General features: G+C 43.0%; 2 protein-coding genes across 11 annotated transcripts in view; one reads left to right on the forward strand and one right to left on the reverse strand.

The window, feature by feature from the left end:
• The first annotated feature begins 5874 nt into the window (after nucleotides 1–5874).
• On the forward strand, nucleotides 5875–65896 carry dachs (unconventional myosin-IXb-like dachs). Of its 7 annotated transcripts, none has more exons than XM_034329998.2 (18): nucleotides 5875–8004; nucleotides 26495–27272; nucleotides 56118–56474; nucleotides 57235–57521; nucleotides 58977–59148; nucleotides 59227–59399; nucleotides 59470–59629; nucleotides 59759–59875; nucleotides 59975–60210; nucleotides 60296–60485; nucleotides 60808–61085; nucleotides 61167–61356; nucleotides 61728–61899; nucleotides 62007–62218; nucleotides 62417–62679; nucleotides 62933–63205; nucleotides 63290–63389; nucleotides 63663–65896. In XM_034329998.2, the coding sequence occupies exons 2-18, from the start codon at nucleotides 26915–26917 to the stop codon at nucleotides 63818–63820; spliced, it is 3696 nt and encodes a 1231-aa protein (XP_034185889.2). In that variant the 5' UTR covers nucleotides 5875–8004; nucleotides 26495–26914; the 3' UTR covers nucleotides 63821–65896. The 7 variants fall into 7 exon arrangements, with proteins under 7 accessions (XP_034185889.2, XP_034185888.2, XP_034185890.2 ...); XM_034329997.2 differs by lacking the exon at nucleotides 5875–8004 and adding an exon at nucleotides 8045–11381; XM_034329999.2 differs by lacking the exon at nucleotides 5875–8004 and adding an exon at nucleotides 19224–24672 and having other exon boundaries at nucleotides 63666–65896.
• A 2531-nt stretch (nucleotides 65897–68427) lies between these two features.
• Syn1 (Syntrophin-like 1) overlaps nucleotides 68428–128010 on the reverse strand; it is a 216103-nt gene continuing 156520 nt past the window's right edge. For 2 of the 4 annotated variants that reach the window (XM_034330004.2, XM_034330005.2), the window contains exons 4-8: nucleotides 104916–105124; nucleotides 87760–87983; nucleotides 75138–75352; nucleotides 74458–74675; nucleotides 68428–71955 (exon numbers count right to left, since the gene is read on the reverse strand). In XM_034330004.2, the coding sequence (XP_034185895.1) occupies nucleotides 71863–71955; nucleotides 74458–74675; nucleotides 75138–75352; nucleotides 87760–87983; nucleotides 104916–105124 (959 nt within the window). In that variant the 3' untranslated portion in view covers nucleotides 68428–71862. The remainder of the gene's footprint in view (nucleotides 71956–74457; nucleotides 74676–75137; nucleotides 75353–87759; nucleotides 87984–104915; nucleotides 105125–128010) is intronic. The other 2 variants (XR_004582099.2, XM_076690162.1) reach the window with 2 other exon arrangements.

A 128010-nucleotide genomic window follows, 5' to 3' on the forward strand; every position in this document is an offset into this window, starting at 1 on the left:
TGGCTGTTGTCTGATATGGGTCCCATGCATATTAGAGTGCCATATAACAATAAATGACGTACACGCAAAAATAAATTAGGTTAGGTTCAATAGCATGGGTCCTATATCAGACAATCCCCTGACATTTTTATACAAGTACATTAGTGTGCCGTGTGGTGTGGAACCTGTATGTGCTTTATTGTGTTTTATGATGTGGTTTTTTATGTGCTTTGGCATATATTTACGGATTTATTAGTGGGTTTTATGGAGTGGTACCCTATGTGTTTTGGCATATTTATACGGATTTATTAGTGGGTTTTATGGAGTAGTACCGTATGTGTTTTGGCATATTTATACGGATTTATTAGTAGGTTTTATGGAGTGGTACCCTATGTGTTTTACTATAATTTTGCAAATATTTTATGGTGTTCTATGGTTTTGATCTTCATGTGTTTTAGGATGTATTTGTATGTGTTTTACCGTGTTTTATGGTGTAGTTATTCCCATATAGTTTAGCATGCATATTTTTGAATTATCCTATGTATTAGCATATTAACTACAACAAATTGAGAGAAAACATATATCGTTCAAGAATCGTGATTTTTATGCTTTCAGATGAGTGCTTTGGCCAGTGGTGATACCGTTTCTTTGACGAGCCAACAGACGAGCTAATAAGATGCGTGGCAAGTGCAGTGGTGCAAGTCAACGATCGGTGAGTCGCATGCTTTAAAGTTCCTCCGGTTCCCATCATGTCGTAGGACGAATGGTCCGTAGCGACACGGGAATTGGTTGTAATTTTTATTTTTTGAGCGAGCATAGTGACCCACGAATATCACTGTATCATTTTATACAATGATAATCGTGCAAATTGTTTTTTTGTGTATTTTATGCCTTAGCTCAGGATAGGGTTTTCTTGTACATATTCACATATATAGATTTCGAGTTTAAAAATGTAGAGAAGTCGGATGACCCTCCGACTTCACAATACATTTTCTTTTCTATATGTACAAGAATTTATTTCGCGATGAGCGGATTTCAATATCAAAGTAATAAGCATGAATACTATTGATTATTATAACTATTTACTTTGATAACGAAATCGCTCTTGAAATTGAAACGTTTTTCCGATTTTACTTGTGAAATTGGCATCAGTTTAGTATATGGGCTGGCCCCTAGGGGGGTCAGTATTTGCTCTTCAAGCATTGTATAAAGTTCCCCCTTCGAACTAGAAATTCATTCTGTCACTAAGGACAGGGCCTAAGAACCTCCGTTGCCAACTGATATTAGCAGTGCACCATGTTTTTTGTCATAGTTGCTCAATTTTGCTTTTCTGTATTTGCTCTCCAAGCTGTATATTTGCAAAGTCGAGTCACTTTTATTAAAAATAAAACCCCCTGGGGGAGCCAGCCCATATACTAAATCGGAGCCGTGAAATTTCGCCGATATTCTTACTTTTAAGAAAGTGAGAATATCATCTTTAGTTTTTGCTAATCATACGTTTTAGCTTAGGCATTTCAGCACACATGAAGAAAACTGGTAGGTGAAAATACCTTTGGCCTTGTTCATTTTTATGCCCAAAGCTCATTCGGGTACTTAGATGTACTCGCGTGGGTGGAGGGCGGTGGACAAGGTTTAGTTTTAAGTGTAATACATTTTGGCGACTGACAAAAGTAGTGAACCAATAGTGAACCACGATATAAGTTCCACATGTGTGTGTGGTTAGGATGTGGGATTTGTATCGTTTATTAACAATCTTAACTTACTATAACATTACAAAATACTTATCAAGAATAAATTGAAAAATTTTTACATTAGATAATTCAATAGAATACGAAAATGAAATGTATTACTTTAGCATAATGTTCACTATTATTTGTCAGTCGATTTCAGCAAACAGGTATGATTTTATTAGAGTGTGAAAGTCGAATTGAACTCGGGTGTCGGAGGCGTCCCGGGACGTTCTCTCTAGGTGTAGGCATTTTTGCACCCGGGTGGTTGTATGAGAACCGTGGAGTGAATTTTTGTGAGAATGATTTTTGCCCTTTTTTAAATATAGCGATAGGCAGGCAGGTAGTTTACTTCTGGTGTGATTGAGTTTAGTTTATAAGTAGGCAGGGCCAGAGCAAGCTTTCATGTTTCTCTCTTCGTATTCTCTTCTAATACGTGAGAAGCTTGTATCTGGGGTTGGAAATTAAAAAATCGAGAGGAAAAATGAAAATGCAAATTAATTAGTTGATTAATTAATTAATTTAGCATTCTCTCTTGATTTTTTCAAGGCCAAGCCTTATTAGTTTGTAAGTCGTAGTCGTGGTACTAGACCCGATTACAAAAATGAAGTATTAAAGTGAAAGTGCAGTGAAGTGAAGTGAAATTAAAAAGTGTTTTGTGCTTGGACATTTGCAAAAATTGTGCAGGTATGCGAGTAGCGATTCAAGGGATCGTTGCTCGTTTACGTGTTACGTTTTTACAAATGTCTGAGCAAACGTAAAATTTTCGCGAGTGATTTTTGTGAGGCTATTGCCGAAGAAAGAAGAGGCTATATGCTGAAGAGCCCCGGCAAAATTTGCCCAGAAGAGGGGAACTACTAATGGCTCTCCATCTTTGGATGGACAGTCATTCTGTCACTATGCTCGCTAATTTGTTTTTTCATTTTTTGTGTTTTTCCTTGAACGGTATGAACAATACCGTCATTTTACGAGTTCAATACCTAGCTTGTTGAATGGTCAACTCGCGATTTTATTTCCCCTATTTCTTTTTCGTTTATTGCTTTATTGAAATAAATTATTCTTTTCTTATTGATTTTCTATTTATTTAAAACTATTTATTCTGTTGTCAGCATTTTTCATTTCAGTTGTAATCGAAATTATGATGTTAATTATATTTTCTATTTCAGCATTTTATTGTTGAATTAGTTTTTAATTTTTACTGAATTTATGATGTTAATTATATTTTCTATTTCAGCATTTTATTATTGAATTGTTATTTTCTCAATTGTTTCTGATATTAGGATGTTAATTATATTTTTTATTTCAGCATTTAATTGTTGAATTGTTAATTTCTCAATTGTTTCTGATATTAGGATGTTAATTATATTTTTTATTTCAGCATTTAATTGTTGAATTGTTAATTTCTCAATTGTTTCTGATATTAGGATGTTAATTATATTTTTTATTTCAGCATTTAATTGTTGAATTGTTATTTTCTCAATTGTTTCTGATATTAGGATGTTAATTCTATTTTCTATTTCAGGATTGTATTGTTTAAATTTTTATTTTATGTTGTCTGTTTTGAATGGTTTCACGTTATTGTATATCTAATTCTAATAATTATGTTTTCTGTTACAGCATTTTATTGTTAAATTATTATTATTTTCTCAATTGTTTCTGATATTAGGATGTTAATTTTATTTTCTATTGCAAGATTGTATTGTTTAAATTTTTATTTTATGTTGTCTGTTTTGAATGGTTTCACGTTTTTATGATTTTAGGGTGGGTCACTAACGTAGCCACCTCCACGTGGTGTGACCTGGTAATTGATATCGTTTTCTAAAGATAATTTTTAGAAAGCGATATCAAGCTGAGCGCTACTATAAAAAGATTTATATATTTTTTAATTGGGAAACAATAGTTTAAATTCAGAAAAGTATTTTTGGGATTGCAATATTACCATATAGAAAGTACAACTATAGTAATTTTATAGTTCCTAAAAAAGGAACTTGTATGATTTCTGACTAGTTACAAATGATTAATTACCTCCTTCTTTTCGAAGTCGGTTAAAAATAAAATAAAAAGAACCTCCTAGTGGTGAGATCTGGGCAATCGTTATTATTTCTTACTCAAAAAGAGCTTAGTTTCACGATTTGTTCGTTTTTAGGTCTTATATTTCGCTAGATCCAGTCGTATCTATCGCTATCCTGAACAAATGTTTCACGATTTCTTCGTTTTTAGGTCTTATATTTTGCTATTCGCTCTTATATTTCACTTGTCGGTATTACTTACCGTCGCTATAATTGTCGCCTACTTTATCGAAGTCAACTTTATCCGCGTCGGTAAAACAGTCAACGTTTCATCGAAAATTACGCCGAATAGAAACTGATTTAAGCGCCACCTCGGTTATCGCATTAAATCGCTACACTCTTTAGGAAAATCAATCGGTAAGTCGTTGAGTAGTTTGCGCCGTTTTTGTATAGATAGGGCTATGATCGAATTTAAAAAATGTTTAATTTATGGCGGTCTTTTTGAGATACGAGTTTGCTGAACAATTATTTTAATAATTGTGCGATCTTGTTCTTCAGGAAGAATTCCTGAAATTTTAGAATCATCTTATAATAAGAACCTGCTTTTGAATAGGTTGATGTTCAGAATCTCCATCAGTGTTTTCGCAAGTTTTGCCCGCGTGTTCTTCGGATGGAAATGACCCGCGGTGTAAGGTTACAGGGTAAGGAAAAAACAAAAGAAGAAATGGCGGTGGTCCAACTGCTCTCGCCGGTCCAGATTTTAATCTGCGCTCGGGGAACGAGAAAAAAGCAAGAATGTCGTAATCTCGATTCAAACATCTGTGAGAAAGACCCACCAACAGCGGGTGTACGATATACTGTTAGGAATCTTCCTTGTCGTCGCGTCGCTGAGAACCTGTAACCACTTTAAAGAAACAATTTCTTAAGATTGTGCAAATCCTTGATAAATATAAAAATTCCTTAAAACATGTTAAGTATAAACAATCTTCACAAGAACAAGATATGTTATTGAGAAAATCGGTAAAAAATGTATACAGCAACTATTAGGAGGGAAATCGCGGCTGTTCGAAGTTCACAGAAATGGTAGACATTTAATCTTCGCTCGATCTTATTTTAAAATTGTTTATTGCAATTACGAAAGATTCGCGTGTTCCTCGGAACAAGTTTCATCCGATAGAAACCGGGGTTGTTTTATCCACATTTGTGCGACCACTTAATTAAACGTTGCGTCGGTTATTTTCAGGGAATTAACTTCGACGGCGGTCTTTCTCGTGAAAATTAATCAAACTGTAAATTAGTTCGATTTATCGACGAGTTTGAAGGGGAACAGTGGAGGAGAAGCGTTATTAATTAACATCGCCAAGTGCAATTAAACTTTCATTAATAAAGTACCAATAAAGCTGAGTTATTCGAATATTAAATAGTTACCTATAATAGTATATTGTAAATTATTGAAACATAAGAAATTCGATATGAAAAACGTGTTCAAATATCTGCTGTAAATTATTCACACGTTATATTTCATTTACAAGAAAGATACCGTCGAAAACTTGAGAGGTTGCTTAGAGATATTCGTCGTGTACACCCGTTACATAAATCTGATCGACTTAAACGATGCTCGGGGCGAAACTTTTACGAGACACGCATTCGTTATCCATTAGGGTAAGTATAGCACGTGTGGTCATGTTACCGTGTTCGACGATATTCATGTGTTACGATGAGCTGTTCAGTCGGCTCGTAACCGAGCATAATTGAATTATCATTCGGAAGTGCATGAAAGACAGGCAAACCAAGCCATAATGAGCGAAATACGCGTTACAGTGCTCGCAAACGTGGTTTCAAAATAACCCCGGTGTATTTAGGCAACAATAGATGCCTGATAAAAGCGACCATGATTATTCCTCCCTCGTCCTCGCTACATCCTCCTCGCGTATTAATGGTATTCAAGAACGGAATAGCGTTAGCGAAATTAATTCGAGATTAATTCTAATTCATGGTCGAGGATGAATCGACACCAGACGGCAAATACTGTTTCCACGTTATTATTGTGGATAATACTGTATATTTCTTTAAAAAACCGTATGAAATACTGTTCTTTCCAACAACAGCAATGCAACAAATGGCACTATTAGTAATAATTAAATAAAAATAAAAAAAAAAATTTTGAACGTTGAGATAAGCTGTGTAAATTAAGCCATAATTATTTCCTGATTTTTCTTAACCGGAATGCACTATTTTGCATTCCCAGGAGTTATCACTGGTTCCACAATTAGGACGTTAATTTTACTTTAAAAAATTAGGTCAGCCGATTTACAACTTGTAGCTTTGTCGCTGAAGTTCATTTATTTTTCTACTGCAGTTAATTATCGTTCTCCCGGGTATTTCGTTATTTGCACTGATGCGCATTGTTGCAAATTGTGTACCATTCCGGTGCTGTTAAAATGCTTCCTTTTCCCTCTACTTCTGTCTCGATCCCTTTGAGATGTTTTGTACGCGATCCTGATCCTTTTCTGCGCTAGCTCAACGCGATCCTCGCGATTCTTCGAGGCTTTAAATGCGTGCTCAGCGATACAATAGGAAACATTTGTATGCCGGTGATTCCTTTGATACGGCACGAATGGAGATTTACCGAATGCGAGAGGCATTCTTCGTGGCTTTTAGCGGTTTCAGCTTCTTGTGTATTTGGATGCATAGAGTGGCAACGTTTTGTCGTCAGTTTCAAATTTCAGGAATTTAGAAGTTGAATTATGATACCACTTCATTTTTTAATTATATTCACAATCTTCTAATAATTTTTAAAAATTTTCAAGTAACAATTCATTACTTTTTATTTTTGCTCTTTCTCTTTCGAATCCCCAGTTAAATTACCGTAGCCACCTCGTTTCCGTCCGGTCCATCGATCCTCGAATCTCCACGATCGGAATTATTGATCGCCTTTCACGGAACGAGCCGGTGTAGCATCGCGTTGAAAAGCCCTACCGTCGATCTTTTCGCGTTTTATCCGACCGACGAGTCGAAGTGACAATATTGCCACGCTCAGCACGGTTTCGGCGACGAACCGAGGCTGGTCGCTTTATCATCCTCTCGATTTCGAATTATCGACTGGTTCTCCTACTCGCGGTTCTACTCGCACCCGGATTTATCGGATCGTTTGACGAACGAGGACAATTAATAATGGACGGCATTCTCTGATCTTGATCAACGCGCGATACAGTTAAGCCTATTCGTTACTCGAATCGTTGGCTATGATTTTGAAACAGAGTTTGCCATATCCAATCGGAGCAATTAAAATTTTCTTCGTTTCGAATTAATTTAAATTAATTTAAATTAATTTAGAAATCATCGTATACCAATTTAAGGGGATCGGATACAAGTTAGTCAGACGTACAAGGTGGAGGACGGTTTCACGAATTTTTCCATCATTGGTCCCGGGATAACACTTGTCCACGATGATCGATCGTATCGAAGAATCGCGTGGAACTCGTTTGACTTGTCAATCGCGATCGCTGGTTTCCTTAACCCGTGACCGAGCGCATTTATCGTCGGATTAGTGTCCAGAGTACTGGACATCTCGTGGAAGATGAATTTCTTACCTTATATTTTTACCGTTCCTCTTATTTTCTTCTTTTGCCGTTGAGTTTCGTTTATCAGATGAAGATGACGCTATTATAGTGTCCTGGCTTGTGTTAAGGGGACGCGATTGCCTCTGGCTGATGTCAGTGTAATTTTCACGTCCCCCTTCACTGACGAGTTTCGTTCGTTCTTTTGGCAAAGATGAATCATAAATCGTCCCTTTTTCTCCGAAGACATTGTAGATTTATTTATAAGTACTTTAACGTAGAGGTCTAGGCGCGTGAACCTAGAGTTTAATTCGTGATTCAAAGATCATCCAACATAGTTGTAGAGAACGGTACTCGGAAGAAGAGAATAAAAGGAGGGACCGATTCACGGTGTACAATTAAAGGTGTTCGCGCGACAGTAGCGATCGTTTGGTCGCTTCGAACGAACGTGTAATAAGTGCACGCGTCATCGTGCTGTTTTCTTACATCGGCCTGGTGTCGCGTGGGGGTTAATTGGCAGTCGGAGAAAAGGCTTTCATTAGAGAGGGCTCGTGATGCATCGTCGCGCGACAGAAGCGAGCGAATACAACGATCCGCCCCCTCCAATGGCTATCGTAGCCGATGAAGAAGAGAGAAGAGGAGAGACAGGACACACGGAAGGAGGACAAAAAGGATAAATGAAGGGAAGATCGAAGGGACAAGATTAAAGGGAGAGAGGGAGAGACCGAGGTATGAGGTTTGAGTAGCGATGGGCTCGATGTACTTTGAGTACGTAAAACCGATTCCTATATTAATTACTAAAAAACATTTCATTTTCTGTTGATTTATCTCTTGAAGATTAATTTATCCTTAAATTCTAACATTCTAAGGCAGCGGTCATCAGATCTGGGTCTCCAAAGATTTTCACCCGGGCCCCGACTTTTATTTATAAATATTTTGTATTTATCTCTATTATTACTTCCCCTTTTTTAATTAGATGTACAATATTCCATGATAAATTCCAATATAAACTATTTAAACATGCAATGTAAATGAATGTTCTTCTCGAATTCATCAAGATTATTAAGCTCTCAAAAGTAAGAGCACACTCGTTTATCGCCGTGTGTTCAAGGGAGTAAGATCGAACATCGAGGACATCCTTTTAAGAGGAATAAAAAAGAAGAAGGAAAGGTTTAGAAACAGAAAGAGAGAGAGAGAGAGAGAGAGAGAAAGTGGAAGGAGTAGATGTGACTGGCAGGCTACCTCCGTTGTCTCGTTTACCATAATACAAGGGCTTCGCTGAGGGGCAGTCGTAACTGGAGGATGCCGAAGACCCGACTGGAAACGGTAGCAATGCATCGTGGAAAGCGCGTCGAGTCGCGTCGCGGACAACCGTGGATCCGTGGACTTAAAGGACACGGAACGGAAGGGTATAGAACACGTGATACCCTGTCGTGGGTTCTGTCTTTCTACGCTGTACCACGACGCTGTTACGTGGCGTTCGTTGCTTTTACACGACGTGAAAAGAACGATCGCGCGGGTTCGCCGTAGGAACAAGCTGCGTTGGAAATTTCTGCTTCGAACGGTTAAGGCTGATGTAGATATAGTCGTGAAAGACGGACAGGAAGGAACGAGCGGAGAATGGATGGATCCGAGATTTTCTACGAGAGAATGGAAGGAAAAAGTATCGTTATAAATGGCAGAGTTTGGTTAGCTTGTCGTTAATTGGATGGACGTTCTACGTTTATTAGATTATCGAGAATTTATGGGGAGGGACCGTCGAAGGATCGTTTCGCCAGGCGAGAATACACTCCGTCCGACATCAGCTCGGACATAAAAATTTTTCACTGAAACCTGATGGAATTTTTATCTAAATGTGTCTTTCAATATCAAACTGCAAACACTGTTAAAAGTATCAAAGGGAATGTTTCGAATATTAATCGAACGCAAATTTTCCATATCATTAAAGAAGGTTGAACGTTTTCTTCGTTTAACTGCAAATAGTCGTGAAAGTTTGAAAGACGAACGGGGGAGTCTGAAACGAAGAAATCGTGCGATCGTTCGTCGAAAGGCCATTTCGAGTATTAATAAGATGTATGTACACAGGATGTTTTCTCAAAGAATTTTCTCTCGAAGAATTGCCAAACGAAGTGGGAGCGTTTCGGATGGTTGGAACTGTACATATAGTTTCACCGTGACAGAAAAGCAGAAGGAAGAGTCTCGATGGTGGTTGTTGGTCGTCGACGACGAAGCACGTCTGCAAATTAAGCGAGAGCGCGCCGCTTACCAACTGTTTATTCTCGAGACGTCGAAAAGTGGGAAATCTTGGAATATCTCGTTCGTTATACGTGATTTCTGTACTCAGCTCGCTACCTTTCGTCTCGCGGATGTCCTGGATGCTTTCGTACTTGGCAATTATACGAGAATGCGGCTCGCGATCGTTCCTGGTATCGTTTCGTTGCGAATACTGCGGGATTTCGCCGGAAATATTTGGCAAACTCCACTTTTCTCTCGACTACTTCGTACATTCTTATAACCGTTCACGGTCTATTTCTTACATTCATTTACCAACACATACTTTTGAGAAATTTTAATTTATATGAGAAGAAAAAGCAGGATTTTCAGGTGGTCAACGGTTTTGGTACGCAAGGGCCATTTGACGGACCACGTCCTCCCTTCTCTCCGAAGAAGGACGCTCTCCCGAGGATCTTATTCCATCCTCCCTCTTCTCCCTCTCTTTCTCATCCTTTCCCATCCCTCCTACTCCTTCTACTTCTCTTTCGGCCTTCTCCCTTCCGTCCTTTACCATTTCGAAGTGGCTGTCTTCGTTTTACCCGACCGTGCGATCCGCACACGCCACTTCTTCTTCAGTGGCCGGTGGTACCACTCTCGGCTAGATCGCGCCAAGCACACCTCCTCTTGTGTTCCTTCCTCTTCTTCTTCATCTTCTTCTTCACCACCACCACCGTCATCACCGCCACCACTCGCCGTCCAACACCACGTCCACTCCACCTCCTTTGCTATTCTTCCAGCTCGATGAAGTAACGCGGCGAGTACTTACGTGCACGCGTCTCTTCCGCAACTCGAACGGTTCGTTTCGTAGTGGTTCCCTTGATGGACGCTGCCAGTCCAAGTTCACCGGGTCGTGTGTCGATCATCGGTGAGTGAAAGATGCCTCGCGATCGTACGAGAATCGACGAGCAACCGATCGTCGACGATGATCGATCGATGCGTCTATTCGGAAGACACGTGACGCGAAGAGGTCAAAGATTCTTCGGATCGTGAAAAATCGAAAACTCGGGGATATACGATCTTGCGACGAATCGATACGTCCGCAGGAAGATGGAACGAAGAACTGGAACGATGTTGTAATTCGAGGAGGATAGTGGTGCTGTCGTCTCGTTTGCACGTGGTTACCTTGACCGGATACGCTTGGAACCACGTGGAGACACGTTTGGTGAACGATATTCCTTAGAAATTTCGAAACAAGACGTCCGTTCCGTTGTTTCATCTTCGGCCTTTCAATTCTTTTTTATTTTTCTTATCTCGAGGCTTGATTGAAGTGTCACGAAGCGGAGGAACAAGACGTTGCATCGAAACTGGACCGCATCGTGGGTGTTCGTTTTTCTACGGTGGTCAGGTCGCATTTGTCAACGTGCAATCAGAGCTAGATGGGGGGACATGTGTTAAATTAATGCAACTTCTTTCGTTCCTGCCACCATCTTCGATTTGTCACACGTGCTTTTCTTCGCGCCCTAGCTGTTCGCGGTCGCTGTGAACCGTGATGGATTAACGGTCCGGAACCGAGGGGAAAAAAGCCGAGGGAACATCCTGGAGGAAGAGCTGTTACGATCTTCCACGCTTTGTTTCAGCAAACAATGAAAAACGCCGATTAATCGAGCTATTCCTGGATACATCGACGCAATAGTGATTGTTAAACGTTGCCGGTTACGAACGGGAGTAATCGAAGCGATACAGGTGTTCGGTTTTAGCGGGAAATATTCCCAGTGATCGTAACATCGTTCCGCGATGTCGGTGATTTCAATGCCAGACGTGTGCTGAGCCTTGTGATTATGTTATTGTGTTAGAGTGTATCGTTTGGATTAATTGTCGGAAGCTTTGGGAAGGTAAGGGCTTAAAATTCTATCCTTCTATTTTCAAGATATCAGACTATCGTCACAAAAATTGCTATAATTATTTTAATTGTGTAAAATTCAATTCGATGCATATCTAACCGAAGATGATTATTCTACTGGAAAACATTGTACATTCTAATATCGTAGAACGTTCGAAACAATCGGTGTTCTACTTTTAGAAGATCGTTTCCAATAATTGAGCTTTCACCGCGCAACAAAACGAGCGAAAACTGGGACAGAAAAGTAAAAAACGAAAATTTCAAGTTTCTGATCGGCGGGTAAGAGAGATAAGAAAGTCGACGATTAACTCGGAACGTCTTCGATTTGCATGGGACAACTGTTTTAACGATTTCATCGTCGGCTTTAATTCGAAAATTATACGTTTAATCGAGAGACGCGGGTAGTGGTCGATATATAGGGATAGTCGGGTGTCCCTGAATCCGAGTAAATATTCATTAGGCGGTCAAGTATCCCGCACTTTCCACCGTTCCTTCGATTTGCATATCACAATCAATGTCATATCATTGTTGACTTTGAGGCTGGAGACGTTCGGTGATCGAGGTTGGCACAACCGGTGCACATCATCCGTGAATTCGTTCGTCTTTATCCTCTCCTTGCTTCCCTCTTATCGGATCACGCGTGCACGAGTATCTTTGCTCGTCTGCAAACATCTCCTGCCTCGAGTGTGTATCTTAGGGATGCTCTTTTAAACCAGCCTCCCCTTTAGATTCCCGTCCTTCTCGTTCCCGGCTCGAAGGAAACTCTGTTAACATACCGAATTACCGATTAAACGATCGCTCGAGCGTTAATAAAACAGCGAGATCGATTATTTATTCAGCGCTCGTTATAAGAACCGCTTCGATTTTTATAAAATATTGAATTAATGTTACTTTAGACAGGGTTTCATCCTCGGTATGTTTGTAATTGAAAAAGTGAAACGGTAATTTATTCATGCGAGATTAATGCCGATCGGGGAAACGTTTGAAGCGATTCGAATAGATTTGGCAGGCGTGCAATTGAATTCTGATGCACGCACAATTTCGCGTACAGAAACGATCGTCTCACAGCGTTCGAATCTAATAACTCGAAACTGGAAATCGCATTGCTATGCCGTCGACGGCTTCTTGTTCTCTCGCGTTTAGCGGCTCGATCGAACCGGCATCGAAATTTCCTCACCCCCTTTTCCCGTCCACCCCGTACGCCCGGCGAATTAATCGACGAGCTTAGCATTTTCAATCGGCTCCTCAATGGAACAGATATATTCTCCATTATCTTCCTCTTTCTTGTCTCAAATAATTCCAGTATAGATATCATCGGTATTTGAATTAGTGACCTAAATTCTACCCTTTCAAAGTTTTCTTCTACAAATATTAAGTTAACGAATAGAATACCCGAGATAAATTTTCTCGCAATAATTATTATAATATTCTCTAAAATTTGAATAGATTCAAGAAAATACATTAAATTTCTTTAAAAAAGAGAAAAAGATGGAATGAAATATTCCGGTCGGAGGGTGTCGATTTCTGCGGCCCAATATCGTCACGTTCGAAGCTCACCCCCGTGTCCCTTAATTTCCTACGCGGCATCATTACGCTCGTCGTCGGTCGCGACGGAATTTCAGCGAGACAGGGCGATCGTGAATGGAGAAGGAAAAAAGAGAATAGAAAAGAGGTGAGAGACGCGGAGGATGGAAAAACTCAGCGACACGGAAGAGATTCAAATGAACTGGAAATCGAGAAGGCAGCGGCCTCGAATATTCCCGACGTTTTCTCGTCGTTGACGATCAAGGGGAGGAACGTCGTGATGTTTGTTCGACGACGTGATCCAGGTATACAGACCGGGAGCAAATCGAGCCAACCGGCGATAATTAATCGCGACTCCACGATTCCTGGGTAAAAGGTGCTCGACACCGGCTAATCGATCCCGGCTCTCCTCGTTTTTTGATTGATCGCTTAATCGGCGTGAAAGGAGTCCAACCACGGGGAAAAGTTCGAAGCTTGAAAGTCCTCTCGACTGGTTAGACGGTGCACGCGAATGCGTTGTTCACCCCCGATGCAGCGTGCAATTCTTTGTTCGAGACCCGCAATCGACGCATTCGATCTCTTTCGTGATCGAACGAACCTCGAGAACTCTCGATTATTCCTGTTTTTCCACCTCCGTCGTCGATAATACCGCGAATGATTATCGACGAATATTTGATATTATAAAATTTTTGGTTAAGGAATAAACAATCTCTGTGGTGTGAAATTTTTCGTACGGTAGTCGGAATAAGTGTACGACAATATGGATCAATGATCTAGGTCAAATCCATCAATGGAACTCACCCAAAGTCATCAGGACGAGTCGACAATTTTCTCCTATCTTTACGTGCGATCTTGACTCGTGCGAGGCAAAACGTCTGAAAGTAGTACGAAACTAGATAGCCAGCGGCATCATAGGGTACCATAAAGGCGTAGGAGAAAGGAGGGTTTAAGTAAGATAAGACCTCATGACCGTGAAACCCGTATGGTTACCATAGAACGGTCACGACCGTAAGATCCTCTTGAAAACGAGCGAAACAGAGACGGAATCGTCCTCGCGGCTTCCTCTATCTTTAATAGAATCGTGTAATTCGTCGATTACCGCAAAAACCGAGTCGATACTCGGGGTGAACGTGGTAAGAACTCGCGTAACATTCAACTCTCTTCTTCTTTACTCGTTCCTATAAATTTTCTTTTCTTCTCCCGTTCGGATTCGCGAGCATCGTTTCACCGGTACGTTCGATATTTATGTAGTTGATGATTAATCTTATGGTAGGGTCACGGGTTTTCTCTTCTAAATCAGGCTTAGATCAGAAACGTCGGTGTTACAAGTATCTTCGACGTCGGAAAATCGTTTATCTCGGTTAGATTTCAACGAATCATTATCATTTAGCAAGGTACCGGTGAATAGCTGAGAATATATACATGAAACGGTTCCTCTTTGAGAACGATATTTCCACGGCGAGCGAGTAGTCGTTCGAAGAAAAAGCTGAATCGTCGACACGTCCCTAATCCTTTCAAGGAAAGCGACAGAGTGTGGCAAAAAACAGCACGTCCAGCTTGGTCCATTCTGGTGTCACCTTTGCTCGTAATAAACGTCCGGCTGAATACGCGGTTCCGATTCATGCTTTCGCCTGGACACCTTTTATTTTTCGACGTCTATCGAAAGAGGTGGATGGCCCGTTTTGCAAGAGGAAGCCGCGCGATCGTTAGCGGACGACCCGGCTGTCGCTTTTGGTTACCGAGCTTTTACACCTGTATCGTGCTCGTTACCACAGTTCCTTTTCGTCGAATAATAACGACGATTGGATCCATCCGGATAACAGTATTCATTTATACTTTCGCGTCTCGTTGCCGCGATTGGACAGTCTATTTTTATAAGAAATAATAAATTGTGTCGGGTAAATAATGATAAACGAATAGAAGGGTTTTTATATTTTGACACAAACCCAATTTTTCTCTAACAATAAATGCAACGATTCACCTAAGAAATGCTTGAAGGATAGAGAGCGTTCTAATTAACCGAGCCGAATTTTTCTCCGTCTCGATAAAGTATCGTTCACGTTGGAATAGCTAGGGTCTCCCAGGTGATCCAATGAAAAGACGCTTAGCTTCTTTCCAATTAAACCGATACACCGTTTTCACGGTGAACCAGGAATCCCAGTTCACGTGTACCGGCTAATTAGAATCCGCTCCGACTGATCTTTAATTCATGACTTATATTCAAGCGTGCCACCGTGCTCGAAGGATATCGGCCGGCCTCCTCGGTTATCCTTCTTCCACGCTTCACCTACCATTCAATTATATCTGTGTCACATTTAACAATATTTTTTTCCTCCTCCTCCTCCTCCTCCTCCTCCTCCTCCTCCTCCTTCTCGTTCCCATAGTTCGAGAGTTGCGTGGCGAAAACGATAAGCAACGTCAAAGGATCATTTGAATTTCTAATCCGTCACAATTAAACGAAAGATAAAGGAGGTTGGCCGAAGGAAAAGCAACGAGGAATCCCATTCATCGGTCGATTTACGATCGGTCTTTCTTTCGCGTACGGACAAATCCCTTGGCGGTTTACCGATGCTCTTTCACTTCTATTTCCTTCGCGAGTTTCTACGGGCAACCATCGTGTGCGCGAATTGAAAAGCATTGAAAGACGCGGAGAAATCTCGAAGGATTTTGACCGTCTTATTTATTTTACTTTGATACCTCGTCGCTGTCACGATGGTTACTTCCGTCTCGAAGGAAGAGTTAAACGCATTTCGCGGTGATTAACCTTTGGGTAGGAAAGAGTTACTAGAAATATTTGATGAAATTTTTAAGAAGAATTTGGAATAGGTATTAAAACATCGACAAGCTGATATACGAAGTAAAAGTTCGAGCGAGCTCGAGCCGTGTAAGATGGGAAAAGCAGCCTTTAAGAGGATCAAACTCAACGTTCTGACGAAACTTACGATATTTTCTCGAGGAAACGAGCCGTGGTTTTTGCAAACATTATCCAGCTCCCGTGGGACCGAAGGAATCGTATGGTTTTCACGCGGAACGCGTTCGATCTTGTTATCGTTCCTCGCTTCGGGTCTTGCGCGACTCACTGACGCTGTCGAAGAATTTTAATTGTTGCCTTAGAAGCGACGTGAACCGCAATCGATTAGTTTTATTGCTGCGCGGAGTAACGGCGTTCACGGATTCGATTGATATTTTATCCTCGAACGAGTTCTCCTCGGACGCGATATATCGCGATACTAATTAGCGAGAACGCGTCGGAATGATAGAATCGAAGAATAAAGGAAATTTTTACTTAAATTATAGTTTTTCATGAGAAAAAGAAAGCGCTTCGCGCAGTTCGCGTGAATTCATCAGGAATCTCTTAGTATCATCTTAATAACCGCACTCAAACGCTTTATCTTTACGACCAACCACGGAATTCGTCGCGTGAAACACCATAAAGGCGTTTCGGCCGGGTTTACAAAGAGGCCGACCGGCTGGTTCTTGATCGTCCGAGACACCCGGTAGATGAACAAAAGAAATTACTTCCTTCTCCGTACGTGTGGAGGAGAGTCGGCCGACGAATAAGGGGGTTCACGCTGATAGCCGCGCCGGGAGAATATGAAATCGGGGTCACGGGATTAATTTCGACGGGGTACTGTCGTTTCCCGATGGACATTAAGCATGGCGGCTTGAAGGATCGCCCCGACATCCTCGAGCCTAATGAAAGATTTCCGGACAATTTCGTTGCGGTAATTAGGATCTATCCGATTCTAAACTAGCTGTATACAATGATTTTACTAGTTTCACGATTCACCAAATTTTTCTCGAATATCAATCGATAGGATCCGGTATACCGAGGACGGTACAACAATACGTATAAATAGGATACGATCACGCGGCTATCCGGTCTCCGGTTTGCTTCTCTACTTTGTTACCGGTCGCTTCTTTATTCGGTATAGGCATGCTCCCACAGGAGAAACGACGAGAGATTCACGGCAGATTACGCTTGTAAGAGAATGCAAGGAACTCTCGGTGTACAGAGACCGCGATCGGGACACCCGTTACATTCTAAATACTTGTAAGCACGCCCTATTACCTGGACGAGTTTAAACAGTATTACAATACAATAGGCACAGTCCACCCCCTTTCTATGTTAACCTTGTCCTTTGGTACCCCATAGAACTCGATGGCATAGGCGTTGCAATACTGGGTGGCGTTATTATCGATAACATCGAAAATTACCCTTTGCCAGGCTAATTGCGAATTTTGGTAATTTCGAAATTTTACCGAAAAAAATGCGTGGGGGAGTGAAAAGATTGAAGGGGAACGAAGGTGGAACGATCGGCATGCAAATTGTCCGGTTGCCGAAAACCGACAAATCACCGATGGCCCACCGCAACTCTTCTCCACGGTAGAAGGATGCCAGCGATAATTACTACAATCGCGGCGAGGTAATTCTGGTGTCTCGTAATTGTCGGCGTTACATCGTCGTGTCTCGAATGCAAATCCAGTTAAGGATCTAAGATGGTAGATTAACGCGTACAAGGGTGGGGGGGGGGGTATACACGTGCGTGCACGCACACCTGCATCGCGATCCACCGTAGGGGTTGTCGCTTTTAAAGCCACTTACCGTGATCGTGGGAGGAGGGTGAAAACGAGCCGGAACTGGATGATCGAAATTGAAATTATCTGTTAATCGGTTAACGCGTTTATCGCTGTAATGAGAATATCTATAGAAGACTCGGCATCTTCTTTGTTATTAATTTTTGCCCGTATATCGATAGTTCGACTTCGATCGGAAATTTTTAATCAGCGATTTAAAGGTGCGGTTTTTCCGAAAAGAGAGTCGTTTCGAAACAATGCTCGTTAGAGATCGAACGCGAGGATAAATAAAGGACGTTGCAGACTCCGGTTCTCGACTTAAAGCGTCGAGCTTCGCCTTTTCCCAGGCCCGACGAGCATCCTCTTCTCGCCACCCGTTTCGCAGTTGTTCGACGATCATCCGAACACAAGTTTATCAACGGTTCCTCTACTCCTTGAAACTTCCCGCCGCGATACGTCACGTTCCAAACGGTCGAAGTTAGTTTACGTGCTGTGCCGGCCTGGCCGACAGAGGAAACGGTACAAATTACACCGATAATTCTCTACCAGTCTCTCTCGCCCATTCCCTTCCTGGTCCTCGTTATTTTTTACACCGACGCGAAAAGTACTGCCTCGTTCCTTTCCGTTGCACGATTCGCCGAGAAAAACTTGCGAGAGACCATTAACAGCGTCGCGTCGAAAAAAACAGACAGCCGTCGGTGTTCAGCGACGAAAGGGGATGTCTTTATCTGTAGTTAATTAACGCGAAAAAGGAAGCTGTAGGTATATTACTATTTCAGTCAAAAATCAAATAGACCGAGCGAAAAATATTTCATTATTCATCGTCCTAATGGAAGGAGAGCAATCTTCACCGGCAGCTCGTTCAGAAGATTTTCCCATTTCGCAGAACGAGCATCTCGCATTCTACCGTTCCGTCCTTACCTCGATACTCTTTGAAGCCGAATATCGTCTTCAGCGATAATTGCGAGCGAGTCTGAGGTTCGTGCGCCGGTCGGACGCGATCTAAGATGAGAGATTAGCCGGTAAAGAGAGGACCGTGAGTACGTATAGGGTACGGTGTGTGTACGCGTGTAAATATAGGGCTGGTAAATAGGCACCGTCGTTGTCTTCCTTTCTTCTTCCATTTTCTCCGGCGAGTCGGTGCTGGCTTGGCTATCGGTCCCGTCTACCAGGATGCGAACCGCGTACACGTACCTCCACACGTTTACCTAGAGACCATACGTATCCTTATCGTCGCATCGTCGTTTTAAAGCTGCGCCGCGGTAGCTAAGGATTCTCTTCTTTGCCTGCGATACACGATCGTCCTCCGTACACGAACGGTTTAGTTAAAGGATTTTGGAAAAGGACGATATAGAAAATATGCCTAGATAGCCTTCACGGTTTGGAAATCCGACCAGAAGACAGTGTGGTATGTTCACTCCCCCTTTAGGAAAGCTTCTTCTCGGAAGGGGAGTCACCAGAGTCAACCGCGTTTCCTTAATCCCTTCTAGTCTGGACTTATCTGCTCGACAGATCGTGATCGTTCGCTGCGGCTGGCTGACACCCTGAAACATCGAGATTTAATTAGTCTACAGTCGCGCCACACGACGTCGATCGCGTGTCTTCAACGTTTTACGGCTGCCAAAGGTCGGAGGTTATCCGGGGTTGAAAAGTAGTCGCGAAAGATGGCGTGATTGATAGTGGGAGCTCGAAAGGGTTGAACCTCGAGGTCCTGATTATATTTCGAATTTCATTAAATAGGAATGTTACATTGACTAGAATCTATCTTAATCTGTCGAGAATCTTAAGACTCTGTTCCTAGAAAGATGTATAAATTACACAGTGGAAGGAACATGAGAATGTCGTAAAGAATAAAGTTTACTTCTTGATTTTTGGATAGCGTAGATCTTCTGCCGGATGAAGAGTAATAAAAGAAAAGAATTTTTATCGACTTCACGTTCGTTATGCGAATGAAAGCTTTCGAATAATTAATAAAGACAAACAGCATTGAAATATCGTGGAGCAAGAAAAATTCATATAGCTTTCATCATAAACGTCATGGGCAAGAGTTGCCGAGTGAAATTCGTGCGGTACCAGGACGCTGGTCGGTTATCGCTGATCCCATCCAACGGTCCACGGGGTTCGATCGTAATTTATTATCACGAACCGACGGGAAATTAGCCTCCGACGAATTAAACCGAGCTGTTATAACGTCGTACAAGAGCGCACGCCACACCAGAACAATTTGCTCCACCTCTTCTCTTCTTTACCGCTCGCGCGCCACGGCTACACGTTCATTAAAGAATTAAGTGAAATCTTCGATGGATAAATTAACGATAAAAGATCTTCTTCGGTACGGGATGTTCTCCGAGGCCAAGGTTGTTGCCGATTGCTGATGTTTTTCAGACCTCGAACACGTGGGAGAGCCGAGTTTGGAGGGACGAACCTCAGCATCGGTCTGACCCTCTAATTATATGGTACATCATGAACGCAGGTCGGAGGTCATGGTTACCAAAGAGAACGAAAGAGAGTCAGAATGCACGCCACGTAGATGTTGTGTATGTATACAATATATATCGAAGGAAAAAAAAAAAAAATATTCGTCGAGCAGAAAATATATATGTATTATCGGCGTTCAGGTTTTCACGACGGGTAGTCCGCTACGAAATTTACACACTGTCCGATAATAATTATTCGTCTCCTGGCCCTATAGACTTTACACGTATGCCGATTCTTTTCTTTTCTTCCTCTACCTGTTACCAGAGGAGGTTGAACAGGATTTCGTGGTCGTAGAAACGATTCTTCTTCCCACGAAAGAAGAAATTTCAACCCTTAACTATAATTCATCGACGTCCAACGAGGCAAAGTACGAATTCAACGGAAAGAGTAATAATTTCTCGTAATGAAACGACACCCGGCCAGCCTCGTGGACTGAATTTTTGCGTAAAAAATTAGAACTACACGCGTATCCGGTAAATTTCGTTCCATGCCCGGTAAGCATCCCACCTTGGTGATTTACGAGACGGTTTTAAATCCTCCAGTTGCTTCGCGACCGTCACGTATTCATTCTTGTCTACGCAAAATACCCTCGTTTTGGATCCTTCCTTGTGTCAGTTTCGAATGGAAGCTCGTTCGATCCCGTGACACGGCTTAAAATATTTTTCTAACCGATCGGACCAAGGGATTTTTCAGGGAAGTCGTCCGTCCAGTTGGTAGTGGTCTTTTTTTTTAACGGTCCACCAGCTGGGTGACACCTGTTGCGTAGAACGATCGTTCCGCTCATTCAGGGTGAAACGAAATCTCAATCGACGTGTCATCTTACGAACACCCGACTGATACCCATGGCCAGTCCACCTGAAAGCTTATCTCACGCTTCGGTGCTCGTTTCTTGCCAATCATCGGGCTAAGTCACACCTTTACACGAAGGGATTAAAGATCTTTTAAATTTCATGGATTAAATTTGTAACTCGCTGAGCAGTTTTATTATTTTTCATACAAAGAAGATGCTAATATGTACTCTTTCATTCTACACCGTTCAGTGGAAAGGATAAAACTGTCTCGCCGTTTATTAACGCAACACGCCTTTCATCCCTTCAAATTAAGCGAAGAAGTAGAAATAAAAAGGGGGATGCGTTTTCGCGTCAACAGTTGAAAGGCGATCTTCGTGTTCCGTTTTCGTTTACGCGCGTTTGAATCGCGTGGTTGTTAATGAAAGAAAAAGGGTCCAGGACGTTACGTTGGACAAGGGTGAAAAGCCTCTCGAACGAGGGTGAGTCGTCGAGTAATTTTTTCTTTTATTTTTTACCGAATAAAGCTCGTTCCGAGGATGTCGGGTACAGGATGGCCTTTGAAATATTCCGAGCGCAGCGTGGCTTATTTATTTCTGCGTTTTCTCGAGACGTCACCGAGCGAAAGGAGGGCCACCTCGTTTCTTCTCTTTCTCCACGCTTTCCGCGAGCAGAGTTAGCGAGACTGGAATTTTAATTAAGCTTTTTTGCCACCCGCTGAATCCTGGTTCCGGCAGCGAACTCGCGGCTACGGAAGAGATGCACGCTCGCGATCTAACGGGTGTCCCTTTTTACTCGCGAAACAGCGCCAAGATTCTCGAGCGGATCGACTACCTTGAATACAAATTCTTCGTTCCTAGAGAGATTTTAATCCCGCCAACTATTGGCTCGACGAATCAAGCAATTCGTTTAACGGGAAGCCTTAACAACCGTGCGTCGTCGACTTTCCGGGCAAGTTTTTAGGAGTGAATTAACGAAGAGGAAAATTCCTCTAACCAGTCCTCTATATTTCACCTTATTCCTGTCGAAACGAAAGGGTTAATAATGCGAATATATTCGTCATTCTCTTCGCATATTGACTTCGTCCGTGACGTATATGTACGACGCAATCGCTCAAGGGGTTTAAGATACCGAAACAAAGGGCGAGCACGAGTGTAGGGATAAAGAAAAGGGAGGGCAGAGTTAACAGCGTGTATTTAAGAACGTTCGCGTTACTCGCGCGTTTAAGAAGATCCGTACGCATACGTTCTGCGTGCAAGGCGAGGGCGAGCCTGTGATTAGGGGCCGAGTTGGGCCCCCAGGGCCTTATAACCGCCCACTACACCACCAGCAACAAGAAAACAGAAGAAAAGATCGAGGAAGGGAACGGCTTTTAGAGTTCTTCGCGGGACCGCGTGGGAACGTATCGGCTCGTCTATCATCTTAACCTCCCTCGAACACCGTATACCCGTCCGGCGTCTTACCCTTCGGCTATATAGGAATGCAACCACCCTATACTCGCGCCATAACAACGCACAGGGTGATTATAAAGTACTTATCGCGGTACGGATCGTGTTACCTGAACCATTCGATCGGATTTACTCGGGTATTACGCGGCCAGCTTGTCGTTTGCCCACCTCTTATCTACCTGGATCGAATGAAATTGTAATTTTAACCATCCCATCGAGGGATGGATTTTCGATTGGCCAGGTTACCGTTCAATTTCAAATCCCTGTATGGTTATCGGTGGTTCGTTCAGCCTATACTTTTTAACCCTATTTCCTATCCAGGATCGTTGCTTCGTTCAAGTATACCATTGTACAGTGTATATCTCTACCGTTAATTCATTAACTGACGCAATATTTTATTATAATAAATGTACGATTGTTACGTGTCCGTTGTTCTCACAACATAGCGCACGTTTAACGACGGACGAATGCTTTTGAGCGATAGTGTAAATTACGCAACGTCGGTGCTTGAATAAATTACACGCGTTACTTCGTGAGAGCGCATGTTGATCACGCTGGCAGCCTCGGAATATTGATTGTTTATTGCTTGTTAACGGTAACGTATCGCGTGTCAATAGAAAGCAATTGAACTCGATACGATTGATACGCTTCTTCTAAAAAAACATCTGATGTATTCTTTTAATACAGCTTCGTCGGATCGTCGTTAGCATCGATGCGATGATCATAATGGATACTTGGATACCGGATGTGGCACACGGGAACTCGTCGATCAATTCTCCCCCGGCTGAAAAGAGAATCATAAATTACACCGGTTTACTGATGCACCTTAATCAATTTGTTTGAACACGTTGAAATTAATTTTCACGTTCTATTTTATAATACGATAATTGCCACGGTCTAACGGTGATAATGTTTTTTTTTAAACAAATTATCTACACTAGGTTTCGAAATGTTATTAAATTAAACCGTGGAATATTGCGACAGAAATTGATTGAAGCAACGATGAAATTTTGCGCGAGAAATCGGATTGTCCTCCATTCTCTTAAATCGATATTCCCTCGTGATAGCGAAGAAGAACATAACGAAAGCAACGACCGCATGAAAGTTGATGCTTAAACGTTTCTGCCTCCCTGTTCGAAGAAGATTTACCTTAGAACACGTAAAGCGTTCTCGCGATAATTTTATTTCGTCGGCCGTGTAAGCCGTACGTTCGTTCAGCGTATCCCTCGCGTGCGTGTAAATCGCATGTGTATCGCGTCGGGCGAACATATAATATGCAACGTGAAACACGTGCATCCTCTTGCCGTCGTGTGCAAGTGCATAGAACGCCGGTGTGCGAGAGAATACCGTGGCAGATATAACGAGAATAAAAGGGAACAGACGGAAAAAGGAACGAGGTAAATGAGGATGCGAAAGGGTGCGAGAGGGCGAAACTCGTAGAAATTAAAGAGGCAGAATCTGAAAATCGCGGATAATCTTTCTGTTTCGTGCTACAAACGTTTCTTTGCCACGAAAACTTAAAAAAGAAAAAAAAAAAAACCGTGGCAGATTAAAGGGCGAAATGTCTGTTATCTGAAATTTCAAATCTAGGAAAACCAGGGAACGGCGTTGAAGCGTGGGAAGAATGTAAACGGCAAGGAAATAACTGAGAAGCGGTGAAACGACGAGATTAGAATTTTCAAATGAAATTGTACGAAGATTATCCTAACTCGAATGCTTAATAAACAACTCGACGCTTCGAATAATACGATATATTTTGTACGTACACGCGTCATCTCTAAGGCATCAATTTACCATGGCAATAATAGTCAATCATGATCATCCGGAACACCGTGGATATTTGTTAAAGCATTACTTCTCAGGCGAACCTGTCATTACCATAATGTACCGAAAATATAGATCACGAGAGGATAGGTGGTGTCGGATGATCCCCTTTGCTCGTCGCCTGCGGTACTGACGAAGGTAAAGGACGAAATTTATCGCTCGCTAATGCTCCTTAAACTCATTGGACGTAAATTTATCAGAGAAAGGCGAGGTTCCCGCGCTGTCGCCGCGGGCACTTGCTTTCGAAGCCGAAGAGGAAAGGCATAAAGGCAAAGAGGAACGAGCGTAACGACGCGGATATGATGGACGATTAGTCGTGTGCCAGGACTATTAGAGGAGTCAAGGTTGCCTGTTCGTATTTAAACCTGAAGGGGGAATAAAAGAACCAGTTGACTCGTCGTTTCTCTTTGAATACTGCAAAAAGAAAAATACTTTTACACAAGAATTGTTCGCGTTAGTAATAATATTACTAATATTATAATCGATTAAAATTACGCGCTCTTCGCTTTTAATTATGGAAGGCGCCGCAAGTGGCGCTAGCGTCGTCGATACGACGCGACGAACGCGGGCCGATTAAATCGAAATGGCCGATTTCGTCTTCGCCTGTGGGTCCAGGAAGGATCGTTTCTCGACAACGCCTATGGTAAGGTGCCTTTTGTTCTTTTCGGGTACACACGTGCCAATTTTCGCAGCTGTACACTTTTATATCTTTATACTATTTCGTTCGGTAGTGCACAGCCCCTTTTGATTGTCGTTTTCGTCGCGCTTTAACAGATAACCTATTTCATTTATACTAGTACGGTTAATATTCTTTCGTTATATACTTTATTCTTTATATGCTATTGCGTTTGATTTCGTCATCACTTTTTTTGCATTTTAATAAACAGACGAACTCTCGTCAAATTCCTTTTCGCAAAGTGCTCCGGTACAATGCTCCTAACCTTCCCCAAGGAATTGGGAGCGTACCTCCAAGCAAAGAATTATTTGCTTTGAATTGAAACTATTAAATTTTCTATGAATTGAAAATCTTTTTAATATTTTAAAGAAAATTTGTACATAAAGGATCGAGGATAGTTCGTTAGGATGATTTTGTAGATTGTTCAGCTAGATTTCGTGGGAGATTGGCAAAGGAAGGTATCGATTCGGTAGGGATGGACGATTTCCTGGTGTCGTGGACAGAATCTCGATATTTATTCGATACATTGTAGATCCTTGATCGCGAATACTGTACTTCACAGTGGGTGGCACGCGTCTATTCACCGTTCTTCCCTCTTTCTTCGTCATGATGTTTATGCATTGCGTTAAGTCCCGTTCACAACGATCGAGAATATTAATTTTATTAAGAAAAGAATTTCAGATCTTTCATACTAAAGCTATTTAATATCATAGAAAATCAAATGATCTGAATTAGTCGTCTGAATTATTATTTACAAAGGTATCAGTATCAGTGTAATATTTTACGTCGAACTTAAAATATACATTTTTGTTATATCACGTTGTGAATTGGTCTTAAGACATCGACTCTGCATCCTGTCGACGACAATAAAGTTTATCGACGATAAAGCACGATTAATTGAAGCCCCGACGTGTTTGCGTGTCGGATGATCGTCAGCGCTACTGGCCCCCATGTCACGATACTTTTCCAACCAAATCCACCGCGTGTTTTTGTTAATTAACGATCTAGCCTCGCTTTACATTCTACTTGTATCGTTGGTGGCGTTAGTGTTTCTTGGAAAGCATTAAAAAAAAAAAAAAAAAAAAAAAAAAAAGACACGGTCCGAGTGACTTCGTTTTTCATTCTATACAGAATTTATGTACCACGAGTCATTTATTCTCGTCCGAACAGTCGACGATTGAAATTTGATTTTATACATTATTTTATTGATCATCGGATACTTGAAATATTATTGTATTTGTTTGAAATTGAACAGTTCGACGAATAAATCATAAAATGAAACATAAACAGATATGGCGTATCGTTGAAAAATCGTAGCGACTGATAAAAGCACGGGATCCAACGCGACGTTTCAATGGAAACGTGTATTGTTAATGGTAGCGTTGCTAACAGGATCGTTAATATGTTTATTATTGGCCAAGCCCTCTAAAGTGGAAATGGTTGAGCTATTAAATCGTACCGTTGTCTCCCATAATCCCATGAATATCCTCCATAACTCTCGCAGCGTTATTTTATTCCTATCGCATAAAGGGAAAATGTATCAATTTCCATGGCGAGGAATTCAAAAGCGTCTCGTTATTAAACTTAACGATGTCATTTTTACGACTTTTCCCTTAAAACAAAGAATACCTTTCTTTTACACCGTCCACGTATCGTCGAGATCACGACCGACTCGAACCCCTAGATCCATAGCCGACGTGTTAATTTCGTAAATTAAAGTGTGAACATCGTATTTGAATCACCAGCGTACAATTCTGTGCATTAACGCGAGATTTCTGTAAATTTTCAGAACACCTGAAGAGAGAACCTGTTGTGTCCCGAGGAACGATGGCGAGGAAGTGTGTCAAGCGTAAGCGATATCCCAGTACGAAGGAAACACCGTTGGAAAGTCAGTTCTGGACGCGATCGCCTACAAGAACATCGATCCGCTACCAAAGTCGGATAAAAGAAACCGATCGATCGATATCACCCTTTGTACTTGATTAATTCAACTGCCAGGAACATCGAGAAACCGGCTAAGATTCTATTCGATTAAGAACCAAAGAAACGAACGTTTATTAAGATCTCGCTCTGCGATGACGTTGAAGAAAAATGAAGTAAAAGAGGAGAGATAATTAACCCGAAGGAAGGTTCCGAAGAGCGTGCTTCTGGGAGAAGTATCCTGGCCGATTAGAAACGCTTTTCCGAGGCAAAAAGGGCCAGGATTAATATGTGCTTTGGACGAGTGCCGCGAGCTGGAAGTTGCGAGAGTGGCGAGAACTCCGACGACAGCTGTCGAAAGGAAGACGCGGGGATAGTGGCGGAGACGTGGATAATCTATCCCGCGGGAATGGGTATGCTTCTACCCGACGAGACGTACGAGGAACGTTCCTCGTCCTCGAGACGAAGCTCATGCCCTAACGTACTCGTGGACATCGACGAGGTCGAGGCAGCCAAGGCTTTGGCCGCGTTCAGAAAGTGCGACGACTTCCTGAAGAGGCACGGCATCAGGCCCGAGTTCTTCTGCAGGCACAGGGAACGTTTAGCGTTGCAGACCTGGCTCTTGCAGAGGTCCAAGCTGTCTTCCGGTGAGTTTCTCCAATATATAATAATTTTAGATAATTTCGATCAATTTAAGTCCATCGAAGCCTTGTCTCCATACACGGTGTACAAGTTTACGAGATACGGGGGATGAATCTGGTTGGATAAAAGTTTTCATGCTTCTAGTAATAGATTCGATTGGGAAGAACGGGGGTATCGTGGTTGACAATTTACACGAGCAACGCGTAGACCGATTCAAGCTGGTTCCATGCATCGAAAATAGGAACGGTTCAATTGACCGATCGGACACGACCAGTTTATCGACGTTTCTCGTTACTTTCGTCCACGGTTATTTCGTTACGCCGATTTTTTCGCACAATCGAACGCGTCGTTTTGGTAATTGGACACTCTTTTCCCTAGATTTACGCCCTATCCCCGATGAATCCGAACGAATTCGATGCACAGATTTACACGTATCGCTTGAACCACCCTTGTTCCCTGAAAAATTCACTATGACCAGAATGAAAATTTTATACAATTACTTCTTTCTGTGAAACGAAAATGTATAGAGATCCATTTCTAAGTACCTATTTTGCTAGTTTAGCAAAAGTCCTAAAGTTCGGATAGATCCCTGGTATCTGTATAGTAGTCAATTCGCCCCCTGTGGCTCGGGGGGCTTAGAATACGGCCACGGTATCCCCTGCCTGTCGTATGAGGCGACTAAAAGGGGGGTGTAAAGGGGCGAGTAAGATGAGTGGACTTAAAGGTACAGAATCATATAGCATAAATAATGCAATTGAAAATGACGCGATAACTTTTCGTTGGGCGAAAAGGGACAGATCCAAGTCCCTAGATTACGCCACCCTCAATAGAGGGAAACTTATGAAGCGAAGTGAAGCAGTTAATTCGTTTTACGCAGAGTTGCAATATCAAAGTACTACAAAATTTCGAATTCAATGGAAAATAAAATCGCAATCGTAAAAAAGCAATGTCGATCCGATCGGTGACCCATTATCGGATAGTTTCTGTCACATAAAATCGTGTTCAGGGTTGATGAAACGACGTCAATTGTCCGCCACAAACTGTTTGCCAATTTTTGCGAACGCTAGAGAAACGTATCGAGCGATCGATAGTACGTACTCGTCGTTCGGCCTCTCTCTTTGATGTTAATTTCGATTTCGAGCAGGGGCGGTGCCGATAATTTCGTTAGCCAGGCCGTACTTAACGATCGCACGCTGAAAACGCGTGAATTTCGGTGGCCCATCGACTATCAGCCGGATAACGGCAGGGGGATGAGAAAAGAGGTGGGGAGGCATTAATTTTTGTTTTTAACGAGCTTTACGTATTTATGCAGGGACGCGCATTAGCGCAATTGATTTAATGGCCGACATTAATCGAGCCTGTTCAAGCTCGTACAAATTATGAATGTAAAAGTCAATTTGCCATTTTGTTCGCTGCGTCAACTTTACGACTCTCGCACCCCCCGTGTTTCCTTTATTTTTCTGTTATTTTTTGTTTTAGAGGGGGCAGGGGAGATTTTCTCTTTACGTCTCTGATCGATCGTGTTTAACAAGTAAACAACTCGTTGGTTTGAGCACTTTGTAATTGCAGTTCACGGTATTTGCGGATTTGTAGCGTACGATAGATTGAATGGAATAAAAAAAAAAAAAAAAAAAAAAAAAAAGGAAAGGATTCGAAGGAATTAAGGTGAATTAATTGGAGAGATTTGTTACTCGATAATTTGTTAGTAGGTAAATTAAATTTAAATTTAAAATGGCAATTTGTTAGGACTTGCCTCGATTAATCCTTGCAATACCAAGAAAGAAGGAGGTATTTTATACTCATTGATAAATAACTAAAGATCCTTAATTTTCTACAATTTGTACTCTTGTTTTCTTTTGTTTCACGATAAATTTCACTTGAAGAGTGAACGTGCCAAAAGTGGACAAATCAATTCCAGACGCAGCGGTGGCGTCGTTTTTGGCCACGAAACAATTTCACGGGTCAAAAGATGAAACCGCGAACCGTGGCGGATTATCACAAAAAGGCCGGATGTTCGTTAACGATCCAACAGAAAGGGGCAACTCTAACGGCACCACGAAACTTTGTGTACTCGCTAGGTATTTTGTTCTGCGTGTCAGACAAGATTACCCTGTCCAACTAGTTCTCTGATACGCTAACTCGTTTCGCGATGATGATGTAAACGTCGCTCTTAAACGTGCCCCCTTTTGCTCGAAACATATACAGCCTGTCCGCCTTAATTTCGGACAGTTCCATTATTTCCTTAATCGTTAAACGTCCAAACAAATAATTTATACGAAAACTGTATAAATTATATTTTCTAACACGTATCTTCGTATAAAGAAATGTAAGATATATCGCGGGTATATTTTAAATTCAATACAAACGAGAGGAGTCTTTCATACTTCGCCCTCTATTCATCAGATACGTAAACCGTACTCTTTATTCCAATTCAACGAGTCTCGTAATCCCGTTATCAACCCTTCAAGTTTTACTCTCTCGCCTTCCAACGTATCCTCTCGATGCGTAGATCACAGAGATAAGTTTCTTCCCCTTTAATCACGGCCAGATAAACTTTTCTTTTCAGCCGACCGGTCGAAAACAGAAGGACTCCGGGGCTCTTTAACCGTACGGAGTAACTATTCGTAGTTTCTGCTGCACTCAGGAAACTTTGAGCTCGCGTTTCGAAAACTTTCTTAACTATCAAATCATCGGGTATCACGGTACGCTTATCTTCCACGTCGTCCATTTCGATCTTACAGAAGTCTGTATCTTCATTGGATTTTTACCTATCTTTTTCCTTATCCTTGATACGTCTAATTAAATTAATGCTCTTAGTATTTTAAATAGGAATGATAAAATCGAGAGTAGTAAAACGAATTCGTTGAATTACGATCGATCTCTCTATGAATTGCGAAGAAAATCGAAACGTACGATCACAAGTCCGGAATACAGAATTTCGTTGTTCCCGGATCAGAATATAAAGGCCGCGTAATTACGGGGTCGAAATTACACCGTGTTTTATAATCAACGTAATCATATGCTGCGCGCAGCAACGAACAATTAACGTCCACGTATCGGCCGGTCGCGTTTTATCATATTAATCGAACCGTTCGATCGAACGACTTTACTTTCTATCCACGAATATTCAATCCAGCATTTACCTTTCGATGTTTCGCAGTTTCTTTCCAGTCATCCGTTCGGCAGTCATTCCCGTTGCCGTTTCCACGGAATTGCTATTCCCGTATCGAAATCGTTGATAGAAGAATGGGGGACAACTTGTAAACCGAGGGTACCGGGGGTAAAGCATTTGTGCGCGTTTACGTGCAAAAAAAAACTTTGACAAAGTGTCGGCAATTTGACGACGTGGAGCGCATTGAATATTCCTCGGTGACGCGACATCACGCTGAAACATTTGGCACCCGTTTCGTGTTTTTCTCCCGTGAAATTGATTGTACACCGGTGAAATTTCCCGTAGTTTGTTCGCCGCTACGTAGAAATCGCTTGTTTCATCGACATCGCTCTATTATTGTCTTTACAGGTGAATAAATTATGAAATTTGTCCAGATTACTTGCTCGATCCGCGTGCATACATTTTCCTACAAAATCGATGGCCGCGATGAAAATGTAAACGAACAAAGTTATCATCGTACGGTACGAGTGACGGAGCCGAGCGATTGGACAGTAACAACGTTAACGCCACCATAAACGAACAGGCTAATTGGAGTATTCAGTAAAACGATCAGCAGTCAAAGACAGTGACGCGAAATCGTGGCACGTGAAACGTCCGCGTAAACTTACGTTCAGCTCCGGTGTCAGTCGTGGATTCGCGTAATTAGCGTAGTCAGTGGTAATGAAGCCCCCATTATGGGGCCGGCCGGTCGGTTAATTAGGTTGCACGTTGATTTATTACGATCGTGAGGTGTCCGTATGATAGAGGCCGGTTGGATGCGTTCTACACGTCGCTTCCTTCCATTGAAATATTACTGAAAATACAAAAGAATCATTTGTCTTGTAATTGAAAGGACTGGACTAGCGTATGCACGCTTTTGATGAACGAGAATTTTCTTTCTCTTGGATACTCCTGTGTTTAGAGAATCCTTTGTGAATCTATAATGGAGCGGTAAGGAGCCTCGGCAAGGTAGATTGATATTAGGCCAGGGTAAAAGAAGTACCGATAGAAAGGAAGTAGATGATTGAAGTCTTCTTGGCGTAATGAATACCGTGCTTGACTACGAATCAATCAAACCTAAGGTTCGAATCCAGTTAGGGGTAGAGAATTGATTTTCGAGAAGCTTTGTAATTTGTGAAATTAAAAAATCTCCAAAATTTAACTAAAATAAACAAATAAATAATTCCACGAAGACAAAAAATAAGTCTGACGTATCAATAAAGTAGTATGACACGCGAAGCGTTTTGGTTAATTGGTTTGTGTCGAGCAAACGTCAACGAAAACCCTTTGTCCAGGGGGTTCATTCATTCCCAAACAGAGAGACGATGCCTTGAATTTACTGGACCAAACGATAAATCATCCGACGCGGTGGGCTCTGTATTACTATAAGGCTAAGCATCACGCGAGCGCGCATTTATTCCCATATTTATTCGGGCAAATTTATGGACGCATTTATTATGAAAATTGATATTTCGAACGGACGGAGGCCAGTACGAACGTGTAGGGGTTGTTTGACAGTGGCTCCGGCAACCGAGACGAATAAAATCAATTTCCGGGTCCATTGAGCGTGTTGCCAGCGTCGATGGAGCGCGCGGAAGGATACACGCGACCACCTTTCCGACGCGTCGCGTCGCGTCGATACGCTTTTATAATAATTCATCGCCGTCGTACGGCCTTTGGTAGCCGCTTTATTGTTGGATGGACAGCGTCGATCGACGATTATTCAACGATTTACGCGGCGAACGTAACGCTTCGCTTGATATTTAATCGCAGCTTAGTACATTATTCTTTTCGAATAACATACGACGCATCAAACTAAGATTACTCGTATCTCGTCCAATTATTCGCAATTTCAAAGTCGATTTGACGCGTCATTATCGAAGGTATGCCTGTCGTTTCAACGTCAAAGGCTATCAACCCTTCCTTGTCTCGCGAGGGTTGAATAGTCCGCGAGATGTTTCCGTCAGCGATGACTCGAACGGACGATAACTTCCGTGGAAAGAGGAAGCGAAGAAGGGTAGGATGGAAATTTCATCGGGATTTATTAGCCACGGGAAATCGACTGGGGGCTCGTAATGACCGAGGCATTACTAATGGGACGCAAGGGGAGGGGGGGGGGGGAGCAAAAAAGGGGCGGAACTGGCTGGCAACGTAACAACGCTGATGCAAAAGCGAACAAAATGCCGTCAGGTGTTGCACCCATAAATCACGCCGCGTACGTACCATCTTTCTCAGTCTTCGTCGTGACGCGGCACGGTACAATTGTCGATCCATTCGATAAATAAAACATGCGCCACCGAGAGAGCAGTCCCATGGATTTTGACGCTGACCGGGATTGCTTTTAATTTAATTAAAATTTATATCACGCGATGATAAACTCGGTATCTCGATTGAAATTTCAAACAACAGCAACGAAGTTTCCTTTAACACCTACCTTGGTAGGAGAAACTTTGTAAGAAATATAATAGGAGCCAGTTGTTCATCGACTGTACCAGTAATCGCTTGTTACAACTTCGTGCTGTCTAAGAAAATTCCTCCTTAGTATTCAACTTTTATCCCCACGAACAAACGTCGAGGGACATTTTTATCTCGTTTCATTTTCTCTCTTGCCACGTCTCGAAATTGCTGATTTAACGCGTTCTATAAAGCTCCGGCTTCCACGGAACTGGCTGTCCGTTGCCTAATGCAAATTCATGATAACCACGATAGAAAGTGTCTCTCTTGGCCGTGTATATTTACCGGCTCGTCGTGAATAGGAAGTAGACACTGGTCGCGTAAATAGGCTCGCACGGTGGTAATACGGCCGCGTGTACCAGGACCGAGTCCGCAGCTTACACGAGCCCGGTTGTACGAAAGAATTTACAGCTGGACGAGAGCCAGGGTGGTGTAAAAAGAAAAAAAAAAAAAAAAAAAAAAAAGATAAAGGGAGTTGGCGAAAAATCGATGTAGGGGTTGAGAAAGCTTGTATTAACGAATTTTCTCCGTGTAGAAATTTTCAAACGAACATCCCAAAAAGCACCGCGATAAACGTAAAGTTCGTAAGAGTCAATTTTCTGGGTCGACGTTACAGGTCACAGCTGTTTTTATGGAGATCCCCCAAGTTATTCGGAAGGGGCTGTAACTTTTAATTAGCGAACGGACGATTCGAAGTTTCACATCCTCTCGGGAAAGCGAAACTTCAAAAAAAAAAGAAAAAAAAAAAGAAGGAAAAGGAAAATCTTAATTGGTGTTCTTACCACCGATTCGCCTTCGTTCGCAATGCCTCTGGAACGAAGCGAAGGGACGAGGTAGTTAGAACTTAGGCACAGCTTTAGGTCACTAACACTTTACTTCGAATTCCATTTGAAACTTTACGAACTTCGTAACGAACTTTGTCAAAATTCGTTGTGCCTAGGAAACAGGTCGATAGTCGCGAGAACGTTGGGAAGGAAAGGAAGAAATTTCCATATTATAATTCATTACCTACTTCGATGCTCCGGTGAAAAATTTCCTTTTCCTCTTCTACGTCACGTTTTCCTTTAAGGAAGGTTACCGCGCTTACACAATGAAAGGGTTAACAGTAGCCTGCTACCATATCGCCTTCCTCTCGCGTTCGAGCGATTACTCGCGGCGGAGTCGTCCGATGTCCATTAATCAGTCAAGGAGATGGTGCGGTGGTAGGAAAGTTTGGTCGCGAACCTTATCTCGTCGAGGGTGAATTTTTGAAGGGAACCTACGGTAATTACCAGGCATTATGAAGCATCGATGCGAGCCGTGGCCTCGTTATAAATCAAGACGGATTGAACGCGCGAAACCGAGAGACTCCTACGAAGCCACACGAGAGAGATAAATCACTTGTGAGGCCCGTGGCCCAGACCCAAGAGTTCTTCGTTTCGGGGCCCGCTTTTAAAATTCGTCGATTACAAGTATACGTATACGTATACACACACGAAGCCAAGCATGTAAAACCGAGAGGAGCCCTGTAGGCCCGCATTTTATCCGCTTTATCAGGTTTTCAGCCGGCCGTCCGATACGCGGCCATTGTTCGGGCATAATTAGATCGTTGGCCCGCCGGATCCGCGTGTATTTATTGCCTTCTATGCGTCACGGCTCGCCTGGAATTGGTGTGCGTTATATTTGTACGTATGCGTGGGTACGTGTGCGAAGCAACGAGCACGGTCACGGCAAGCGGCAGGCGATAACTCAGCCAGCAGGTATATAATTATCAAACTGCGTAATTGTTAATTATTGTGCCATTGTTGGCGACCGGTAATTAATGCGGTGCCAAAGTCCGACGGTACGTGTCTCACGCGATCGTACGATTGATCGGCGAACCTTCGCGCATCCGCCCCCGAACGACCCTTAACTGCAGACGTTAAGGAAGTCGATGGTACCGAGGGATTTTCAACGTCCTTACGGTATCGGATTCGCGTTAAACTTAGAAATTCATCAGAGCTGTAATCGTTAGAAATTTTTTACGCAACAGGAATATTCCTATTGGTATCGTTTCCAGTGTCAACTTACTATTCTAATCAGGAAATTAGGTAGAGATAGTAAGGTCGAATTATGAAACTTGTTAATTAATTCGCATGCTGATCCAAATGAGTTACAGTTTTCTCAGTCACGTAGCAGGTAGACGTGGATGTTGTATCCATGGAAAATAAATCCCACCTGTAAGCGGATACGATCGATCATTCCGTCTAATTAATTCATCCGTCAATTAGCAAGGCCGCCAGGCGTGTACGTTAACGCCTAAGCGACGTGTTGCCGCGAAAACGAAAGGATAGAAGGGAAGATTGAAAAAGAAAGAGGGACGGGGGTGGGGGTAGGAAGGTTATGGTAAAAGAAAAACGGGGTGCCAGCCACTCGTGGAATTTAATTAAACGAAGGGTAAGGCGATACAGGGAGGGAAGTTGGCTGCAAGAACCTACCATCGAAGCAGTTCTTTCGACTTGCCTTCCTAATGATTTTCTCGCCGGCTGCGTACGCTCGTGCGGCACCCAACTTTCCTTCCTCACCTTTCTTACACTTTGCCTTCCTTACTTCCGTCGTGAAACGATGCCAGCTTTTTGCTTGCTTACTGCTCTTGAATTTCCTCTACACGTTCGCCTCCACGCTCCGCCATGAAAACTTCGGCACATTTAGCATTCAAATCGTTTCTGAATTGCCGTTACGAATCTCTCGTTGAAAGTCCTCGAGCAAGTTATCCGTGGTACAGAGGGGGAGGGATGTTGATTGAACGTACACCCCTCAGGATACTTATTGAATTTTACATAAACCTTCAAGAAATTCGACGATCTTAACCCTTTGCGCAGGGGAGGTTCAAGCTCGAAGCTTTAGAAACTGTGCTTAAAAAGAACAAAAATTTTGCTTTACAAAAAGCAAAGGTGTAATGGGTTGTCACAATAATTAGCAGTATCGTGATATTAAAATGGTAATTTATGTCTGAAGTGTCGATAAGACACTCGGAAGCTGCGTTAGAACGCGTCCACCACTTGTCTCGCGAGCTCTAATTATAATTGATCGCGAGCCTTAGACGGGATCCAGGTCCGGGACGAAGGAATCGTAATAAGCGTGTTCTAATGACTAATGACTGGTGGCCGCGCGAAAACACTGTGATTTATTTCCGGTCTGTAGTACGGGACGCGTGTTCCGTCACAACAGCCAGGAAAAATGGTACGACCGGTTGTAATATCCATCCGGTGATAATTAATTATCCTGGGTGTCGATAAAAACTGGCCCTTTGAATCGAAATTACACAGCTATTCGGCTTTTCCTCGACCTTTAGTGATGTTTTCTTTAACGATGATTTCCGATAGTATTTTTTATGCTGAACGAAAAATTCTATAGGTCCCATGAGGAATCGGAATCTAATCAATTATCGAACGTTGAAATATTAAAGTCAATGTGTTAATCTACTCAGGTGCAAAATCTTGCGTGAATTAAACTTTGCAGGTGTTAATAGATCGATGTCAACAATCGGGTGAAGTTTAATCGGATGCAAATTAAAGTTCCCTATCCCGAGGGGTGGAATTAGATTGCACCCTTTACACCCGACACGTTCGTAAAGTTCTACCAAAAACGAAGAAATTTGACAGCGATCCAATCTTCTGGGTATAAATCATTCAATATGATATATCGAATAGAAAATGAAAGAGAAGAGGTAACAGTCGGAAAGTGTAACACGATTCAAGGTGGTAACCGGTTAATCTTGATCGTATATCTCGAGGAATCATTGAGACAACCACGGGGAGAGTAGAGTCACATTGTAACCATCCACTATGCATAGACGCGTACCGATCCGCGGTTATACGAATCTCATTTTCTCCTATAGCCACCATAGCTTCTCCTCTGGCCGAGATAAGCCGTGTACTCGTTGAATGTTAAGGATGCGCTGGTGAACGGTTCGGGGAGCTCGTAAGAGGAAGAAAGATAAGACGGGATCGTTTCGAGGTATCCTTCGAGGCACGTTCGTCGAAACATGGGGCCATGATATTAATAGAGGGGGGGCCATGGTTCTCTCGCTGCTTTCCGATATCGTTCCCGGCAATTTTCGTAATCCACCGCGGTAAATATCAAAGGGAATAACGATCCCTTGAAAACCCTCGCGAGATTTCGCTATCGAAAAGAAGTCGAACTTCAGATGAGTCGTACTGATAATTACTATAGAGATTGTGTTGAGCAGAGAGTATTAATCCCTTGCTTCAAGTTAATTCTCTCCGCTCGTTTCACGATTGCATCTCTGTTCGTCACATCATCGAACGTGTCCAAGAGCGAATCAGCTGAATATCGCGTGAAAAGTAAAAGGGAACCGCCGGGTTTCCCTTCGTACCAGGATACCGGATCGTTGGTGTTTCAGAGATACCCAAGGTACGCGCGAACGATCCATCATTCCGCGTCACCGATGCACCGAGGTACACAGGCCGGCATAATTTGTTCGCTCGATTAGATATTGAAAAGCTGTAAACCCGGTCGGTCTGGTCTATCAAGAGGGAACGAGACGGCGAAAAGGGACGCGTTGCACTGTCGCTTCATCTCGATCGCGATAACAGAGATTGGATCTCGCGAGGTGTCCGTAAAATAATCAACCTCCTGGCGCGTGCAGCCATAGTTTGCCTTCGTTTCCACCGATCCACGTTGCACACTTTTCTCCTCTTTTTAATCACGAAAAGAAGTAGATCGTTCGAACGGTCGTTCGTCCTCGATCCTCGTATTTTCACGCGAGGATCCATCGATCGGTCGCGCAGAAGAGTGCATCGCACTGTTCTCCGCGAGTGGAGTGAGGAGAGAAAAAATTGGCTGGGTATCCATTGTTACGCGAAGTCAGCCCGTCGTTTCGTGGGTCGATGTCTCTTCGATCCATCCAATTAAACGTCCGACGACGGGAGAAAGAAGAAAGTCACGGGGTAGGATGGGAAAAGTGGAACCGGGCTGACAGTAACGTTTGCAGCTGGTGAATTCTGTAAAGGGTTCGATAAAAACACCATCGGTTTGAGCTTTAAAACTTGAAAAGGTACCTTTTCAGATTCTCGTTAAAAATATATAATTATCAATTACATCCCACGCAGACCTATTATTCAGATCTACCTTCGTTTATTTTTCCAAATATTTGAAAGAAATGATAAAGTGGTAGATACGAGATGGTTTAGAGCAATTTCATAGAAAACAAGGAATTCCAACGAATAGCTAGACGGAAGAATTTATCACCCCGAGATGTCCTCTCTGTTTGATCTCTGTCGTCCGACCGTTTGGTCCTTTCCTCATCGGGTTCTGCGCGCGCGCGCGCGCGCGTGTTCGTTCGTCCAGAATTCTCCGGGTAGGAGCAAAAACCGCGACTCCTGCCGGCACTCGGAGTCGCGATCCTGAAATAACGCTGTGGTTATCTGGAAAGCCGCACTCCGCATCCTGTTGGCCATCGGGCGAGGTGACTCGCCGTTGCCGGTGGATACTCCCTTTAAAAAGTATCGCTCGACCGGTTGACACGTGTTATTTCAGCGGCTGAGTTATAAAGTGTCGCGTTCCCTGCCTCGTACCTGGCACGCCTTGGATAGATCAATTTGCTCCGTGCCATTGATACAGGCAATTGGATTTTTCTTAGATATAATTGAACGGACGACAGATGGTCGTGGAAACGGGAACATAGCGCACAACAGGTTGCCCGATCAGGCGTCGTCTAATCAATTATATTTCGCGTAAAACAAGAGAGGAAGAAAGTAGATGGAACGTTAAGAGGGCGAAGTTGGAACAAGGATGAGCATCGGGGCGAGCAAGGTGATTTCAACTACCGTTCCCGTTCGATCCGGCCTCGTTCACGTTGAAAGCTGAGCTTCGCCGCTGAAAGATCGTCCGCGATCTCGATCAGAGAGTTTACAGAGACCGGACAAACGCGGCCTGCGTGCAACGAGGTTTCGTGGGGTCCAGATAGACCTTGAACGGGCTTACCGGCCCATCCGTCACCCGCTGACACCGGACCCGATCCGTTTTTGTCTCGCTCACCGGCCCCTCTGGCCGACTTCTGATTCGCCGATCCGCGCAGGCTGCCAACGAAACCGACAGAAAAAATTCTTAACCCGCCTCTACCCGTTCGATTCCGTTGCTAAAACGCGTCCACGTCGCCTCGAATGTTCCTCGTGGAAATCGGCTTTAGGAAATCGGCCGTTTCCAGATTAATCAGCCGGTCGAAGATCGATTTTGTGGTACGATAAACGTAGATAGAATCGCGAGAGTTCTGGTCGAACCAGTTTTAATCTAGATTAATTGTCAATTATGTTAGCGATTGTATTTGTCAAATATACAGCACCGGTAATTAACACGTTCAATGCTGTAAGCGTTGGTAAGGCGATCGGTACCACGAGAGTAATGGTAATCGAAATGAAAAGGGAATGAGAATTTTTAGGTAGTAAATGAAATTTTTCGACGAAGAACGATCGAGCTTTAATTTCGCATTGGCCGACGCAAAGTGGTCGCGGGATGGTTAACGCGAAGGGGGTAAAAGTTGTTCGACGATAATGGAGGAGCCGCGGCGACGAAAAAGGACCCCGCTAGCCGGTGCAAATGGGACGTCCCTGTTCCCCGACTTATCGGCTGATAACCGTCGCGACAAAAACGCGACAGAGATAGGAGGCGAATGCTCGCTAATCCAGTTTTCTGCGATCCCTCCCCCTCTTGATTGCACGACGGCCTTGCATTCGATGCATCGGGTATCGACCATCTCAAAAGCCTGGCCTAATTAAAATACTTCGTCGCCGCGTTGCAGAGCCTCGCGCAATCCCTTTATATCCGAAACTTCCTCTAACGCAACCCTTTCGATTTCGTTATTTCGATTATGACCTCAGCTGACAGACTTTAATCCCCGATCGCGAAACGATTCTTATGGAGAGAGGATTAGCTGGACAAAGGAAGGGTTTGAAATAGAAAATGCTTTTCTTTTCAGCGGTTTCGTGCTTTCCGAGAAGAACGATCAATAATGGTAATCGTTCACGGTTCGCGGGCAGATGCTCCTCGTAGCAATAAACGAACGAATAATTGCAATTATCCGGTGCGCTCAATTATCGAGTGCAATTAAAATATTCGATGAACAATCCGATGCTGTGTATTTTTCTCTCTGTTTTTTTTTCTCGCAATTGGAATGTATAATTGATAGATTCCTCTAGGGAGGAGTACGAGTTCTTCGACCGTTGAATGGTATCGGTCAATTTTAATCCAGATCCATCGGTGTCTATGAAACGCGATTTTACATCGACGATTAAACTAATCGTTTCACGCCTATTCGAGTGATACAACAGGCTGTCGTTGTCAGCTGTAACGTCTAATCAGAAGCGTGACTAATTAACGTGCTTGTACTTATCGACAGGTTTGCCACCTTGATTATCCTTCTGGTCGCTAACGAGGTTGATAATCAAGGAATTCTCGCCACGCTCAATGGAAATCGAAAGTTCTTCACGAATACGATTTTACGACACGATAATCGTCGATTACGCGTTCGTTTCGCCTCGGCGTTACCTCACGCGACTAATTATCCGGCGATTAAGTCAGCCGATCTCGATTATGCTCGATATTAAGTGTTGTTTGATCAAGCACCAGCAATTTTACCGAGAAATTTCCCGTCGAGATTCAATTATGTCGATAACGCTTTACTAATTGGAACGTACGCTAAATTGTTCTACATTCTCGCCTGTGTATTGCAATCGCCGTTTAAAAATTTCTTTTTTTTTTCAGTAATTAACTCATTTTACTTTGACAAAGAATTCTTAATATAGCAAAGAGTTGAAAGGACGATATTTATAACGATTCGATAAATCAAGATGTGCACGATTAAAAAAAGTACACCATAGACCCTTGAAGCTCTCTGGGTTAATAATCGTGGGTGATTGGTCGATGTCGAATCGTTTTCAGAACAAAACTTGAGCATTTCTCTTTTTCTCTCTTTCTCCATTATAGGCTCGTGTTAATAAAATACAGACATCGAACGAACCATGCGGCACGATTTAACCTTCGATTAAGGGAGTCAAGTCTTACGGTCGTGACTTACCATAATGAGTTGAGCACACACGTACACGTACCGTGTATATCAAACTTAAAGCTAAGAGAGATAATTCCTACTGTTGCATCAGACTCGATGTGGTTCTTTCTTTTTTCACAAGCTAGAATAATAATTTACCCTGTACATCGATGAGTAACGTATCATCATTAATTTCACACTGATGATTGGATATTTTATAAAATAATTGAGGGAATTATAATTACCACGAAATGATCAATTTTCAAATTAGAATTAATGAACTAGATGAAAAATAAGCTAAGGGATACTAACATAAAAAATTCCAAATTCCAAATTTCTACTAAAAATTGAAGAAAATTTTTTAAAGGGATCATCAATACCGTTTGAAAAATATCCAAAGTATCGGTAATTCACCTACAGAGTCGGATAAGGCCCTTTCTAGTAGGCAGCAAACTTTTCTCAAAGATCGGTAAACTACCTGAAGAACGCAATCTACAAATTTCCTCGCCAGATCGTGCTGCAGGTACAACGGGCCCATTTATCCTTCGCTCGTTTCCTGCTTTATCGACGCGAAGTTAGTAGAAAGAGGCCTTAGAAATGGGCCCTCGGGCCCAAGGTACCCCCACTGCTTGGAATCGAGAGGCGATCGCTTCGAAACCGGTTCTGTACGGGGCGTGCACGGCTGATCTCTTGGTGGAGATTTGAATTTCACCGCAAAGAGCGGATCCTCTTCCTTCTTTTCACCGCGTTCACCTTTCTCCATACGATCAAGGAGAAGAGTCCGGGCCTAAAATCAACGACGAGGGGTAGCCGATTGGTTCCCTCTTCATCTTCGTGTGTTTTCGTTTACCCGAACGATTACACGCTACTCGAACTCGAGGACTTTTTGATGAACCCACCTTTGTAAAGACTTTATCTTACGAAAAGATATTTCTTCTTCTGTTCATCGATGAGTCCAGGTGATTAAACGAACGTTTGGTAAATCATTTTAGAAATTATTTTTGTCATTGATATCAAGGGCTTGAAACTTTATTAATTTAATTTCGAAATCCATGATTCTTTGCCTATGCGAATTAGTTATCTCGAGAAGGCAGCAAACACGCAGAAAAGGTACTCGTCGCTACTTCTAGCTGCCGCCTTGTCCCCTCTTTCGCTTCCAACACAGCTCCCTTCCCTCTGCTGAACAACCACTCGATGTCCCACTCTGTGGGCCTCCTACGACCCTCCGCTAGGCTTCGTGGGGAAGCCGCTGAGAAGAAGAGGAGAGGTAGGTCTCACCAGGGGCCGACGACCACTACCGGACCCAACTCTACTCCCCTTTCATCTCCTCTACCTGGCCACTCTCTTCGACCACGATTATGCGGAGATTAAACTCGCCTCGTTGCTGTGCCACGAACAGATTCGCCACGGAATTACGCGTCGAGGGTGTGCGTGGCAGTCGCGGTACCTTTTGGGGCTGTTTAAATAGATTTTTTATTAAATATTATGATTTTTTGATGGAGAAATGCTTAAAATTGAGTCGCCACTTCACCACTATCAAATTAACCAAAAGGGTAATACAACCGTGGCGAATGAAGAGGAAAGATGATTCCGAAGGAGGATGATAGTGATTAAAATGTCGAGTTGGCTCGATAGCCGAACATTCTCCGAGACTAAGTAGGTTCTTGTTCAAGGATCAGCCGCAAGGAGATTATTCGAAGGGCCACACGGCTGATTAACGAGCGCATGCTCGGAAAGTGTGAGAGCCCGAATTTCGAGGACACGTTGGCCCTCCCAGCTTGCCCGTCGCAGCACCTGTCGCGCATCAGATTTTAACAACACACTCGGCTATTTTGCATGAAACTGACCAAAATTCTCTCTTGAACAGATTCTTCAGAAATTTCAGATCAAATAGGAAAATTGAATTTTGCAATTTGAATATTTATGCTGTTTTAAATTTGAAGAAATTTTCTAATTTCCAAAAAATCTCCTAACGAATGTTTCAAAGGAAGAGTTTCAAGCATGTTGCACTGTTTACGACATAGGGTAGGCCAGAACCACGGCCATGTTGGATTCCTCTCGGCGCTGTAGATGAAAATTATAAGGCGGAACACGCTTCGGGACGTCCGTTCTGGATCCTCTGATCAGGCTCTCTGTTCCCTCTTCTCTCATCTTTGTCCTCGCCCCTCTTATCGGTTCTTCTTAACCAAAGTCAGTGCTGACTGTTGTGATCGAGTTTGGACCCTTCGTCGAAACGAGAGCAGCTTCCATTCTCTTCGTACCAGATTAACCCTTTTACTTTTAAGAGCGATGATAGCCGTTCATCGTTAAACGACCACGAAGAGTGACTCTCTTTTTTCCTCTCATCTTTATCTACGAAATACAGCCAGGTACTTTGCCGAGAGGCACGTAAACGTTCGACGTTATTGTTCGAAATTGTTCGAGCAAGTTCATTTGGCAAGATATCCGGATACGTTGAAAGAGCTACCGGTGAAATACGGGTTTGAGGTTAGCTCAGGGTAGTTTTGGGGGGGCGTGTATCGCGCGACTTCACGCTGACTTAGCGGCTCTCGAAGCTCCAAGGGACGCAAAGTTAAAGGGTATTTACATGTAGTTGTTGCTCGAGTGCTTCTCGTCGACGTTGCAAGAGAACGTTTAAACGTTTCAGGGTAATGGAACGAGCAAGATTCTACGCTATTTTCAGCTTAATCGCTCCGTTTTATAACTGTACCCTCCTTTTTCAAATTAACGATTCAATTAGACAAGTTTTAGAAGAGACGTATACATCGCCGTGAAAGGTACCATTTTCAAGACCCAATTACCATCGCCGATAGACAGGCAAGTAATGAAACTATTCGAAAAATAGAATACTTAAATGTTTTACACGAATGCTGTAAACTAAGCAATAATGCCTTCCACTCGTCCATTAACCAAACCGCACTCGAGCGTTCTCGAGGCGGGCATAAATCACGTGTAAAAGGATCTTACCGGTAGACACAGGTAACAAGCAATTAACAATGAGTCGTTGTTCGAGGTATCTAGCAATTATATTCAGCGAATCGATAAGTATGTCATTGAAAATGCGTCCTGTCCTCGATACACTACACAATTAAGAAGAACATTACGCAAAGTTCGTTGTGAAAACGTCGACAGTTAATGGGTCTACCCATAGAGCAATTAACGGTACGAAACGAGGGAACCTTAGCTTTTTTATTTCCCTCCTGGTTAACGAGAGCGTTCTATATTGACTCGAAGCTCTTATATCGGTTAATTGGTTGAAATCAATTTAGAGACATCGATGAATTTTTGTCTCTTCACGGTAGGAGGTTGTTGTCCCGTTTCACCGGTATAGGAACTAGGTATACGTCAAACGTCGGCTGTTAAAGTTGAGTGAAATTCATGAAGAGAACGACGGGTTAAAAGTTTCGATAGGGAGAGACAAATGTCCATCCGGTGCGAGCAATTCAAATCGGATCACGAAAGGTTGAATGATGAATTTCGAAGAGACAGGTTGCCCGTACCGGATGTTTTTTCCTATTGAACACGTGGTTCTGTCAAAAAATCCTGAAAACTTTCGGAGGAACGTTTAAATGGATATCAAAGTTTCAGTTGAAAATCATCGTTGCTCCAAATAATTCATTTCCGACACTTTAGTCCATTCGGGTGACCGCTAAAAAATTCAAAGACTTTTCATATCCACGTACCGCCGTGTTTTCCGCTATTTGTAAACAACGGTTCATCGAACGAGGCATAACGAAGGAACCTGGAACACCGTCGTCGTCGAGGCGGAATAGTTTCTCTCGCGTAGCCGAGAGGAAGAAGAGGAATAAGGAGGAGGTCGAGGGAGATGGCTAAGGTTAGTCTAGGGCCTCAGCCATTTTTCCATCTCAGCATCCACACGACGCAACGGTCCAGTCAAAGCAGAGAGGGGCCCGATACACTCTCCCCACTTCTATCGTTTCGCTGTGTGCTCCACGGCCAGACATCCTGGACCCCGGTACGCCTGCGGTGGCTTCCACCTAACTGGTGAAGCCAGGTGAGCCAGGCCAAGGAGTTATCTCGAATCCACCTTAGAAGAGATAGGGCCCAGCCACGGAGCTGGGTTCCAGGCAACAATGACGCCCAGTTGAACTCGACGAGTCGCCACTCTTCGTGCTCCTGCGAACGCCGCCTCGTGTCACTTTGCATTCATCAGAAAAAGCTTCGAAGCTTACCGAACAGGTGGCAAGAAAAGTCTACCAATGAAATCAATCGAACGTTCTTGATCCTCTTCTTCCGTATCGGTTACCCTCGCTGATCGGTAGCCATCTAAAAAGGATGTTTCTCGAAATTTCCTCAAGTAAAACTATCCTATTCGCGCGCGTACAAGTTTCCTGGTGATACCGAACAGAAAGTTCTTCGAATCGGTTTCGCGTCGCCTGGGTAAACGGTTTCCCATCGAGCGTGATGTGATCTGTCAAGGGTTTTCTTCTTCTTCCTCTTTTTTTTTTTTTTTTTTTTTTTTTATTATTATTATTATTTTATTTACGACTCAGCAGTTTTCCTGCTTGTGACGAGGAGAAAAAGGTGAAGGAGGAAGAAGATGTGCGAGTGCGGTGACGAGTGTGCCGAGGACACGATGAGCTGGCACCACCGTGAGATGTCCAGGTGATTTGTTCAGTGAATCCTCGAGAGTTTCGATCGTTCCGTGATCGGCGGTGTTTTGTAAATCGTGTAGTAGGAGAGTGGTGCCAAGGTGAAAAGGTGCCACCCTGATAAGCCGAGGAAAATTCTGGCCGATAACGAGCCTCGACCGCCTGAGATGGCCACCCTGGGCCTCTCCAAGGTCTTCATACTGGACAAGTACTTCACGGAGCTGCAGAAGTTCTGGGAGACTGAGAAGAAGCTGCAAGGTACGCCACTGGCCATCCTCTTCTTCTTCTTTTTCTTCGCGTTTCTCTTCTCTCGACAGCGTCGATTTCACGGACGCTGCACGATTTAAATACGGACACAAATGGAGGGAGAGACACGGTAGATTCTTCTTCTTAGTTACACTTCTGCTTCCCTGCTCGTTCGAGCGCGACTATCAGGTTGTTTCTTCTTTCGTTTGTATCAAAGAATCGCTAGAAACGTGCTCTATACGAAGTATATTTCATTTCCACCCTTGCAGTACGTTAATTAAAATATTTCCAGTCGTATCAAGCGACGTAACGATCTCTGAAAATCTCAATATCCACCGAAGGAGCTCTTCATCTTTCATATTTCATATTTCGTCCACGTTCACCTCGCTGCTTCTTTTTACGCCCTCGTGAAAACTCTTGTCCGACCTCGTTCGACGTGCCAACAGTGATCGAGTTCCAAGCGACTGTTCTTTTACGGTGCTATAATAATATGAAATTGCCAGTGTTTAACGAGATTCGAGGGGCACTGTCGGACAATCCGTACGTCCCTGTCCACTGACGAACAAACGTGGCTAGTCGGAGAAGTTACCTGCGTTTTACAGTTAAAACAGTCCTCTCGCGGTTTCTCCTCGTTGATTGCCACAGCTACATTCTTGCCACCCACCGGATAGGATTTGAATCCTTTACGAGGAAAATCTCCGAGCTTTCCCTCGTCCGTTTCCAAGTTTTACCGGCCATCCGCTCGTCGAATCGTTGTTTACCTCGTGGACGGTTCATTTTCATTCAAGAACGGATTAACTTTGTTATTTTTGGAATCGTTCCCTGAAATTTACTTTCTCTTTGGAAACGATAGAAATTACAATTTTTTGACTTTTCATAAACCGGGAATTTTATTCACCTCTTCCCCAATTTTATCTAACCCCTTTCCCTATGTCTTTCTCTGTGTTTCTCTACTCTCGAGTCGGTTAACGAAATTTATTATCTCATCACGGTTTATTTTCCTTCCTGCTCGTGATAGCAATCGTAACTCTTTGCTTTATGCATTAATCCCCCGAGGCATATTGTTTCCCCTCATAAACCACGCGTTGAAACATTAAATACTTTATCATCGTTTTATCTGTCATTCCTTATGCTATTCGCTCGGAAATGACACCAGAAAAAAAAGCATCATTTTCCGTATCATCAACGTACACCTCCTCAGCATCGTACAACGTCGTTCTTCTTTTCCAAGTTACTTTCTTCGTGGAAATATCGCAATCGGTCGTTGGATCTCACGCCAACGTCTTTTCTCGCGTTTTGTTTACGTCCCGTGGAAAATTGCCGATAAACTGATTTCCGTTATTAAGTAACACTACCGACGATTGACCAATCGAGGCTCGCGAGTTACGTTCGAACACGTGCAGTGGAACGATGAAATTTATGGCCGCTGTTACGGACGATGCTGTTCGCCATTCAGCTCGTAACAATTCAGTTGATTGCCGTTTTCTTTCCTTCCGAACCATCGTTTTAGCTACTAGATGATTTCGAAGGTCTAACGTGAAATATCGTTTGGCTAAATGATACGAAGAAACAAAGATGAACATTTATGCTTCTTCTATTTTAACTTTCATCACGATTTCCGAAAGAATGAAAATCACGAGCAAAGTTCCTGTCGATCCGTTTTATTCCCAGTCCACCCTGGTGACATTCTTTCCCGAGGAAACGTTGACCGCTGGTCCCAGCGGAGGACTCCCTTGACCCATCTTCGAAAGTTCAGGGAATAAAGTCGGCGAACAGAGGGAACGTTGGAAGCGGAGGAGACACTGTTGGTTGCATCTCGCGATCCTCTCGCTCGGATTTATGCAGGGCAATGGCCTAAGCGAATGTACATCCACATCCACTGTAACTGTCCGGTTCCTGTTAGCTGGTGTGTGCACCACGTGCGCCACTGATACGTGTGCACACTGACGACCAGATAAACACGAACGCGTATTATGCCGAGAGGCTAGCGATGGCCTCGAGATTCATCCAACGAGATCTAGTAGATCCTTTGGATATTACACCAACGTCCTGTGTGTACGATCGTTATTTCCTTTTACAATGATCAGTGATTCGAATACGCTATTGCTCGTCGTAGATGACGATTGTCCTTTTAGAAATTAGATAGAAAATTGTTAATATTTCAAGTAAATCTGCTTGGGACTGCAAAGACATTTGTAATAAAAATAAATAATCAAGAAAGATGCACGGGGACTTTTAGTTTCTTCGTGATACTTTCCACGTTCCAGTTACCTGGAACGATCAAATATTAATGATATTTGGCTCGGTTTTACAAGAAGCACGCTTAAATAATGCATTTCGGATGTTGCCGATGCAAAGGTAAGCCAGAGTTTCGAATTCGCGGCGAAACTTCTGTTTTATTCAATTTTAACGGTGCTCAGGATTTTCGAGCACTCTCGAACTCCATCCGATCGAGTGGCTTGAAAGCTCGCTAACCGAAAGAATCGTGTGGCCATCCATGATGATAGCCTACACGGATACACGTCTATATTTTCTTTTTCACTCTGTATATACACAGGTCGTTTTAAGTGACGTTCACAATCGAAGATTTAACGTGTCGGTAGCTCAAACGAGTCGTTCCCTCGACCTTTCGTTATCCCTTCGCCCCATCACAATGAGAGATTTATGCCTGGGTTACCTGTCCTTTTGGGAACACGACGTTTTAGGTATTGTCGGGGGCCGCTCTAGTGCCACTTTCGATGAAAGAACATTTCTCGTCGAAGTGCTGATGCGTGCTGATTGTGATTACTTCGAGGTAAAAAGGTCCTCCTTTACTGGCTAGAATAACATTTTCTACTTGGAGATTACTTGATTAACTTTTAAAGATATCGTTTTGACAGAAGGTACAGTGTATGGAAAATTTTTCTTCCTTATTTTCTAGGCAAAATTTTACAATCTGTGTTGCTTGATCCACTTTAAGACCTCCTTGGGGAGAACGATATATTTCTCCCACGCTCTCCATGCAATTAGGTCATTTTAACGAAATCCAGCTGTTTCGTGTCCATAAACCCTCTTCTTTATCCGCAAATTTCCCCGTTATTTCTTACAATATCCAACAAATTCCCTTCTGCTCTTTTTCCCCAATCTTACATTCCCGTGTACTTTATGTTTAATTGTCACGGTAAATCTGACCAATTTCGATTTCCAATTCACCGCAGCTTCTCGCTAATTTACATGTTTATAAAACCGTTGAAACCACCTTTAACGAGTAGAATCTTCCTCTCCACCCACAAAAGGAGAAGTAGGAAAGTCGTAAAAAAAAAAATAAGAATACAGAAGAGGATCCTTCGTGTTCGAGTAACCGAAGGCGAGATCAGCCGCGGTTAAAACAAGCGAAAACAAAGTCCTCGAGGGAGAAACGGTCGAAAAGAGCGGGTCTCTGAGTTAGGTGCGGAGGGGTCGGCGTGCAGGGGGTAGCCAGAAATTTTCGCGGACACGGGGCCAGAGGCGAAGGTATCGCGCATTATCTCACGCGAAACGATGACGCGGGACGATGGGAATGCGTGTACCTTCCGAGAAGTCGAAGAAAGTCGATGGCTACCTTTTTCACGACCTTTCCAGTGAAACCGAAACTCGTACGTCTCCTCCACCTTCGCGCCGGTACAAAGGAACCACGAAGAAAGGGGACCGCGTGCGTGTGACTGTGTGTTTGCACGTGAGAGAGGTTCGCTCGACCTCGGGGTCTAATCAGATGCGGGTTAATCCTGGCTGTTTCTCTGCCCTTAAGGATCGTTCACACGTGAGAGAAATTGTGATTCTCTTTTGGGAAGATCCTCCACCTATTTGTATGGAAATTTACGGGAAAATTGGCCGAGGAAAAAAATTTGAATACATTTCGTTGACTTAGAATTTTTCGTAGAAATTTTCTATCTTCTCCGCGGAATTTCTTTTAGAATTATTCGCAGTAAGAAATATTGAAGTCGAAGACAGCTTCCAGCTAACGAGCTCGCGTACCGGTAACAAGTTTGTGCGAGTTTTAACGCGAACACCTAACTCCTAGCTGCAATGATGATGTTTCGAAGAGAGCATAGTTAATTGGCAAGCAATTTGTGAAAGATCAAAATGAACTTCGGAACGTCGGTAGCGAATTGCAGGTATTAAAGTAGCGTAGCTTCGATCTTGAAACTTCAAACACGTTGAACCATTTCGAAACACCCCGTTAAACAAGATCGAGTTGCCTCGATTACGAGTTTACCGAAAATGTACTTTCCTTTTTCTTCCATCGTCCAATTAAAATTTTCATTCTATTTTCCTTATTTCGAGAAGTGGACTAAAAATTTCAGTTGCATCCTGCACGCGCCAAGGAGAAAACGCTTTTATACCTTTTTTCGACCCTTTCCTCGAACAGTTTTCCCTGGTCGTTAGTTCCGGTCTTTCTATCACTCGAAGATTGCTTGCTACGTGTTTTCTAGAGTGACCTTTTCAGCACAAATTGTGCCATTTAAGCTGTATTCGATTTATACTGCTCGTTCAGGTACGAAGTGCGACGGTAAGAGAGTCATTTTCAAATAGAGAAACTTATTAATTAGCACAGTGGTTTTCGATATTTTTTCCAAGTCATATAATCTTTGATATTCTCTTATTAATATTGGTACCTCGGTATCAATAATGATACCGACTTCAGCAACGATAATCAACATTCCAATATCAATATTCTTGATCGATTTATCGGTTATTTTGTGATGGATTATTAGTAGTCGATAATGTGGCAGGAGGGAGATGGAGGTTTAGAATAGCACAGCGTAGAAATTATTTCAAATACCACTGTCATCTAGATTAACGAGAGATCCGAAGAACGTTGAAGGGTTCATTATCCGAGATAGTACGGAGACACGTCTATTTCAGTAATGAAACTTCTAGTATCACTGTTTCGTGGAAATCAATGAAAATTGATGCGCAAAGTTTCGTTTCTTCGCCTAATCGAAGCGTCAAAATACATATTGCGTTTCCTAACTAAAACTGAATCGTTGACACATCAATTTTTATTTCTTATTGAATTCTCCTTACATTCACTTCATCCGCCCGCTGATGTGTTAATTTACACTATATTATACCATAATCAAATTCCTCGGCTGCCACGAAATCAAGTGCATTCTTAAACAAGGAACCGAAAGTGGCGAGAAAAAGAGAGGCGAGACAGCGAGGGGCTATCTTAAACACGTTTGTTCAACGTGCTCGGTTAGATAAGAAGAAAGATGTTTCGATCGAACAAGATACTTTGCATTCCTTCAAAAACGATCTCTCCATATATTGTCAAATTTATACTAATCAATTGATAGTAAAAACCATAATTAATTAACTCCTGTGTGAATCAATTATCGCAGAGCCGGCCCTGAATTATCGCCTCTATCGAATATTGCATTCGTCAATTTTCCTATCAAATCATCCAACTCTACATTCGAACGTGAATAACATAATTTCGATTTCGGGTCAATTTGGCCCAATCCATGTACCAAGGTTAAACACTTGTTAGATAAAGAGGGGGCGGCCTGTGATTCTCAAACGAGTACATTACGTCCCTCCTGTCACGAATAAAAGTCAGCCCTTCTCTTCTTTCTGGTTCGCTGGAAAGTTAACGCGAATGGGGTGTAGAAGCCGTGAGAAGAAGACGACGAAAAAGAACCTGTTTTCTTCGAACGAGCATTCAGCCCCGAAGGTACCTGTTCGCTTTAATTCCGCCGCAGTAGGACCTGCTTCTCTTCTTCTTCTTCTTGCATCGTATACCTGCCATGCTAGCGTCCTTTTTCGTTTGTCTCTCGTTTCTCAGTCACTCCACGAGTATGGGTTTCTCCCATGGAGAAATATGTATGCCGTTCACCAGGACCCATGGAAAGCGAGGATGATTAATCATCGTACGAGATCGCTTCTATCGTCTATTCGATCCTCGTTTCGCGCGCTAACTGACGACTGCTTGTTGTTCAATGAAATCGTCGATACGACTCGTTGAAACGTGGGACATCATCCTCCCCTACCTTTCATTCTGTTCAAAATACCGATTTTTCGGGGATTTGTGTAGTTTTGAAAAGTAAAAATTTATTAATTACAGAATTTGTGGATTTTATAAAATTGCTTTGCTTTGGTATTTACATTTATCGTTTATATAGAAGAAGCAGATTTTTATTTCATTTCCACAAAAATAAAAATATTTCACAGGAGGATCTCTTCAGCTTTCACCGTTGATCTCAAACAAATCTCCTCTTTCGAGTGATATTTCCTCATCGATCGAGATAACACGATGAATTTTTTCAAAAAACGCGAAGCCCATCGAGCGTTCGATTCCCGTACGCGTTCGTTTCGTCAATTATTTTCGCAGAGAGTAGTGTCAATCTTGCGATACGATAAATGGCCAAAGAGGGAAGCAGTCCGTTTAACTTTCAACAATTTTTTGTTCAGCTCCCCCCCTTTTTTTTTTTCATTTTTTTCAAACGGTCAATCCAAAGCAATTTTCAACAGATATTCAACGAAATTCGATCAATTCTCCGTGGAAAATAAAAAATACCCCTACTCGATCGTTATCGACAGCGCGAATCTCGACATCCGTTTCAATTAACGAGATCCTGTATGCCGGTCACGAAAAACATCGAATTCTAACTGATAAAAATATTTTGTTTGTAACTACCGCTGCCACTTGAACGTAATCTGGTTTCAAAGTAAATAATACATTGTTGTCGAATAAAATCTGTTTGTATCGCTTTCAGCCACGGTTTGACTTTTCAATGGCTCACGCGATCGAAAGTACAATATTTTCACCCCTTTTTTGCCGTATGCTTTTATGAATCCTGATGTATTTGCTCTGCCAAACAAACAGGTTATTAAACTGTTACCTTGTTCCTGTATACGATCCATATTTTTGTCGGTTAATTTTTCTCCCCTCGTCCTTATTTGGCTTTCTTTTTCGACTACACCTTTTTATCCTTTTTCTCTTTACTCTGGTTCAAGCTTCTCTTTGAACGTTATTCTAATTCCTCTCTGCGGTATTTCTTTCGGTTTTCCATAGTTTTTTGTTACCGTTCTTGGTACCATTAATCTTATTTCTTTGGATTGTTGTTTTATTCTACGTCCCTTTCATCCTTTAAAGTTTGCCCCGTTAAGTTTTCCTCTTGCTTTTGACATTCTTTTTTCTTTCTCAATTTCTTCCTCTCTTTAATCTCGCCTTTTTCCTGGCTTATACTTTAACTCTGCTTTTATCTTCCCCGGATAAACTTCTATTTCCCTCGTTTTTGGTTTCATCTTCTCTTTGAAAGTTATCCTAATTTCCCTCGTAGGAAAACGTTTCTCTCGCTGTTTCGACCGATAGATCGTCTACCTCGGTGTTTCAATCAACTTCTGGACCACGAGATTCGTTACGTAAGAGGGCTCGGAGGACTTGGATATAAGCGATTTAACAACAGCCCCTCGAATAGGTACACGCGTTCTATTATTTACACGCTTGTTCCGCGTTCTCCAGTCTCAAACGTGGGATCGTTTCGGCATTCGATACGATAATGCAACGTCTGACAGATAATCCAGCCGGAACACTGCTGGATAATGCAATAAATATCAAACCAACGGCGATTCTGGTGTACGTACAGATCGCTGGTTTGTTCTATATCAAAAATCTATTTAAAAAACACCGCAGAGCCTATTCACGGTTTATCATTGTTTCTATTTGTTAATGCAGGAACTTCAAGTTGAAACTTTTTCATAACAGAAGATTATTACTCAACCGTATTGTATACCTCCTGTAAGTCTGAATCACAATCGAGATTCTGCTTTCCAAGGGTTAATCCAACCGCATGGAAAACAAGAATACGATTATTCCCAGTACCACGTTTTCCTTTTCTCCTCAACGCGATACCTGCCGGAAACCGCGAAGTTCTCTTTGCCGCGATGCTTTTCGCAGCACGGAAACCGGCTGAGAGAAAAAAATAAAAAGAAAGTTACTTTCACAGTCTCTTTAGGCAGCGAGATTTTCCGTCCAAGTTTCCCCGAAGAGTAGAAGAGAGAGAGAGAGAGAAAAAATAAAATAAAATACAGCGAGTTCCGTGGGGCGGGGAAGAAGAACAAGGCCGAGGCTCTGTAGTGCTTGCTTTCCGTCTTCTCGCGAGATTGCTCTCTTTGCTCGGCGAATTCTGCACGAGGAAACTTGCCATTCCGTACGCGTGTGCGACTTTGCGGAGACAGCACCCTGTCTACCGAGCACCGTTAATCTAAGGCACAATGGAAAACCAGCTCGAGAGGAACTGTCACCAGCGTGGCTGTCAAGCCCGTTGACAGGTGTGTCGCTTCGCGGCCTGACCTCCTGACGTTGAATCGACAGGTGTCTTTCACGGACCTGGTAAACAGCTTTGATTAAAGCACCTTTTTTTTCGTTGTCTCTTTCCTTTTGTGCCTTTCAGTTAATCGAGCGTCATGATCGTTAGCGGAAGATCTAGTTCCAGATGGAGCGCACCGTTCATTTAACGGGGTCGATCGTTCCTGGAACCATCGGTGTCATGGATTAAACGTATCGAGTATAAATATAATCACTGATTTTATTTAAATTAAAGGATCAATGTAGTGTCGACACGTTTTTTATTTGCCCGGTCAACGCATTAAGCATAGCCGGCTTAGGTTCGGTGATTAGGGGACAGGTGTTTTATGAGGGCCGAGTTTCGTTTTGACACTCGAAGACACCTGTTGTCCAACGTCTCTTTTTTTTTTTTTTTTTTTTTTTTTTTTTTTTCAACGCCATTAAACATGTGCGATGTAGACAAGACGGATAACGATTTTATGGTAATCGTGGAATCGATAATTCGTGAATGGGAGGATTCTTTTATTAATGAAAACAGGTAATTATTAGGAAAGCGACGGAACGTAGGGTTTAACACGGCATTTCGAGGCGATAAAATCGTAAAGACATCAATTGGATCGTTGCAGCATGTGTACCGGTGTCTTGGAAGCAAGGTAACAACGGTCTATCTGAATTTTCCATCTAGAGGAGGGCAACACGTCAGGATTAACGTTATCGCGGCTCGTTTCTCCTCGCGACGGGATATACTGGTTTCTAATCGGAACATTTAAAAAACGTACACGTCCGTTCCCCTATGACAAACCGAGCTCGCATATCTGCTCACCACGAACCACGGAACCGGCCGATCCGTGTCCCATATTCGTGAAACCAGTCGAACTGGTGCCTGTTGAAAAGCGTTTCGTTCCGACCATTCCGAACCATGTCTTTTTTTTTATTTTTCTTTAACGCCGATTTACCATAACGTACCGGTGATTAGCGATCGAACAGGACACCGATACGTATCCGATGATATTCGAACAATTTGTTAGCGGAATGCTCGATGACAAACGTCGAGGGAGTATTTCGATATGAATTTTTGATAAAGCCAACACTTTTCCGATTTTCCATCTCATTAGCATGGCGAGTGGGAAATTTGTACGCGGGATAGAATCACGAAGCGTGGTCGTATCGCTATAAAGCAGATAAATAATTCTTGTTTGTCCGATGTACGGTTAATGGGCGGTGGGTCGTGGGAATTTTTGACGACGACGGAATTTCTCTGAAATATTCACGATGTTCGTGCGGCGTTTGGAAAAGTAATTTTCCGTGTGGCCAGGCTATTAACGAAACGGCTCGTTCGTTGTGCCTTTAGCGGCCGGTAAATTGTCGATAATGTGGACACGTTGGAAAATTCAACGGATCCTCGTGAAAAGTGGACTCATGGGCGCGCGTGTTCGCGTGTCCTGAATGCACAGTACACACGTCGAACGCGGCTCGGCCATTTTACGCATAGAAATAATTCATTTAGAATACGACCCGGTTACCCGGTTCGAATTTGCGATACACTATTTCCCGTGGCACGTACAAATGTTCGATAACCCTTTTATCGTCGCTGATGACCGACTCGTTTCTCACCGAACGGTCTCTTATACTTTTGATAAATGAAACGTAGAAATTAGAAGATAGATAATTAAATCACAGCCATAGATGCTTAATGATTATTATTCATTTGTATTGCAATATCGTATATCGGAATATGGTCATTTCCGGTATGACAGTGCAGGCGTTGGCTACTCTCAACCAGTCGATCAATATTCCTAACGTGTCCCAACAGTATCATCTCAACAGCAGGGTGTCTGCCACTCCGCAAACAATCTATATACATATCAAGGTTCTTGTTAAGAAATTTTCAATTGAATTAAACTTCTTGACCCACTGACTATCTCCTCGAGCCACCCGAATAATCTCCAATCACTCTAGTACCTTAACGATCGATAATCATTCTATAACTCGGGAAACATCGATGGACGAGGAAGGTACGCAGCTCACGCTCCCGTTTGCCTTTTGCAGATGCCTCGTCGTCGAACGAAGCGGTGCACCTACAGCAGCGTCTGAGGAGCCTGAGCACGGAACTGGTGACCCTGAGGAACCGGCTGCACGTGAACCAGCCGCCAAACAATTCAGGGCCGAACGTAGTCGCGTCCGCGCCCCTATCGAAGAGCCCGGAAAAAGGTGTCGTACCATCGTCTCCTGCACCCGCTGTACCACCAAGGACAACGTTACCGCTGGCTGGCACGTTACCCCATGGCCTCGGTCATCCTTCGGGACACACGTTGACGGCGTCCGCGATCGTTCATCCGCACGTCAATCACGCCGGCGCGAACACGCTTGGCCACAACTCGACCGCAGCTAATAATTTAATATCCGGTCAGTATCCCGGCTGTAGACGCGTATCTCACCGGAACACGATGCATGTTGGGACACAGTGGGTGATCGAAGATGATTGTTGTATGACAGAGACAGGAGAGAAAGAGAAATAGGCTGACGTGGGATCCGAGGGGATGAAATATGATGGAAGGAAAATTTTCTTTCTTCCTCTATCTTCGATTTGATTCTAGGAATAGATTTATAGGGTTTCTTGTATTCGATGATGATTTAATGGTACCTTCGATCGAACGGTCTGACGTGACTCGATGACGGAAAATAACATTTATGATATTTTTGAATTGATTAAAAAACAACGATAAAGGAAAGTATCGGAGCAGGAGCGATTCATGGTTTATTTTGAAATGGGACCCTTCGCGATTTCAACCAACGAGAGAAATAAAACTGTTTGCACGCTGAGAACGGTTTATTCGCTCGATAGCCCCCCGTCTGATCTCGAATTCCTTCCGGTTAATCGAGCCCCGCTTCGACCCGGATAAATTGCACGCGTGTACAGTTAACCGCGATTCGTTTCCATTTGATCGAGATCTCGTTATTATCGTTTGCTTTCTATTTGTTTCCTCTCTTCGCTTCTTTTTTTTTTTTTTTTAGATTTCTTGAATCTTGAAAATTATGAAACCAGTTGGCCTTGAAGTTATTGAAATCAATGCATTTTGACTTGATGTTTCTAGTTTGGTCGAGAACTTGTCGCGAAATAGTGTGTCAGGTGTTATCGTAAGATCGTTTCCACGTTTCTTTACAGATCTAGATTCTCCAAAGCGTCATAATGGAATACCGGATGACGGTATAGTATCCTGCGTGACAGCACTCGGATGCCTGCGTTCGCCACCCATTTCCAGCATCATCGCCGATGTGAAGAACGCGAAGAGCAATCAGGGTCAGCATCGATGTTTTACAAAAGGCAGCACCGGTACGTCAGGCCCTCCAACCGCCACGACCTTGGACGACCTAATTCATTTACCTGGACCACTAACGGAAGATGCTGTGCTCAAGTGTCTGCAGGCTCGATTTTGCGCGAAACAATACCACGTGAGTGTTTAATTTTCAACATAGTTCCTCATTTTAAGCCATTTTTACCATTTTCCATTACTCTTATCTATCTTAGGTAAATATAAGCATTTAAACACCTTTTCTTCTTTTTTATAACAAGTTGTACAATGTTCATTTTATATTACGTTAATATATTACAGAAGCTTACGATCCCACCAATAGACGGCGATTAATATAAAGTAACAAAAAATGCCATCGAGTTTCAAGAATAAGAGAACAAAAAATGGAGGTCGATTAGACGAGATAGGTTCATTATTCAGCATGTACTTCGTTAGAGATTTATAAGGGTGCTCGTAATTTCTGCGCTAATTGATCTTTTATGCTCTCTCTATCGATCGAACTTACCTCCTTCGGGATTCATAATGCTTGATTCTCAGACACGACCAGCTACTAGAACAGAAGGCTCATTTTCTCTTTCCTCCGCATTTTCTCCTCGTTTTTCCTACATCAGTCTTACAAAATACATCTTGAATCTTCCTTTCCTTTATCTGACGCGTTTATTGCTTCGTAAACAGCGACGAAGCCGAGATGCGTCGAGATTGTTGCCTGAATTTAGATACCGTTAAAAATTTTAACGACCATCAGGGCGATGGTGTTCCGAACATAGCGAAACAAGATTTTTATGGAAAAATGTATTTCTTGATAATTCGAAATTTCATAATTGTCTTAACCTGATGAACGAAGAAAGAGGCAAGTGATATTCATAAGAAGAATCTAAGCACGAGCAATTTATACTAGCAGGCAGCTCGAAAGCTCTCAGCAGCGAGAATCGAGAGGGCATCGCAGCCCATGGGGCCTGACATGGGACCGGTTCTACTCTCCCCACTTACCTTTCGGGCATTTTTCACCTTTTTGTTCGTTCCACGGCGTGTTGCTTTCTCTAGGTGGGCTTCTAATAGGAATCAAGGCCCGCCAAAGCCTGGCCGCTCGTAGCCTGTTGCACCACCCTCTTACTCTTTACCTCCTTCGCCGCCTCTCTCGCCGTTCCCCTCGTCTCTGCTCCATCGCGCCGTTAACCTTCCCCGCCCAAACTGTCTCGATTTTCGACTCTTCTTTTATCCCAATTCCAGGGCTATTATCCAGGAATTTACGACGAGCCGCGAAATATTATCGCGCAAGTCCAATTGATTTTCATCCCCGCGGATAACAAACCGTCGCGTTCATTCGGCCAGGTCAAAGCAAGATGAATGTCCCCCCCCCAACGTCACGTGTTGCTGTCATTAACTCTCTTAGACTTGCGAGTCACGATTAATCATCTGGTAGGTAGAGAGCTTTCGTTGCAAGGTGTTCAGAGTCCGAACAGCCGTAGCTTGATAATGACAAACGGGCGATACCGTCGTCCCCGGTGTCAATCTACAAAGCCGCGATGCGAATGTCAAAAGGGGGTAGCAACCGGGAGTACGAACAAGTAAGATAACCGAAAATGCATTTCAGACGAACGTGGGCCCGATACTGGTCTGTATCAATCCTTATACGGACGTCGGCAATCCATTGACCTTAACGAGCACCAGGGCCGTACCATTGGCGCCCCAGTTGAACAAAGTCGTTCAGGAAACCGTGAGACAGCAATCGGAAACCGGCTATCCGCAAGCGATAATCCTATCCGGTAAACAATCGACCACCTCCTTATCATTTTTCAAAGGAAAATAAAGTTACATTTACGTTTGAACCGTGTTCTCTTCAGGAACCAGTGGTTCGGGAAAAACTTACGCGTCCATGCTGTTACTCAGGCAATTGTTCGACGTAGCTGGAGGTGGTCCAGAAACGGACGCGTTTAAACACTTGGCTGCAGCTTTCACGGTTCTCAGGTCTCTTGGATCCGCTAAGACTGCCACCAACTCGGAGAGTTCTAGGATAGTACGTGACAAACTTCCACGATCGTTTTTCCACCGAGAAATCGACGAGACTAAGGCGTTTCTTTCTATAGGGCCACTTTATCGAGGTTCAGGTTACGGACGGCGCTTTGTACAGGACGAAGATACACTGTTATTTCTTGGACCAAACGCGAGTCATCAGGCCCCTGCCGGACGAGAAGAACTATCATATATTTTATCAGATGTTGGCAGGATTGTCTCACGAGGAAAGAGGTAGATCATTGAATCCCAATCATCAATCACAAGGATAACACTGTAGTACACGTTCCCTGATCATTCGTTTACACTGTAAGATATAATAGAGATAATTGCAAAGAATTTCTTCTTTTATTTTCTCCATAGTCAAGCTTAATTTGGAGAGTTACAACCTGAAGAACCTGAGGTACCTGCAGCACGGAGACACCAGGCAAGACGAGGCCGAGGATGCTGTCAGGTTTCAAGCTTGGAAGGCTTGTCTCGGTATGTTGCTACCCTCACGATGATCCATTTCGTCTCTGAATCAATTAGTCCGAGAGAATCACATCCAATCCTTCGAATTACACCGGAAATCCTCTACAGGTGTGTTAGGTATACCGTTCCTGGATGTGGTTCGAGTTTTGGCCGCTGTGCTGATCCTCGGGAACGTTGGCTTCGCGGACAGACCCGGCGTAGAAGTAGGCGTGATCGGGGAAAGCGAATTAGCCTCGGTAGCAGCGTTGCTGGGAGTACCACCGCCTGCCTTGTTGCGAGGACTCACCTCCAGGACTCACAATGCTCGTGGCCAACTGGTGAAGTCAGTTTGCGATGCGAATATGGTACTGTCGATTCGTTCCTTGCACCTCTCCGTGTTATCGCGCGTTGTTGAAGAGGAATCATGTTGAAGGGTGTTTCTTTACGCAGTCTAACATGACCAGGGATTCACTGGCGAAAGCGCTCTACTGTCGCACCGTGGCTACTATTGTGAGGAGAGCGAACAGCCTGAAGAGATTAGGCTCCACGCTTGGCACGCTGTCCTCGGACTCGAACGAGTCCGTTCACAATCAGGCCGAGGTGACCAGTCAGCATGCTTCTACCATTGGTAGCTCTGCAGGTATATATAATCAAATTGCGAAGATAGATTTTTGCGGAGACTCTATATTATAAGTCCTAGCTTGTTACCTTTGTCGGTTGAGAATATTGTAAAAAAAATAACGTTGATATCAAGTCAAAATAACCACGTACCATTTTATATAAGAAAATTGATTCAAATTCCTACTTATTATACAAGGAGCCCGTTCTACCGAAGTTTATTTAGAAGAATTTAAATATTATACGAATAAAGTAAGGTACGTATTAACACCCTTATCGTGACGCTTGGGTGCCCATTTTTTTTTCTCTCTCCTATCAGCATGGATCTCTCGTGTCATGTGCAGGTGGCACCGGTTCCAGGAGCATGACCGCGTTGAACAACGCGGTCAGACACGCGACAGACGGGTTCATCGGGATCCTGGACATGTTCGGGTTCGAGGATCCGAAACCAAGCCAGCTGGAACACCTGTGTATCAATCTGTGCGCGGAGACGATGCAACACTTCTACAACACCCACATATTCAAGAGCTCGATCGAGAGTTGCCGCGACGAGGGTATACGATGCGACGTGGAGGTCGACTACGTCGACAACGTGCCGTGTATCGATCTGATATCCTCCTTGGTGAGCCATCAGACTTCGAGTATCTAAGACATATTTGGAAATTGACGAGACGTATCATTCGTGTGACGATTCGTTCCTCAGCGTACAGGGTTGTTGAGCATGCTGGACGTCGAGTGTTCGATACGAGGCACCGCTGAAAGCTACGTAGCAAAGGTGAAAGTGCAACACAAACAAAATCCACGACTGTTCGAACCTAGAACCGTCGATGGCAGATCCTTCGGGATTCAGCATTTCGCTGGAAGAGTGACTTACGACGCGTCCGATTTCCTTGGTACGCATGGAACAATTTCCAGAGGATTTAACCTCAGTTAGAATTTCATTTGTTATAGATTCAAATAACCGCACCGCGATCCTCTTTTACTCTTTTCAATTCTTCCTCGAAGAGAACGTAGAATTTAAAGATTCTAACTTCGATATTGACTTTTTCCTCATATTAAGTTCCCTTATGAATACGAAGAATTCGTCCGGATAGTCGGCGATCCACGGAGTTTCAAACTCCCCTGCTACTTTTCTCATTTTCGTTGAGACGTAGAAACTTGAAAATTCTGACTTTGATATTAACTTTTCCCTTGTACTAAGGGAAATGTCTCTTACAGAGATCAAGAGATTTAATTTCTTACAAGTTACTCTTCTTTCTAAAAGATACCAACAAAGACGTGGTACCTGACGACTTGGTAGCTGTATTTTACAAACACACCTGCAGTTTTGGTTTCGCCACTCATCTGTTTGGCAGTGAATTGAAAGCATTGTACGCGAGTGACACAGTACCAAGGGGTGTCAGCTTTAGGATATCACCAACTTCTCACACAGATCTGTAAGTTTCTCACCTGTCTAACGATTGACAATAAATGCATCCCTATTTAAAAACGAAGAATTTCTTACATCATCGTCTTGACGAAGCTTAATCCTCTTCGTTTCCAGTCTGAACGGCGACGAGCCTATCTCCACGTTAACACAGGACTTTCATACGAGGTTGGATAATCTGCTGAGAACTCTGGTCCACGCGCGACCCCATTTCGTCAGGTGCATTAGGAGCAACGGCACCGAGACACCCCTCCATCTAGACAGGGCCGTGACTATGCGTCAGATACGATCACTTCAAGTTCTGGAGACAGTGAATTTAATGGCTGGCGGTACGTCTTGAAACTCGAATCTCAAACACCGAATTTATCTTATCCCGTAATCGTTCGGTGGCTCGTGTCTGCTCTTTCCCCAAGGAACTATGAATTAACTTGACAACTTCTCTCTTCTTTTTCGGACGAGTTGCATAATAAAATGAATATAAAGGCTGAATTCATCGCGAATATCATCGATGTCGCGAAAACTTGCAGGATATCCACACAGAATGCGTTTCAAAGCGTTCAACGCAAGGTACAGGCTAATCGCGCCGTTCAAGCAGCTTCGCCGTGCGGAGGAGCAAGCCGTAGAGGATACGAAGCTTATCCTGCAAAACGCTCAACAATTGAAGAGCAAATTCGGCGCGAGTACCAGCTGGGCTCTCGGTAAAAGGCACATCTTCTTGAGCGAGGGCATTAGGCAACAGCTTGAGAATCTGCGCTCGGAAACGCGCAGGAAAGCCGCCACCGTGATACAAGTAATGCAATTTTTCGCGGTTACCTTATCTCCTAATTACTACGGAAACTTAAAACGCGAGATTTCCTTTTGAACGAACTGTCGTATATTATTTTCTTCCTTCAGATTTCCGCCTTGTACTCTTCTATTATTTCGAATCTTTAAAGGGTATTTGAAATTTAAAGAAAAATATCATTTATTTCGTTTCGTGGGGCAGGAAATTAGATGGAGTTTAAAGAAATTTATAAGGGTATCGTTTATTTCTTTACCGTTAGGCTACGTGGAGAGGCTGGCGAGTGCGTAGAAGATGGCCTTTGAGAAAGACCACGATAGGCGTGACTTCCGGGATCGGTCAGAAGAAGCCGCAACAGCCCACGTCGGCCAACACGGGAACCGTTCAAAGGAACGTTACGGCTGGTACGGCAACCGGAACCGGAACCCGACCAAGGCCACAGCCAATCGCTGGTACACCACCGCCCGATCCTTCGGAGAAGTGCGCCGATCAGAAGATGATCCAACAAACGTGCACCCTCTTTGGACTCGATTTGGTAAAGAGATATTTGAAGAATCTTTCTAACAATCTCGTTTCTGTGGAATTTCTTCTAACCAGGAACTTTGAAACTTTGTTTCAGGAACGACCACCACCTGTTCCACCAAGTAGATCCTACACCGTTACAGGAAATACGAAATTGGGTTACCCTCAGACAAGAATCATGAAGATGCCTTTCCCAGGTAAGGGAATTTATCAATTTATAGATAGTATAATAGACTTTGATTCAAATCTAAAATCCAAATTACTGTGATGATGCTTTTCTCGAATCTGTGTTCGGCTATTAACCCTTTGACTGGGGGTTTTCGAATTTTGAGTCTAGAATTATTCACCAATCGAGATAGGATCTTAAATATGTATATCCTTGCGCGATCTTTGCAATCTTCTTGGATGTTCCACTCGTCTGTTCGCAGTTTCCATTTTCCAGATAAACGAGAATTTGTTTCTGTTTTCAGAAGAGGGTGAGGGTGAGGTTGTTCTGCTTAAGGGTGAAACGGTATTGGTCGTAGGCGCGTCTCCTAGACGGGGTCACCTCTTGGTGGAGCACAACAACGCAACCCTACACGTGCCTTATCAGTTCATGGAACTGAAACCTTGTAATATTAACGTCTGAACGCGTTATTTATTTAATACCATCTCGTTGTTCGATCGATGCCATCGTGTAACCGAATCGTTTCAATTTTCAAGCGAACCATCGAAAGAACAAACGAAATTCTTACGAAGGGATTCAGATTTCACCGAGACAGTGGTTACGAATGAAAGAAGAAGCCTGATTCGCTTCAGGACGGACGAAGGTTCTCTTTGAAAAATCACAGTGGCGTAATGACCATCGCACACGTCGGTTCTAATTTAAAAGAAGTAGAATCGGATTCCTCCCCTTTGTTACTTTTCTTCAACGTCCAACAGTAATCCACCATTATGCCGGCATTCTATCTCCTTTAACGTATCCTTTCCACTTCTTTGTGGTATTCTTTGTGAATCATTCTCCATACATAAAGTAAAACGTTCCCCGTCTCTGTGATTATTTTCCATCGAGGAGAAAGATTATTATTCTATAAATTTGCATCGGAAATGTTATCTTTTTCTTTTTAAATCATTCCATCAGTGGCGTCGTTTCGACAACGAAAAATGGTAAAATAGCGGGCACGAACAGGATTAAGTAGCTTAACTCGTTCAGCTCTTCCGGCAGGACATTAAACTTTGTCCTTTAATTAATTACACCGGCCGTTAAGCGAGTTTAACGCGGAAGTCAGTACACAGGTGCTTATCACAGCCTCACCGTCGACGTTCTCCTTCTTGCGCGGCACCACCTCCCTGCGAGTCACGTTCGTCTTCCATGTAGATAAGTACACGCACGTCGACGTGCATCCTCGAATTAGTAAGCATGTTAGCCGTTAAATAGCTTCGAGACTGGTGCTGACTCTCGGGAGAACGTACAAGCAACCTTGTATGCATAGATTTTACTCCGTCGTTGAACAACGATGTCTCGTCGGCCCCCTGCTGAACCCATTAATTCCCAAAGCTTCGAGTACATTGTTATCAAGGCGTAAACAAAAGTGAATGCAAATAGGTAATAAGGTAAGAATAAGTATTTACTTGTAATAGTAAGAGTATTAATGCGACTGTAAATATTTACTGAAAATTTGTGGTCACAAAAGGCAAACTTTGGGTATTAATCAGTTGTTCAACCCTTAATTTCTTTTTATTTTCTTTTTGTAACTTACCGTGCAAAATACGTATTTTTATTATAAATTTCTAATGGTGTTTAACTGGAAATACAGAGGACCTATAGCAATATAGGTTTATTCAAATTATTTATAGTACCAAGTGTAGGTATTTTGGACAGTAAATTACCATGGATGGAAAGAAGGGTTTAGCAACGTAGACAGCTGACGGGGGCCAATTTCAAGGGTGACTTTGCTGTGTCTAAGAAGAAAATTGTAGAAAGTAAGATCGAGAGGGTCCTCTTTGAAAGAGTCCTCTTGGGAACCATTTGAAGAAGCGTCCCCATGACGGGGAAAGGCTCGAAGAAGCCGAGGGTTAGAGGATATTTACCAACAGTATTCCTTCGTCTATCTTTGAATTCTTAGTGCCAATTTCTAGAGAGAAATCTGCCGCTACGATACCGTGGAAAATCTTCGAATGTCACCTTCAATTTTCTTCAACTTTCATTCAACAAACTTATAATCAACTTTTTGTGAATCATTCTCCATCCAACGCATTTAATTACAAAAATTCGTAATGAAACAACTAATTATCTATTTTAATTATTACTTTGATTATTGAAGAGAACATTCGATCATCTTGCACGGTGTATTTGTACATGTATAATATTCGATTAAGCTTCTCTTTGTAAGACAACTCGACGATAAGTATAAAGGATAGGTCTACTCGATATTATTCTATCATTATCGCGAATAATCATAACGCCACAGTTCTAACATTGAATCGGGAAAGGTAGAGATACGAGCGCTTTGTAGATACAACGAAAACTCGTTCAGTTAGAAACGATAAGCGTCCATTGAGAGAACCAGTTCGCCCTAGAAACTCTCTCGAGTAACATCTCGAGGGTCTGTACATACCAGTATGTATGACGATGTTACGTAGTTTACAGATACCGAAGCCTAAAGTACGAGTATAGGTAGCTGTAAGTGCGTCGAGATATTTTTTAATAAAATGTGTAAGCGTATTTGAAACTATAGCTCTGTGATTTGTCTAATTTTAGAGCACTGAATCATTTAATATGTTACCGGCAATCTATTGTATAGAATGCCTGGCGTTTTGAGGCAAAGTATAAAACATCAGAATTATTTTATATTAATATTATATATTCTAAAAATTAGTAAAATGAGAAAAAATCTTAAAAGGTCTTTAACTTAAAATTTTAATTTTGGGAAAGATTAATATCATTTATACCAGGATTTAGATCTATTTTTCATACATTGCCGATAACATATACACTAATTGTACTTTATTTCAACCCTTTAATCTCTAAATTTCATCCCCTGTTAAACAGTGAAATCCATAAATAATTGGATGTCGATGTTAAAATCAACCCGTCCGACAATATTTTCGTAAAATTTCTCTGTCGTAAAGGTATCATCGTCCGTCGAATAATTAACCAAATTCCTGTCCACCGTGACGCGGATCAAAAGGAGTCATGAAGTGAAAACGTAACCCACCGAGCGGAAACAAGCCAACCGAGTTACATAAATTCCACTGGTCCCCTGGCCCACGGGACAATGTTAATTAAAAGCTAATTAACGCCGGATCGCGGGATCAGTCGCGTTGCTCGTTAATGGGAACGCTACTCGCGCGATACCTGGTTGTTATCGTTTTATTTATCAAGCCAGCCTCGTACGAGCAGATCCAACGGCGCGTGCAGTTGCACGTGTAACCGGCACCACGTGCACGAATGTTGTAAGTCGTTCAGGCGAGATAAGCACGCGTGTTTCACGCCCGAGTTACCCTCGCGAGGGAGACGTGTTTAACGTCGTTCGAATGGTTCGATTATGGAACGAGTTAGGACGATTGGAAAATTGGACGCGTAACACGTTTGTACGCGGACCGAGTTTAAAATTAAGAGTTCAGATATTAAATTTCCTCCTGATGAAATTACTTTTATAGCCGAGTTCCCGCGAGATATCGTCGATAATCGCGACCGGTTCGAAAGCGGTGGTCTGCTTCGCGAAGATAAGGAAAATCTCCGTGGACCCACCCTGAAAAATGTGTATCGCGCAAATAACTGCTCGTTTACGTCGGCTTTGTTTCTGCTTCGAATTAGAAATTGCTCGATAAAGAGTGAGACTGAAAGAATAAGTTACAAAGGAATTCGCCGAGGGGATTCGATTGGATCTTTTAATTAAGCATCGAAACCTGAAGCTTTCGGGATTTAAATATTATTATATAATTCTAAGTATAAATAGGAAAAGCTTCGAACAGGAATATTCGAAGGAGATATCGAAATATAAAGTGACTACAGATGTAGAAGACTGGACCCAATTTCCTTTTTGATTTATTTAGATAACTTCATTTCCTATCTGAGTTATCTAGATCATTTACTTAACTCCTTTTTATAAACATAATATACAAAAATCGAACTTAAATTAAAACTTATTTATTATATTATTTTATTCTTCTTTATGAGCCAAGGGCCCATCCCTTCTATTATTTCATCTCTCTCTATTTATTTTATCCCTTTTCATGGGTCAAGGTCCATCCTTATGAATTATTTATTACGAGGGCCCACCCTTGTATCCCTTATACTCCTCTACAAGGGAAAAGAATTGTAATTTAATGTGATAGAATAAAGTTTGCACCGCGAAATTTTTCATGACATTCGTCTACTACGGTGATCGAGCTTCCAACAACGTCGATGACCGTGGTTTGACAGCGAGATTTTTTTTTTTCTCGCAACGAGCTCGGTTGTTTGTGGTGTCGCTGGCACCCATGGGAGATAGAAACGATCGAATTTGGAACAGTGTAACGGGACAACGTCACGGCCTCGTGTACACCGAAATAACCTCGGTCGCTTCGATTTGCATTTCAATCGGTCTCCCTATCATTTCTCCCTCCCTGTTGTTGTCGAAAAAAAAAATGCGTAACCAACCCCCTTCTGAATCCTCTCTGCCAATTATTGCCCTGCCGTCCCCTTGGATCAGCTTCATTCTTTCGTTTCAGGGAAACTGGATTTAGTTTCGACAGGGTGGTTCTTTGTTTTCGAGTAGAATTTATTATTTCAAGTTTCCATCCCCCAAAATGAACGATATCGATCGATAGTGTTATTTGGGTTTTTAATTATGCCCTGAAAGTACACCCATCGAGTCTATCCACAGAAACTGACGAACGGTTGCATTATAACAGGTGTCTGGAAGCGATCGCTTGATTTACGCGAGCTTACCGGGGGGTTGGAAACGACCCCTTCGCAAGTCAGACGGGAAGACGGATCAGGAAAGTTTCGCGAGCCAATCACCAGACGCGGATATCGGGTCTGACGATAAAAATGACAAAGTCTTGGAACTTTCTCCCCGTCGCGTCTTGTCGGAACATCCCCCGCGTTTCTTTCACCGTTTCTTCGATCTCTCGTTAAATTTTACGTCGACGACGATGCGCTTCCGGTCGAACGGTCGTCAATTCATCAAGGTAATACTTACCATTCGCGATCCTCGATGAGAAACGAAGAAAATCAATGGATTTGAAGGGGAGTTGGTTGAAGGGGAGAAAGACTAGACAAAGATTTTTCTAACCGGTCTCATTTATTTGGTAACTCATAGATATACACGTTTAACGTTCTCTTAAACCTAGAGAAAGGAAAAAGAAGATAAAGGAAATCGAAAACGCAACAGGACCTCGTGCCTCTTTTTTATGGAAGGAAAAAAGAGAAACGACGTGTCCTAAAATCATTAGAAAAATACACAGTTTGCGCGCAAATCCTTTCAACAGAATCTCGTCGATGTTTCAAACTTATTCTCGCGATTAATCGTTCCCTAGGCGGGTGTTTCTCCCTTCTCTCTTTCTCTGTGTATATGCGTTTGTGTACACGCTTATGTGTGCGCGCGTTCCTTTCGCCCTAAGCGTCGTATTAATTATCAATGCGTTTACAAATGTTTCTACGAAGAACAGACCGTCCCGTTTCGCATAATTATCCATTAACCCTTTCGAAGCCAACGATCATCTTTGGCCGCGTTTCTCCGTGTTCAGACGGAATTGGTAGAACGGTCGGTTGCAAAATCGCCAACAGGGGGAATATTGTTTTTAACGATACGATCGTAGAACGGCAACGAGCCGTGTCCCGTTCAATTAGAGCAGCCACTTTAACGAGTTAAACGGTGATTCTGGTTGGAATTCGATAAGGTAAACGCGTATTCGAGTCGGAAGCGTTGATTCGGAGAATCGGCGCATCAAGCGGTGGCTCGTTTCTACCTATCGTTCCTAATTTCACGCGTTAATTAGCGACTCACGTGCTAATTGAACCCTTCGATCGATAAACCGTGATTGCCTCAACACCTTGTATCTTGGCTATTAGGTGGACGATCGAACGTGTCGAACAATTTCTGTACAAGTTTCACGCGTTAACATATGTCGAATGTCGACGGTGCAAAATGATCGTTTGCAGTATGTCACGTTATTGTTACTTTTTACATCTCCTTTACTGTATCATCGATGGATACGTTTAATGGAAAATTCATCCAGCGAGGGATTTGTTGCACGATACGTGCAATCGGATGTTCGAACGTTTATCTCCCTCATAATTGCACAACTTTGTAGCTTTAGAATCGAGTGAAATTCATTGGCTGTGAAAGTATTAATGGAACGCGATCTGATAAATCTGGTTCCGTTTTGAGTCAGATCGATTTCCTGAATTTTTCATGGTGAATATTAATTAAATGTAATTTTATCCTCAATAATTGGAGTTCATGGCAAAAATAGATTAACACGTTGGCTGCCGTTTTATATAATTCAATTATTATTCAATTTTGAAATGTAAACCTGTCTAGTTGTAAAGAAACGGTAAAGTTAAAAAATTCATTTTGTTAATTAATGAGATAACGAAGTGATTAAATGGACTTACAGCGAAAGGAACGGCTGGCAGACGAATGGACACAATCAATGGTACGTGGATTCGTTGATATGTTCTACTTAATGTCGAAATCTTATTATCGTACGGCCGCACCATAAGAAAAGCCAGACGAGGCCAGGTGCACGGATTTATACAGATGAAAAGGAAACTGCATTCTCTTACACGAACACTCATACCTCAGCATTCGATAGCTTCTTGGCTCCGAGTTGCACCGGTTTGCCTCGTAATGCGAATAATTCTTTCGTTACTCGACGATTTTCTCTTTCTATCTTACAGGGAGGGTAACTCGAATTGAGATTGGAATCACCCTATGGGATTACATTGCTCTATCTCGATTTTATATTCGTCTCTGACATCTTTGTGGTTCGTTCTTGCCTCCGGTCAGATTCCTTCACTCGTTTTACAACCGCTCTAAAGAAAAGTAGATGGGACCTGGGTGTTTTATCTACGAATTTATGGACGAGGGAAAGGGTTGTGTTTCGATAGGAAACTTCGTTACACGAATAGGGTGGTTTATTAGTACGATGCTGGAATTATTTTAAGAGGATTCATTTAAGGGATATTTTAATAGAGATGTTTCTTAACTTCAATTATGAATTGCTATCTAATTAATTTAATGAAAGTGAGAAATAATCCTTTGATCCTCTTTGGGTTCAAATGAACGATCACATAATTTTCATAATTATTCCATCTGTTGGGGTGTTTGAAAATTATTTCGAATAAGTAGGTACACCCAGGTCTCCCATCTATCTCGACGAGTACACCCCCTGAAGAAAGCAAGAAAAATCAATCGTACAGCTACCAGGTATACACATCGACGTTTCTTGGCATCATACATTTACTCGCGTTAAGAATACGAATCGTACAAAACAACTATTAACGTCCGCCCGTTGGTCGTCTCATCGCATGGGAGATGATCCACCTCAGCGATCACTCCTTTCAAGATACCACAACTTTCTCCACCTCTCTCTCTTCACCTAGAAGATACTTAGAAATCCTCTAGTAACAAGGTGAAAAAGTACGAGCCAATCGCGATAATAATTTATCGATCCTCCGGTTCGGAGTAACTCGCGTAAATATCGCAGGACGAAACGAAGCACACCCTGTTATCTAAAGTTTCGCCATCAGCTGTTGTTCCAGCCGGAGAGATTAACGCTGTGAACTCCTTAAAGTCGCTTTTCACAGACGTTACGAAACTTGGCTGGATGATGCTAGAACTTTACAACACACAGACATACATACATACACACAAACACACTTCTCTTCAAACCTTTTCATGTTGCTGTTGTTGTTGTTGTTGTTGTTGGTGGTGGTGGTGGATGAAAGATCGGGCGATGAACGAGGGGCGGAAGTCGAAAAGAGAAGAGCCAACGGGCAGCGTACGGGTTGGACAGTAATTGATTAGCTTCTCCTAGTCTCACAACTCCATGAAATCGTGCTTTCATCATCTTCTCACCATCTTTAAATAACACCATTAATTTATCTTTTTTTCTTTTCTCTTTCATTCGTTTTACTTAGCGTTAGGGTAGATAGTTTTAATCGGTTACTTTAGGCGCGTTGATTAGTTACGATTCTCCCCTCCCAGTCCCTCCCACTCATTCTAGCCTACTTGTTGCGTGTACTTTCCTGGAAAAATCGCGTGGTGGATGGCTTCGTAATCGCCCGGTTAAATATTACTTTCTTTCTTTCTTTTAGAGAGTCTTTCTTCCCTATCGAGCAACTCGATCACGGACCATCTTGATCGATCCTTCACTCTGTAATTCAACCCCGATCGGTTCGGGGTTAGAAGCGCGAGAAAAAACACGGATCCAGTGTTAAAAGGATCCTCGGGAGTCCCTTTTTATATTGTTCCATGGAAGCTTGATCGGTTCTTCCTGGTCCATCGAGACGTTCCTATGGTTGTTCTTTGCTTTCTTCTGCCTACCCTGCCACCTTTCTTCTATTCTCCTTCTCTCTCTCTCTCTCTCTCTCTGTCCATGGCGAATCGCATGGATTCAGTGGAGGAAGACACTGGTGACGGACCTGGTGGTGTGGGGCGGCAGATCGGGGGCCTCCGTAGGGGCCCCCTCGTACCCCTATGCGCTCAAACCGAGCCGATGAATCTTTGCTGAGAGGAAGTTGTGCAGGACGAACACGATCGGCTTTGGACAACTATCCAAATCCAGCTCCTGGAACATAGAATTAACGACGGAATAGAATAGCTGACATCAAGCACCGTGCGCCGCCGACTTTCGGGAAGAATTCTTGAGAAGTACAATAGCATTCTAAATCTTCAGTTTGCACATTACAATATCCTTCCTTTTAATAACGCGGAAACATGTCTGTGAGAGACGCTGAGACGTTGTACGCATGCTCGAAAACCAGGTAGAAAAATGTTATATGTGTACTCTTACAATGATAGTACCACAGTATCTATCGAGCATCAAATTTTTGTTAAAAATTCAAAGTAAAGATTATTTGCGTTAACTTTAAGACGTTGAATAATGACTACTTAATTAGCGCCACTGTCGGTGGCCGTGGGGTTTTAGTCAGTAAGAATCTGACACTCCCCCGCCGTCCTCCCCCAGGGGTCGGCGGGGGGTCTTATGCAAGATTTCCCCACGTTAAAAAAAAAAAAAAAAAAAAACAATCCTTCACACCTCTGCTTTCCTTACATTCCTGCATCCCTTACATCTCAACTTTCCTTACATCCCTGTATCCCTTATATTCCTGCATTCCTTACATCCCTATATCCCTTACATCCCTGCATCCCTTACATCCCCGCATGCCTTACATCCCTGCATCCCTTACATCCCTGTATCCCTTACATCCTTGCATCCCTTTTGTAAGCATCCCATTATAGCGCCATCTGGTTTCAAAAAAGGAACTAAAGCTCGTCGAAATTTTGGCCCTCTAGCGGGAAAAATTTGAACTAAAATTTCGATGTTGAATCAGCGCCATCTGGTTTCGAAAAAAGGAACTAAAGCTTGCCGAAATTTTGGCCCTCTAGCGGGAAAAATTTGAACTAAAATTTCGATGTTGAATCAGCGCCATCTGGTTTCGAAAAAAGGAACTAAAGCTCGACGAAATTTTGGCCCTCTAGCGGGAAAAATTTGAACTAAAATTTCGATGTTGAATCAGCGCCATCTGGTTTCGAAAAAAGGAACTAAAGCTTGCCGAAATTTTGGCCCTCTAGCGGGAAAAATTTGAACTAAAATTTCAACGCCGAATCAGCGCCCTCTGGTGGCAAAAAAAGGAATTAAATTTTGCAAAAATTTAAATTTAAATTTATTTTTCACGAGACGTTACTTACCTTTACTTACCTGTACTTACCTTTACTCGCACCAGCGGCCATAAGTATTTTATTTATAATATATTTATTATAAGGGTTAAAAGGATAAAAGAGATGCAGGGAGAATTCAGGAGTGTAAGGGATACAGAGATATAAAGGGTACTGAGATGTAAGGGATACAGAGATATAAAGGGTACAGAGATGTAAGGGATACAGGGATGTTAAGGATGCAGACATGTAAAGGATGCAGTGATAAAGGGTTGGGCCTGGTGAGGCCCTTAAAGACAAAAAAATAATAAATAACTGAGAAGGTTGAGCCAAGGCCCATGAGTCAAATTCTGATTAATTTCCCGTGCATAGCACGGGGCGTTCTTCTAGTTTAAATACCTAGTAAATAATAATGTAATATAATCGTTTGCTCGGTGACGCCTTTCAAAACTAATCTTTAACTCCTCTAAAACGCAAGTCTTAATAATTCGTACAGATAAAGAATCTTCAACGTTTATCCTACTTCGATAGGCAAAGTTTGCGGTGCCAGGGAAAACCTGAAGAACTTTAAGGCCAAGGGAGTTAAATCCGACCGATGTAAAATGAATGATAATCCCAACGGAACAGAACTTCGCTACGAAGAATTCGTTAAGAAGTAATTATATCGCGAAGAAAGCGTTCTGTAAGCTTCGAGATCGATTTAATATCCCGACATTCTTCGGATAATCCTACCAATACCGGCCAAGGGAATATTTTCCATCGAACCGATTGTTGTTTTTCCACGGGAAAGAGGACGGTATTTTTCAACGAGCGTTATCGAACAGTTCCATATCGGAACGAGCCGAGTGATCGTGCGCTTAATAAAAATTCCAAGGAGGAACGATTCCAAGGATTCTCCATTTGCAGCTTCGTTTCAGAAGGCTGCTCGAGAGCGGAATAATTTTTCCATCGAGACGTCTGTCGCGGAGAAAATTCAACCCTCCCTTATACCTTCTTGATGCTTTCCTCCCTAGCCCCACCCCTTTCCCTCGATTATGAATGACCATTGAACGGAACCGAACGAACAGTGTTTGGGGAAGATGTAAAATACGTATTCTTGCTATCCTCCCACAATCGAGACGAACACAATGAGCCATCTTTTTTATCCCAGTTCCCTCTGTGTGTGTGTGTGTGTGTGTCTTGTTGAAGATAATAATCTCAATAGTCTACGTGAAGTCAATTAAAATTCTCAATACTCGATGGATGAGAAAAGGGGAGCCTCTTTTCTTTTCACAATGGGTATTTACACGTCGATACCAGCTGAAAATTTCGGACTAATTTTTCCTTCTTTTACACGCACATACATCAGGGGATTTTTATTTAAAATCATGAAAATTTTAATTAAGAAAAATATAAAATTGGTATTACTTACAATCTCTCCATCTTCGCCGCCGAAATCGAGCCACAGTAGACGCGCCCCATCGTCCGCGGACATTTTCAATTTGTCGAAGGATTTTCTCCACAACGGGGTCGGCGGTGAACCTGGACTCACCCCGTTTCCACCCACGCCCCTTGTCCCGGCCGCGTAAAGCGTGAAACCGTCTTCGTGATTGACAACCAGCTGACACGCCTTTCCTTGCCACGTGCATCCTGTAAACAACCCATAGAAAATCCCTTTAGTTAGGAATTTTCATGAAAAAAAGAGCAAACGTAACGTGTACGAAATACAAATTTAACGGCTGGCGATATTTCTTGTCGACTTTCTGCTCGCATAGATATTCACGGTGTTTCATGATCGATGAGAGTTGAACGAAAAGCGAGAAAAAAGATAGAACGAACCCGGGCAGAGCATTAATCTCAATTTATTATTGCCGTTCGTCCAGGAACGATGAAAAGAAATTAAAATTCATTCGAAGCGAACGGGCATGGGACGCCGTGTAACAACGAGCAGCTCAAAATACCCCTGCCGTTCCGTTTCCTTTTCCTGCAGCAACGCGTATTTCACCCGCCATTATTTATTTCTTATTTTAGCCTCGAAAGCAGCTGAACGAATCCACGAAATCCTTGCAAATTTGGAATATATTTAAAATACAGAAATTGGGGTGTACTTACGAACGGTGTATTCTCGTAACGAATGAGCAGCCGCGTGACAGCCCTGAACGATTGCCCTGGCCCAGGCAGCTAAATCCCTCCGCGTCTCGGCGCGGAGATGATGCGTCACGACGCCGTCAATTGTGCCTACTCGTACCGCAAACGTCGCGGCGTGTTGCGTCGTGCCGCTACTGCTGCTGGCTGCCTCGCTCTGTCTCGCCGGGGAGGACACCAATCTGTAATGAAACAATGGTAAAAATGTTAATAATAAACGAAAATAGTCGTCGTAATCGAGTGAAGTGTAAAGAGTCAACTAAACCGTTCAAATTTTTCGCAACAACCCTTCGACGATAAAAGCTCCCCAAACTCGTGTACACACACAAAGGATCAAGTTCATCGCGGTGCACAATCAACCACCGGCAGCGTCACGTACTGTGAATCGAACAATCCTGGAGACAAGCAGCCATCGCAACAACGATCGACCCAACGAAGCCGGGAGAACAAAGAGACGAGCGTCGGTAGGGTGGCTCGAAAAGCCATCGTGTCTGGCAACATTCATCGCTGGCGCAGCGACGCCGAAAGCCGCGGGCAAACCGTCCATAGGAGAGGGTGTACCGCCAGTCACAGGGAGGGTGGTTCGAGGGTGGAAAGCCGCAGCTTTTGCATCGACGCGGTTCAAGTGGCCCCGCTCGACACGTATACCGCGTCAGCGTGTCGAGAATTCTCTCTTCGAAGGTAAATTACCTCGTCATGCGATCCGGCCTCGATCGTAAAAATCGCACGGTTAAAGGGGGCGCAGCAGGGGAAAGTCTGCCCCCCGTTTTTCTTTTTTTTTTTTTTTTTTTCCGAAGCCCGTCCCGCGGCGACGCTGCAATCTGCCCGCTGACGAATGGTCCTGACGTACGCGCGAGATTTATAGATTTTTCCGAGGGACACCGAAAAAATGCCCTGGCCCAACGACCAAAAAGGAAAGGGGGAAAAAAAACATGAGAACGTAACGGCATAATGGGAAGCCTGGGAAAAATCGGCTATACAGAGGAACAGGAAGTTCAGTTTGACGAGCGACCGGATGATTCAGACGAAGTTGCACGAAATTTTGGACCGGTGTTTGGTTTTATTCGCGATTCGACTGGGTGGAAATGAGAGACGATGGAAATAACGAGTGTAGAATTCTACAAAAGGGGTGAAGTTAATGGTGTTTCGTAAATTAAATTAATTACTAATAAAATAATTTCTACTACACCGATTAAGAAGAAAAGAAATAACTGAAATGCTTGAATAACTCTTCGATTTCACCTTTCAACGCGTCGATTCACGCATTCTCGATCCATTATCGCGTCGCTCGTCAAACGATCGATGGAAATTGAAATACGAGATCAGGCGGGGCACAATCGAAGGATCGTTATTATTCCCGGCTCGTTGAATCCATCGCTACGCGATGCACCGGGCCTTAATGCGTTCACCATCTCTCTCTCGGTCTCGCATATCTGGTAATTCTCTCACGAAGCACTCGCGTCTCCCACGTGGTGGAAACTTTCGCGTTTCCAGGCATTGACTATCGAAAGTGGAAAATGTTCGAGGGCCAGGGAAAAGCCGTCGAACGCGATCCGCGGGGAACGCTCGGTGCTGGGATTGCACCCGCTGGAGCTCATACGTTATTCGCCACACGATCCGTTGTTCCATGCAACGGGTGCCCCCGAATAATCCACTCGGCTTACGGCTCGGAATCTCTCACTTTGCTCTGCAGTAAATTTACCGGTACAATGGAAAGGGAATACGTGTACGTTCCTTTGTAAACGACCGAACGCTCGCTCAGCGACGTCTTTATTGTCGTTATCGTCTCCTATGCGAGATCACGCGCGTACGATATTCTTTAACATCTAATATATTTCATATTATTTTAATTAAATTATCGAAGAATAGCATACGTGCTGATAAATAAAAAGTTTTCTCTTAAAATGTATCTTTGTACGTTTATCCTTTATCTCTGTTTAACAACGCAGCAACGTTAGCTGACAGAACGAACCGGGTAGTCTGGCTGGAAATAATAAGCTTTCATGAAACTGTACAACATTCCAGCAAGAATAACGCGATGCAACACGAGTACTTCATCGTCAACATCCAGCCGGAATAAAGTCTACTAAGCTGTAAACCATCATCCAAACAATTAAACGAACGGGCAAACAAAGGCAAAGAAGAAGAAGAAGAAGAAGAAGTCTCTTCAACCCCTATAATCGAGCGTCCACTCAAAGACAAAGAAGAATTCGCAGTTCGGAGAGAAGGAAAGGGAAGAATAGCCGGTCGCAGCGAAAAGCCAAGAAGGCGAAAGAGAAATGTACAACTACACCAAAGGAAAAAGGAACGACACGGGGTTGGAGAAGGGTAAAAGGAACAGCAACGGACGGTAAATAAAGGCGTTAAACGAGAATGGATGTTCGTCCAGGGCCCGTAATCCCGGCCGAAAAAAAAAAAAAAAAAATGGGAAAAAAGAATGAGAATAGTAGAAGCGGTGAGAGAGGGAAGAAAGTTTCTTCCTTCTCCGACGGCCGTGGAAGAGATGTTTCGGTCGTGGCCGAATCACTTCCGGTTTGTCTCGCACTAAAACTTCCTTAAGTCGGTCATTTCGTAGCTCTCCGGGCCCGATACGGACCTCTTCGACCGGAAATAGCTTCTCGATCCCTCCGTCTTTCCTCCCGACCCCTATATGTTTTATTCCTTTTTACTTCTTTTCCTTCGATTCTTCCTTTCTTCCACGATCCTACAGATACGGGGCTGATATCAGACTTATACGTCTTCCCTCCCGGTTCGAACAAACTTTTCGAAAAGTACTCTCCACGGTGTTGTTTGGCTCGATGGATGAATAATAGGTCGCTGTAAGCGGTTTAAAGACCACTCGATCCTTCGGTAGAAATATTTTTATCTTATTATATCGGCGAACAATTTATGAATTTCAAAGCGTGGCGTCGTATAATGAAATCGAAAGCTTTGAATTAAAGGTACATCGAACATCTGGATTGTACGAGTGTTCGGTATAAGATTAAAATCGGATTTAAATTTGACGCAACAGTGGGCCGAGTGTCTTTATTAAAAATGAAAAACGTTCGAATAGGTACGCGCGCATTTTGATGAAAATGGACAATATTTCCTCTTAGTTCCTTTATACGCGGAAAAAATCGTGAAAAATTCATAAACCTGTCCGTGCTGCATTGATTTTTCCTTGGTAGAAATCCTCTCAATAATCACCTCCGTTCGGGCTATACGTTTAATCAATAATAACATCGCGATGTAAAAGCATAAACTTTAAGGAAATTCATCTTCGATATTCTATAGAAATAATAGCTGAATGGAGTCAGTGAATGATGGATTATTGCAAAATAAATATTTAAAAATAGATAAAAGACTACTCAGGTGGGAGGCTAGGGTTCAAATCCCAAGGGTGTTTTTTTTAGAAATTTTTCCTTGAGACGAGTTTTTCTGTTGATTTTCCACCAGTTCGAAGATCCTGGAAAACAGGTTGTTTTGGAAAAATTGCATTTTGATGCAAACATCACGAGAGCAACATTAAGAACGTTAAAACAATAATCAACGAGGGAAAATTACAAGGCAAACCATGAAGCGAAAAGGACGGTCCCTTTTTCCGGAGTAATTCAATTTTCCAAGGGGACTATCTATATGCAATCTTCTATGAGGCAAATTCAGTGTTAAAAACGTAGCATGGGTAAATTCTGTCATTAAAAACACGGTGTAACTTTGTTAAACGTTCTAATTGGGTGCACAGCGCACACATCGTTGAATCTCGCGCGTAACAACTTGTTCGACTGTGATAAGCGTGGAATAAAATTGCGGGGGCGCTGTGTTGTAGAAAACGTGGATAACAAGGCTCTTGAAATAAACCGGAAACACGTGGTTGCTGATAGACCAACGATTTCGCGATACACTGATCAAAAAGAGTAAAATACATTTTCCATTTCAACAATTTAACGAGATATTTTTAATCTGTACCTTAGAATAAACCTCCAAGATGTCAATTAAACGCAAAGGTGAAACTAATAAATGTCCCACGAACTTATGAACCGGATTGTACGTGCGTGTTATGGCTCGGTTCAATAATTCCCTTCGGTCCATATGTTGTAACCGCAACAACCACGCGCGTGCTTTGCAATAACAGAAAGTTAATCAGGGTTCAGTTATTAGCGATAAAATTCCGGGCTTGATCGTATACGGCGCACGATTTGTGTTGCCCTTACCTCTTAATAAATGTTATTAAAACATTCGCCGCACGGAGCTCTCGGGTGAATTCTCCTGGCTGGAAGCGCAGTTTCGAACCGTCGCAACTTCCTTGTTTAATTTCATCAGCCAAGTGCAGGCGAATAAAAGCGTGTACGAGCTACGTTCGAAGCTTGCGAAAGTCATGAAACCGCGCCAGACCGGGTCGGAAAGAAGAAGAAGAAGAAAAAAAAAGAAATACATTATCCGTGTTCGTTTAAATCGGTGCCGTTGTGTCGGTCGGGCACAGACGCGGGGAAACAACGGAAGAGGTAGGAAAAATAAAAGTGGACGTTGACGCGGTGCTCGTACAATTTCGTTATAATTAATCCAATATCTTCCGGCGTTTGCAGCCCGGGCGAATGTTGTCGGGGCGCAACGGTATCGTTAATATTTCCACGATCTTCCTGTCCCTCTCTATTTTCTCGGCAAATTAAACTATAGTGTTTAACACCGCGCGGCTGCAATCGTACGTTCCGGTAAGGATGGAAGGAAAATTATAGCAAACGATCGTATAAAAGGCGAGGTAACGGGGGGGTACGCGTGGAAATAAAGGAAGTAGAGGAGAGGAAAATCCTGAACTCGTGGCGCGAATATTACGGTTGGATCGCACGTGCGATAGGAAACTGTCGACGACACCTTCGATAATTAATGCTCACCCCTCGCGCAGTTTAATTGATCCGGTTCACCGTTCGATTATCGAAACCCCATCTTTCACACCCCCGTACTCGCGTCTGACCTATAGTAACTCGCTGGCTCGCATTCTGTTCCCTTCATTCGTTTCTCTTTCCTTTCCTTCTTTTTCATTTCACCTCCCTTTCAATTTCTCCCCTCATTGTTCTCTTATTTACCGGTCCCCTTCTTTCTCTCTCCATATTCTTCGTTTTCCATTTTTATCACACCTGGAAAGTCAATCAACGATCCTGGCGGATCGAGGATCTTTGATTATGAGAAACACAGTATCGTCAGGAATAAATAATAAATATGAATCAAGCATGATTTCGTGGATTTGTTCTCTTTTAACTTTTCTTTGAAATAGTTTTGGTTAAAGGGTTAACCAAGCTCGAAGAAGCGCCTTTCGGTATATTTCAAGTCGAGCGATGTTTCATAACACCGTTTCAGGGACGGAAGTGAAATGGAGACAAAGAAACGGTCGAATTAAGCGGGCTTTCCTAGGTTCTCGCAATGAAAATCCAATTTCGTTTAAACGTCGCGCTTTTCCGTCGAACGAAGTAAACTTTCCGCTTAAAATTGATCCGCGCTCGTGCCACGGTTAACTGTCTTCCGGGGCAAACAAACGACCATCCTTCTCCTTTGCTCGTCGCCGAAGAGAAAACGAAACAGACAAGACGAACAGGGAGCCGGAAGATAGGGAAAAGTGGTCGAATTAAACGAGTGACATTAATTCAACATTAAACTGGGAACCCTTTCCCTTCACCTTTTGTTTCACGATCGTTCCGCTTTATGAAATCCACGCTCTCGCAATATCCACGATCTTTGATCTGTCTCCATGGGTAACTCGTCGCTGACCTTTCCATTCGTCGGATGGAATAAATTGAAACGAATCTGCGCGGAACATTTGCCATTCCATCCATTTCGCAAATGAGAACGTTTGTTTTCCAGTTCAAACGACGTCGCGTCCATTTTTCGGAGGTATTTCGATTAAATATTTAAACGGACGTGGAAAATCTAAAACCTACACCGTTACATTTAATAATAAAATGAAAATGATTTTCTTGAAATATTTGCCAACAAACTGAATTCGTCTCCCAGAATGTGTGATTGTAGGACGTAGAGCGCAGAGGATTGCGAGTTTCGAGAGTACAATTACATTCCGGGGAGAGTTAGAACGGTGTGTAATATATGTTGTAGCACGCTCGGAGAGGAAATTTGGATTTGACAGGCAAAGAGTCTCGTGGCGCGAGTAAGTTAACCCGTGCTGTTCGGTTCTGCTCGTTAAGTGGATGTAGTCGATAACAGAAATAGAATCAGAGCGTAGTTTAGATAACGCCACGTTCTGGATAGGATCTAACGCCGGGAAAACAGTACAGGAGTTTACGTGTACGTAATAATATGTAGGCGAGAGTGTGGACGACGAAGGGATTTCCCTTTGAATATATACGTATACCGAGAGACGGTGGTGGAAATGGAAAATGGGTCGGCTGGAACAGGTGGAAAGGGAATTTAAATAAAACTGCGAATATCAGGTGGAAATTGCACGGAGAGAACGAGAAAGAGTAGAATAGAAGAGTGGCAGATATTAAACGAGAAACAAAAGAAGCTGGAATTTAAATAGAAACCTAGTGTTCGGTAGGAAAAATGTGATCAGACATTGAATACAATTTTAACCCTCTTTTGTAGACGGATATCAAAGATATTCAAGATATTAGTATTCCATTGTTCTGGCTGTTATCGAAGTATCAATTTAATTTTTTATTGTACACGCGTTTCAACAGATCGATCGTCTAATTAAGAAAACTACGATTGGTCTTCCGGGAGTTCGATAATATTATCAAGAAGGAGCAGGAGCCACGATTTCCTTATACAGTGGATCAATTTCACAGTTGAATAAAAGGGGATAAATCTTGGAGATAAATCTCTGTTCGTAAAGAATTAAGAGCAATCCAGCGGATCGAAGGTAGAGACGATTCCGAGCCGTCGAAAGACAGGCAGCTTTACGGCTTCGCGACGAACGAAAAATCAAAGGAGCCTTTTTAGAATCGAACACGATGGAAAGGGAAGAATTACGAAGGATTCACAGTTCACAATCACGCGAAAGGTTACGTCGAGGCTTCATCCAATTACGTCGACCGGATTTTAAGCTGTTCCAACAGGGGCGTCGGATCCGCCGTTTCAGCGACGATTCTATAAATTACCAACCCCTGGAAATATTTCTCCGTTCCTGGTTGACCCGTGCTTCTTCCCTCCGATCCCCTCACCGTTCGCTTCGCTTTTCTTCCGACCGCCGATGGAGAAAGGCCAACCCCGTGAAAGGGGGAGGAAAAAGGGAAAGGCTTGGGACACGCGAGAAGAAAAGGGTGAAAGCACGGCTCAAGGACAGACAGAATGGAAAATCCGCAAATTGAACGAACCGAGCCATCTTTCTCTTTCCCTTTCGCCTAACGCTCCCTCTTATCGAACGAAGAAAGAAGGCAGATGAAAGAAACGGCCGTTGTCGAACGCAATTTTACGGGACGACGTGCGGATGTCTGTTGTTTTCCACCTGGATGTTTCTCCTTGTTGTTTCAGCCGCCGGATTTTCCCCCTTGCCTAACGTGCAATCGTGACCCGATTTCTTCAATTTTATTCGTATTTCAAACGAACAACCCCCGGGAGGTTCTTTAATTTACTGCTGTGTTTCAAAAGTCATCGGTTTCATAAAGAATATAAATAACCTTGATATAATTTAATACCAAATCCGACACGTGAAAATGAAGAAGCTTTCCAAGTAATCAATACTGTTGCTTCCTCGAATTCGCGATGAAGCAACCTGCATTGCTGGCTAAACGTTGAGAAATATTATCCTTCTAAATGCAGTTTATACCCATAAAGCTTCAAACAGTATTAACGCGATATTTACTTTGAAATAATCCTCGCGATTACGCTTTCGTTCAAAAGCAACGTTTCTGAAAATAAAAAAAAAAAAAAAAAAAAACAGGCGATTCACGGGTCGAAAATAACAAGGGATAAAGAGAATCCAATTTCGCGGAGGGGCGAATTTTGCTCGCTCGTCGCGTTATCCGAAAGGGTTGCTACGAAGCGTGCTCGAAACTCGAACGATCTGTCTACGGTTTCGCGCGTCAATTGGCGCGATGGTTGCTGTATCCACAGGTTGGTAATATCGAGGAATCGGGCTTTTGAAAAATTCTTTTTTCACGCGATTCGACTTTATTTATTATCAGCCGACTCGCGCTGGACGGGCGGTCATCGATTTGGATTAAAACCGGGTGAACAGCAGTTTTCGAACCGCTGTCACTTTTCTCGTTGCTGTTTGTCGCTTTCCACGTTTCCGCTATAGGATTCACGACACGACGAATCGAGCAAATTCGAAGTTAGGGTACAAACGGGAGAGAAAAGGGAGAAGAATTGTAGGTCGGGCAGAAGGCCAATTAAGTTCACCCTTAACACGCCACTAAAGCCAAGTAAAGCCAGCATCAACGATAGAACGACAGCTTTGTGTTTTTCCTGATATCCTTCTTCCCGGGGCAGGAACCTCGAAGAGCTAAGTTAAGCCACTCTGACGCGTTTCGGTGTGAAAGAAACTTTATCGTAGCTGTCAGCCGCGAGGCAGACGAATGGCGTCTTTAGCAGAGTCTTATCTATCCTCAATTTTTACCCTCACCACGGTTACCCTTCCTTTGTTTCGCCCTCCCCTTTATCCTTCATCCTCTTCGATATCGAATTTTCAGACCGCCCGGACCGTTCTCGTTTACCTTCTACGCGCATTAATATCTTCGCGACGCACCCGTTCCGGTCTAATCCGTCAAATCCGAAAAGCTCGCCGAAATAAATGTCTATCGCGTCGATACAGCGACGGAAACGGGGCGAGGGGTTGTACGCGTCGCTCGATACGCGCTTCGACCGGGGAACCGATTTTAAATATCGCTTGTCGAGTTAAATTCAATCCGCATCGTTCGCCTCTATGCTACGAAAACTTGTTACTTTTATTTTTAATCGAAATCAATCTCGCCTGAATCCTTTGTATTCATTTGAACGAATACCTATCGAAAGCCCATCTCGTTCGAGATTCTCGAAAGAATTGCTTATCCAGCTAAAAGCAACGTCTGTCCCCGTTTATCGAGTTCATCCATCCCCTCGGAACCCTTATTAATCCACGTCGATTCTTAAACGAGAGAATTTCCGGTTTCCTTATTCCCATTCGACGTGCAAGATTTCCGGCTCGCCACGCAGGATACGTGTCCACGATAAAGTACACCGATTCGCACGCGTTTCATCCCTTAAAATATTATAGCCGGCTTGGCACATCGTCTCCTCGTCCTTTCTTCCGGTTTCTGGAAGACACGAGTCTTCTTCGAACCAGGTTAAACGCTCGTGATTTATGTAAGAAGCTCGTCGTGCTCGAATACATTTCGAAAGAGAGACATGGGTGCAGGGGGGAGAGAAGGGGTTTGGGTAAGGTCGAGTGACGGTACGTCAGGCAAAGATATGGGAATTTCGCGGCATTAGAGAGTGCCTGGTGGAGGTGACGTCTTCCTCTCTGACGTTCTAGCAATTTTCAACTCGGTTCCGAGCGGATCTGTCGGCCGGTGAAGAATCGTCGGCTCAGAAATATTGTGTTGCAGTCGAGACGGATACGACACGAAACGCGGAACGAGCCTGGTGCAATCCTTGTCGAGAAAATAGGTGTCCACTTGTACGTAAGTCTCTTTTGAAAATGATTTTTTTCATATCCACCGACGTGTTTTCGAGACTAGAACTCAGACACGGTATTCCATGATGAATCATGCTTCACCTACGACTAGCAATGTTTCTTTCTTTACCGATTTCGCGATGTTTCCTCCGAGAGACTCGGACTCGGCGAAAGGTTAAATGTAGCCACCTTTATTGCCACTGGTCGCTTATTCTAGAAACTTTATTTCTCGCGGAAGAACACCGGCGGAGCTAGCGGTTGATATACACTACTTGCTTGTCGTAGCTGTCGCAGAGATGATAAGGTAGAACGAGAAACAACTCGTACAAACGACTTCGTTCTCTATTATTCCCGACTGTTTGCCCAACAATGTTGCGCTCGTCCGAGTAGACGCGGTCCTATTCTACTTACGTGATTACACCGGCGCGGCGCGGTGGACTGTTTAACTTGTCTGACTAGACGCGGTTTGTTCTACTTGTTTTAAGAGGAGCGAACCGTTTTACGGTTTTGATTGGACAGCGATTTCGTTCTACTTGTTTAACCTGTTCTATACGTTTCGATATACATAGAAATTTTGGAAGGGATAGAATATTTCTATTTTCTTTGGGAAGTGTGTATATATATCATTCATAACGAAAGGGTTAAATAATTGAATAGGAAGATTATTTGGAATTTTAATTACAATTTCGATTATTCACTATATATTATGATGTGTAATTAATCGCAGGAGAAGCAAGATTCATTTGATTTCGATAGAATCGTGAATTTTAATTGAAAAGTAGAAAGATAATACCATAGTCAGACGAGGATATTTGTCAGGTAGATGATAAGGGAAATGGTTATTTAAACGGGCATACGATGTTTCTGCGGTAATTAATAATGGAACAAGTTAGAAGAGGGTTTGAGGGGTAATTTCGGCGATTACTTCGGCAACGATTACTGTCGAGGGCCTCTCGCGCGAACGTGATTCTGAAGTTTCCGTGGGCGCCGTGCTAAATCGTTAATTACGATCAACGCGATTAATCACCCCATCGGCGAGGACGGCAATTTATACGACGCGAGGTAATACACCGGATGTAAACAAGATTTAAAGGTGAACCGCTGCAAAACAATCCCTTTAACCCATTCGTTGCACCATCTGTTGTGTAATAATTAGAAATCAATAAATATCTATATCTTTCACTTGAATCCGCGTTAATCTTCGAATAAAAATTTCAATTTTAATTCTGGATGTACGATGTGTATTTTATAAGGCGAGCTTTAAATACAGCTTGGCTCGATGGTGATTTCCTTCTCTGTGAGTCAGCTTTGAAGCTCTTTTGTTAATGAATGAATCTTGTATTTACGTTTCTGCTAATTAGAGAAGTGAAAAGCTACAATCGCTCACACACGTGTGGAAATAAAAGTACAAGGTATTTTGATGAAATTTTTAACATATTTTAATTATCTGTATTAATCTAGATCAAAGAAAGGCGAAATATTTAAATTGATAAAATACATTCGAAACACAATTTTTGTTAACGAAGAAATTCAAAGGATATTAAAGTAAAATGAGACGCGTGTTTAATCATTCAAAGGTAGGTAATTAGACGGCACATACTGCGAATGAAGTTCTGAGAATTCAGATTCTCAGATTCCTGTCTGTAATACTGACTAAATAATGAGGTCACTCTCTAAAAGGGACATGAATTACGCTAATTGTAAGGAAATTGTTCATTCAATTATCATCTACGTTTTCATTATCCTACACGATGAAAATGCAACGTTTTAAAGAGAAGAATTAATTACTCTAAGTAAGCATTAATTCGTTCGGGATTCTTTTACCGATCCCTTCCCGACATGCCATCGAACAAGATCGCTGTCTCCTCGATGTTTCTACCGCGGTCAGGCCAGCGTAGAATTAACCACAGTCCCGTGGATGTCTAGGGGTTCCTTTGGCCCAGGTTGCATTAACTTTCCGGATCGCGAGCACCTTCCTACCAGATCCAATTCCAGGGAATGCGGTCATTTTCGCATCTCTTTCCGTCCGGTTCTGTCTTACGAACTACTGCACTTCTCACCGCGAACTTCGACTCTCGTTACACGCTAACCGAACCCGAAGAAACCAACCCGTTTTATCCCTGACCGGAAGTATTAAGAACGGTGATACGTGTTTGCCGAAACTTACCTTCGATTTTCGAGACAGAGAGAAAATCAATAGCGCTGGTTTTGTGAATTAAAAGGTATCCTGACGACGTCTCGTATTTTTATTATCAGGACGATATTCCTCGGGAACGGATACGACAGGAAGGTGTCATTCCACGTCACGTATGTATACGTCTGATGGATATCAGAACGGCCTATGCGTCGATTCGATCGTGCCAGGTTGGCTAACGCAACGCGTGTTCGTGTTCACAGGCACGGCCAGGGGATTACCAATGAGGCACGTCGGATTACCGCAGTTAGCGGTGTTCGTTAGACCACTATTTTAATTAAGACTATTATTCGCGTGCTCGAGTATTCGTATCGCGGCGTCGCGTCGGGACGACGACCGTTACGTGAGGGGAGCGCTAAAACGCGGCGCCGCCTCTCGCGACGCTGATTCGTTTCGACTCGATCGACCCGCCTAACCTGCCTATCGATTGCAATTATCGACGCGACGCCTCCCGTTTAACGGGACGACGCCCGGCGTTGCATCGATTCCAAGTATGGAATTCAGAAGTTGGCGAACAACCATCCTGGAGATTCGCTTGTTGCGTTAATACTTCGCAAGAGATTTCCGAGAGAGATTATGTTTGCAGGAGAGAAGAGGAGGAAGGAGTTTAAGCTGAAGTTAATACGAGGAGCATGCGAGCGGAATAATTGACGAGTTTATCGTCGTCGGTCAGTTTTTCTTTAGTTGCAGTTAATACCAGGAATTAGTAGTTTAAAGGAATCGTTGCATCGAACCGAAGGAAACGTGAGAAAATTGTGGAAAAGAAAGATTTATCATCGAGATATAAGTAAAGAGGAAAAACGTGTACTCACCGAGTTGCTATCAAAGGGCAGGTGATGCTGGGCGAGGCCCATGCTTCCGGGCTCCAAGGGGCGCACTCGTACAGCCTCAATTCTCGGCCGGAAACCGCACCGAAAACGCTGCGCCATCCTCCGGTGCACGCACCCCCTAGGCCGAATCCGCTTCCGGCTCCTCGCGAGGTACTCGCGCTGCTTCCCGCTCCGTCCTCGCTGCTCTCGCTGCTGGCACGTCCGTTCTGTGGACAGATCGCGCGAATCGCTCGTAAATCATCACCGCTGATGGTTCTAACAAAAGCGACACGGCTGAAATGGTGCATGCGGAACGAGCGATCGCGCCGGAAATCGCGATCCGGCACGATTCACGCCCGTTGGAAAATGCTTCTTTCGGGAACACCGAGGAGGCGAGGCAGAGAAATTATGCGCGACACCTGCTCGTGCACGATAACGACGCGGGCCAGGAATTTGCGATTTCGTTCAACTACTCGCTGCTTTGTTAGCACGCTTCCGGTGAATCCTCTAATTTCGCTTTCGCAGAAACATATATATATCGTTGCGTTTACTTTGTTCAAGTAACCATCGACGCTGACTTTTTCAACTTACGCTCCGGGAATCCGTGCTCGCGGGTAAAATTCGTAACGACGGCATTCCGTGGGTCGAACAAAAGAGCGACGCGGAATTCGAGAATTTCCCGTCGCGTTATCGACGGACGAAAACAACAGGATGGACGGAAGCGTAAGCAGTTTCTCTTCTCCCGTGTCGCATTCCAAACATGCGCCGCTACGTTCGTAAGGAGAGAGAATAAGGGTTGAAAAAGGAGGAAAAGCGAGCATCAGAGAGGAAGTCTCTTCGAGGAAATGTAGCCTCATAAGTGTCAAGCGCATTTTCCCGTGGCACTTATACCAACGTTGCCCCAACGGAGACAATATCGAGCGAAGAGAGAAGCGTGCCCCCTATATACCGGATACGGCTTTGTAACCGTGTTGTACGTATCGCGTTCGTGGTTTTCGCCACGCTCGGAATGCATCCGGTAGATGGAGGGCGTACAATGTACCCCATCTGTTTCCCACAGGGATGATACATCGTGGATTAATTGAACTGTCGAATATTGACGTTCCGTTGAAAACGCTGCGTGTTTACGTCGTGATGGTTCACGTGCCACTGGACGCTTCTGTCCATTTCATCATGCTCCAGGATAGTTTTCTTCCATTCCCATTCTTTTCTCTATTATTTTCCACCGACTCTTCTTTCGTAATGTAATATCGTACGATTCAGCGTTAATTTAGAAATACATAACGTATCGTTTTTCCTGTCGTCCCTTTAATTACCCTCTAGCCTTTTACATTTTCACATTTTTCGTGGAAACAAGTATTGTTTCGTTTAAAATCATGTCTCCGGATGCAAAGGAACGATACAACGGCTGTCGATTATTACAGCCGCATCGGAAGGTACTACACAAAAGGCACGTCCAATTTGTTGGTTTTGCAGCCGAATAATAGCAATTAGCCACGTCGAGTCACGTCAACGTTCCGCAAAACCATAGAAATCCTTTTTCTATCGTTTTCCTTTGATTTTTCCCTTTCAGAGTTGGACATTCGATTTTGTTTCATTGGACGTTCAACTCGATGCCATCAAAGAATGTACACGTAGCAAAAACAAACCGCCCTTCTGTCCGCCCGTATTTTATTCGTAACTTTTTCAATTTTCAAACTCGTTAATGTTCCTCTTCTTTAACAAAGATTGTTTAAAATCTTCCATCATGCGATCGTGATATGATTGTTAAATGAATAATTATAGAAAAAAATATTCAATTATTCGTGGCGAATGAAATTACGGACGGAATAAAGTCCTTCTTCGTTAAATCGCCAATTGAAACGACCAATCATCTTTCGTTAATACCTCGAAACAATTCTATCTTCTCCTATTCTACGAGGAAATCGGCTTATCGCGAATCGGCTTTCGACATCGATTCACCATTCTCGTTCTTAGAACATCCCCCTTTATTTCACCGCGGAACATTAATTTTCAAACAATCAGTCTGCGAAATAATTCAGCGAATGATAAGACAATTACGGAATGCGGGATGCGATGAAAATTACGTAGTTTACGTAGGGTTGAAAATGTGACTACGATAATAGGACTTCGTTTTCGAATTATTCAGAAGCAGATTCACAGCTGGAGGAACAAAGATCCCACCCTCGATAAAGGAAGCTTGTTTTCAAGCCCGAGAAGAAAGAACTCTTTAATGGACCGATGAAAATTCGATTCGCTGAATTCCTTAGCTTCCTATAGAAAAGTTTACTCGATAAAAAAAAATGGTAATCGATAACTAGCGCTATGAGTATAATTTTTCGAAAAATTTTCCACGGAAAACCATCGAAGCTCCGTATCGTTTTTACTACTCCATAACACAGTATCGCAAAATGTTATTATTTTTATTAAAAAACCTAACCGTGCGTTGTATCACGAGCGTTTCATTTTCATCCCCCGACACTCGTCCGAATCGACTCGTTCGCTCAACGAACCGTATTCATCGCGATTCGTGGTTTCCGCAGGACCACCATTATTCCTTCTCGTTATTATTACCAGGGTAACGCGAACGGGTTACAAAATCAACACAGGCGATGGTTGGACGGGTTCGTTGATGAATAGAAAAGAATTGCGAAGCACGAATTCAGTCTGTCGAAAGCTGGTGTCAATCGACCGGTTGTTGGAACGCGGATAAAGATCCGCTTCAATCGGGGAAAAAGAGTTGCGCGAAACGCGCTATTTGTTCCCTTGCCGTCTGTTCGCGCGAATCAACGAATATATCCTGTTAATTGTGCTTGAAAGTAATTGCTGTTCGCGACGACCCGAGAAGATGCACCGTCGAAAGCTTGAACGGTGATGCATTGTGCTGCGAAATACAATACGTTCGTTTTCCTCTCTTTTTTCATCCCCGGGGAAAAACACGACAGAGCAGGGTACAGTTTGCTGGACGACTGCCAACTAAAAGGAAGTCTCGAGCTCGAGGGGTTAATTGGCTTAATTTTCTTGAAGAACGAGGAACCTTCCGGCGTGCAGTACCCCTTTCCTGCCTACTTCTTTTCTCCAACGAAAACGTTATTTCCTTGCGTTGAAAGCTGCCTCTTTCCTGATCGATGCCCTTACTATTATATAACACTCGTTACAGAATGTCGTACGTTCTACTTTTTATTTTATTTTCCAAACGAGAACTTGGAAGCTTGAAAAAATTTCCCCTTGTTATAACAAGCCCCGTCCATATAACGAGAGTCTATTGTAGGAATTCGAAAAATTTTCATGCGAAAAACGTAGGAAAGAAGGAAATTAGATCCATATAGGTACACAAGAGTAGAATGATTTCGTTATCCTTCCGGGTATCTTTTAAAGCGTGTCACAGAATCAACGATCGAGCTACCGCTGCTTTTGCTAAGCAGGTACCCGTTTTTTTCCCTAACTTCCCCTAAGCGAGGGTAAACGAAGTTTCGAACAAACTGTAGGGTAGCGAGAAAAAACAAAAGAAAATGAAATGAGGACCGGTTGCTCGAACGACCCGTACGAGCGTCAGCTTGCTCGTTTCACCGGCGAACTATTTCAAGTTCCCTACGGAACTATGCATATTACTTGGGAAATTTTATTAACCCTTTTAAAACGCAGCGTCATGGGGAATAGGTCGGTTATCCTCGCTGGATACAGGAAGTAACCTAAGGTATTCATAGCCCCGTGTAACGCTTGACCGTTGTCGGAACGATTTTTATCCTGTCGCGGAATTCCACCAGCGATTAATCACTTCCGTTCTGTTGGAATTTCTAGCTTAGAGAATAATTTCCGTGGAAACTGGTGTAATTCCTATTCGTTTGCTTGTAATTTAATTACTAAATCAAGTCGTTCGGATGATTTTCTAAAATTTATATTAATTTCTGAACAAGAAGCACCCATATTTTTGACCGACAGGGTGCATCTGCAAGATGAGTTCATCGAATCCTCTTAAGAATATCGAGGAAATACATTCGATGTGTCTGACATAAAGAAGAACTCGAAACTTTGGCCCATCCTCATTTTTTTCCAACAGACACGAAGCGAAAACTTTGCTTTTCAGATTAAAAAACTCTGCGTCAGGCAGCATCGAGAGGAAACGAAACGCGTTTTATATGGAAAGGAAAAATATATTCGAATATATGTATGTCTGACAAATTACCATAAAATATGAAAAGATTCGAGCGGATCCTTTGAAGTCCATCGAGAAGGAAATTTATGGTACCTGTACATATTTCTGAAGTCCATTAAAAAATAATTGAACCTCTACCGTGTATTGGGTAAACATTTACCGATATAATTCGCGAATAAGAACGTTTAATTAAAATGAGAAACGTTTCTGCTTGTCTGAAATGTTTACCCTGCTACTATCTCTTGAATTTAATTGAAAAACTTCATCTGCCTGTTCCTAGCAAATACAATATTTACCAATTACAAAATTAAATATCGTATAAAATTGTAAACAAAAAATACCACTGATATTTTTGTTATGCCATCAATTACCAGATGGAAAAATTCAGAATGTAACTCGAATTTAATACCTATTTTAATCGTCAAATTTTAGAAGAGAGTTCTTCTTTATTTCATGAGTTATTGCTATACGAAAGATATATTTTCCAACATCGAGCCGAGGGATCGTTTTACAATTTATTGAAAATAAACATACGAGAAAGATTTCTTGATATTTATATTTATCCGCCACATTTTGTCCCAGTCGGTAGAATGAAAATCGTTAATATTTTCGTTACGAGTACAATGGACGACGTGTATCGCGTAATCGAAAGAATTATTATCGGCGCTGACGTTGCTCGAACGTTATTTAATATATGTACGAACGAAAGAGAAATAAACGGGCGAAAAAATATATACGTATTATATATCTGTATCGACACCATTTCCCAGGCTATGGAATATCAATAAAAACCGCCGCGTCACGTTTGCAAATCTCGATTCATTTGTATCATTACAAGCGACGATTTATTTCCACGAGTTACCGCTTCCTTGATTAATATTCCACGCGTGTATCCCAATTATTACTGCGAAAAAAAAAACGATCCCATTTCAAATAATTCTCCATTATTTTATGAAATTTTTCAATTTTTACGAAATAAATTTATTCTCAATTACCATCTCGATAAAATAGCTTCAGGAGAGGATCGATTAGAACGAGGGTTGAATTCACGATTGATTCGCGTGATTCTCTCCCGATTCTGTCATTCCACCCCTGTACACGCGACTTTTTCACCCCCTTCGTTTAACAGAACGTTTAAAAGAGCAGTTACAATCGCATTCCCGAGGGATCGACGCGTCTCGTCGTCGAACTCGAGCCTTCGCAAGGGTTGTCTATCGCTCTTTCCGACCCCTTACTCTCTCTCAAACACCCGCACACCGTTTTGCTGACTTCGCGTTTCCTTTGCTTCGTTGCGGTTACTCCTGCCTTCGAGACATCGACCAACGTTACGTGCAATGAACAAGGACAAAAGGGGTGGGCTCCAGTGAAGTATTAGTTTCAGGGGTTGTTTTACAGCCAGGGTATGGGACGCGATAAACGTAGCAGCGTCTTCGATGCATAGAACCCGTTTACCAGTTTCTTGCATATTTCGGGATCGATACTTTTCGAAAGGGGATGGTTTTGGAAAGTTTCTAGCTGAATTAAGGGTTGAGTAAAGTTTCCTCAAGGATTGATTTCCAATAAAATTTTCAAGAATCTTTCTCTCCCTTCGTTCGTTGATTTAATTTACCCGTATCGCTAGGCAGTTGTCATCGAAGAGTTTGACGCGTTATCGCGAATCGTCGCGACGCCGATCTCGTCTGGTCTTGTGGATCGCGAGGCGCGTGAAATCGAGCGTGAAGAAGCTCTCCAGCCGTCGTTGTCGCGTAGGCGCAATCTAACATTGTGTAGCAAGGTGGAATCAAGCGAAAAGAGAGAAATATATTAAAGAGGTAGACAGTGGAAGAGGAAGTTTAACATCGTTCGGCGACACCCTTGAACCGAACCGACGGAATAGGAAAAGGTTCTTTCCACGATGAAAAGTGGAGAAGGTTATCGAGCGACGAGCAGAGAATCGACAAGGTTTTCCTTCGTTCTCCTCGTTCCCGCGACGAGCTTCTTTCGAGACCTCTAGTATTGCGCGATTTCGTCGTCGATAATAACGAGAAACGGCACCGAGATTGCTGGAAACGAAGCCAATCGAAGGTGTCTTGCCGTGAAGAGCCTGCGGGGTTCGTTGTTTCTCGATTTTCCTTCCCTCGCCTAGAATTTCAAACACGAATTTCTTTCGCGTTTCACGTATTTACGGTTGTCTGCACGCGACGGCTATCAATCATTCGAAAAAAGTCACTTTATAAAGCGATTAATTTGCAAAAAGTAAATATCTTAATAAAGCATGCCTCGAAAGTGACACGATTCCATCTCACCCTGTTCAACCACGATAAATCACTTCAAGTCTATCCCTTCGAAAAACATCGTCTCTGTTCGTTCGAGGCTCGTCTACGTCCTTGTGCACACAGAAGCTCGTTTCTGACCGCAGTTTACTTAGCATTGCTGATACACCATCCGCTTGGAACACGGTTCCGTCTGGCATGCGGGTGAACAACGAACGCGGCTGAAAACCAAGGGTGAAACGACGCGGTCGAGGCTGGGGTGGAAGGGGTGATCAAGGCGAAAGGATGAGGCTCGCGTCGAAGATCGTGGATGGAACGGGACCGATCGGGGTCTGTTTGAGAACGGATAGTGGCTCGCACTCTAATTAATAGCGAACCATCCACGGGACCCGCAGAGCCAAGCTTCTCTAGAGGGTTGTGAAAGAGCATCTGTTCGTTCTCCCTTGGAGAGAATTCTCACCCTACCGATCGTCCGGTTGAGCCACCTCGATATTTCATCCCCTTCTTCTGTTCGTACTTGCGAAAGAAAAACATGAGTAAAGCGATTAATCGTTCGCCGGTCGACCCGTTGCGCTGATCCTTTTCGCATAATTGAAACGAGAATATTGAAAGAATCTTTTCCCTTCTTTGATTTATCCCGCAGCCAAGTCGTTTCAGGAAAATTACACACTATCACCGTTTTGTTTTCTGGCTTCGGTATCAACAGGATAATACTTATCATGGCTTCCTATTACAACAGTCGATAATAACTGTAATCGGTTTACGGGATGATTGTCTGGAAGTTGATATTTTCTGTCTATTACGATAGAGATGACGGTGGACAATTTTCGATACGAGGGAAAAGTGATAGCAGGAAGGAATTCGTTCGGAGACAATCTCGAGCTGATTCAACAGAGAGGCGAACACAAGCTTCGAATGGTAACTTTTTAATCAAATCGAGAAGGAATCTCGATGAAAATAATTGCAGCGGATCTTTGGAACGAAGCCACCATCGTTCCTCTAACTCTGAATATTACAGTTCAATTAACGTTTCAAGCTGCCTCGAGTATAAACAATTCGCTAGTCGACAAACGAGTCGAGGGTTGAATTTGCGACAGGAAGAATTCAAATTTCAGGGAAATTCTTAGAAAATGCTGAAATTAATATTGGATGCATTATGAATCGTTAATGAATCGAAATGAAACTAATGACATTGTCCATTTGTGTCATTCGAATTGGCGCAGTAAAATGGTGACTGTTTTTCATTCAACCTTCCACGCTTTGCCGGGAGAAACAAGAAAGTGATTCGGTAGCTCGGGCAGACTCGATAACGGTCTCGTCCCAGCCGGCGGGCTGACAATTACTAAACTTTACTACTTAAAAGCACGAACCTTAGAGGAGCGCGCCGGCCGTTTCAACGGCGCCCCCGTTGACCCACGATCATTAGCCGACGGGAACGCGTTTCTACGTTTCCCGTCGATCGAAACGATCCACGTAACGGTATTTCAAATAATCGCAATAATCATAATCGGAAGAACCGTGTATCGAGACGTCTGCACCCACGATTTCCAATAACTAGCTACGTTCGAAGACGTTCCTCTCGATCATTCCGCGTCTCGGTTATTTCGGAAACGTCGCGTATCAGCTCATAAATTATTAGAAAATGTCAGCGTCGAATGTCCCGCAAGATATCGTGCCAGTTTCACGGACGGAATTGCGTCTCGATTATTCAAGGAGCTCCAGCGCTCCAGACAGTCGAGATTGTTCCAATGACGACCGATGATAATTACTCCCCTGACCCAATTAGCCGGATTCCAGGTCGGATAACCGAAATGTCAGAGAAAAGACGAGGAATTCGCCCCGCCCTTTGATACACTGGCTGGAAATGAATTTTGATTAAAATTGCGCCACGTTTTGGGAAGGATGTGTACCTTCTTACAGCAACGAAGAATTTCAGAATTAATAGATATTTTAAACTTATAACGAGAAATTTCCAAATTTCCAAATTTTAATCTCCATTTTCCGGGAACTGTGTCAACTACGCTGTCCTGGAAGCAACGAAACGCTTTCGTTTCTTTCCCAACAAACGGGACAAAAGCTACGGTTCGTCGAGCGTACCGCGTTTCAAACTCCAATTGCGAACAGACAGAGGGAGGATGAGGAGCGTCTAGTGGTTGTAAACGGCGGTATTCGCGTGGAAATCGACTTAAAATGAGCCCGCAGGGCCGAGATTTCGGTTGTGCACTCGTGTTACAACACGCCACGTATGGCGCAAGGCTCGTTTCGCTCGTTTAACTTTCGACACGAGGCCTACGAAAGTTCGTTGAGTGTCGTTTAATGAGTACCACGTAACACGGTGTCGCTTTCCCCCGAAACACAGCTGAATACGGGAAACACGAGGGAGAAAATAGGTCCGAGGGTTGGTCAACGAGTGGAAGATTATTTTTGTTTGGATAGACCTTTTTCTTTTATTGGATGATGTATCTTTTCGTGGGGAACGAGTCGTTGCGTAAAAAAGCCTCTGGGAAGGGAAATTGAAAGTTTGCGAGGGAGTTAGGTTGAAATATCGATGGTTATACGCCATATGGAGGGTAAGAGGCTACGTCTGACCATGAATGGAAACGACTACTTGCGCTGGCTTTGCCTTTGGCTTAGCTTCTCTCAGTTCAATACTGTTTGCAGTATTTTTACTTTATTTTCTCTGTATTATTCGACATCTATATTCCGCTGTACCGTCCGTATTACATTTTTTAACATTTACAGAAATCATATGAATCAGAAAACGTGCTCGAATCACGAATTCAATGATCAATAAAGGGATTAATCTCACCCTCACAAAAGTCTGTAAAATCACAACCGAAAGGATAGATCTCGTAAAGGTAGCACGAAACAAACTCATTCAGCTTAACGAGCTGAAATTTTACTGCTTCATTACGAGGCGAGCCAATACGTGGTCCGCTCGTATCCCTCCGTTATCTAATCCTCCGTTTATTTTCCCGTTGAACCAGCAGGAAAAGATCTCCGACCTGGCTTTAAATCATCCAGGATAATTTCACCGCTAATCTTTACAACGCCAGTAAAACAACAATTCACAGCGGAAGTACGGCACGGTTGACGGGTCGAATTAATAACACGAGAAGCCTGTTCTCATTCTGCCGAGATATACAAGGAAATACTTAATGTCCTTTCGCGTACGGCACCGCGCGACGCGTGTCCGCGCATCCTCGAGAGGACACCCGGAACTGCAATAACGCGATGCGAGGAACGTGCACGGGGACAGAGAGGGAATCTAAGCTTCGTCGATGATGTATCGCCGCTGGGATTACCAGTACGTAACACAGGGCTCGGGTTAAAGGGCCCCACTTTACTCTCGCCATTCGAATACGTATCCACGAACGTGCGCTGGCATATGTACCCTCTAATTATTATTAATCTCGCATGCTGCACATTATTTTACCTACCGATCCTGGCATTCGAAATATTCTTACAGTACTTTGTTTAGAAGTTTAATTATCGTTTAAGATTTATTTTGGGTGGTTTATTATCCCTCGGACGGCAGACCATGGAGAGAGTCCTAATTTTAATGTGACTTCGTGTTTCATATTATTTTCGTTTAAGATTTATATATTTAACTTTAGGTATGTATGCGTTTTGCAAGTTTGGGTTTCGATCGACCCAGATTCCGCTGTTCAAGGGTTAAAGGAAATTTCGCGTTCAAGTTGGAAATTTCTAGGGTAGTTCTAAATTTTTAACGATGGCTCGTATATTAGAATTTTCCTGGAACTTTTCAAAGCGGAAATTTTATATTTCTTTCTCTATAAATCATACTATATGAATTCAGATCGTTGCACCCTTCTCGTTGTAAGATTTCAATAGAACTTTACGATTCGCGTTACATTTTTGAACAATTTTTTGCAAAGTTTCAGAAAAGTAAGATAACGCGGGCGTTCATAAAAATCGATCCAACTTCAATACTTTTCGATCTAGATTTATCGTTCCTCCTCGCGGAACGATCGACGATAATATAAATGTAAAGTGGATCGAAGATTATCGAACAAGCGTGGAGAAACTGCATCAGAAATTCAAACTGAAATCCCCTGATAACCTAGTTTTCCACTGCGCGTGGACTTTTCCTATTTTCCATGTATCCTAGTGTATATCTCTATACAGACTGATCCATATGACGAAGAATATCGATTTTATCGAAAATATCGACCAACTTACTACACTCGTGTTATCATTTGCAATTTTATTATTTCTTCAAGCAAACTCTTTGAAATTAACTTAGAAAATTTTAATTTATATCTTAGTGGAAGTTTTGAACGAAGTCCTTTAAAAAATATTAAAAAGTCAGTAAATTTCTCAAAATTTCCTCAAGAATTAATAACATTTTATATTTAACATTGAAATTCTCTGTACGTTCAATTTCGATTGCACAGAGTTTTCATAATATCCTTATTTCGATGAAACCACACGGTCGGCGGGCCGATTTCATGAATCGTCTAGTAAACGCTAGCAATTCCGCTGGTATCGCGTTTCGGGGGATGGCGAACGCGAAACGAGGGTCAACCAGTTTCTTGGCGAGCGTCCGATTTTGCGCAACCCCCTAAAACTAACGATAACGAGTGACATACGAGTGGCTTTTTTTCCCCTCTCCGTTATCTCTCCAACAATTTCACCCTCTATCTCCCCATGCTCTCTGTCTCATTTTATTCCTTCAAAACGCGTCATCTAGAAGATACCTCTGCCGATAATATTTCTCTTAATCCCTTCAGCCGCGTTATGATATTTCGAAAAGAACGAAAAGCTGCTGCTTCTTTTCGGTTTTTTTGTTTGCACATTCAACGAACGTCTATACGATACACTGTACGCTTCTCGCGTTTTATGACTACGTTCTTTTTTGGCTCTGTGCACCCTTTAACTCCGCCCATCCTGTCCACCCCCCCACCCCCCTGCACCTCTTTTTGTTTCTCTTTGAAAACTCTTTATAGGACTTCAAGCTATGCACCTTTTTACTCTCTGAAAACTCTGTTCCCTTTTCTGTGACGCTCTTTACTACGCGTACCACTCTGATTCTAAAGCTCCTCGTGTTTCTTTCGATGACCTAAAATTCCTTCCACTCAGCCGATCCTGTATGCGTGCACCCCATTTCGCGTACCTTTCCAAGTTTCTGATACAAGGCCAAAACAGTACCCGTTTCTATCGTGCTCTCAACGTACATACTTTCCATTGTTATAAAATATCAGAGTAGTGGAAAAATCAGTGAAGGGAACAACAACGATGAGAGGGAATTGGTAATGAAAATTCGGTTCGGATTAATTGCGAGAGCGAACGGCAGGGGTGGAAATGAACGATACTCCGTTTAAGTGTATTTTAATTAATCCGGGCGTAATGAAGCGGGCCACGAGCCGCGGCAGCTTCCTCGACATATTTTTAGGCGAGCAGCCGGTCGGTGTAATGTAATCGGGCGAAACTCAAGGCGCCGTTTAATTAGCCTCCGGCGATAATAAAGCACCGTATAATGCCTTTCCATTCGTACACGGTAATCGGCCGCGGAAATCTGCCTCCAGCTTACTGCGGATTAACCGAGCGAAAATGTTTCGTATTAACCGAGGATTTTAGTGCTTCTAAGAGTTCTGAATGACTGTATTGGTAGAGTGTTTTTCGAAGAATAAGCGGCAGGCCAAGATACAAGTTTTTGACTATTTGGAAATTTGTTTGCTCGATAATATGGGAAAGAAAGACAATCGAAAACATTCCCCTTCAATCTCTTCCTTTATTTCACTCAGCAATGAAATCACTTCGCTACAAAGAGAAAGCAATCAACCGCCTCATCGCAGTGGATTCTCGACCAAACAAAAATCGAACAACCTCTCTCCTTCGACCCTTTCTCAAACTCCCTTTCCCATTACCCAACGTTTCCGATGGAAAATCCAGCTGTAACCTCGCCGCAAAAACCCTCAAACGAAACACACCTGAACACTTTAACTTCGTTCTCCATTTCTTTTACTAAAGACGAAAACAAGGAATAGTTTGAAATTTGGAAAATATTTGAAATCGTAACTCGGAATTATAGTGTCGATTATGTATTTATCGACAAAAGCATACATGAATTCATTACGAAATTATGATTTCTATTAATAGCAACATCGACCCCAGAGATTAGTAATGAACAATTAATACGACAAATAAATACTGGAATATTGAAGTAGTTTTCAAACTACAATGTACTCTTCAAAAATAAATTTCAATTTCTCTTATCGTTTTATGATAAAAATAAAACGAAATTGCGTCTTGAAAATTCAGCAAAGAATTCAAGCCGATTTTATTCTCCGAAGACTTTTCCTTTATCCCAGGAAAATTCCTGTTTTCTTCAAAAAATTCAGAAACGGAAGGAAATCTTTGACGCGTCGTCGAATCCTGCCACGAATATCGCGCAAGTCTCGTCGATATTTCAGTTCTCTAAACAAGCGAAAAAGAGGAAGAGAGAGAGAGAGAGAAAAAAGACGACGAGCTTTGTTCGTTCGACGACGCCAGTCCGTTATTGTTCCCCGTGGAATTCATTAGAGAAATCCAATTTACAATAGCACGATCGACGAGCAGACCAAGCAGCCATATACACGAGGGGCGTTAATTAGTCCGTAGGCGCCTTGTTTGCCCGTCGTGATTTACCGGCTGTTCGTCCAACGACTCGGTTCGTTCTCATATTATTTAATAAACGATCCACGTCCCGGATATTCCCCGCCACTTCCGGGCTGGATAATCCCGTGGAACAGGTCGACCGTTGAACGGTTTATGGATGTTGCCTGGTAAACGTTACGTTCCTTGTTGCTACGCTGATTAGCAGTTCGTATAAATTCTATCCCGCGTTATCAAGGATCATTTTCGCGACGATTATCATAAAATCTCGACGGCACGATTTTATCAACTCTATTTTGTTGATTCGCGACAACGAGTATCTACGAGAGATTCGTTGCTAATTACAAGAGTGAGTTAGAGCGCGTACGCTCGAGCATGGTGTAATCCAGATCGACCGACTAATAAAGCACGGTATGCTAGAAATTTAGTAGACATCGTGCTGCGGTGTAATCCCGCCCCGATTGGCTTGTAGAGTTGCCTACAATGAAGCCAAAATTACGATGAAATTTCTCGACTAATCGTGGCTGATAACCGCGGTGGGATAAGTGTAATAAAATTTACAATTATTATATTTATCACCAGACATAAATAATTTAGAAAGACAATCCAGTCCCATTGGAAAGTCGAACAAACCGCGTGCACTGTGTATACAATGTAACATACAACGTCAAATGCAGGGCTGTCAGAAACAATGACAACTCGCAATAACGCGTGATTCCAAGGTAAACTAAATTCATTTCAAACAGATTACCATTCAGCGTCGTAATTTCAAGCCACTTTGAAAAATTCAATCCTTCGCCTGTCAGAACGTTCCGTTTCAAAAGCGGCTTTCGAGCCGCGTGAACTGTGCGCTCGTTTCGAAACGGGGAGGAAATGTAGTTTCTATGAAAGTGAGGGTTACGCTTCGCGAAGTTGAACAGTTTCTCCGCAGCGATTCGTACGTTTACGAACGGTGTACCGAGCAAGGTGAACAAATTCAGCCTGTCGCGATTAATCGTTCCGTGGATCGATCGGATGGAAAAGAGGGTGAAATACCGGAGGGGGCGGGGACGGGGTATTGTCGCTCCGTGTCCAGCCTGCAACCCCCGGCCGGTTATTCGAAATCCGATTTTCAGGCTTTGCTCGGACAAAGTCGTCGGATCGTTACGCGTTCGTCAATTGCCGCTCGTTAGAGGCCCGTTCGATTGCCGTCGATATTAACTGATTATTCGCGCGGACCGTTTTCACACACGTAGCCGCTTTTGTTTCGCGCCACGTCAGGCAGTCTAGCCGGTCTGAAGCGAAATTTTCGAATGAACACAAAGGGCCACGACGATTGCTCGGACGCGATTTTGCGGCGACGAGGCTAAATGGATCATCGATTCGGTGATTAAGAAAATTGAAATAAACAAAGGTCTACTCGAAACCCTGGAAAACCGACGGCGAAGGGATTAATTAGAAAAATGAAGAGGGTATAATTTCTTCGTTGCGTACAAACGGTGGATGAGTAGGTTAAAAGGGTTATCGAGTGAAGAGGGATGAATGGGGGAGGAAAAAAACAGGGCAATTTCGTCGATTCACTTACAGCTAGCTCGACCGATCGACTGATTAAACGGACTTGGAAGTTAATCGCCTTTCGATCGATCCTTCTCTAATTTTCATTCACTCCGTTCGCGAGGGGCGGCCGGTGTTTCGCATGCACGATTTTTCATTTCCAGAACGGACACGAATACGATTTCGAGCCAGCGATCTGTGATGCGTGTATGCGTCCTGATTACGAGATTTATTTGACGATCGACTAAAAACGGGACACCGTTCGGTGTACACACACCCATACACGTACCCTGGCAACAATAATTACTCGACGCTGTAGTTTGCACTCTCAGCGCTAGCCCCCTGTACGTCCGTCAGTCCGTTACCCTTTTGCTCCCGTTCAGCAATCGCATTACGCTTGAAATTAATCTCGAGCATCCGCAAAAGCGATCCACTTCGCGCTAGTAATCGCTCGTCGACAAACAAACGCGATAAACTCGCGTAATCCAGCGCGATAAACTCCGCTTGACAATCTGAAAAGCTGCGTTGCGCACGATATTACAGGACAATTCCTGATCTCGCATTTCTATCGTTTTATTTATCGATCAGCAGTATTTATAAATGGTTATAAAGATAATGGTTGATTTCGTTTATTCGTTCGTTTAATCGTATCTCGCGGCAACGACGGATATTGCTTGATTATTGCTCGGGATCTTCAAACACACGCTGCCTAGAGATCTCTAGGCAGACAGATATTCGAACACCCCGCGGGACAGTTGTCGAGGAGGACGAGGGGGCGAGAGGGTACAGCATAGCAGCAATCAGGTACGTTAATGCCAATCAATTATGTGTTGGGAACATCGTGCACCCCTCGTTCTCCCACCAGCTGGCTACCTTCGTTTAGGAATCTGTTGGGTTTATCGATACGCACTCTGCTGGGTATATTAGTTATCGATCTATCCCAGTGAATCCTGAGTCGATAGGCTAGATTGGGGCTCGCTGGGCGACTATCAACACTGCGGTGATCGGTCATTTTACCTCCTACATTTACACTAAGGATACATTTAGTGCTCTGAATTTTCTTAACAATTAAATCAAATGTTTTCAACAATTTCAATCCTATCGTCTTAATTAACCGTTTAGACGCAACGATTTTATCCAAGCGTATTTTCCTCAACAAGACGTGCATCAATTAATTAACGTTAATTTCCAACAAGTTGTTAGCTATTTCACGCTCCAGCCTGTGTGTAATTCAATTACCCTTAACAACACGAATTTACAACGCCCTTAAACCCTAAGTATTCGCCCAGAAAATCGGTACCAAGAACGATTACATACCAGGTACAACGTGTAATCACATTATCGCGAGCGTTTTATCAATCTCTGTCAAACACCTCGAACCCTTCCATCCCGGCGAGCTACACTGCAACATAATCAACCGTCTATCGATTACAACCCACCAATTTCACCCGCCTAGTGGCAACAAAAATCCAGCCTACTCGTTAACATAATTCCGACAGACGTCTTTACGAAATAATTTACCCCGACGATCAATCTTCTTATCGTTGCACGGCTAATTCCAGCCTGTGTCTGTTATGTATTCGAAGAAACGTCGACCCTTGTCTGAAAGGGATTGCAACGAAAAGGTACGATGTTAATTGCAAGCGCGAATGCGAGGAATATAAGTAAAATAAAAGAGGATTCCCGATCGGTTTATTCCCTCCGTTGTAGTCGCGTTAAGACAGAGGCTACAAATCAGCAAGATTTGTCCTCGAACGGGCTCGAAATGCGACGAAAGCCTGTAATTAACGATCCTCGATCGTTCCGGATAATTAAGCCGCAAGTTCGCGACAATTAGTCTGGCAACGTACAGACTTGCCTCTTCGCGTGTACCAATTACCATTCAGGAATCCCCTCGACATCAGCGAAAGTTCGCAACAGAGTGGAAAGGAACATTCGACCCCTTTCTAGCCGATCTGAAAGTTCTATTATCCGTCAGACACGCGTCTTCGCCTTTCGGAATATATTCGAGGAACGACGCCAGTTAAGAACCGTTCTCGCGTCTCGAAACGCTTCCGCTCGCGTTTTCAGGATTCTCGTAAATTGCCGGTACGCTCATGTGGGCTGGCTGTCGAGAGGACCCCGTCACTTCTCCATCAGAGCGAAACTACTCGCGAAAGAGCAGTCTCAGCCTATCAGATTCTCGAATGCGAAGAAAACGCTCGAATAGCAGATGCTCGCTTTCCATTCCGTTCCCCCCTATTCTACCCGTTCATGCCTCTCCGCTCTTTTCAATATCGCTCCGTCTACTTTCCTCCGATTTTCTTCATTGCACTCTCGTCCTAAGGATTTCTTACCTACAACTCCAACTCCCCTACTTCTTTACTAGCCCCCGTTTTATTTTCCATCCTTCAATCACGTCCGCATTCCCCTTTCTTTTTTTTTTCTTAGATTAGCTCCATCTTTGTATTTCTGCTTTTATCTCGAGTTCGTTATTCTCTGTACCTCTGTTCTTCATTTGCCTCATTATTTCCTACCTGTCTCCTTCTTGTTCAATTCTTTCGACTTTTCTAATACACGAAAGTTTGGAAGATCGAAAGTTCGAGTATCGTTCCACTTACCTGAAGACAGTGTCTCCTGGCGAGCCAGCCGATGTGTTGTAGCTGCGGCGGATCTGGAAGTGCGGAAGCTAATCGCAACGCCTTCAAGGTGAGAGCTGCCAGAGCCGAGTGAAGAGCGTTGAACCAGACGTTCGCTTCGGCGTTGTCAGCGGCCCTCAACCAACATTCGTGCACCCCATCCGGTGAATGCAGTTCCAGGATTCGTCCCTCTGAAACAAATCAAAGCAAAAATGTTAGAAAAAAGAACGAAGAAAATTCAAAGGGAAAATTATCGAAAGACGACCGTGTAAAAAGTAACGAAGAAGAAAGTAGAGGAGTCTTATTAGCTCCTTTCAATCATCTAATTTTCCAGCAAGGTTCACGCAAGAAAACGCAAAGGAACGACAAGTTTGGCAGACTCGTTCCGCGTCTGAAGCAACCCCTTGAAGAAGCACGAATCCCTTTCAACGAAGTCGAGCTCATCCTCCCCCGTAGCCTCTTGTAATATCCCTTTTCGAGGCAGACGGCTAGCCAGCAGGGGGCTATCAGGTTTCGGACTTAATAGTTTTCGCATCACGAGCCGGGCAACATTATAAAGGCGTCATATAACTTCGTGAGTGGATGACAACTCAATTTCAACTTCGGCCTGACGTTCCTCGCGTGCATCCCACGAACCTGACTCGCTAATTTCTAAGCGAGGGTATCGTAAGTACGCGATGAAAGCGTAACTTATCTAAAAATGAATCCAACTTAATAATTCACGGTTGCTTAACGAAACATCTCGAAGCTCGAAACGATCAATTTTTATAAAATCGTTTTGATAATTAAAATTATCAACGATCTAAGAAAAGAAACTAGTTGAAGTCTTAAAGAACGTTCAACGACCCTTCGCTCTGTCAATGTTCTCAGTCAAATTCCTGGCGCGATTAAGGGCAACGGGACAACATCGTCGAAATATTTTCCACGCGTTCATCTCTGCTTCGCAAACACCAACTTTCCTTCCCAGAGAAAGAGAGAGAGAGAGAGAGAACAGCGTCGGGTTAACTGACGCTCCCTTTCGCTAGCCCCCTTTGGCTCTCGCTGCAACAACACCCCTCGATCCCCCGAGGGCTGGTAACGTTCGTTATCGCTTAAAAGTGTGGAAGAGAAACGAACGTGGAAGTGGATACTTTGTATAAGAGACGGCGGACGTTTGTTACCGCTGCTTTCGCTGCCTGTCTTCTGCTTCGCCGTTTCAAACCAACCCCGAACCCTCCCCTAAAGAGGAAACCGGATACGGCACGGTGTTTAGACGATCTCGACGCGGCCGCATTTAGCATATGGTTTCGGTATCGCGTGCTTTTAACTCCGTTCGTATACACAAACCTCTCTGAAACGTTATCTACCGTGTTTTATTCTTTGTTTTTGTTTATATAAAACAAAACCCTTTTTGGGCTTGGGTTTGAGATCCGATACGAGGGAAGCCGATGGAGAGAAATATTTTTCTGACGATTGAATTTTATTGAAATAATTTTTATTTACCGTTTTGCGATCTTTCCAATTTTATCTCCGATAAAGACCAATCCCCGGAAGATGGGTTAACGATTCATCGGTAAATTGTCGTTTCAAAGCATCGGTAGTATACCGGATGGAGAAAACCCTCGGGAATCTTAGAGTTGGAAATACGAGAGCTCGTTAAAGCGAAGCTGGGCTCATCGTCTCGAAGACGATCCGGCCGCGTTCGTCAAACGGGCCTCGTTTAATTGCTCGCGACGGACGCATCGTCGAGACATAGAGTTCGTTTAATTAGCGAAATAACCAACGGCGTCGTTAACTCGGCTACCATCCGCCTATCCATACGTCAGCTTTTCAACGTGACCCGGTAATCTCGCTTCCGGTGTTGTGTATCCGCGCGTAATTTGCCTGCCTTTGATCAGCCATCCGTTCTAGCCAGCAAAACCGACCACCACCACCGACGCCGTCATCCTAGATCCTTTGTTTCTGACCGATAAGGTTAGTAAATTAGAGGGTTGACGGCAGAAAAAAAAAGTCTAGAACGATAGATCCTCCGCCACCTTGAAACACTCTTCCCCTCCGAGTTTCCCGGGATTTTTCTCTTCCCGGTTTCGAGACGGTAAAAAGATTTACGACGACCCTTTTCTACCGACCAACGACTTTAATTCAAATTTCCTGTTGCTGCTTCCCTTTATTCTCTCCCACCGACACATCCCCTCTATCCGATTTTCAACCCTTGTACGTTTCCGTGCTTCCGTTTCCCGCGAGATAAGAGCCCGTGTGTCGCGTTTTATTCAAGAAAGAGGGCGGTTTTAGGGTGGAGGACAGGAAAGGGGTGGAGCTTAGAGGGTGGTTATCGATCGTAAATCGATCAATGCGTTGGTACAACAAATTTAGAGAATTTGAGTTTCAAATTTTTCCACTGTCTTTGGGCGGAATTGATTTCTTACTGAATTAGATCTTCACCCTTATTTTTAAAAAGGATCTTATTTTGCCTCCTTCGTTTCTCTCAGAAATATAATTCTTTTTCTTCAAACAATTCCTTTAATTTCACGTCCATTTACCTCCGGTCTTCTTTCTTGATTCTCCCTCAACGTTCTTACTTGTACATCCCTTTCTTGAATTCCTCTTTGCTTCTTCTCAAGAACCGCTCGCTCCTCTCGGCCGTATCTTCAACTTTAATGACAGTCTGGTCGTCCACGAGACGCGTCGTTAAACGTGACTCCATCCGCGCATTTCACCAGCTTCTTTTCTCTTTATCCGACCGGCATTCGACGCTGCAGAATGGCAGCGCGTTTGGTTTCGTGTTTCTCCGGCAGCCAGCTACACCCAGCGTCTGACCAATCGCCAGTGTCTTCTACTTCGCGAAGAAAACCACGTAACCGAGCACCTTTGTTGCCTCGCGACAAACCAGACGATAAGCTTGAGAAATCGACACTCGGCTCTTTCACTATTTCCTCGTCGCTTTCGACTCTCTCGTCTTCACTTTACGACCTACGTTTTAGTACAACGTTTCTACTTGAAATACAGATTCATTTTTCACCCCCTTTATTGAAGTATTTGTTCGGTAAAGTTTGGTTTCTTTCATTCCCTGCAATTTGGATAATTATTTCTCGCGAGAAGAGCTTCTGACAAATAAATCTTCCGGATTCTAATTTCAATAACAAAAAGCAATGCCACTGTTTAAAGTTGAATAAATTCGAAGATGGAAAAGAAAACAATTCACTCGTTCCGAATAAAAGCAACACGGTTATCCAGATAACGGGATATCTATACCCCGGTTATAATTCCGCCATAAATTTCGCGGACGCTTAATTTCGAGCCTCTCTCCTTTGGCGGAAACGCGAAATTCGTTCGGGGGCCACTCAACCGGCTCGACCGGATCCGAATTTCCGCGCAAACGGTGCGGAAAAGCGGTCGACAGAAAAATTTTGCCCGGCGTGTCGAGCAGATTTCGAGAGGGCCAACTTTTTAATTCGCCGTTTCCCCCTCACGCGAATTCGCGAAAACGTTTCTACCATCATCCAGAGGAAACTTGCCACGAGTGTCCTCTCGGTTATGCCGAAATTTTCGTTCAAACTGTTCGAAATTCCGCCTTCCCGCAGGTTCATTTTTCGACGAGTATGCTCTTTGCATTTCGCGGTCGAACAGTTTCCAAAGTGTATTAAACGAATGTACGCACAGAGGATCCTAAACTTTTTCTATCATTCCATTTCACGTTTCTCTTTCATTCATTTTCATAAATTTAAGAGAGTAATGAATCACTGCGTACAAAACGGCTGTCTCGTCGTTGTCATTCACCGCTGTCATTCTTTTCCTTGAAATAATAGAATGGATGGGTTTCTGTGGCAATGAGAACCGACACGTCTAAGCTCGAGAAGAGGAAGAAAGCTTTTTCGGTAAATCCCCGTTATCCTCTTCTCTCTTTGTCTTCTTTGCTTTTTTTTTTTTTTTTTAATCCGTTAAAAGGATGAGCCGAGGGCGAAGAACGAAATCGATTTCTAGCGGCGAGTTACGGATGCTAGTTCTGGCAAATCTGAGAATTGAATTCCTTGAATTCCTTCGAATGTTCATTGCCTAAGTTTTCGAAGCAAACTTATTTCGGTGGCCTTCTGTTTGCATAAGTACAGAGCGTCAAAATTTGGATGAAATTAAACGATATTTAATTATCGTACGTCTGGCTGATCATCCCTATAACTGTCTAGAATTTCCACGTGGTTGTTTTTTCTCCTTTCCATATTTTCTATGGATTCTTTTGTTAAACGGACAGTATTGAATTTCATAGAAAATTGTTCAGCGACGTACCGTCGTTTCTTTTTATTGGACAATAAAAAAGCTGTACTAGTCGACAGGCCAATAAAGAATATTCAACTGAATGGATTACGGACAAAGCTATTTCACGATTGTCGATGCTCGATTATTATTATTTGTATTTGTTTTATTTGTTTTACTTTTTTTTTTTTTTTTAAATAGCCGCTTCCCTATTCTATTTATCTTTGCGCGTACACGGCGTGTATTGACCATTCAGGACAGCTTTGTCCATGGCAATATTGCATTCAGAAAGCAAAGCGCTTTGCGGATAATAATTTTATCGACGTTCTATCGATAAAAGATATTAAAGTGTCGTTATCATTTGTTTCACTTCGATAAATGCTCAACGATATAATGCATGTGTATTAATGATACATGGAAATAATTGTACTACAAATACACTGTTCAAACTGGGTGAAAATAAAAATCAAAAAAGAAACAAATTCAAAGTTTTATGATATTAATTTTTTCCCAACAGAGACAGAGGAAATCCCTAGATTCGCCGCTACTTTATTTCAACCCCCAATGGTATCATTCCCTTTTACGACGGGAGGGGGAAAAAACGAAGCAGAAGCAGGAGCAACATAGGAACCATGAGATTCTGTAATTCGTTTCGACGAAGAGGAAATTGTGGGATCTCTGATACCACAAATGTGCATCCCGGCTCCTCCACTTTTAAGGGTTCGCCAACCCTCGACACTGGCTAGTAAGCAAAGATCATGGTATGACCAATTCGCCATATTATAACAGGGGACGATGAAATTTTAGAAGCTTTACATTATCGTCCCACGGCGAAATGTCACTTTAATTAATGCCACTGGGAAACGCAATAAAGATGAGATTATTACTGTACAACATGATACGGTAATAATTGTATTTACGGCGTATCGTTGGTAAAATAGAAACGTTATACGCAACATTTACAGTATGCTGGAAATAACTTATTCGAAACTGAATCGTGGAAAGGAATAATCGAAACACGCGTTAAAAGCATTTCATACGAGACATCGTAACTTTCAACCGTTTCTCTCGTCGGTGTTCGTTCGTTTTAAAAGCAGCCAGACGTCGGCGAGAAAGGGTAGGAAAAAGAGGTTCATGAGGCATTTGTGAAGATAATCTGACAATCCTCGGTAAAGGCAGGTATTGCAGGCGCGCGCAGGTGCAACACGCTACGTGCGAGGGTGCAGTTCGTTTCAACCCGGTTGCTGCTCGTATTCAACACGCTGCCCCGACCTTTCGAAATATCGCAGGCAATTTAGCTCGGTGAAATGAATTGTTGAAACTAGCCCAATTCACGTTGACCATTGTCACGCTGTTTCGTTGCTCGCGGGAACGTGTTAATCGTCTCTTTACCGGCAACTCGACGAGCAAATAATTTCATCCTAGCCACTGAGCCAGCAAAATAGTAGAAAAAGATACCGAGTGCTCTATAAACTATTCAAACTCGAATTTATTAACTATGTCAATGAACGCGATCCTATTTATTTTCATCTCGAATATTTCTCATTTATACTATTGAAAAATATTGAAAAATATAATTAAGTACCATGTTTTTGATTAACAGAAAAACCAATAAAATCTGCGATAATTAGTATTTCTTTGATGCTATATTTTTATCCCTCTAGACTGTCGAAACTTATGCGTAGTCCGGATAAATAGACGCGTTTGCAAGTGTTCGCGGGAAAGTAGAAGAGATTGAAGATGAGAGAGGAGTAACGTCGCAGAAATCCGTCCTTCTACCTAAGCTACTTACTGCCAGCGTTCCGTAAGCTGACTATAGAGTGGCGACCAACGTTGGTCGGTCGGTCCAGCTAAGAGGTAAACTTGGCATCTCCAATTCAAATAAGATTTGCGAACGGTAACGGGCGGTCTCAGTGTTGAAACCCTTGGCTGGGCAATGGCGTGAGAGAACAGCGCGTAATCTAGCCGACCGCAGGAATCTCCGGTGTAATCGATCCTTGAGAGGCTTGTATTCTTTGATAACGTCTCCCATACCCGTTCAATTTCGTTCCATCTCTGTTACCAGGATTTTAGCGACGCTCGCCGGCACCACGATCGATGAGAATGTTTCTTCGGTACACAGAGGGTCTTCGAGATCGATGCCACCGAGCTGGATCTGATTTTCCCACCAACTCTCGGCGAAGGGGTCTCGAATTTGGAAGGGAAATTAGTCCCCGTTTGTGTACATCGAGGTGGCGGGATATAAATTGCAAGGGACGCTTTCCACTCTACCTTACCCTGTGTACCTTTTGCTGCTCCATCTTGTCTGTCGCTGTTTTCGAAGCAATCGAAAACTTCAATTTAGTCGAAATTAGAAAACTGATTTTCCTTCGAGACATTTTGCTACGTGTAAAAATCGTGGCCACTTTACGCTTGCGCTTGATAAAATTACAGAGAAACGCAATATACTCTGTTTACAAGCGGAAAAGCTTCTAATAACTTTAACTGCAAGATGCGGAGCTTGCAAATTGATAGCCTGAGAATTGTTCCACCTCCTCGTTGTTTTTCAGACGAATCGCAGAGGAGGATTTTCACGATAAAACTAGAACCGAGTGTAGAGTAGAAAACACCATTGGTATTTCACTTCAACGGTCCAATTCCCGTTTAACTGTCGCCGCGAGACGAAACGTATTCCCGCGTGCGAGTTGTCGCGAGTACGAGCGTCTGATTAGCGAACGCGGGTGTGGCTCGACGACGATATTGTTTGGCCCGTTAACCTCTTGAAAATTCCCTTCCTGCTGCTTTCCTTTACCTAACCTAACCCGCTCGTACCCTCGACGAGTCGACGAGGGACCGATACCCAGTCGGGTATATTCGAAAGAATGAGGGAAACGGGACGAGTTTCTCGCGTGGTTTATTACCGGCTCGCAAAATAAGCTATCGAGCGGATGAAAAGAGATATGAAACACGCTACCGAGGCATTAGACCGATAAAACGCGATGGAACGTGCATCATCGTTCCAAAGATGGATCATCAAATTCTAAAGACACGACCCCTGTTCGATTTGCTCGCCAATCGAACGTATCTCGACCGAACCTGTCCCCCGAAGGAATTCGAAGAGGTTGCGACAAAAGGGGATGAAACATGGACGAAAATGTCTGTGATAAAAACTAACCCATTTTTGTCGTACGTAATCTTTTGAATTATACCCTTCGTCTATTATTTTTCGGACACGAATGGTTTTCTCGACGATGACTTTCGATTTGAAATAATTTGGGAGTATTTCAGAACAGACTGTTTAGAAATTTAGGATCCGCCAGACGAAGGGTAATGCGATTAAGTAAAAGGAAATTGGATTAAGGATTCGGAGATTTAATTTTGGGTTTTCGATATTGGAACGGAAGCATGCATTATTGAATGCTTTGAAAATGTCACTAACGAAAAATTTGATCAAAATATTTGCTATTTTTAGAAAGAAAATCAATTCCCGTCAATCATTCTTGACGTCAGTGTTGATTAAATAACTAACGAACCTGCGCGGGGGTTGATAGAGTTGATGCAAGTGGAACAAGTCAACGCTTTGTCAGACCCGGTAGATTTACATCGATTGGAGTGTCTATACAAAAAGTGGTTGCATAATGAATTGATAGGGGTTAATTAGGATTAAAATACCGATACTTTTTGTCCAAGAAACTTAGTATTGAAAGGGTTTGACTAAACTATAGAATAGTTCGTCAAAGAACAACACGAGACTTAACAAGGTTCCAATAGCGAACAATCCGTTGAAACATCGAACTCTAATTGTAACATCGAAGACGGTCGACACTCGAACAGACGGCTATAATGTTCCACGAATGTGACGGGAAACGCAACGAGGCGGACCGTCTATGTACCGTTGCTAATACAGACGATCGTTTCGCATATTGATCTTCGCCTTTGGTGGCAAACTTCGACGTTAAATCTATGCTTTCCAGCCCGAGTTAGATCCACCGTCGCAGATACCACGGAATGTATAATCCTCGCGAGTCCTTCGTTTCGCATACCAATTGTACGAATCGAGTCGAATTTCGTGAAACAGAAATTCCGTATGTTCTATCGATCCCATTTAATTGAGCTGTAACGAGTTTCGCAACAACTGCAAACCATTTCGCGGTGATCAGATCATCGAACGTTCTGGTCGCAACAATTGCTGCTTGGTAATTCATTAAATTCTCTATTTAGCCGGATATCTCCGCCTTCGTGCGGTGTAATATCTGGTACCGAAACAACCCTTATAATAGTCAACCATGGTACACAGCATTCTCGGTTTTAATACCAATTCGGAATTCAAAATGTAGAAATATCAATTAGTAACTGAATCCATTTGTTAATTGATAGCAAGTAAAATTGGTTGTTGCACAGTTGGTCTATGACAATACCTTCCTACGGTACCAATAGAATTAGAATAATTGGAACAGTTCTATGGGATTATACTGGGTAGTAATCACGGTGAAAATCACAGTAATTTGTGAGCCTATTATCATCGATATTGTTCGATTATGCAAGAAACATCCCACTATTATCGTGCTTATCCTTTTATCAGCAGAACTTCGAGCTAGAACTGATAAATATTACCAAACAAAATATTACCTCTGACTCGTTAAGAAATATAAAGTAATTTTGATCACGCGTGGTTCTCTTATCCGAGAAAATTAATAATTTTGATTCTATTAAAAATTTGACGCGTCATTAACAGGTAAATAGAACAGATTGTTAGTTGAAAAAGTGATAGAAATTCGTTCGATTTTTAGACGATTGTTCCTTGAAACTTTTGTAGTTTCAAGCATAAAAGGTTGGAAACTTTTGAATGAAAATAATACTCGTGTGTTTTGATTTCTATTACAGCTAGAATATTACGTGCTCTCTTTATCCAGCCCTTTTGTCGCTTTATCGTTAATGTCAAAGTTCTCTGTTCCGCGAGGCCCACTTTCGAATCGTTTTCGCTCGTCAAACGAATAGGCAACGTGAAAATTCCATTGAAAGAGCGAGAGCTATTAATATAGCCCTTTCTCGCTACGTTTCTAACCGAGAATGATATCGTTGTCCCGATGTGTCACGGTTGAAAAGCGAAAAGTAGAATGAGGACACGAAGGTCGGACAGAATTAAAGCAGCCGCTATGTCGAAGTGAAATAAGTTCGTGCCTGGTCAGACACAGGCTCGCTTTTCAACAGACTAGTGGAATTGGATCGTGTATTATCAAACCAAGTCGAGATACGTTACACCCTCTTCGTTTATTATTAATTACACAAGTAATTAGTTATCTTGGATCGTGAAAATGATTTAAAAATTCATTTGCACGGTAAGGGTTGATTTTTTAATCTAAATTTTGGAAAAATTTATTCTCTGCTTTGCGAATTTTGCTTTTTAACACTGTACAGAGATAACGAATGACACGATACGCATTGGCAACAGGTATTTTGAAACACAATATCACGGACACTCGTCCACGATCAGAGAGCAGGGATTCGATTAGTATACACATGAATGTATAGCGTGTTCCTCGATGGATACGTATTTGTTTCATATGCCAGTATTTTCCGATTGAACGGATTTCACTTAATTACGCCCATCGAAATTGCCTCGGCGATATTTGAGCTTTCCTATCACTCTCTCTGTCGCTCGTTTACACCCCGCCACCGATAAGCTATATTTGACAATATCAATTTGTTTCCACATTACACGCTCTTTGATATAATTTTCAATTTTCCCTTCCGGCATCAACCCTCCCTCCCCTCCCCCCCCATTTTCATTTCGATTCGAACCGTGCCGCGATCGATTTAATATCCACCACCGGTTTATTTGTTGTTTATTGGACACTAATAAATTGATTTGATCTATCGTGTACCGCTTGAATATGAGTTTCAAATTACCGTTTAAATGTTAACGTCGAAGTGTGTTAAATTCGATGGTAGTATTTGCATTCTGCAAACTATTTTAATGCGAGATATAAATTACCAAACGGAGGTTATATTAAAAACGGAATGAATATTTTAATTCACGAGTTAAAAGATAGAGGATATAAAAGAATCATTGCCTCTTTATTTGTATTAACTGCAAAGATTGAAACTCTATTCCCCGTGTTTTTCTTCAGTTTTGTACAGGAGGGAGCAGCAGCTGTGCCTCGGTCGTATTTACAGGCCTTCAAACGGAATTGAAGCGGAATAAGAGCGAAAGGCTGTTTGCCCAGGCAGCTGGAGTCATTGTATTCGAGGTGAGTCGCAAACGGACAGGGCTGTCTCGTTGGCAAACATTTGTCTCGCGTTGTTGAAGAGAGTTTCCGTGCGACGAAAACGAGCGAAAAGGCCAGAAGCGTAAACGAGCAACTGCATTTCCAACCTGTTTATAAGCATACTGTGCTATTCTATCCCCGTCGAATCGAAAATAGAACACACACATACACAGCAAGTTAATAGAACGTCGGATAATTCAGTTTCATTCGTTTAACTGAATTTGTTTTATCCACTACACGTATATAGAATTCATTAATTTTGAAGTCGGTACAATAACTTATATTTCAATCGTATCAAATGAACGTATAAAATATCGTCAAACGAAATGCAGAAATTTGATTTTGTTTTATTTAATTCTGCAGAGAACTAATAGGCTATTTCGAACAGCTAATTTAATTGATTCTTGTCTAACTATATGTGGAATATATTAATTTCTTCATTGCGAATTAATTATTTATTCATAGTGGTTTTAAACTTGGAAAAGTAACTTGATGCTACGGCCAACATTTCCAAAACTTCGAAACTTGAAAGTTTAAGTAGTGATGCTTAATTTTCAAATTAACTCACACCTAATTGAAATGAAATATCTAGAAACTTGCATCTACCGTATCCGATAAGTTATCCGATCGGTCGACTTAAACTCTGGCCGTTCCACTTAACGAATCGTTACCCGGCTCACGGGCAACAAAGTTGCCGGGAATTCGAGGTCCGTACCTTCGACATTTTTACAACTTATAAAGAATAATCTATGCGTACGAGCAAAATCCTCGATTTATCGTGGCTCTTGCACCGTTTCCCATCGAATTATTCAGCGGATAGGTATAGGCTCGATTTATCGGCACACGTAGAAACAGCCACGGCGAACTTGCCTCGTAAATTGTCAACTTTTCAATAAGCACTCGCAGCCGTCGCCTTCGGCCTCCCTTCTTCCCCGATTCGAAGGATGAACACGGCGAATACGATTACACGAATATCTTTGTCCTTCGAGATCTATATTTCAATTAGCAGTTTCTCAAGCGTTCCAATCTTAACCACCCTTTAAATATTGCACTCTACGCTCTCCAAAACGTTTCAGAAGAAACTTTAAAAGAATATTAAAAAGTATTAATGAAAATGTTATGAAGTCCTTTGAACTGCTTAGAAAGATATCTAAAATAAAATGAAAAAATACGGAATAAAAGGCATCCGTGTACAACCAGACGACCTGGTTTAATGAAATCGCGTAATATCGAGCAAACACGTGCGGGTTTAACCGCCCGGCAGTCTAGGAACTACCTTTACCATGGAATACGAGATCAACGCCGATTCACCTTTTTATTCGCGTTTTTCGCCCGTTGGTAATTGGCCCGTAACGAGGAACAGAGAAAAATAAGAAATCACAGCCAGGTTCCCGGCAAACATTTGCCCGCGATTCAAAGGGGAGGCCCGCCGACTGATGTAACGCATCGTAAAGAAGTCTCGAACCACTTGGAATGCCCATTTTCACGCAATTTAACGGCTCACGCAACGAACGCGACGGGAAAGAAAACGCTAGATTTCGCAGTGGAAATATTTGCCGGCGAGAAGATAAACCTCTGCAACGTTAAACGAGTCCATTTCCATGCCGGAAAATCGCGTGTACACGTGAGAATATTACGTTCATAAAGTTTCCTTCAACCGAGAAATAAGGGTGAAAAAAAAAAGTGGGTCTTACGTTCTCTACCTACCACTTTTCACTTGGTAACACCAGCTTCATATACTTCCTCTCCCCGTGGGAATTGTTCCATTAAATTCGTGGAATTTCGAAATCCATAAATTCCCTTTGTCATTAAGACCCAGTGGTCGCTGGGGCGGCGAGCGAAACTCGGAGGAACAGTGAAAAGTAGAAACGAAAAGTGGAGGAACTCGGCGTACGCGCGGACAGGTTAATAAAAGTTTCGTCGGAGTGTCTTGGATAGGTCAGTTCCATGCTGAATCGTGTCCACTGCAGCGTGTAATTTGATATTCAACGCGTGAGACCCGGAAACGTTCGAAAACTGCAGAAGTAAGGGCGATTTTGCAAGGAGACCGTGTCGCGCAAGTAGAATAGGTCAGTGGTTCGTCAGCCTGCAAGGGAAATCTTACTCTTGATACAATAAATTATGCATTAAGTTCGCTTAATCTTCGCATAATTTTATATCGAACACACCGAATAGTCATGGTTTAAATAAAAAGTGTCTATCCGTGGTAAATGATAGGGAAAAGCAGTCTGATCAGTTAACGTAGCTCAGCTCCGACTTTCTTTTCCACTTTCGTCGCCGTCGCGTCGCAAGAACAATTACCGATTCCCTGGGTGATATCGGTCGACGGGAAGGATAGCTATCGGCGATTAACGAAATTTACTCGACTGAAGAAGCTTAAATCGAGCGAAAGAAATGGAGTTTTCTAATAGGGGGACCGGGAGATAAGATTCGCCCGTGCCTCTTCCGACTCGTCGAGTTTACTTTGTACACAGCCGTTGCACGCGACTCTCGCCGTTGCACGAATTCCAAATAATCAACGATGAAATCGCGCTTGAATTATTCAGCTCTATAGCTAGACGGTTTTTGATACGCGTACCAGACTATGTAATCGTTCGTTTTTCCTCTTAGAAAAGCCTGTTGCGGCTTCTTTGGTACAAGCTTCTTATCGATATTTTTCTTTCCCGCTGGAAAATTTGTTTTCAAAACGGTAATCTCCAAGCAGGAACAATTAAAGTTGTAAAAGAAACTGTAGACAGGTTGGTTCGTTTTCAAATTAGATTCTCCGTCGCGAAATGGCGAATAGAATCTCTCGAGACGGTTGCACGAGACACGGTTCTTCTCCGCTTTCCACTTTCCGCTGAAATTCTCGGAAAATTCAAGCAACCGTTCCCGTGAAAATCCTTGTCATCCATTTTCCTTGCTTTCGATTCCGCGCAGACGAGAAACCGTGACAACACGGCAGCATTAGCGCGGCTCGTGTACACACGTCGCGAAACCTGTTCCACCTAAAACCACCCTAAAACCACCCGATGCAGCGAGCTTCCGTTGAACGTGACAAATGCAACCGTGTTCCTCGATGCTCTTCGTAATTGAACAAATGAGTCAAAGAAAGGGGAGACGTTCAACGTTCGCATTCAGAGTCACGTTACATACTAGAGAAATTACTATCGCTAAATCGTTACTATTAGGAAATTGTACAATATTATTCAGTTAATTTCTCCAACTCGACGCTTTGCACAGCTAACAGAAACTGTCATAACTCTCACAATAATTACGACTCTCTGTTGTAACCTAATATCAAATACTATAGGATTAAATGGCTTCATCTGTATCATAAGCTCGGTTTCCAGTTGCGACAGACGATTGACAAGAGAAGCGGAAATGCAACTGGAGAAATGTTTCAAAAACAGTATAGAACGAAACGATAGAAGTTGACGTTGACGTAACGGAAATTAAAGGCACGCGTGCGTGTAAAGAATCTTGCAATTCGAATGGAATAATCGACCCTTCAAAGAAAAGGGTGGAAAGGCAATTTCACGTGATAAGATGAAAACAGATGATTTAAAATAAAATGTTTAAATATTAAGTATACGATCGTGATATAATAGAATTCCATCGAGAAGTAAACTAACGATAAACCAAGAAGAAAAAAAGGACAAGGCACGCGATCCTTCATAAAATCCAATGTATCGGAAATTTTTCTGGAATTCCAGCGGCGAATAAACAGCGCCAGTTCTACGAGGGAAATCGATCATCCCTTATTTTCCCAAAGCTCCGTGTACCTTTCTCCATCCTCTCTTTAAAAACTTTCTCCTCCCCTGTTATTTCGATCGAGCCCGTTCGATGAGATTTCAACAATCTCGAATATGCGTCCGGAACGGTTCGAATAGTTGGCCGAGCGTCGCGACTGCAATCGAAACACGAAAGTGTTTTCGACTGCAGTTGAACGATCCCAAAAATTCCCTCCATTTGCCGTTCGCCACCCGCATCCAACTTTCGATGTCGTCCACCGATTGTTCGTCTCTATTAACTCTCCACTGGGACAATATTGTACTTGTCAACTGGAAATCCTGGACCATTGTCAACTTCGTTGTTTGCCCGACGGGACGAGAACGAAAATGAAACCATCGTCTACGAACTCTCTCGTATTTTTGTTATTCAATCTTCGCGATACGGATATCGTGCGATATTAACAACGTTGAGGAATTAATTTCAAACGGCAATAACCATCTCTCGAACTCTAAAATTCAGAGATCGCATTTGAATTTCATCTCCCATACGCGAACGACGTACGATGATCAGAAACTTAGAAGCTTTTAGTCGATTGAAAGTCGAGCACAAGTGTCCAAGAGTTTTGTGTTTTACAACCGTACCGTGTCGTAAACTTTAAAACACCGAGTCACCGAAAAATTCACGAGCAGGCACCCATTTCTATCGACAAAAATCGTCTGATAAGAGATTCCGAATAATTCGTAGGATATTTCGAAATAAAGTTTCAACGGGGGAGGAAGAAAAAGAAGCTTTTCATATTCAATTACAAATCTCAACGGCTAAGGAATTATATATTAAATGAGCGGGATAATAGATCCCCTTCTGGTGGTTTCCGGTTCGAAAAACCAACCGCTTGCCAAACTCTTGAAAAGTCTAATCTCGAGCTTTATTTCAACGATCGTCCTCTTGGTCCGCAAACCTCGTTTAGTTAATCCCGATGGCGCCGTTCCGTAAAACTCGCCTTTGCCAGAAGGCAATAGCGTAAAATTAATTACTCCGTTCCCGGTGCTCGTCCCTATCCTCCAAAAGACACGACCTCGACGTCGTCCGACGTCGTCTTCATCGTTATCCCTGTCCCCGTGAAAGATTTCAAGATCCCTCGTTCGAACCGTCGATAAACCCTTATTGTCTTATTAAGCCCGATTAATTGGAAGATCTTCAACCGAGACTTTATCGGCTCGGTTCATCTCACGGCTCGTATCGAAATGGCGTCGCGTCAGCGTCTCTCCGACGTAAAGAGTTAATGAAACTTGAAGAGGAAAGTCACCTTCGATCGTTATTCGCGAACCTTCAGAGAACGAATCAATATTCCTTTCCACTATTTCACGAATTTGTTAAAAGATAAGTTTATTTAATTTGAATTTTCAACGATCAAGTTTACGCTCTTCGATTCCTGGACAAAATAATTCGAACGAACGAGTTATCATCGCGAAGATCGAATGATATCCGGCCACAAACCCAGCAGACAGTGCACACACGGCGCAAAAGCATAGCGCTAATCTTCCCCAAAGCAAACACGACGGACGGTAGGGAATTTATGCGAGCAATTCCATCGAACGATCACGCGTTACCTTTCAAGACCGATAACAACGCGTTTCGCCGACAGCTTCAATGACGACGACACCGGTGCCGCGTTCTAACAACGATCTAATCGCTCCGTTATCCAAACACCGGCCGCCGATCACGTAATCCTTTCGCGGAATACCGTTGTCACGAGTCCGGTTGACGTGTTCGAGCTGATACTTTTTATGTACGAGATCGATTTCCTCGTTGTTTGGCCAGACAAAAAGCGAATAAAGACGTCTTAACACGTTCGTTGCCATTTTTCATCGCCGACATCGTGCCGTGTAAACGAGTTGACTCTTTCTAAGATAGAGATGCAATAAATTCGAATAGAGTTGAAAGTTCGGAATTTCATCGAAAGTTAAGGGAAACTTAATTCTTATCGATCGATGCGATGAATAAATTCGAATATGCAAGTACCTCTTTACATTTCGCAACAAAACAAATGCGAAAGTTCTAATTAAATCCTCGCACCTTTTCGTCGCATTTACCGTATATAGCCGAGCCATAAATAATTAATGCGATCCCTCTTTCGCTTACGATACAATAAACTTGGCTACTCGAAGACGCTATCGATTGATCGTACGAAAGAGTGATCCCTCTTTTTACTCGCGAAATTCGAGTTTGATATAATAAAACGCGAACAAATCGCGGGGTGAACTCACACGTAGAGGGAGTGACGTATTAAACGCGTCCCTTATTTGTATGGGGTGGCTCGATGAAAGGGGACGAAAATGGAGCGAAAACGAGTGAAAAATAGTAGGTGAATAAAGGGGAAGGATTTGCCTATGGACAAATAGGCTGCCGGTCGAAAAGCTACAGGGGTTGAAACGACAGGCAGAATTAAACGAGAGAAAGAGTACGACGGGCTAGAATTAGGGGATGGACAATCGAGTAGAGCAGACGAAACGGGATAGAAACAAAGAAGAAGAGAAACAGTGAGCAGGGAGACAAGAGAAAAAGAAGGGTGGGAAACGGGAGCGAATGGCGAACAGGGGCGGGATGGAAAACAGCAAAAATTTGCATCACAATCGCGGATAGAAATAATTACGCGAGAAACGCGCGCGCGAAAGGGGTGGAGGAATACGGACGCGGATGCAAATGCAGACGGTGGTGAGGGATGCTGGGAGGGGTGTAAACCAAGCTGGAGGGAGGAGAAGAGTCTGGAAGCGGCGGAAACACGGCTAGAAATGCAGATACACTCCAGGACAAAATGATCGTACACTAGTCGAATTGTTTCTATCTTTTTAAAAATAAATTTTGAATATTTTTTGATAAAAAAAGAACAATTCTGATTTATTCAATTATTATTGCCTTCCTTTTTTATATTGAAATATTATTCAAAATATATTCGAAAATTTAATTACCAATTATATTAAATGCTACCCCTTGTTTATGACTCTGCTTTTATACTTGTAACATTTTAAACTTATTTACTTGAAAGCAATAAATTTACCCGTTGTGCTATCATTTTGCCCGAGAGTGTACGAGCACAAGCCGGAGACTGTGATAAAAACGAGGCCGTTCGTGGTGCGAAAAGAGAGAAGAGACACGCGCGAGGGTTAGAGAACAGGGGGGGTTGAAACACGGGGGATCAGAAGGATAGACAGTGTCTCTTGTTTACACACGTGGCAGGAAAGAAAAAACAGGAAAGAAAACGGGGGTTTCGTTCGAAACGCGAAGCCGGAAGTGGACACCATCTCCAACCCCCGAACCATCCCCGTCGTCGTGCACCGTTGGGATAAATAACTGCACGGATGAACAAAAGAACAGAAACTACGTGGATAGCTTGATATACTGCGCATCTAGCGCTAGCAATTGTGTCTCGCACGAAAGAACGTAGCTCTTATAATAGCAAAAAGGTAGAATTTTCATTCTTTTATTCTACTTTTTCGTCTCGTAGTGAAACAAGTATATAACGAGCGACTCAGGCGCTATTAAGTAGTAAAGGTAAACGCTCAGGGAGTCGTAGTTTAAACAATTACCAATACTGTCTGTTTATTAAACTTTGAAATTTCTTGGCTGCAAGATTACGAGAACGGGTTGAAGATTCTTTTCAAGTAAGAATACAACGAACTGGCGAATAACAAAGTCGAATAGCTTAACAAGAACTTCCTGTAATACGATTTTCTTCCTCGAGTACGATGGCACAACAGTTTCCTCCACTTCTCGTTATTCCATCTATAAAACTATAAGTACAATATTTCGTTTTCTGTTAATTTTACAGAGGATCGAAGTTTCAGACACTTTATCCGTATTTTAAGTAGTAGAGATCAACGCTTTCCCGGGCATCGATTTCGCGGCTCGTTTTTCCTTCCTTCTTCCATAAATAAACGTACATGCTCGTTTCGATTGGTTTCATCCCCGACGAAAAAAAAAATGATCCTCCCGTTTGAAAAACCATTCGATTCACGAGAGCAAATTTGATTCGAAATTTTTTCCACGTTTCGATACAGAGCCCTCCAAACTTGCCGGTTAGCAAACTGAGAAATATTCTGGGGATGGAAAAAAACAGTTCGGCGGTTCGGTTGTCTCGCTCGCGAATTCGTTACGATGCACTTCGGATGAATTCGTTTTCTCCCTTCATGGCCCACCGTGCTCCCCCTCCCCCACTTCTCTGACCCGAAAATATCTAACCAAAAGCGGAGAGCGCCGCAATGGAATCAATTTACGGCCGGCCGAAAGTCAATTTTCGAGTTGTTTCGAAATTCGTTGAAAGCTCTTGAAACATGGAACTGACAGAGGCCCCCGGACAGCAGGCCAACTGGAAACGGTACGTTTTACCCTTTTCCCTATCGTTCAACGCCATTCGATGGAATTTTTCCTAGTCGACGTTTATTCTCCCATCATATGTCGTTCATCTTTCTCTTCAGCTACGGTTATCTTTCTTTTTTCTTTCAGAGTTACATATCACACAATTTTCACGAATTTTTCCACCGATTACGATTAAACGCTTCATTCGAATCTTTGTTAATTTTACGAAAGGCGCCCTAAGAGAAGAAAAAAATAATTCTAAGGTAGGTAAAGAATTTTTCTTCCGTGCTATTTGGACAAGACACAAAAGGCAGAAGCGGCAGGGTCACAAAAAAGGAAGGGGGACGAAACAGCAGATACCGATTGATGTGTGCATGGCCGTTCCGCACATCGGTTTGTCATACCATATTCACCATCGTGCACGGTGTTCCGATATGTTCGTTCCGATATCCGTTCGTGCGAAAATTCAAACGACCCGCCAACAGAACGGCGACGATAACGCTCGAAAGCAGATATCAGCTGGCGGTAGATCATTGACCGTCCTCCGATCGATACGATCCTACACTTTCCAATATCCACCCCTCGACCGCCCTTATCTCATCTGCTACCTTTTTCTTGCTCTTTCTATCGAAAGAAAAAGCAGCTAATTTTCCGTTATAACCTTGCATCTATTATTCCTATGTAAAATGGCAAATTGCACGGAAAATTTCCACTCTTTTCGAATCGAACCATCTCTTCCCTCCGCCATCCACCTTTCTTCTCGTCGATACGAAACGAATACCGTTTCGCGTCCATAGAACTCGATGATCGAACGCGGTCGATAATTTCCAAATGGATTTTCGGCAGTTTCAGATAAAAGGGGTTGAAAAGGGCTGCGCGTACCAGCTGAAAGGATATCGATAACGTCGATGGGAGATTGCGAGTGTAGCTGGTGTTATGAGAGATTGCGCGTGCCATCCGATCGAAATCTCGATTCTGTTTTTTTTTTTCTTTTCTAGTGATTTTTAGATATTGGGGATTGTAACTTTCGGTGTGCGGGAATGCGGTAGAAATCGAACTGTACACAATGGTTCTTGCGGGATTTTTTGCTTTTGTTTTCCAGCCTGTACTATCGTTACAAAAGTGTGAACAGAATCGATTCGGTAAATAACAAATTGGTAATAATTAACGAAGAAATTATTCAATTGTTCGGAATAAAAAATCATAGCCACAATTTCTATCAAAAATTATCTACTTTTCAAGGACAGCAATAGAAGGGTTGTTTCGAAGCTGCGCAATGAAAATGCACTCTGGTGCCATCGTGGCCGATTACCGGCAAAAGAGAAATCTTATTAAAATCCGCGCGGACACCGGGTCTCTTGCAACCACGGTGAAACACCAAGTGCGGATGACCAAGATGGGCTCGCGGCCGTTTTAATCGAATTATAATAAGTGGTACGGTACAACGTTACGCATTCATGTGTGCACCGTCGCGTTAATGGAGACCTAGAGGTCAGGAGTGACCCTCGTATTTTCCCCTGTATGGACACAACCCCTTGCCCGGTTCATCCCCGTGCATGTACGCGTCAGAGCGCGGGGATTACTAGCTAGGGTGCTACGGGGGTTGTGGCTCGTTAGTGGCACGGCTTCAGCGTGACAGTGAAACGATATCCCAAGGGTGATTCAAACACGTGCGATTGTTACGGTATTCCGTGGTTATGCTCTCGTTTCAAGAAGTTGAAGAACGATGCAACGAAGCTTCATAGAACGAAACAGGTTATTGGCAAAAAAATAACGCTTTTGTTACAATTTTTCATCATTTACAAGCCCGGATTCAAGAAAAATCCAAACGTTCCAGCTGCAATTTCAACATTTCCAGCTGAAAAGCCAGGGAAATGTTTGAAATGTCAGGAATAAAACGAGATCGCCAGAGGTGGGTAGTATTTCAGTAGTAAAGTCAACGAAAAAGCATCCGAAATTCTGACGGCGCCACTTGACGCGATTAAACAGTCCTCAAACGCGTGTATCTTGTGTTTTCAAGCGTGATACACGCCGTGTAACGAGCGTGTTCACAAAATATTTATCTTCGTGTGAGAGAACGTTTAAAATAGAAAAAGAGAGGAAAAAAAAAAGAAGAAAAAAGGAGGAAAAAATCGAGTTCACCCTTCTCGTTCGCAGGGTAAACGTCACGGGATTCGTACGCCCTCGGGCGATTCTTCTTCCTTTTTCGTCCTTTGACGAGGGAACCTGGTCGAAAACTAGCAGCAGGACTATTTTGTCCTCTCTTTTCGAACTTTCGGCCTCGACGCGAGGCCGGGTTCCTTGATTGCCGCTTCCGCAGGATCGTCGGGAACCCCTTTTTCGTACTGGAAGCAAGGGGTACGCGAGATCGAAATCCACTGGCTTTTGAAGCTTTTATCCGTCAGGGCGATTCTCACGAGAACGAAAAACTTTTGCTTCGCTAGATTATCCTTCGTAACTCGACTACTTTTCATTCGGATAGGGATTCCTTCGGCCTCTTTGGATAAGGCTGATAGTGTCCCGTGGTTAAATGAACCGGCAACTTTTAATTGAACCCTCTGCTTTGTTTAATTAAAGTTAATGCTAATTGTAAAAGAAGCGAACTTCCTGCTGGGAAGTGTGCAAAATTAAAAAAGCGACAGAAGTTGAATAGTAGAATTAATCGAGAAATTGTTTAAAATACAACTGTATAGTTGCAATTTCGATCGACTACCTTTCCTCGGCTCCTTAATTTCCAATCAACCGATTACTACCGAATAATTTCCGTTTCTACGCTCAACACGGGGATGAAAAAGTTTAATCAAAGAGCGAAGCGTTATTTGGAGCGTCCTTCTCGCCGGATTCGGCTCTTTATCTCGATAAAGAGGTACGAGCCGAAATGTGGGTCAACGCGAAAGTAAATCACTGGATCAAAAAACTGAAAGTTCGATCGGGCTCGCCGAGTTCTGGAAAAACGGCGACCAGGGATTTGAAGAAACGATAATCGACATCATTCGCAGAAGAAGAATCGTGTCTAAGTTTAAAAAGAAGATAATATACCTTACTTCGATGTATTATTACATTTTAATATAACTCGATAACTGAAGCCACCTTTCGAAATATCGAAGTTTAGTGCAACGCGGACGATTTGCATGCGAAATCAAAGCCGCGACACGGTTCAATAAGAAGAGAACTCGCAAAGTAGCATTAAAGCAGGAGAACGGACCAGAAAGGCTGGCGTTTGCCAACGACCACTAATGACGCGCCGTGTCGACGTCGACGTTCTGTTTACAGGGTAAACTTGCCCCTACACAGGGATAATTTCACTTGTATCAGACTCGATAGTTCTACCGAACAGACGTCCAGAAACTTTGAACAAAGTCTACGTTGAATCGATTAGAAGAATTCTTTAAAATAATATAAATAGTAAATTGGTGAAGGAGCAAGCGAGTGTTACGAGGACGAATCGACAGAGGTATTGCTGTTGCAGGTTAGTCGGAGAAGGGTTGCGTGGTTGGGTTAGGTCAGCCGAAGTCGTAGCTAGTGTAGCTGGATGTAATGCGATTTGCAAGCGTTATCGCGACCCTAACGCGCGATCCTACCTAACACGGATTTCCATAAACACGCTGACACCGGCTATTGTTTTCGGCATGCGGGACTAGCCGTCCGTCCCTTTATTAGCCCTCGCACCTAATTATCTTCCAATGGGCACCCTCGTTGCTGCTTGTCCCTCGGGGGGATGCTTGATTCGAGCAACCTTCCCTTATCAAACTCTTACCCTATCTCTCTGTCTCTTACCCGGTATCTTCGACAGCTGCTCTTGGGGATCCGACCGGGATGACCCAGCAAGTTTCTTCGCTGCTCGAACGGGACTTTCGTGACGTCTCTTGACGAGCTCGAGTAAGTTTCTCTTGACTTTATCGAAACTCGATACGTCTAATTATTTTAGGACGGAGTTAATGTTTTAGCGAGTTAAGCCTTTGGATTTCGGCTAATTGACGTCTGATTAGTGTCTCCCTCTAATGGGATGGTTCGAGATGTCGACACATTGACTTTTCGTGACAGAAGCAGCCAGAATTATTGAGGACGCCGAACTTTGTCGTTCTTAATGTTTAATTGTTATCCGGAACTGTCTTGGTCCTTTTTTTTGTTTTACTGGAGCGAAAAAAGAATAAAAGCAGTCGGAATGAAAGCGATACAATTTTGGTGAACAATTTCGAGGCCGGAACAAATGGTAAAGGGGGACGAGGTGTAGGACCGCGGAGAGGGGTTTCACGTTGGAATAATTTATCGTTCGAGAGGCTTTATCAGGGGAACGGGCGAATTGACGCGAAAAGCAGCAGCGATTTGCGGCGGCGGTTCGCCGAATCGGCTCCTCCCCAATTCGGCCGCGAAATGTCGGGCACCATGCCCGATCCTGCGACCAGGGGGTTTGTTTCGAACAGACCGGAGCCGGGGCCCTGGTATCGCCGAATTTTCCAATTTTCCAACGAAATTCGAGCGAATTCGAGCGAACGCGGCATCGGTCGACCAAAATTTATGCCAAGTGTAAA

Source organism: Osmia lignaria, chromosome 2 (genome assembly GCF_051020975.1).
Source record: "Osmia lignaria lignaria isolate PbOS001 chromosome 2, iyOsmLign1, whole genome shotgun sequence".
In the NCBI taxonomy this organism is placed as follows: domain Eukaryota; kingdom Metazoa; phylum Arthropoda; class Insecta; order Hymenoptera; family Megachilidae; genus Osmia; species Osmia lignaria.

Coding starts and splice junctions, on each gene's coding strand:
- dachs (XM_034329998.2), top strand. CDS start 26,915: ATGTGCTTTGGACGAGTGCCGCGAGCTGGAAGTTGCGAGAGTGGCGAG. Junction 59,400..59,469: donor ACTCGGAGAGTTCTAGGATA/GTACGTGACAAA, acceptor TTCTTTCTATAG/GGCCACTTTATCGAGGTTCA. Junction 63,206..63,289: donor CCCTCTTTGGACTCGATTTG/GTAAAGAGATAT, acceptor ACTTTGTTTCAG/GAACGACCACCACCTGTTCC.